At 43.9% G+C, this 144,179-nt stretch overlaps 1 protein-coding gene across 1 annotated transcript; it reads right to left on the bottom strand.

The window, feature by feature from the left end:
* Positions 1-61,120: 61,120 nt before the first annotated feature.
* AOX1 (aldehyde oxidase 1) lies at positions 61,121-143,415 on the bottom strand. The gene is made up of 35 exons (XM_045078530.1): positions 143,183-143,415; positions 135,005-135,062; positions 132,617-132,713; positions 130,262-130,370; positions 128,677-128,803; positions 126,649-126,710; positions 116,925-117,014; positions 116,216-116,296; positions 115,528-115,672; positions 114,256-114,348; positions 113,080-113,231; positions 112,787-112,880; positions 111,061-111,170; positions 109,874-110,058; positions 108,731-108,893; positions 106,971-107,063; positions 102,922-103,091; positions 102,152-102,278; positions 99,198-99,320; positions 95,782-95,878; positions 89,385-89,509; positions 87,593-87,726; positions 86,286-86,373; positions 81,771-81,857; positions 80,762-80,953; positions 78,497-78,724; positions 74,846-74,941; positions 72,361-72,489; positions 71,685-71,759; positions 69,986-70,038; positions 68,353-68,467; positions 65,297-65,362; positions 63,380-63,568; positions 62,484-62,651; positions 61,121-61,537 (listed from the first exon to the last, which is right to left on the bottom strand). The coding sequence occupies exons 1-35, from the start codon at positions 143,225-143,227 to the stop codon at positions 61,487-61,489; spliced, it is 4,017 nt and encodes a 1,338-aa protein (XP_044934465.1). The 5' UTR covers positions 143,228-143,415; the 3' UTR covers positions 61,121-61,486.
* Between the last annotated feature and the right edge of the window lie 764 nt (positions 143,416-144,179).

Below are 144,179 nucleotides of genomic sequence, written 5' to 3'. Positions count from 1 at the left end.
GTATTCTGGCAAAATGTAACGTGACATTTAAGTTTTTATTTTGATAAAGTTTCTTTAAAAGAAGAAAAAATTTAATTTAAGTGACAATACAAGACCCAAATTTCTGAGCAGCCTGTTCTTTTATGAAACTGTTCATATGGAAAAGTTACTTCTTCTGAAACTTGTTCTAGAATGGATTTAAGTTCATGATGCTTAGGGCACCTGGGTGGCTCAGTTGGTTAAGTGTCTGCCTTCGGCTCAGGTCATGATCCCAGGGTCCTGGAATCGAGCCCTGTGTCTGGCTTTCTGCTCAGCAGGAGTCTGTTTCTCCCTCCCCCAGCTCGTACACTCTTGCTCTCTTTCTCCCTCCCTCTCCCTCTCAAATAAATAAATAAAAATCTTTTTTAGAAAAAAAGTTCATGACAGTGGCCCCTGGGTGGCTCAGTGGTTTTAAAGCCTCTGACTTCAGCTCAGGTCATGATCTCAGGGTCCTGGGATTGAGCCCTGCATCGGGCTCTCTGCTCGGCAGCGAGTCTGCTTCCTCCTCTCTCTCTCTCTGCCTGCCTCTCTGCTTACTTGTGATCTCTGTCTGTCAAATAAATAAATAAAATCTTAAAAAAACCATGTTCATGACATTTGTTGGGACTGAAGTAGGGAATGTATCACGCTATGCTGTATATGTGATAAATTTACTGGGATTGCACTTGACCTGGATATAGGATGTGGACACTTCAAGGCAGTGTTTCCTCAAAATTTTAGCCATAATTCGATGTAAGATACATGTTTTACATTTTATCAGTACACTTGCTTACACAACATGTGTGTAGATACAGATGCACACACAGATATTTAAGAAACAAATCACTTCCTTTATTATGTGTATAGCGTTTTCATATTTTTATACTAGTGTATTATATTCTACACACTTTAAAAAATGGTGGTTGTAACTAGTCTACTAACTCTATGATCCTCTAATAAGCAGTGAACTGTATGTTGAAAAACTCTACTCAGATGTTCACCTGAGAAATTTTACCCCAGGGAAAGGAGAGGACGAAGGAAAGAAACAATTTCTATCTTTGCCTAGGAAGCACAGTAGAGTGAACACTGTACTTTTTGTGGGTAAAAATGGGCTGATGAAGGGGATCTGGGTGTCAGCCATAAATCTGATTTGATTAGAGACAGAAAAAAAAAAAATCAACCTATCAAACAGTATGTCAGTCTTTAAAACTTAAAAACCAGATGGAAAAATCAAACGAAGTTTAGATTCTCCAGAGAATGGAAGCCTTCAAGCTTATGAGCTTATTAAAATTAAGCCCATATTAAAATGGGACCCCAGGTCTCAAACCCCTCATATGACATTGCATAAAATTTTCAGCTGCCTTTAATAGGAAAAATGAACACTACAAAAGTTCCTGAGAAATTGGAGTAGAATTAGCTTGACAGGAGGGAGTGGAGTGCGGGCCCTAGAAAGTGGGATGAGGTGACGCATCAAATTATCAACCCACAGAAAGGGCTGGTTATGTTAGTAGTAAAGAATGGGTTAATTTCCATTTACACTGACATCTGGGAGCTTGGCTTCAGGTAGGGGATCTGTGGCTGCACGCTGGAGGGGCTGAGGAAGTTCAGGGGGTCCCTTTGTGCCTCATATGGGGTAGGGGGAAAATTAGAAGGGGAAGTGGTAAGGAAACAGTAGCAGCGTTCTGCTTCAACATCCCGAACTTGGCTAGCAGGGATGCCCTGCCTTTGCTCCCTTCAGCCTGTAGATTTCACTTTTGGAAGGCTGGGGTTGCCCTCTCATTGGTGCGGGTGGCTTCAGGAAGGAAGGCTGCCAGTGAAAGTGACAGTGCTGTGAACTTAGCCTGCTTCTTGGTTGAGGGATTGTAGTGATGGTGGTATAGAATGATCCCTCCCATCTAACTGAGTAGGTATTAGAGGCTACAGTCTCTCTCTTGTTTGAAGGAGTGGAAGACATTCCTTTTACACTTGCTCCTGGTCTAGAGGCTTGCTGAGGTTAAGGGAATCCACTGGCCATCATCTGCTAGCTCACCTGTCCTTTCAGAGAAGGTGAGCAGCTTCCACTGCTGATTTGTTATGTAGATATTCCAAAATGCTGAGAATAGCTCAAGATATAATCCAGACAAGCTGATTATGAAACAAGTTCTTGGAGTCTTGTTTGCAGATTTTTAGCAGTGCAGGTTAGCTACTGCATCACCCGGTTTAAGAGTGGGATGGGAGATTTCAGGCTCTGAGATCCTCATGGGGGCATCGTGTAATTAACTGGGGGAAGCCAGCCCAAGAATCCTGCAACAGAGATGGCTAAAGGTTCAGATAAAAGCGATGTTCTATAGGCTAAGGGAAATCCAGAGTTCCCCTTGTCCCTGTTCCCTCTAAAAGGAAGGAGTTTGGCTACCAAAATAGGCCAAAGGCTAAGGATATTTAATTGGTTACGACTTTCATTGTGAGGACATTTCAGTGAAAAGTGCTTTCCTAGTGACAGCTTCAGCTCTAAATGCTCTCGCACCCCCATCAAAGGGAGGCTAGAGGGGTGAGAGGCTGTGCTGGGTCTCCTCTCCTGGAAGAAGGCTGCTAAGCACGCACTCTGTCTCCTTCCTCTTTGACTCCTGGCTCTTCCTCCTCCCAGGCTAATGAAAAAAAATTGGGGGCACTGCCCACAAGGGAACTAGCCAAACTCAGGAAAGCCCGGGATAAGGATTAAGCTCTAGCTTATGGAAAACCTCCCCTTCTTACCTCCAGTTTATGCAAAGAAATTTCCAAGTATATTCCAAGTATATTCCAAGTAACAGCCAACATTCTACAGCAGGGCTTGAAGCTGAAGCACCCAAGGGAAAATGAGCTTATTTGTCGATCAGTCTCTGGGACTTTGAGGGCAGAAGTCAATTGTTGTTTGATTTGTTTTTTAATAGATCGGGGGAAGTTGAACGTATTTGTAACTTTCTTCCGGTTCATTGAACCAGAAGAAAGATCTGAAAATAGGGATAATTGACAGAATGGACCCTCAGAGGAGGACGGAGGGTACAGGATCATAAGCCTGTGAGCATCTGTCTTGGAAGGAGGAAGGAGTTCTGCTGAGGTAGGAGGTAAAGGAGAAACAAGAGGTAGCAAAGCAGAATAACTAAGAGTCGAGGGAAGGGAAGAATGAAAGACTACAAGGCTGGGCTGGAGTCCCTGCAGAAGAGGGGCTGAGGTGGGCTCCTGAGACCATCCAGGGGGCAAGGAAGGGGGCTAGAGGTAAGCCAGATAGAATGTGAGCCCTATTTGCCCAGCCCAACCCAAACAGCTCTATTTTTATTCGCTTTATGTTAAGGCTTCTTTTATGATTTGCTGAATCCTTAACAAGGCCATGACAACTGCTGTCCAGAGCAGCAAGCCCAAGAGCTATCCCTGGACTGGGCACAGAGCAAGGCAGTGTGGTATGAAGAGATTTGGGCTCTGGGGTCAGACATCCCTGGGATGGAGGGTTCTGCTTCTTCTCATTATGCAAGGGACTTACAGTCTCCACATCTCAGGGGCTTCATCTGTGACCTCAGGGCTCAAGGGGAAAAGCAGTGGGGAAAAGTTCTCTAGACTGGAGCAGATGGCTCCTCTGAGCAAGCGTTTGAGACCTACGAGAAGGTTGGGAATCAATCAAGTCCTCACCTGCACGGTTCTTCCAATGCCATCTGCACTGGCGAGGCTGCTGTGGGAATCGAGCTGGGCGCTGTCGTGGTATCCGTCTCGCCAAGGCATATGGAAGACATCGGTGTCTTTAATTCATGGCTGGCCCCCTGCACAGGAACACAGATGGAATAAATATGCAGGTCCAAGCTGAAACTGGGACAATAATCTAAACCTATTAGAAAAGCTTTTTTCTCTTCAGAAAGGGATAAGGAGATTCAGAAGCTATGGTTCAAATAGATATTTTCAAACCAAAATCTTTATAAAGAGTTTTAAAGTTTTAAAATGGGAGGTGTTTTCCTATACCCCAAACCCCTCAAGTGCCACGGTTCAGGACAAATCCCACATCGTCACATGGCATGGGGTTAAAATAGGCTTTATTGTGGAAAGGGGAATCCTACAGAGAGAAAGCACAGATTCTCCATCCTTCCCTGGCCCGCAGAGAGGCCTGCTGGATAGGCAACATTCTAGAGGAGGGGCCCTGCCTCTGCCATGGGTCCCCTTTGTGGAGGGTGACCATGAGAAGGCAGACGTTTGATGGAGCAAAGAACAGGTTGTCTGGCACTAGGAAGTCTGAGTTTGGGGTGCTAATTATGTATAGGGAATGTTGGCAGCCTAACACTTGGGCTTAGGAGCCCTCGAGAAGTTACAGACCTTCTGCCAGAGGGAAGGAAGACACCGGTCCCTGGGGAAGGGGAGTTTTGGTGAGAGAAAAGGGAGGTAAATCCTGCTTCCCAAGTCCCAGCTGACTTATTTCCCTGTAATCCAGAATGAGCTACTTGTGGGCAGTTTTGGTCACTATATCACAAAGCCCCAATGCAGTATAATACAGTGCCTAGGAATATGTTATAAAGTCTAATTTTTTTGGCTGATGGCAAAACTGAGACTACCTCTGTCACCTGTATCATTTTGGTTTTAACACCTTGTCCCAATTCAGTTCTCCCACGAGCAACCAATACAGACCCATCTGTGTAGACATGAACCAGAGCAGCAGTCTGGAAATAAAAGTGAGAACTCTGTTCTTCCTGCCACCTGTACCAGAATCTTTGACAGGGAGTTCCTAACAAGAAGGTAAGTTACTCAAAGCCCCTGGAATAAAGCCACAGCTTCATGCAGTAGGGACAGGACAAATGATTTCATTCGAAGGTGTGTACCACCTTTGAATAGCAAAGGTGTTTCTGCTGTTCTCAGAAAACTGAGAAGGAAAAGCCCAAATGTGTACCATATTGTTTGACTTTGGTCATGAGCTGTCTCACGGTCCTCTGGCTGGTGTCCGCAGCACAAACGAGTCATAGTTTGAATGTTTGCTGGGCACCGTTCTCCCCTCTGAGTCTCTTCTACTATGTGGTTGATTTCAACAAGGAGAGCTCGTCACCCTGCTTTACCCATCCTGCAAAGCCATAACCGATGGACCCAAACTCTTAGCAACCTGTAGAATTTAGACCTTATTGTCCTTCGCTGGATTTCAGACTTTCTGTCTTTAGTTGTCGTTTAGGGACAGTGAGTTTGCTAGGACACTCTGTCCTAGTGAGTTTGCTCTCCTTATCGCTCTGAACACATTACCCTCAGCTGCTTCTGCGGAGGAAAAAGCATGCAGATAAGTAAGGATAAGAGAAAGTAACATAGAAAGACGAAAGTGGTCCATGATTTCATCACTCACCCACACCCTGTTATTATAAGAAAAATCAATTAGTGCTACTGTAAGTCCACAATCCCTTAACTGCAATTCTGAATTCCAAAAGGCCCTGAAAACCAATTTGGTGCACAAATCTGACTCAATCTCATCAAATGATAAGATTCATAGTCTTTAAAACAATTCCACTTAGTGTGAATAATCATACACTTCACTGCAGAAATATTAACACGTTTAAATAGGGTATGTTGCTCTAGACTCCACTGGAGATCTTATGTAATATGTGTAATACAGATATGATCTCTTAAAATAAAAAAAAATTTAGAATTCCAGACTACATCTGGCTTCAAGGTTTCCATAGAAAGGATTATGAACATGTACCTAGAAAAATCGAATTCAAGAAGGCATGAGATAGAGAATGAAAGATCCGTTGCCTGCTCATCAGTCCTGCTCCTCTTCCTAAAAGTAACTGCTGACTTCAGTTTCTTATAATTCCTTCTAGAATTTATTTTTATGAATGTTAAAAATATTTTAAAATAATTTTTAAAAGGTATTTTATAAACAATTCTTACATAATTTTCTGTATCAACATATATAGGTCTACCTCATTTGTTTTTATATCTTCCCAGTAGTTCATTATATAGATGTATCATAACTTATTTAAGAAGTCCCAATTAAGGCATTCTTTGTATGTGTTTTTTTTTTTTTTAAACTCTTGTATCAAAATCTCCTTGTAATGAATGTCTTTGCATATATGCCTTGGCAAAAAAGTTTTTATGAATATGTTGATTGGTTAAATTCCTAAGTGGCAGTGGACTCAGGGTTTCTTTTTGGGGTGATAAAAATATTCTAAAATTAGATTGTGGTGAGGGTTATACAACTCTGTGATTATACTACGAACCACTGCATTATATGTTTTCAATGGGGTGAATTTTATGGTATGTGAATTATATCTCAATGAAGCTGTTAACTCTTAGCAGTGAAAGCAGTAGGTCTGAGGATATGTGTAGTAAAATGTCTATAGTTGTTTTTGTAATTGTGCACATTCAGCCATATCCTCACCAGCATGACTCTGCTTTCGTGCTTGGGCTTTTATGTTATATGGTAGCTACTCTTCGCTTATAGGAATGCCCTTGAATCTGAGGTTCTGGAATGGCTTTTCTGAACAGTCCAGTCATTAAAGGGACCTCACTTTTGACAGATAGCATTTTTTTAAAAAGATTTTATTTATTTATTTGACAGACAGAGATCACAAGTAGGCAGAGAGGCAGGCAGAGAGAGAGGAGGAAGCAGGCTCCCTGCTGAGCAGAGAGCCCAATGTGATGCAGGGCTGGATCCCAGGACCCTGGGATCATGACCTGAGCTGAAAGCAGAGGCTTTAACCCACTGAGCCACCCAGACGCCCTGACAGATAGCATTTTAAGTCTGCTCTATTCTAGTGGGCCCAGACTTCACCAGTGGGTATGACCTAGATCAAAGGCCTTCCCTTAGGGTTTTTCATGGATGGAAAGGTGTCACTCCACCAATGAGAGGAAGCTGGTGTGTGGGCACATTTCCTATCTAGAGGAGTTCTGCCTTTGGTCGTGAGGGTATATGGCCCTACCCTTCAGCAGCCACCTGCCCCATCACTGCAATAATTCCCTTTGTGTTAATCTCATCAATTTGGGTAAGATTTATACTTCCTTTATATGTCCCACACTATCGAACACACTTCATAACCAAAAAATGCTTTCCACATGTATTATCTCATTTAATTCACCTGACAATGCAGTGAGGTTGACTACTGTATTCCCATTTTGCAGATGAGGAAACAGAGGAGAGCTGCAGAACTGCCAGGGTCACACAGCCATTAAGCACACAGAACCAGGGCGCAAACTCAGACCTCCCAGGAGCAGATCCCCCGACTGCAACCCCATTGCCGTCATTACGTCATCTGTCTCACTGCACGTGCCGGGTAAAGGTGTGCAGAGTTGAGTGGCTCTGGGTTTTCTCTTTCTTGACTGAGAGCAGATGACAGGTGACTTGAGAGGGAATGCGTATAACGTGGTTTCCAAGGGAGGCACAGAGCCTTTGTCACCCCAACCTCATTACAGTTCCCTTTCAGCTACTGTTTTTCTACTCAGCTTGATACTAGGCTTGTTTCAATTTACTCAATCACGAGGTAAAGACGAATGGTAGGAAGTAGCAGATGAGGGAATATTCTTACATAAAGACATTAAGATATTGCATGCCTGGGCGCCTGGGTGGCTCAGTGGGTTAAGCCGCTGCCTTCGGCTCAGGTCATGATCTCAGGGTCCTGGGATCGAGTCCCGCGTCGGGCTCTCTGCTCAGCAGGGAGCCTGCTTCTCTCTCTCTCTCTGGCTGCCTCTCTGTCTACTTGTGATTTCTCTCTGTCAAATAAATAAATCTTAAAAAAAAAAAAAAGATATTGCATGCCACAACTCCATTTATGTAGGAGAATGTTTGCTCATGATTATGTAAATATGGAGAAAGAAATGGAAGGATGCTAACAAACTATTAATACTGGTTACCTGCAGGAGTGTGTGCGTGGAGGGGGGAGGCCATATTCTCTCACCCCACTAAAACAAAGCACAACAGAAAAGGCAAACCCTTTTAAAATGAGCCCACAACAACATATAGCAGGTAAAAAGTAAACCCTAGTGTGGAAAGTTATGCAAACATGTACATATGCATTGAGCAGTATAGAAAAGGATATTAACATATCGGTGAACATGTTTTACAGTCACAATAAGCATATTATTTATATAATTACAAAAAGGATATTATTTATTTAAAAAGCAGTAAGGCTATTTTCATTCAGAAAAAAACATTGGCCACTAAAATTTAAATTTTAACAACTTGTCCTTGAAAGAAGGTATACTAAGCAGCTTCTCCAGGTATAAAGCATGTGTTCGATGGCGCTCTGAATGCTGTCAGAGGTTCCTAAACTGGGGAAACATGGAGATTTAGGCACCACTCTAGAAATCTCTCATTAAAATACAGATTTTACCAAGTGGGTGCAATTCATTAATCTTTAATCCCAAGTTAACGTCTCTCCAGAGCAGAAGGGAAAATGTCTTGAGCAAGTAGAACCTTGTTGGGTAAAAAGTTCTGGGATACAGGAATGACTGAAGGGCAGATGACAGGCAACTTTGGACATGTTAATAAATATACATTTACATTAATTTGAGGGAAAAAAACTAGGCTGGTTATTGTCTTCCCTGAACTTAATGGTTGGTTACAATCACAATTCTGGGTGTGGTTAATTAAGCTTTTCAAAGAAATTTCTGTTTAAAGTAAGGATTATGTTTTCAAATCATCTAGAGGTAAATGAGATTGCTGTTTGGGGCAATTTAAAATATTGGAGTTGCTCCATTTCCCAGGGCCACCCATGGGAAGGTGATTGCTAAAAGCAAGAGAAGCATCTTATAGACTTTTATCTTTTTGGCACAGAGTCCCTGAATAGTCCATGTAGCAGTGTTTATATATTTTTTACTTTTTTTCCTGATAATCTAGTGCAATCCCACGAAACTCAGTTAAAAAAATTGTTCTAAAATCCCAGTCATTAATATTGCTTTTCAGGAATCAGCATTTGCTAGATTTCCATGGCACAAATCGCTACCAGAATTGTTGATATCTTCTCCGTAGTTTTCCAGTGATTCCACTGTGTCTTTGTCGGAAAGACCACAACATGGATCTTATTTTTCTAGAACTAGTAAAGCAATTTCAAAGACATTAGAAAGGAAGACCCGATGCCCCCCAAAGTTGCTTCACCTTCTCATTTATATAACAATCCATTCACCCACCCATCAACCATCCATCCACCCACCCACCCGCCTACCCATCTAGACATTTATGCTTTGTGCTAGGCAGAGGATTAACGAGATGATTAAAGCAAGGGTTTATCTTATAGCCTATAATGAGAAGCCCTAAAGAGAAATCAACAATTTCACCAACGTGTGGCTGCAATCAGTTAAAAGCCAAGTGTAGGTGGTGCAGGGCCAGTACTGCAGGTTTTATAAGCCTTCCAGGAAGTCATACTTAAGGGTTACACAACAGCTGTTCAGTGGGATTGCGACTTAAGGTAGTCTTCAAATTATCTGTGCGTTAGAACTTCGGTGTTTTTTGTCTCAGTTTTCCTTACAAACCTTCTTTGTTGTCAATAATTGATCATTAATCATAGCATGTGGCTGTTATAGCAATGGAAACAATCTGCCAGACCGGCACCAAAACTTTGGGAGTTGACAATTTTCTAAAAAGTAGTATCAATAGATCTTTTATTATAGGCTCTTAGAAAATTGTTTTCAGACTTAGAAGCATTTCTGAAAATCACCTGATAATAAAATGTCTTTGGATACCTAACTGAGCATTTTACAGGGATAATGGCAAGTCCTCTCTTCTTCATTAACTCTGCTGGTAAAATTCCTCTATAGCTAGAGCATGAAGTTTTCATAATTTCTGCCAGCATCCTATCGGATTCCATGGATTAAATTCTTGCTTGCAAGTTGTCCTGCCAATTGTTCCCTACACGTTTAACTCCCTAATATGGAGGAGACGATCCCAAGCTTCACGAGACCCACAGACAGTGTATGCATGATAGAGGTTAGCCTATAGAAGACTATGGAACCAACATGAAAGAACATACTGAAGAAACATAAAGTTTTTAAGATCAACAGTTTTGAGAACTGAAAAGATTGTGCTTCTGTCTGTTGGAAGACATTTTCTGATGACTAGTTACAGTCTGCTATTTTCTCTAGTGGCAGGCAGCATCTGGCTGCCATGGCTGTCATCCAAGTCTCTGTTACAAATACTCCTCCCCCAGGAGGCTCTATCGGACAGCAAATTGGCTTTGCACGCTCAGCCTTGACCCCACAGGTTAAGAACCTTATAAGCATTTTGCTTGAGTCGAGTACATTCTATTACCTGGAAAGTGTTCCAAGTACAAAAGGAATCAAAGTGATGAAATCTGGATTGATGCCACCATAAACAGGCAATAATCAAATTCCCTGTTCAGGGCAGAGGAATGTCAGCTCTTCTGAAATGTATTTTTCAACTTGATTCTCAGAAGCAACCAGAGAGAAATACTTCACAGGGTCCCTAGCAACCTACCTCAGTGATCAGCTACTTAATTTTAAATTATAAGCATTATATATGTGTGTGTGTGTATGCATATACATATATATCCATGAGTGTATATATATATATGCTCATACTTACATGAATAGATAAAAGATATTTCTGCAATTTAATGTATATTCTGTATTTGGCAGAAATTGAAACAATGTTTGCTTGTTTTGTTTTTTAAATTTATTTATTTAACAGACAGAGATCACAAGTAGGCAGAGAGGCAGGCAAAGGGAGAGGGGGAAGCAGGCTCCCTGCCCAGCAGAGAGCCTGACATGGGGCTCGATCCCAGGACCCTGGGATCATGACCTGATCGGAAGGCAGAGGCTCAACCCACTGAGCCACCCATGCGCCCCAACAATGTTTGTTATTTTTAAATTTTTCTGACATCTCAAAATGTCGTGAGTGTTATAGATACTCAGAGTTTTTTCCTTTAGGCTAGAGCCTTCCTTAGTATTTCCTGAGATCTTCTCAGGAAGTGTATTTTGGGGGGAAATTGGAGGCATTCATCAAAGGGACACACCATGACCAGACCGTAGCAAAAGGGGAATGAGCATTGGGAATTCCATCAACAAAGCACCTCAAAACAGCAGAGGGGCCCTGCTGGTCCCTGCTGCCTCAAAAAGAGAGGGCAGGGGAGACCTGGAACCTATATGAGTCACCTTTATCTCCAGGTTATATTCCACTCAAAGTGGGTATGGGTACACACACATCTTCTGAGCTACATTCTAAAAAGCTTACTTTTAAAGATTGATTGATTGATTGATTGATTTTTGAGAGAGAGAGAGAGTGAGAGCATACGAGGAGGCTGAGGGTGAAGGAGAGAAAATCCCAAGCAGATCTTGTGGAGCCCGATGTGGGGCTCCATCTCACAACACTGAGATCATGACCTAAGCTGAAACCAAGAGTCAGACACTTAGCCAACTGGCCACCCAGGTGCCCCAAGCTTACCTTTAACCTACCACCACAAATAATGGAACCTGAGTCATTTTTGTAAGCCACTTACCAGTTCTGTATCACCTGGTACACGGCCTCCATTGATGTGGTGTTCAGTGCCACCATGTTTTCCCACCATTGGTTCAAGAAGTGGATCTGTGAGAGGTAAGCAACATTAGATTCTGTGAGCAGCTGAGGCCCAAGGAATCCTGGGCATTTGCAGAGTGCGAGTGGTCTCCTTTTTTCCAGGCAAGAGTATCCTGGGGAGTCAGACTGCCTGGGTTCAAACTCTGCTTCTACCATTTATTAGCTGGGTGACCTTGGAAGTTCACTCAACCTTTCTCCGTTTCATCACCACAGGCAACAATGGGGACAAAACTGTTACTAAGCCAGTGGTTCTCAAAACTTCACATGCATCCAAATTACATGGAGGGCTTGTTAAAACAAACAGTTGGTCCTGGCTCAGTTTCTCAGTCAGTGCAAATGTACATTTCTAACAAATTCCCACATGATGCTGTTGCTGCTGATCCAGAGACTACACTTGGAGGACCAATAACCTAACATGGAAGATTGTTGCTACATCAGAATTCCCATAAGGCCACATGTCATAAGCAATTAAATGTTAGCTATTTAATATTGTTCAATGAACGTTACCTATTTATTGCTGTTATACCTGTTGTCGTGGTTACCAGTGAGAAAGCATAGTAGTAGAGGGGACCTTCATCCCTTCCCACTAATGGGTACCAAGTATTTCCTGACTGGGAGGCCTGATTGATCCCTGCAGTGCACAAGTTTTCTCAGCTTCCTGGACTCAGGGTATCAAGGCCCGGACTCCGCTCTGGCTTAGAATTGTGAAGTTCTTATGTAGCTCTCTATGTGTGCACGTCCTGTCTCTCCAGCTGGACAGGTACTTTTTGTTGGAATTCTTTCTGTCTTTATAACTCTTAACATAACATCTGTGTATGGTAGGGGCCCAGGAAATCCCAGTCTTTGGATTTGTAAGGAACTCTAGAGGTCACCTCCAAACTCTACCAGTGCAGGGCTTCCTTCTGGAGTCTGTATGTGGGTCCTCAGCAACCCTAAAAATTCAGAATCAGGAGGTGGGCTCAGAGGTCTGGTTAGCATCTCCATGGTTTTGACACAGGAGTTCTCTGATCATCTCCACAGAAATCGCTTCTTGTTTGGTGTGTTGCAAACTGCCTAACATGACTCAATAATGAGTCATGAAATCAATTCATTCAGATGGGACCAACATAATTAAAATAAATAGAACAGAAGAGGAAGAACAGGAAATATCAGGCTGTATCACAAAGTTAAGTGTCCTGGGTGATTTAGTTTCTGTGTGTGTGTGTGTGTGTGTGTGTGTGTGTACTGGGTCCCATCATAAATTGACTTTATGGTCATGGTAAAACAGTTTGAAACCTGGCCTAGAGCATCCCTTCCTGTTGGTGATGTTGGAACAGAAGCAGGGAGGCAGTTGTTCTAATGTTGGCCAGCTTTCATACAATAGGGAATTCTGCCTCTTGTATCCAATTTTCCCTGGTTGCATCTTCCATCAGACCCACGAATGGCTCTACTCCTTCCCACAGCTCTTCAGAACTTTGAGCAGAGCCAGCACCCTGGATGGGCTGCACTGGGGTTATAATCCCAGCTGCCTAAATCAGCTGGAAGTGGGTTTGCAGAGGGTCAGTGTGGGGAGCTCTGATGTGTGACAGTAGCTGCCAGAGGGTTGGGGCACAGCAGGGGAGGAAATCCAAGGCCCCAGCTTGGAGACTGAAGGTGGGGGGCGGTGTGGGGGCAGGGATTCTGTCCTGGCCAACCAGTAGCTGTGTTTTTGTTTTCTTTTGTTTCTTTTGTTTCTTTTGTTTCCAGCATTCCCAGGCTGCCCTTCTTCCCTAGGAGACTTCCCGTATCCTGACTCACCCACACTTGTACCTCAGCTCTTTTGTTCTTCAGACTGAGGATTTTGAGTTTCTTCCATTATTTTTAATGATGTTAATCTCAATCACTGTTCGGTTGATTTGAAACTCTTAAGCCCTATTAAAGGATCCTCAACTACTTACCTGTCTGTGGATAGAATTCACTCTAAGGAAGGCAGGGCATGTATGACCTCTTCCTCTCTGACTCCCTGACTGCTTTATAGTGTGCTCCAACACGCTGGGTCTCAGCACATACTCAGTGAGCCTCTTTTATGTGTATTTTATGTGCCAGATACTAGACAAACAGAAGTGCAAAGACAGGGACCGTCTTCCCACAAGAAGCCAATGGTTCGGCAGGGAGACTGGGATTGGGAAGTTCCATGCTAGAAGTCTGTACTGAGGACAGGGAAGGAGAGACAGAATCTGGTATGTGGGAAATACCCACTAATTCTCACGCCGAGTGAATAATTCAGTAAGGTAATCCAGGCTCCCTCAGGGAGATTTCCTAGGGAAGGTGATACCTGAGTAGGGATTGCTTCTAATCCGTGGTGGCATGGGAAAACACCCACGCTTCTAAATTAGGCTTGATAAAGCTCTGAGTGAGGACCCAAGAGCCTCCTTTGTGACATGAAATCTTCTGGGGTTTAGTGCTGTAGCTTTGCAATGGTTATTTTAGATTCTTAGTGGTATTTTCTGCTTCCTGCTAGATTCAAAGCTCTAGACCACAGTGCTTAAATTGCCTAAAGAATATTCTTTAGGGAAGTGGGAACATTTGTATAACTAGGTTACAAACACATTGGATAAATCAGGCTTAGATAAATTTCAACCCAAATCCTAGCATATCTGTATTCTTGAGGGCCCCAGAAACTAGAGATCTGTACCTGCCATAGCTTCTGCTCACACCTTTATCTTCCTTTAGCTTTTCTCTCATCCCCTGCATTAATGTTCCCTTTTATGTGCAGTGACTCAACTGCCATAGGGGATAGCAGCAGTGAGGCTTGATAAAAAGATGCAGGAATCACATTGTCCGGGGATCCTGGTGAGCACAGGGCTCTGCAGATATGTAGAACTTTAGGTTAGTGAATCCCTGAATTTGTATTAAATGTAATGACTTTCCACTCACCTGAACATATACCAAGTAGTAGATGGTGTCCTTTAGGTATTTACATGCCATCCTCATGCTCTAGAATAAAATGGATAGGTCCTAGAGAGGAAAACAATAAAATCACAATGTCATAGGATTTGAGATTGCGAGTTCAGCTTTGTGGAATGTTCCAGAAATGATTGATATTCTCTTGAATATACAAGTTAAGAGACAAAGAGCAGAATTACTCTCTGGAAAGAGTAGGAAACTATGAGTTTCTTGCTTTTTACGATAAATGAGGCAGCTGGAAAGCTATCTGTGTGCTAAAGTAGTTCTTTTTCTACAAGATGGGATCAGGAGGGAGACAAACCATTAGAGACTCATAATCTCACAAAACAAACTGAGGGTTGCCGGGAGTTGGGGGGAAGGGTGTCGGGAGAGGATGGTTGGGTTACGGACATTGGGGAAGGTATGTGCTATGGTGAGTGCTGTGATATGTTAATAAAAGATAAAAAAATTAAACAACAACAACAAAACAATAAAGTACTTAAGAATAAATTTTTTAAAAAGTTCTTCTTCTGTTGCTCTTAGGAGTAATGATAGACCACTTTTTGTGGTGATTTTGCACATAATTCTCAGTTTTTAAGATTGGTCATCAACAGCTATTCATTGGATTCTCTCTGAATAGGTTACTTTTTTTTTTTCTTAATTCCTTTCTGATGTCTTTTGGCCAGATCCTTCATTTTACATTAAGGACATCAATGATTACCTGCTTTGCAAAATTTAGTTCCAAGTCCAATTTCTCACATTCTTCATCCAAACACTGATCCATCTTCAAATTCTACCATTCATTTCTTCTCTCACAGTATTTCCAGGACCCAGGTCTCCTCTTTCAATAGCCATCCTCTTGCCTGAGACTTAATTTCCTAGCAGCTGTTCAAATTCCAGAGTCTTCCCTGACCATTTCCATCTTCAATCCACCCCATACGAGTAACAGAGGCTGCCCTCTAAGGAAACATTACTCTGGTTATGACTCCCATAACAGAAACCTAGCGGTTTCCCCCTAGTTTCCTAGCGGTATACTGAACCTCACTCTTTTCTTCTTTCATTATTTCACTTAGTATTACCTTCTATATGAAGCTTTTAAGCTCCTAATTTTGGCTGAACTACTAAAATAGAACATACGCCTCATGCTTTTTTAATGTTCTTTTCTGGGAAATAGCTGAGCAGCAGCCCTTGTGATGCCAAGATAAACCTGGCTGTGTGATGGACCCAGGGAGGGCAGGAAGCAGGTGACCACACGGAGCAGGTGGCCAGACAGAAGCTGGAAATGGCCTCGCTGCTGCAGGTGAGAAGCGGTGACGAAAACTCTACAACAGCAGGATGGGAGGAACTTTAAATAAAGGAGTCTCCTTTTCTTTCTATGATGTCTATGTTTCTGCTTAGCACAGGATCTGTGTTTAATCCAGACATCAATCAGGAAATGACTCCTGCCACTTCATTGGTCCACCGGTGTAGAAATGCTCTGCTGGGTGACACTTGGACTGGGGAGGTAGGAAGACCTGGAGGTTCCCCTGGGTTAGAGGCCACAGGACAGACAGGAGACTCTTTGCAATGAGCGATGGTGGGAGCAGCCCCTAGAGAAACACAATGGTAAATGGATTGGGTGTCTGGAGGAACTGAGAATCATCTGTGGAGTGCAAGAGAGCCATGAATCAGACATTCACAGGGCTGTGGGAGATAATAAAGACACGAGAGACTTAGACATGGTATAGAATCGGGGCAGAGAAAGAAGATGAGGACAGTCTTTAGCTACAATGGGCTGAAGACTCACCAATTCTTAGATGAGGAACTAATTGGAAATTAATATCAAAGCACCACTGCACATAATTTTTACTTTATTCTCCATAATGACATCTTTTTTTAAAAAAGATTTTATTGGGGCGCCTGGGTGACTTAGTGGGTTAAAGCCTCTGCCTTCGGCTCAGGTCATGATCCCGGGGTCCTGGGATCAAGCCTCACATCGGGTTCTCTGCTCAGTGGGGAGCCTGCTTCCCCCGCTCTCTCTGCCTGCCTCTCTGCCTGCTTGTGATCTCTGTCTGTCCAATAAATAAATAAAATCTAAAAAAAAAAAAAAAGGTTGTATTTATTTATTGGCCAGAGAGAGAGCATGAGCAGGCAGAGCAGTAAGCAGAGGTAGGGGGAGAAGCAGGCTCCCCATCAAGCAAGGAACCTGATGTGGGATTCAGTCCCAGGACTCTGGGATCATGACCCAAGCGAAGGCAGCCACTTAACCAAAAGAGCCACCCAGCATCCCTTTTCTCTATAATGACATCTAAGTTACATAAAATTTTAAATACTTTCTAAAGGTTCAGAGATGCATAAATAATTCTTGATACCTTTCTGGGAAAAAAGTGTCCCTCCATAGGCTGTTATGAATAGATACCTGGATTGAATGGCATTCCAAGAATCTTGTGCTTGGAGTTTGCAAACTTGGTTAAGCAGGTCCCACTAGAACACTGCATTAAGAAAAAAGTTATCTGACTGATAAAATCCTATTCCCAGAGATTTTAATCTAGTTGGTTTTGGGAAGGAGAGATAATTATCAGCATTCAAAAATCTCTCTAGGTGATAGTAATGTGTATCAGGGATTAAGATCACTGCTCAGAAGAATGGTGTTTGCTGGGTCATTTCACACCTGAGGATGGTGTGAGTCCCAGGAATACCCCCAGGAATGCTGCAAAAACTGTGGCTGGGGTTAAGAGGAATAGAGATAAGGATAAAGACTGCAAGTCCCAGCATGAAGCCCACACCCAAGAGGCCACACTTAGATAATTGGGGCAGGTTGGTTGGTAGGAGATGAGATGTCACGCTCGCAGGTGTACAAGGGCACAGGTGGGAACAAATTACTAATTATATTTGTGAAGTCTCTGTGGGTCCCCTGAAGAAATCCTCATAAAATCTGAAATTAAGCCAAGTATCTTATTAGTAAACCTCAATAACTGAAGCATTATATACAGCTGTTAATATTCATTTTTATTTTATTTTATTCCATTTTTAAGTATGCTCCACACTCTGCATGGAGCCCAATGTGGGGCTTGAACTCAGAACCCTGAGATCAAGAGTCAGACACTCAACTAACTGAGCCACCCAGGTGCCCACAACTGTTAATATTTATGAGGAGTTCTTTATAATAAAGATTTAAGTAAATGGCAGTGGAGAAAATACTCTAAAACTGAATGTATAAGCAGAAACAAATGAACCTAGCCATATATAAAATTGATATTACCAAAAAACATTAATCCAAGTAGACTTTGAACTTGATGTTTGGGTCATGCACTCACTGGGAAACACTGTTAGAATAAAAAGAAAGCTTGACTGTGTTTAGTAAGTTTGGGTATGGCAGTGTTGAGTGTAGTGATTCTGAAACCATTTTGAGGGGATTGCATGATTGAGCAAATGAATAAATGCATGTATATTTTTGGGAACTAGGGTTTTCACTGTTGGGCAAAGGGAGATGCAGATATGGAATGGGGGAAGGTGAGCCCTGTGGTATCAGATTGGAACTAGAAGTATCAGCATGGCCTCATTTCTTAAAATAAAATAAAATAAAATAAAAAATTTCCTAGCTCTGTCTACTAAAAAAGCCTACGAGCAAAGATAGCCCAGTAGCATCAGATCTGGTTTCTAAACACCATTTTCCACTGAATGTAACCAAAGGCCAGTTCCAGGTGTGGGACCAGAAAAGGACAAACAAAGCCTGAAACAATTCATTGGGCCAGAAAGTGCTCAAAAGCTGAAGAATTTATTTCAAAATGATGAAGTTTTAGAATATACGTGAGGTTCAGTGCAGTGAAATCCGGAGCCGATGACCAAGAAAGAATTCTTGAGACGTCTTTGGTGCAAAATGGTGGTTTTGTGAAAGCCCGGGGACAGGACCCGTGGGCAGAGAGAGCTGCTCCACTGTGGTGTTGAGGAGTGGCTGATTATACACTCAGGAGTAGGGAGATGAGGACAAAGGGAGTGTCCAAAAGGACTGTGATATGCTAAAGTCTTTAGGATACTGGGGGCCTGGGTATTGTCAAGCCAAGGCTCTTTCCATCTAATGAGGCACTAACGTGAAGATAGTCGGGAGTTTCCTGGAGGAATGTGACATCCTCCATCACCCATTCTTGTTGATGGCTGCAGGTTCAAAGGAAATTCCATTTTACTTACATTTCCTTCTGCTTCAGCCTCCCTCAATTTCATGGAGGAGAGGGTGATGTTAGGGCTCCAGGAAACTGAGTTATGGGGTTCTGGAAGTTAGGCTATTGATAAGAAAACTTTTCCCTTGTAAATCACTAAGACGTTTGCAAACTGAGGGAGACTCCTGTCCTGTGGGACTCTGCTCGCTATCAGATAACCATTTGATTTGTTTTTCCTTTAAAAAAAATTTATTTATTTATTTATTTGACACAGAGAGTGAGGGAGAGAAAGGGAGAGACAGAGAGCAAGCACAAGCAGGGGGAATGCCAGGCAGGGGAGAAGCAGGCTCCCCGCTGAACAAGGAGTCTGATGTGGGTTCGATCCCAGGACTCTGGGATCATGACCTGAGCTGAAGGCAGAGGCTTAAAATTCAGGGCAGCCAGGAGTGCCTGGGGAATGTCACACATATCACATGGCGGGGGAGGGGTGTGTGGTGCCAGCTTCTGCTTTGTCCTCTGTTACACTTCTGCTCCCTCATCAAAAAGGCTACAGGAACTAGCTTGGACGGGCTCCTACTGGCCATTTTAGGACAATCTGAGCATCAAAAATAATGGTCAGAATGGATTTTGACACATTAATTGAAGAAAAAAAGAACCTATGAATCCGTATCAATAAAAAAAATTTGATGTTCTTTATTAAATGCCAAGTAATAAATGTGAAGTGCAGTAGAGAGTTAGAAGAAATTGCCAGGCAAGACTGATCAGTGACAGGAAAACTAACGAGAGTGGGGCGCTGGGGTGTCTCAGTTGGTTGAGCCTCTTAATGAGGGAGCAGGAGGCAAGCTGAGGACAAAGCAGAAGGCGACACCCCACAACCCCCTCCCCCATGGGATACCTGTGACACTCCTGGCTGCCCTAAGGCTAAGGAAAGGAAAAACAGAGTTAACTTACAGAGATCACAATCCTGCACTCACGTGTCTCCTGCAGGTTACAGATTTCTTAGCAATCTGCAAGAACTTCTACCAATAGCCTAGCTTCCAGAAGGAAATATAGGTGCAATGAAATGTCTGTATAACCTGCAGCCCATTGGCAGATACTTGAAGCGGGCGGGCAGAGTGTAAAGTTCTGCCAGGAACCTCCCAACGATCCTGTTACTGCCTCGCTAAAGGGAAAAACAACCTTGACTTGACAAGGGCAAGGCCTCCAGTATCCCGTGAGTCTTCTTTAACACATGAAAATCCTTGTGATACCTCCTTTTTCCTTACCTTACTCCCAGGTACATAACCCAGGTTGGGATCTCAGGGTCCCGGGATGGAGCCCCCACTCAGCAGGGAGTCTGCTTGTCTCCCCCCCCCCCGCCCCTCCCCTCGCTCCCACTCTCACTCTCTGTCTCTCTGAAATAAATAATTAATTGATTAAATTAAATTAAAATGAATGAAAGACTCCTGGGAACAGACTAGCCATTCAGCCTCAGATAAGCGCTTCCCTGGGAGCTTACTCATCTCAAAGGGAGACCGTCCTCACACACGATGAACCCAGAAGTACCACTTTAACCAGCTCATCCAACTGAAGGTCACGGATGGCGGGCCACACATGTCACATGCCTCTGGGGTGATGCCCTCAAAAGACAGCCCTGCCAAAAATGCTTATCCTGAATCTACTCAAGAGGGAACAACCATCCTACCCAAACTAAGGGATGTTCTGCTGAACAATTCTCCTGGGTCTTCAAAAATATTCATGCCATTATTTCAAAAAAAAAAAAAAAAAAAAAGAAGTCCAGGAAACCGTTTTAAAGGAGATAGAGACATACAGTGAGTGATCCTGAATTCAGTCCTGGAAAAAACCAAACAAACAAATCTCAAGACATTAACAAGCCAATAGGACAAATCTGAATAAGACTCATATATCACTATTATATCAGAAATATTATTCTAGCAATGTTGAGTTTCCCAAGAATATTGTGTTATGATAATGAAGGGGAATATTATAAGAATGTGTGTGTGTATATACATATGTATTTAACGTATTTCATTTCTTTCTTATGTTTTGCTATTTTTAAATCTTTTATTTTGAAAAATTTCAACCATTCAGAAGAATGAACACTGACAGAAGGGGGTGTGGGGGGACCAGAGAGAGAGGGAGGGGGGCACAAGTGAAGCAAATTATTAACAACTGGTGAATCCAGGGTAAGAGTGTCTATAGCTGTTCATTTTTCTAAATGATTGACATTTTTCAAAATGAAAAATTTTAAGAGTAAAACACAACAGAAATACATCGAATAATTAAAAAAAAACATTTAAGAGGTAATTAGGAGGGGTTTCTGCAGAAATGTAGGAGAGGGAGAGAGTAAAAATGCCACTTGGTTTTCTGCCTTATTGTGAGTAGGTAAATGATAAGGTCATTATTTAAGATCAAAAACAGAGTAAGAAATCGGCTTAAGGAAGAAGATGTTTAGTGGAGTTGTGGTCTTATTGATTTTGAAGTGACCGTGGCCTAACCAAATGAAGTATCTTGGATACGAAAATGAGATCTTCAAGAAAGGTGAGAGCTGGAGACATGCAGTGAGTAATTTTCAGTATGAAGAGGGTAGAGAAAAGATGAGGGGCAGTGAGAGCACCCATGGGACCTTGCAAAAGAAGGGAAGCAATGGACTATGGAGATCCAATGGAACTCTAACACTTAATGTAGCTCTTACGCTAGGCTTCAAGGAGTCTGGGACCCTCCAGCATCATGTTCACCAATACAATTCTTTTCCTTTCTGAGCATGTAGCCAACTCCATTTTTCAGCTTCTCCTGCTTCTAAGTGACATTGTATGAGTGAGTTCTGGCCAGCGGAATGGGGACAGGCTCACCGTCATCTTTCATCCGCCTTGACTTGCCATCTGTGCAGCTGGAAGCCCGAGAATCTGAGATGGCCGAGCCACATAAAGGGAGGTGGATCCCTGAGTCACCCTTCGGGGACACATCCCTAGGACAGCATCCCCATTAGACTTTGTCCACTCAAGAAATCAATCTTGGGGGGCGCCTGGGTGGCTCAGTGGGTTAAGCCGCTGCCTTCGGCTCAGGTCATGATCTCAGGGTCCTGGGATCGAGTCCCGCATCGGGCTCTCTGCTCAGCAGGGAGCCTGCTTCCTTCTCTCTCTCTCTCTGCCTGCCTCTCAGTGTACTTGTAATTTCTCTCTGTCAAATAAATAAATAAAATCTTAAAAAAAAAAAAAAGAAATCAATCTTGGTTGTGCCAATCCATGAAGATTTGGGGACTGTCTGTTGTAGCTGGCAGAGCTACTTACATAGAACATAGGTCCTTTTTATGTGGGAGAAAGGTCCACGCCTTCAGACTCTCAAAGGGATCTGGGCTCCCAGAAGAATAGCAGGAAGAGAGAGATGGAGAAGCCCAGCAGGAAATTAAAGAGCAAAGAGGCATGAGGAGACACTGGAAAGAGCAGTGTCAGAGAAGCCAAGGTAGTAGAGCTGTGAGGACCAAATAGTCTGTGGTGTAGATGGCGTTAGTACAGGGTAAAAAGAGCAGAAGAGTGTCTCTTTGATTGAAGAACTCTCAAGCCCGTGGTGGTCCTGACAGAAGCAGTACATTGAAGCATAAATGGGAAGTAAGGCAGGGTAGGCGATTGATATAAAAGTTTGTCTCAGAGGGAAGGAGACAGAAGCAATAGCTAAAGGTTGAAGCGAGATCAAGAGAGGGTCACTTTTAAGGACGGGACAGGCTTGAGTTTACAGACTGAGCAGAATGAGGCAGTAAAGAGATGGAAATGAAAGGCATAGAACCTAGAAGGGGTAATTATGGACAGCGAGAGGAACCGAAGGTGCCAGTGTAAGGGTTGGCCCTGAAAAGGAGGGAGGACACCTCACCCTCTGAAACTACATGTATGTGCTGGGGTGAGTAGGGGAAATGGGGTGACGGTGATGATGGAGATGTAGGAGGTAGGCCTCATTTGAGAAGAAGGGGAACAGGGAAACGGATATAATTTGGGGCTGGGCTTTGCCCCTGTCCTGATGGTCACGGTCTAACTGAACGTTATCTCTTATACCTGGGTTCTACAGCTATAAAGCAAGAACATGACAACACTCATTTAGAAATGCACCATCTCTGGCCCCAAAACCATGACTGAAAAGGAAACCCACCTATGAAAATGCTGCCTCTTGGCTTGCCACGTGTATGTCCATTTCTCTGTCCTCTGAACCACATTCACTTTGAGTTTCCTCATAAAACACACTTGCCCTCCAAAGTGCACGTCCCCAACACAGCAAGCAGGCAAGACTCTTGTTTTTAGAGATACTTAATTTAAATATATTCAAAACAGAATGCAGTGCATTTAACTAAACATTCATATTATTTTCTTCGCGGTCACGGGGATAACATTTGGTTTCTTGCGTTGATTTCAAAGAATCACTATAATTTGGCTAAGTTTTCACAGGCAGCTGTTTTTACACATGAGATACACACGAGATCCCTGAGGAGTTGTGTGCAATTAAAATGTCTCCCCCACCTACCCATGGTGGTGGGTTGCCAAGATCTACAACCGATTATTACTGGTTTGAGCCACAACTCTGCTGTCACGGAAGAATAAAGAACAAGACGGTCCTTCCTAAGAGTGAATCCATTTCTACCATGAAACTGCCTAGGGGCAGAGATGACTTCCGGTGGCCCAGGAAGACTGGTCCTTCAGCAGTGATACCCAGCAGTCACACACTGTTTGCTTCCCTGGAAAGATTAAACCCCCAACCACAATTCAGCACCCTGAAAACCCCCAGGGAACTTAGCTATGAAGAATACATGGTTCCATGTGAGGAGAAGTGGGGGTGGGGTAGGGAAGGAGTGGAGGATGAAATCTGTTTTAAAGGAGGGAGACAAACCATAAGTGACTCTTAATCTCACAAAACAAACTGAGGGTTGCTGGGGGGAGGGAGGTTCGGAGAAGGGGGTGGGATTATGGACATTGGGGAGGGTATGTGCTTTGGTGAGTGCTGTGAAGTGTGTAAACCTGGTGATTCACAGACCTGTACCCCTGGGGATAAAAATATATGTTTATAAAAAATTAAAAATTAAAAAAAAATCCAATTTCACCCAAGTAGGAAGTAAAAACTTCAGCAATCTATAATTAATCCTAGGTGTTAGAAAATCCAAGTTTGTTTGCATTCAAGAAACTGGAGATATCAGGGCAATTGAAAATACTTGGTGGTGTACCTGTCGATATAAATTTTAGATCTCTCTGGTATCAGATAGATATTATATTTATATAGGGGCATATATATTAAATATTGCCCATAGGGGCATCCCTTGAATTCATACCCTTGAGTGTCCAGAATGAGCGTCAAGAAGTTACATGGTTCATCCCGTTTGGTTCTCTAGGTGACAGGAGTGTGGAAAATAATAATAACCCCAACTGGAAATATTGCTGAGGATTCTATCTTCAGACCGTCTCTCTCTCCTCTCTCTCTTTCTGCTCTCCCTCCTGCTTCCGCCATGTGTTACAATTTTCATTACTCAATCCTAGCACCAACTCCTCTCTCTACTTCCTCTATTTTCAGGTTTTGGTCTAAAAGTGCTTGTCTTTTTATCTAGAAATTTTTTTAAAATAGATTTTCAGATATTATTCTCTCCTTTGGTGACATAGTTCACCTTCATAACTTCCCCCAAACCCACAGCTCGAGCTTCAGTGTCTCCTGAAGCAGCAGAACTCCCTTCTAATGGCCTGTGGGCAGTGCCCCTTGAATGTCCTGCCAGTCCCTTGAGCCCTTGTCTTCAGCTTGCTTCCATACGGGTCATGGTGTCTCCCCAGGTTGTTAAGGATGACCATCTTTTTGGCAGTCAACCGACCTCTAATCTCAAGGTTTTCTTCGATCCCCTTTTGCTCTTCACACCTAGTCAATGGCTTGTATAGTCTCTTCTTCACTCTAATGCCGCAGTCATCATCTCCACCTGACAGACTATAATGCCCTTCAACTTGTTTCCCATGGATACTGTCTTCCTACCTTGCTCCAGTTGCACTGTTGAATTTATTAAAGGGAACTTTGATCAAGGCACCCTCTTTTTCAAAATTTCAAAATTTCAAAAAATTTTTCAAATTTTCCATAGTCTATGGAACCAGTACTAACTTTTTGGCCAAGGAATCATCCCCATCCTCTCTGAATCGGATGTCCTGGATGGTCCATCTCTCTACCAACTTCCAAGAGAAGAGTTAAGATGAGTTGATTGCATCTGGGTTCTATCAAATCAGCATTATTGATTAAAATAGTATCTATATGTTGAAAACTCTCATGACGAGAAAAGACTTAGGAATTCACCTTCAGTGATCTGATCCATGGATTGAAATGCATCCTCAATATTTCCTTGTTTTCTGTATTTTTTTTTTTCTCTTTTTTTCCAGGTCCAAGGAATGGTTTGTGTTGTATTGCATCTTGAGAGATAAATAAATGTATTACCAATGTAGTGCCATTTATGATTTCTGACTTGGGTCACCTCCACATCCCTAACTCCGAAAATCATACATGATGTTAACTGTCACTTTTAGAACTCCCTAGGACAGTACCAGTTTTGGATATGACCTCCTTGTGCCTCACTGGGTATAGCTGCACTTTTCATGCACCCTGGCCTGGCAGAGTTTAGATAATATTACCACCATGAGCTACATACTTAACTTACCCCTGAACTTCAACCTTCACTGAAATCGGGAATTCTTGCTCCCCCCCCCCTTTTTTTGTTTTTTAAGAGTAGAGACAAAGGCATGGGGGGAGGCGGGGGTGGAAGGGGAAGGAGAGAGAGAATCTCCAGCAGACTTTCTGCTGAGTGTAAGGCCCCACCCACAACCCTGAGATCCTGACCCACCGAAATCAAGAGTTGGACACTTAAGGAACAGAGCCTCCCAAGCACTCCTCTCCTCCCGTTTTCACAACAACAAAACAGGTTTGTTCTGGAGGCTTGGAATTGGATTAGTCTAATCCCTCCTGGCATGCAGGTGCCTTTTAAAATTCTCCACCCACTCCCAGGCAGGAATCTGACAGGTATGTTAAAGGAGAATGATCTTAATACCCAGACACCTGCATAGCAACTGAAACTTCACTCCTTATTTTAGTCAAGTTGTTCTCAGACTTCATTATGGAATAGGATCATATGTGTAAAACCTTATGTTCCGTACTTTAGAGACAATTTAAGGGATTTTTCAATGCTTTTAAAAAAATTATTTTTCAAAAATAGAAAGCACATTCAAATGATGTAGAAAGAAAAAAACAAAATGTTTTTGATGAAGAATCTTGCTCTTCTCCCTGTCTAGTTTCTACCTACGCCTATCAGAGCTGACTGCCATTATTGGGTTGTGTGTTCTTCCAGAGTTTCTACATGCAAATATAAGGAAAATAAATATTTTTATGACCCTCCTTTGTACAAACATTCTTCTGCATTTTCCTTTCACCTACCAGTATAATTTGGAGATCTTTAAATATCTGCAGATAGAGAACGTCTTCATTCCTTTTTAAAATATATATAGCTACATGAAATTCCATTGTATAAATGGATGGCAAGAGGTATTCCTAATATTTTACTATTCCAAACAATGCTGCAATACATAATTTTGAAAACATCTTATTTTGAATATGTTCAAGCTACACTGCAGGATAAGTTCCCACAGTAGGGTTGCTTGTCAAGGCGCTTCAGCATTTGGAATTTTAATAGATATTGCTAAATTTCCCTTCATAAGATTGTTTCAGTCTACGCTTCCATCAGTGACATAAGAGGCTACCTGTTTTTTCCCACAGCTTGCAACTGAATTTGTTGGCAGACTTTCGTATTTTTGCCAATCGGATAGGTTAAAAAGGACATTTATTTCATTGTAGCTTTTGATTTGAATTTCTCCTACTAGTAAGACCTAGCATCTCTTCATATACAAAAGGGTCACTTATCTCTTCTTCCTGTGACCTGACGGCTTGCATCCTTTGCCCACTTTTTGATGGTTTTTTCCTTCATGATATCTGGGAGATCTTTATATACTTAGGAAATCAGCTTGTTGTCTGTGTTGTGGTTTGGAAACATTTTTCCAGTTGGTGCTTGTCTTTGAACTTTGCTTATTATATTTTTCTTTAGGCAGAAGTATGTCATTAGATGTAACTGAATTATTAATCTTCTCTTTTATGGAATTTAGACTTTGAGTCATAGTTAGAGATACTATAAAGGAATTCTTCCATGATTTCTTCTTTGATTCTTTGGATTTCATTTCTGACATTTAAATTTTAATCCTTCATATCTCGATTTCTCTGGGTGTCGTGGGACGGTATGTTAAGGTTATTTTTGATCATTCTTGATTTTCACTTGGAAGCTGACCCCAGGTGTGATGTCATTCTACTATATTCATTTGTCAACAAATCTTCCATTTCTGCCCTTAAGTAAAGGGGCAAAGGGCATCTAGCTGGCTTCTACCCTGGCCAGCGTAACATAAGCAATTCCAATGACTGCTATTTCCCTCTTCAGTGGCCGTATCAGGAATGCACAAAAGGAACCACTGCAGCTCTGCTGTGGAACCTGGCAAAAAGTGCAGAACAGCCCAGAAAAAAGGGGCAGTTCTCACCTTCAGTGGTGAGCAAGCTGGTTCCACACGGAGCAAGAGAAAATTGAAGGGAGATAGAGATGAGAGCAGGTGAAATATGGGGCAGGAGCTAAGAGAAACAAAGTTCAAATTTAAAAATATTTAAGGCCAAGGACTTGAACTTTCTAAGGTTTGAATGTCAAATTTGGGATTTGGGGCTTTCTGGAATGGTTTCCCTTTAGGACAAGCAGAAGCATTTCAGGAATACTTAGGGCCACTAGGCACAATTACAGATCCATTGTGGGCTGAGGACACATTTCCAGGTAGCAGGAGTAGAAAGAAAGGCAGACTGAAACTTCTAGGAGATGCTTGCTGGTTGGTGTTATATCTCTGCAGCAGCTGGGAAATGCCACGAAGAGAAAGAGATTTCACAAGTACTGCGGTAACAATATGATTTGGAACTTTCCAGAAAGGATCAACACTGCCAAATGACAAGAGACTGACTGAATTCTGACTGATGCCCACAGTCACAGGCTCCCCATCTTGATTCACCCTCTCTGCTCTGTTTGTGACCTGCCTGGCATAAGCATATTAGTCAGCTGCCACAATACAGACAACCTGAGCCTCATAAAACACTTGCAGAAAAAAAGAGACCAAGTAACGCGCCTCAGGGGAAGAGAAACATACCCTAGCAGGGTCCCCTTGGCCAGGGTCAGCATGCCCGGGTATGGCGTGTGTGTGGTTACCTGCAGGATAGAGCTTGGGGCTGGGTTTGAACGTGGCTCTGTCACCACTAACTCCATGGCCTCAGGCAATCTACTAGAACTCTCTAAACCTCTGTGTCTTCATCTTACAATGGAGAGATCTCTGTCAGCTTAACAGGGTTCTTAGCTGCCTTAAGTGTGTTCTGAAATGGCCTTAGTACAAATAAATCATCTAAGGGTGTCAGGAGGGCTACGTGGGGTCATGTGTCTAAAGGCACCTGGGAAACTCCCAGGGAAGAGCAGCAACCACTATGATTAAGATGCTGCGAGACGCAGACACTCTGGTCACCCTACCCCGTCCTGGGCGTACAGTTTCCTCTTCTCCGCTGCCACTGTCACGGGGAACTGCTGAGCCATCATCACACGGATCCCACCAGGCAATGCCAGGGTCTCAGAGGCGTCGATGGAACTGACAAGAAACAACACCAAAGGTGCCAAGTGTTCATGGGATGATGTAGCCCTCTTCTGTGTGAATGGAAGCCCAAGAACCTGCCAGAGCTCACAGCAGCGCCCCCAGGCAAGTGCATCATGGGAAGTGGAAAGCCCTGGTTTCTGGGGTGCAGAAGATGAGGAGAAAAGTGTGTCTGTTATTCTCACCTTCCACTGGGCGTGTATCCTGGAGTTCTAAACCAGTGCTCAGTCCACAGCACTCCTAGAAATTCAGGCTCCTTGGAAAGTGGATATTCAGAAAATCAGTGGAGAGAATTAAAACTCCTGGGGATATCATGAGCTGGGGGAGTTGCTTTCACCCTTTACATTCTCTGATAATAACGACTGGTTCTTCAGATACTGGCTTTCTGTCTTGGCAGGGGTCTACTTTTGTATCCGCTCCCAGACCCACAGCTTTCTTTCTTCCTTTTAAATTTTGTTTTATCAGGCTAAATGTTGGTTGGGGTGGTTTTTTGTGAAATGCTTCAGCCAGTGTTTTGAGATGAGTAGACTGTTGATCGGTAATTATGCCTTTAAGTGCCTGCTAGGTCTTGCTGGCTTTCCAGCTCTGCCCTCATTTATTGATGTAATTTTAGCGTGTGGCCGGGTACTGGTTACCGCAGCCAGGACAAGTTCTCCTGCCAAGGCAGACATGTCATTACAAAATACGGGAACTTTCCTGTGCCATATTTAACACCCGGGTGATCCATGATGTGGTGTCCAACTGGGTCTTGGGGGTGCTGCTGGGGATCTACACACTATGCTTAAAAAAGAGAAGATTGGGGGTGGTCTCTGGGAGACCCAGTTGGTTAAGCGCCCGACTCTGGATTTGGCTCAGGTTGTGATCTCAGGGTCGTGAAACTTATTCCTCGTCGGACTCTGTACTGGATGTGGAACCTGCTTAAGGTTTTCTCTCTGTTCTCCTTCTGCCCCTTCCGCCCCCCCCAACAGCAAATAGGGGCACGTAGGTGGTTCAGTAGGTTAAGGGTCCCACTTTGCCACTTGCTATCAGCTGAGGTCTTGATCTCACGTTCAAGCTCTACACTGGGTTCCACGCTAGGCGTGGAGCTTACGCTTAAAAACAAAACAAAACAGGGGCACCTGGGTGGCTCAGTGGGTTAAGCCACTGCCTTCGGCTCAGGTCATGATCCCAGGGTCCTGGGATCGAGCCCCGCATCGGGCTCTCTGCTCAGCGGGGAGCCTGCTTCCTCCTCTCTCTCTGTCTGCCTCTCTGCCTACTTGTGATCTCTGTCTGTCAAATAAATAAATAAAATCTTTAAAAAAACAAAACAAAAACCAAAACAAACAAACAAACAAAAACCCAGGCAAATTGACCCAGCAGGAGTGTTTATAAGATAGAAATATCTGCTAAGAAATGCAAAGATCTTCCCCCTTGTGATGGGGGATTTTCCAAGTGAGTTTATTTAGTTTAAACCAGATTTTTCCTTCTTCCTCATTGTCAATCTGTGTGAAGCTAAGGATGGTAGGTGTGAGGAGGAGGACACGGGAAATTTCCGGACTGGACCACGTTTCTGATACACTAGTAAGTAAAAGAAGAAATATTTACAATTATACATGCCCACTAATCCCCATTTTGTAAAAAGAAGTGCTTTATTTATTCATATATTTATATGAACTCTAAAAACTCTTAAGAATGGAAGAAAATTTATTAAAAACAATCTAAAACTTGGGGGGAAAAGCAAAAACATGACAGTATACCCTTCCCATGCGATATGGAAACGGTCTAGCAGACCAACCCAAGGTTTACCTGATTCTCTGTCGAGACGTTATTATTTATGATTGAGTAGGACCTACATCCTGTGAAGTTGCATGATAACATTGGATGTTTTTTCTAGTAGCAAATCAAATCAGTTCTGCTCTCAGAGGTTACAGTTAAAGTCTCTGTAAGACATGAACCAGTTTTGCATCTAAAGTAACAATTTTCTATCACTGTTTTGTGTCTGTACCCTCAGACTATCAAATTCACTTCCATTTAGTTTATCATCTTGCTGCTTTTCCTCATCAATGATATTTGTATGAGAATCAAGTTTTTAATATTTAAAAATTTTTTAAATTATTTATTTGACAGACAGAGATCACAAGTAGGCAGAGAGGCAGGCAGAGAGAGAGAGAGAGAGAGAGAAGGAAGCAGGCTCCCTGCTGAGCAGAGAGCCCGATTCGGGACTCCATCCCAGGACCCTGAGATCATGACCTGAGCCGAAGGCAGTGGCTTAACCCACTGAGCCACCCAGGCGCCCAAGTTTTTAATATTTTAAAAATAGTTTGACAATGGCTGTATATGGGTGGTAAGTTTCACGAGATTTAACTTTTTTCCTTGATACCGTTTTTATACATGTCAGTCTCTTAAAGGGCATGTTTTACTTTATATTAAGAAAGTGCAAATATGTACGTGTTTATGTGTACACACGAATTGCGCATCGATTTCTCGGTCCCTACTTCCTGGCCCTAGACCCAATGAAGGACCTATGTCCCCAGCACTTCTAAAAGCAGTTTGGCAGGTATCAGGGTGAGCTCTGACTCCCGGGGACATAGAAGAAAAGGTGCTCCTTGAAAACTAATCTGTTTTGCAGGATAAGCACAGGTGAAAGTTGATGAAATCCATTTCACAGCGGCTAAGCTGGGTGTGGGACTGATTTCTTCAAGGGGAGCTGAGGACAAGTGGCAGAAGAGGCACTGGCCCTGTATTTGGGAAAACGCAGTCTCAGTCCCAACTGAGAGACTGGGAAGCACAGGAAGGTCTCAAATTCGAGACCCGGGGGAGGGCAGAGAGGACCCCAGGGGGAAAGGGCTGAAGCTTGGGAAAGGGCCTGGAAGACTGGAGAGGGAGCCTGCGCCGGCACCCCTCCTCCCCGCCCAGCTCCACCCCTGCACCTTGCAGGAGGGACAGGGAACTGGTTCAGTCTAGTCTTATTTTGTTCTCACCTGCAGATTTTATCTTTCTTCTCCCCCTCCCAACCGCTCCTCAGTTCCAACCCAGGAGCCAGTAGGACCCTGATGTTTGCTTAGAAATGCAAATGAGAATTTATTGCAGTTTCCTGCTTCCATTGCTCTACTCTGCCTAATTTATTGACTGTTGGAAAGGATTCTCAGTGGGAAATCCAGATTGGAGTGCTGGTGATTTAAATGCTAGCTTCCTGAAAAGACAGCGGTACAACTCAGTAAGCCTAGGAACGGAGGTGCTGTCATCCGTTGGGCTCTGACGGTGGGGCAGCAAAATTCCAGGTAGGACGCGCATATTAAATTACAATAAAATATGGAGAGAAGGCCCCAGAGATACCACTTTGCCTTGCGCCACTAGTAGATGACAAGAACTCATCACAAATCTGCCTTCTTGCTGCACGTTGTCACTTATGAAACCATGTCAGAGAAAAAGCCACATTCCCAAACTAGGAACATAAAATATGTGCAGGCAGAAGAGGTCTCTGCTGCCCCCTGTTGGTGAGCTCCTGCTAACCCTAAACATTTTATTAAAAAAATTTAAGAATATGCTATTCAGTTTCAGTATTTTTATTATACAAGAATTTTGGTCCTGGTTCTGCCTCTCTTTCACCATGAAACGTCATTGAAATCATTAAATTTCTTTGTACTTCAGTCTCTCACCTATACAATTAGCTAATTACTATCTTTCCATGACATAATTTGTGATTTCAACGATCCTAGGTTTGCAGAGTGTTTGAAGAAAAGAGTGCAATGTCTTGAAATTCTCTAATTAAGCAGATTAATATTTAACCCATTATAATTGTTTGCACCTAGGCATGCATAAAGTATTTGCTGAAAATTCTATTTTTATTATGGTAAATTTAATTCAAGATAAAAATAAAGCCATGAAAACCGATAAAAGTGGACCTCATAAACTTCATCATCTCATACCTTTTTCAACACGGGGAAAAAACAGAAATTAGGACTTTTCCCGGCTCAAGGCTTGCATTTGCATCAAGAAAATGGTAATTGCCATTTTCCTTCTGTTGGGAGGGGGGAGCGGAAGAAGCATTTCATTTACAGGTATCATATACTACTGAAATGATTTTTACCTTATTAAATCTGGTAGTATTCTTATTATACAGGCGCATTCTAAAGTCAAAGTGAAACTGAAAAAATAGCCACCCATAATACCAGGACTTTCTCATGATGTGTTCATAGCCAGCTGTATCCTGGGACCCTGCCTTGGGAAACAGTGTCCTGCCTGGGCTAACAGAGCCGAGCTCCTCCAGCTTATGGGAGGCACTGTACCAAAGGGACAATGTGGTGATTTACAGGCCAGAATGGTCTGAATCAGCAGGTAAATGTGCCAATAAAGACGGGTGGGTGTGTTGTGGGAAGAGCAGAAGGGTGAGTTCAAAGAGTTGAAATACCTCGAGGGACAGAGACGAATATGGGTATATGACTCGGGTTCACCAAATGAGGCACAAAAGATAATAGGAACATTAGTACAGGAAGGATGGCCAGAAAGTCACGTGATTATTTTCAACCCCAATCCTGAAACCCAGCCATGCAAATAAATGGTATTCCCTTTGAAGGCGGCTCCTTAAGAGAGACTCCACATTTCTCTCAATAGTACTGGCGTCCTCGGGACGTTTTGGGAACTCTTTTGGAGGGTGTTCTTGCAAAGTCTGAGGCCCCCGTGGCAATAAATCTTTATCCTTTGAAGGTGGGTTTGAGTGGTAAGAGGGAAAAGGCATTCAGAAGCCAGCTTGATGGGTGAGGCAGGGGTCAGACGGGCCAATACAATTTTGGCCCAAAGTCAAGTGAGAAAGAGATGTATTTTGTGTAGCCCATAAACCAAAAAATGCTCTGTTTTGTTTTCTGTTTCACCTCATATGGGTCACTTCCCCACTCTGGTCCTGTTGAAACTTTCCTTTTCAATTAATTTATCTGACAAGCTCAGTACAAAATTAGATGTTTTCTATCTTGTTGGCTCTTGATACCAGGGGAGATGTCTATAATCCTCACGAATCTTCTCCTGGGGATTCCACTATAGTTAAAAATTTGTCCATAAAGGATTCCAAAGTGGACCTAGGTGGCACCTGGGTGGGCACCTGGGTGGTTCAGTAGGTTAAAGCCTCTGCCTTCAGCTCAGGTCATGATCCCAGGGTCCTGGGATGGAGTCCCACATCGGGCTCTCCGCTCAGCAGGGAGCCTGCTTCCTCCTCTCTCTCTGCCTGCCTCTCTGCCTGCTTGTGATCTCTGTCTGTCAAATAAATAAATAAAATCTTAAAAAAAAATTTTCAAAGTATAAATTTAAAAAAAAAAAAGAAAGGAAATTCTCTCTTAGAGCCTGAACATATAAGTCCAGGACAGAAAGTCAAAAAGACATTAAAATAAATCTGCCCCTAAAATAAAACTCTATGCTCCATTACATCATAGTCTTGCTATATATAACACTAGTCATAAACTTATTTCAATTACAAATGTTTTATCTCCTGAGAATGAATAGAGAAGAAGAGGGACAAGTTGGGGTGCTTCGCTGGTACTTCCTGATGACCCACGGTGTCTCATTTCTACCCACTATCCTCATGATGCATGTGCGGTCACTTCTGTCTGCAGCAAGAGAAGAGCAACTTCCGTATTCAGTGACATAAGCGAAGGTTCATCTTACCCCACCGCTCTGTGTTCAATATAGTTATAAAACTGACTTCAGCACTTAAAAGGGGGCTTGTCAGCCCCCCCTTATAAAACCACACTGAGGACGCAGTTCCTTATACTCCATATGGTTGGCATCCTAGGTTAAAATCTGCTCATAATATGGCTTCCTTAGGACCAAAAGAAAGATGAATCCACAACCTTGGGGCTTTTAGTGTGAGTGCTGAATTAAGTAGAGAATGGCATTTCTCTTCATTCTGGGTAATTAGAATAAAAAATGCCAGCATGAGAGATGTCCTTGCAAATCCTAAAAATGTTTTAGCGGAATCATGAATTCCTTTACTTATTTACACAACAGAAACTCTGAAGACAAATAGTGAAAATCACTTCAATGCCTCCCACTTCTAATTTCTGAGTTAGAGGGACTCAAATTATGATTTATGTATGAAGAATTCATTCTGAAATGATGCATCTGTCACTTGCATAAATAGACAAAAAATGGTTAAGCAGAGTAAGTCGGGAGTGGGTGGGGGGCGATAGCGGGGCGGGGAGTGGGGTGGAAGGTGCTGCAGACGGAATGCTTATGGCCCCCCTTCATACGTTGAAATGCTAAGCCCCAAAGATGATAGTATTAGGAAGTGGGGCCCTTGGAGGTGATCAGGCCGTAAGGATGGAGCCCTCATGAATGGGATAAGTAATTCATAAAAGAGGGACTCGTCCAGAGAAAGGCCTAGTCCCTTCCATCATGAAAGGACACAGTGGGAAGTCACCAGCCACCAACCAGGAGGAGGGCCTTGACCCGAATGCGACATGTCAGCCCCATCTTGGGCTTCCAGCTTCCAGAACCATGAAAATAAATGCCCACTGTTTATAAGCTTCGGTGTTTTGTTCCAACGGCCTGAACTTGCTCAGGTAGGGCAGGGGTGAGCGGGGAGAGGGTGAGGTGTCAGGTAGGGCCGGAGGACGTGACTGACGGAGGGGACAGCAGCCTCCCTGAGGTGTGCGCGTCCTCCAGCCAGGCACTGTGAGCTCCTTCCCGGGGCGGCAGGGCGATGCGGGTGGCAGGTGCCCCGGTAACAGAGCTAGAGGGGAGTCGGGGCAGAGGAGAGGCGGCCTGCAGGGCACACACGGTCCTGGGCTTGCTGTCTGGGGAAGCTGCACCCCCGGAAAGCCCCTGATGAAGGCTTCTGACTCTGAGGAGCTCGCTCTGAATGATGGACTGCAGATCCAAGGACCGAGACCCCCCCTCCCCGGCTAAGGGCCCTTGCAGAGAGATGCGGCCTCTGACTCAGGCGGCTGGAAGGCCAATGTTACTGCATCCGGGAGGCACCTGCTGAAACACAGGGCCACCATTGTCACGGAAGGGGCTTAGACGGGGCTGCAGTCACAGCCCAAGGGTTCTTTCATACAGAGAGACCTGGCGCTAACAAGGGTAGCTCTGCCACGTGTTGCATTTGTAGTTACTTGCGTGTGTGTTCTGTTACCGTCGCTACTTCAGAGCTGTTGTTACAGATTGTGGTTGTTACAGTCCAGAATCACCCCAGAAGGTGAGTGAATTGTGTGGTATTCGTTGGCATTTGTTACCAGGCTGGTTACTCTCAATGAAACCCTTCGTTGTCTTTCTAAGGGAACAGGTTGGAGAACCCCTTTGGGAGCCATTAAATATTGATCTTTCTGGGGCGCCTGGGTGGGTTAAGCCTCTGCCTTTGGCTCAGGTCATGATCCCAGGGTCGTGGGATCGAGCCCCACATCGGGCTCTCTGCTCAGTAGGGAGCCTGCTTCCTCCTCTCTCTCTCTGCCTGCCTTTCTGCCTACTTGTGATCTGTCAAATAAAGAAATAAAGTCTTAAAAAATATATAGATCTTTCTGGACAGCACAAATCCTAACAACCACAGACAAGATTTGGGGTCATGGGTAGGGGAACCAGGGAGGCAGGTACCCCCTACCCAGCCCAAACCTGGTCATTTAAGTGGTTTATGCCACAATGATCTGAAATTAAGGAATCCATCTGATTCAGCCGTGTGAAAAACACAGATGGAGGTGGCAGGACATAGTGAAAATACCGAGTGATAGGATATCCTCACTGAAGTACCCATACCCAGGTGGTAGGTTAGAGAACCTGTTCTCTGATCTAGGTCCTCAGATGATTTCAGTCTGTGTCTCATCACTGGGAGCTTTGGTGTGACTTCTCCCACGATGCCCTGCACCTGGCCAGGCTCAGGCCAGCTCCTGGGATCAGCGTGGAAGAAGATGACTTCATTCATCTTGTAAGCCGGGCAGAGCAAAAGGCAAGTAGGGCAAGAAGGCCATAGTAGGCATATAATGCCCCCTTTCTCTTTCATAAACTTTGCATATTTCTTATTATTAAAGTAACACACACTTGTAGTAGACCATCTCATAAATATAGAAACGCTTAGGATCCCTGAAAAACTGAAGGAAACCATTAGAACCATTTCTTACTCCGGGGACAAAGACAGTGCCCCCTCTCCAGGCTTTGAGGTCAGTCTCCTGCCTTCTCCTCTCCCACTCCAGCAACAGTGCTCTTTTCTGTCTCTGGCCCTTGGCCCATGCTGCACCCCTCCCCCCTCTCTTTGGGTTGCTCCCACTTACCCTTTGATCACCACTAGAAGTCGTCTTCCCAAACCCCCCCACCCCATTTATTTTGGTGCTTATTTGACATCCATCTTCGCCGTCAGCCTTCGTGAGGGCAGGGTCCATGCTCTCCCCCGCCTTCTGTTAGTAAACCATTATATCCCCAGTGCCTGGCATAATGCCTGTTTCCTGGTCTAACTCCAGTAAACCCCTCCTTTAGCTCTTCCATCATGCCTCCATTAATTCTCTCCTTTCTTCCACTTCCCACTGAGTTTGTATCCAGTTCCATATCATTAGCCCTGTATCCACTGTAAGTGAATCACCATCCCAAGTGACACTATCAGTAGTGACAGACCTGCCTGCTTGCCTTCTTCCTTCCATTCATTAAACAAATATTTCCGTGTACCTACTGCGTGGAAGGCACTGTTCTAGGGGCAGGGAGCCCAGATGATGACTCTTCTGTCAGGAAGTCAACATTCCAGTAGGGAAAGACAGTCGTCTCCAGATCAATGAATAAATAAGTAACGCAGTTTCAGATATCACAAGTGCTTTGAAGAACAGAAGTCAGGGAACAGGGAGGTGTGAGAACAGGGGCTCCTAAACACTTCCTGGTCATTAGATTAAAAAGTGACCAGTTTGTGGTCACAAAGTATTGCCATGACATGAGTCAATGCTTAGGAAAAAACCCAAATTAATGAATCCTAATGTCCTAAATTACGTTTCTCCACCTTTCCATTCCAGCCCATATTGGAGTCATGAGTTTTAAAAGAAGGAAACTTCTTTGTAATTCATCATTGTTCCGTTTCTAAGAACAAAATGTCCTAACGTGTAATGCACAGATGTTTTAGACTGTCTCATTGACATATGTTAATTCACTCAGCAGAGGGAGCTCATGCCTTAATTTTGGGAAGTTGGATAGAAAGCAAGGCTCTTGCAAAAAGAATCTGAAACAAACTTTGCAGCTCTCATTTTAAAGGTTTCCTTTTCGTACTTCTTGGAGCAAAGACTGTTTGATTAAGGATAATTTAATCTTTATTTGCATAAATAAATGTGACTGATGAGTTCATTTTGGGCCAGAGTTTTTGTCAATAAGGTTCTGTTTTGTTTACCAAATAAGCTAACTTAGCACACGTATCCCAGCTCAAGAGCCTAAGGATTCATCTAGAAAGATGGTAACTATTTACATGTCCACATTTCTAGGCCGTTTATACTGTGCTGTGAACTCAGGACATAGACTTATTTGATCTGTTTTAATGTGACTATGATTTGACATTGAACACTTGCCCTTGAGATTATAAAACAGGTGTTTATTTAGACTTCAAAGAACGTTTACTACACATGATCCAAGTTCAATGTCAAAGTAAATAGATTGAGAAAATAAATTCGTCTCTCAGATTAAAAGCCAGAACCATGAGAGGACTCTGTAGTATTGAAATCATAGGTGAATCAGTAACACAAACATCTGTTAGTGGATGTGTTTGTGTAAACTACAATTTTCCAGTTATCCCAAGAACTGTAATAATCACAGAAAATGACGTATTAGGCAGAAGTTTCCATAGTATCACCCCTGCTCTTGTATAGATCTAATTAGTACATCTCTATAAGATAGAAAGCACAATTTAATTAAAAAACACCATTTTTTTCTCATTATCAAAGTCAAACAGATTTGTTAATAGAAAATAGAGGAGAAAGTGTGAATAAGGGGATAAATATACAAGATATTTATTTTACCTAGTGCTTCTAACTTTATACCTAGCTTTACAATTACTGTACACAGCATTTGAAATGGGTATTTTTTTCATCTTTTCCTTCCTTCAAAATCTCCAAATATGCCTTCACTGAAATAAAAAATTGCTATCACTGGGTTAATGCAAAAACAGTACAATTTGGAAAGCGTCCCTTAGATTGTGGAGGAAGATTGCACTGATGATAAATGAAAATATAAAGGTCAAATATCACACTTATTATAGCACTCTATAATTATCTTTTTAAATATCTATCTTTCCCATAGTACCATGAGTTCCTATGGAAGAAATCCTGTCTTTCTCAGTAGGCTTGATTTCCTGGCCTATAGTCCACTGCTGGCACAGGGTAGATGCTTAATAATGATGACATTAATAAAACAGAGCAATACTGATCGAGAGAATGGAGTCCTAAATTGTGAAAATAAAATATATATATATATATGGCTCTTGTTGTTGGATGCCTTTGGGACAGCCACTGGAACTGGTTCTGCTGAGTGGGAGGAGGGACACTGAAGAGACAGTGGGTGGCCGGGAGCCTGCCATGACACCCGGGCGATGTGAGAGACACCATGGTAGCTCTTCTCATCTGCTCCTGGAGGGAAGGAACAGCTTGAGGACTCCCTGAATACTGGAGGTGGCCAGAGACAGCTGACTGAGTTTCTGGATGAATCAACAAACATTCGTGGAGCCCCAGCTGTCAGCAGAAAATGGAGTCTCAAGAGAGGATGTAGAATCTTTACTAGGATCTCCTGAATCTGAGGAGATCCTCTTTTCAGAGGATCAGATGTGGGTCAGCATTGCAAGCCTAAACATGATTTCCTCCATCTCCATGGTCCCATGATTCCGATTGTGTCAAATAGCCTTGCTTTCTTGAGCAGAGCCATCTGGACATAAGGGCTTTGTTATAATAAGAACATACCTTCTTTTATGGGAGTTGCTGTAAACCATCCCCAAATCCTTGCAAGAGAGATAATCCTTGGATGGAAAACCTCTTTAAACGAGAAACTTCTTTAAATTTCTTATCAGGTCCTAAAAGGTAGAATTATCATGAGTGGAAAAGAAGGCAGTTGGGTTTTGTGTTACTAATAACGGTATGACCTAGAAGTGATTATTATAAGCCTAATAAGCAAAGTGAAGTAAAATTATGACAAATAAGCCTTTATTCCTCAGCAACCGCCCCCATGTTTGAACGGAACTGGACTTGAGCCATAAGCCCGCATGCAGGTTTCTTCACTCTAGAACCTGAGAGAAACATCTGTTTAACTATTTACTGATACTTTAAAGGAGGAAATTTTAACCTCAGAAAAAAGCCCATTGTGTTCCAGAGTAGGAAAGAGAAGACAAATTACTGTTGAGGATCTGGAGATACAGTTACATATCTAGTGGTTATAATATACTAGTTCTATAACAAGCCGGCTACTAGTTGGGCAAGATGGTGGGTTTGACACACCAGATATGTATTTACATTGGTGACTGGGTGCTACAAGTCATGTCTGCTCTCACGAACTTTGATTTTCAAGATAGGACGTGGGAACGATGGCTTCTTTGCTGCCTATCAAGAGAGGCATCCCCATCACATGAGGAGCTTTGGGGTACCTCATTCTTGGAAGGTCATTTAGGGTTTCTATAGTGATCCGGGCAGTTGTCTCCCCAAGGACAGCCAGAAATTTCTATTTTTTTAAAATTTTTTATTTTATTTATTTATTTGACAGACAGAGATCACAAGTAGGCAGAGAGGCAGGCAGAGAGAGATGGGGAAGCAGGCTTCCTGCTAAGCAGGGAGTGCAACTTGGGGCTCGATCCCAAGACCCTGAGATCATGACCTGATCTGAAGGCAGGGGCTTAACCCACTGAGCCACTGAGGGGCCCCCAGACATTCTTTTTGAGATCTTCTGCCACCCACTACAATAGATAAATGCAGACTCAGTGCTGATCTCAATGACAAACACATAGACTTCATTATAGCTCAGAAACCAAACAAGAATGAACAGAACCTACCATGGGTGACAAAACGAAGACAGACACTTAGAGAACAGTGGCCTCATCAATTCATAATTAAATTCGCTGCTTTGCATATTTTTCCATCTCTTGTAGCTTAAAAAGAACTAAGTGAATTTTAATTAAATCTTAACTTATAAACAAACAAGAATCTCATGTGCCAGAGATGAGATTTCTAATGTCAACTTCTCAACCGAAGAAATAATTGTTGGCTAAGTTACAAATGATGACAGAACATCGACAGACAAGGAACTGTGTGTGCACTGGACTGTATATGCAATTTATTACCAGGCGAGCTTGGAGAGTGGAAAAACACTGAGGACACCAGCGAACAGGACACCCGGGTTCTAAGTCCAGCCTGGCTGCAAACCAGCCAGGTGAGCCTAGGAAAACCCCAGAATCTCTCCAGCCCTGGCTTTGCTTTTTCTACAGTTACGGATTTGACTAGAAGTTCTTTTGATTTTCAGAGATTGTTTGTTGAGGTAAAAAGCCTAGAATATTGGACTTTTTAAAGGTGATAAGGAAGATTTGTTGTTTCCGATGCAAAACTGAGGGGTTTTGCCGCTCAAGTTGGAAGCTGGGACTTTTCTCAGTCAGCACAAGTAGTTAACGGACAGACTTTCTTTGCAATTTTCCTCCCATCTGTTTCTCTAAAAGCCACGGCACAAGCGATTGTTGACAGTAGATGGAATAAAGAAACGGAAAAATAACTATGTGTGAGGATAATGTGCAGATAGACTGACCGTGCTTAACTGCATGACCTTTTTCTTTTCTTCCCCTTTCTCTTTTCTTTTTAATGAATTTCTGTGCCCACTGGCTTGATCCAGAACAGGGATCCTATAATGCATATTTACTAAGTCTAAAACTTCTATTCCACTGGGTTTGACTAAACTTGCCACTAAGTTATGGTGCTCAGCAAAGAACGTGGTACTCAAGGACAAGCCCTCGACTTCCCGTTGCTCCTTCAGACGGGTATTAGAACCACGGGTCTAGTGTTCCAGGCGAATGTCACAGTGAGGGCCAGAGAGGGCAAGTGACCCGGTCAAGGTGACACAGAGGGTGAATGTGAATGCGACCATGAACCCCAGGGCGTCAGGCTCCCTGCCCTGTGCTCTGGAGCAGAAACGGTTCCGTGCGTCTAGAAGAAGCATGATTTAAACCATCTCCGCTGGTTAATAATAAACAAGGGAACCATTTCTCAAGCGGGCTGAACTGCTTACTTTTCTTGGAGTTCAATTTGATAATATTTTTGTAAAAATATTTTACACAGAACTATTTTGTTCACTGCGGGGGGCATCAAAAGGGCAGATCTTTTGGTGAGAGTCTGTGTTTTCATAAACCGTTCCACTCCGAATAATTTCAACACGGAACAAAAGTCATGGTAGAAGCTGCTTAACTGACTCAAGGGATGGAAATAGGAATGATAATTAAGGGCGGACTGGCTCCCTGACAAGTTCTTTATCGTAAGGATTCTGTCCTTGTGGCCTTCGGTTTTGTGTTCTGTTGGAAAGGATGACAGAGAACCGAAGTCTCTGGAAATGAATTAAAATCTCTGGTTAAGAAAATAATTCATACACTCCTCTCCACAGGTCAGAGCAGTGGTTCCCTGAGTAGAGTCAGAGGACCCCTGAGAGTCTCTGAAACCCTTTCAGGGATCTAAAGGTCAAAACTACTTTATAATGCAACATGTGACTGGCTTTCATTCTCTCAGGAGAGTACAGTGGAGCTTCCCAAAGGCTGGACCATGTGTGGTAACAAGTCTGGCTGAACAGAGACACAGACATGTGAATCCAGCTGTCTTCTTTTAAGCCAGTGTGAAAGAGACGAGCAAAAATTGGGAAGCAATGCCACTCTTCTCAATGCTTTTTTTCTTGGAAAAATATAGTTATTCCTCATGAATAGCAAGTCATTTGTGCTAACATGTGATGCGTTTACCCATGTTGTTCTCAAATAAATAAATAAATAAATATTTAAACCATTTCCCAGTTTTAACTACAAACCCTACAAACCTCAATTGACCCACAAAAACAAAAGCTCTTTGGGGTCTTCAGGAATTTTTAAAGGTAGAGGCGGCCCTGAGACCAAAAACTTGAGAGTCACTGTGCCCGGCAATGGTGGTGACATAATGGCAAATGCCATACTTGCCTCCCAGAGCTGACGCGCGCTCACAACCTCGTGCGTAAATAGACGACCAGCACCGGGCAGAAAATACTTTATGGGAGAAGGCAAAGTTCTAGGAGGCACAGTGGGGCTCTTCCCCAGACTGGGCAGGAACGCTTCAATGAACGGCTTCTGAAAGAACTGGAGAAGACACTTCTCGGTCAATCCCTTGGACTACCCCTTCAGTCGCTTACGTATTTAGTGTCTCCCTTTTACCTGCGCGCTTCCCGGCAACAGTCAACCTTCCTCCATCATGCAAGAGGCAAAACCCAGACTCTTCCACCCCAGGTCCCTTGCAGCTGCTGTGCGGGTTTCTGTCCCTTGGCTGATTCTGTGAAGCAGCCCGGCCTCCCTGACTCCATCTTCTCCCTTCCCGTGCCTCCCGCAGCTCACTCCTGCCTGCTTTCGTGACTGTTCACGGCACCACCTCCGTCACTGTTTGTTGTTCTCAACCTACTTGATCTCTCAACAATACCTGGTGCGTTTGACCGCTCTCTCCTTCTCAAAACATTGAGGTTTTTGAGAAGGAGGATCCTCTTCCAATGCTCTGGAATTCCTGTCTTCTGGCTGGTGTGCCCTCTCTGGCCTCTCGTCCTCACTCTCGTGAGTCTACTCCTCCTTCCACCCAGTCATTAGCCGTCGGACTCCCCTGAGGACTTTGATCCGGGGCCTCTCCTCAACTGTGTACCCACCATTCCCCTGGATTTGAGCCCAAAATGCTGGTAAATGTGAACACTCAATCATAACCTCTTCTCTGAACTTCCAACTACTTAGCTGTCACTCCCCTTTGGGTTTTTATTTTTTTAAGATTTTATTTATTGATCAGACAGACAAAGATCACAAGTCGGCAGAGAGGCAGGCAGAGAGAAGGAGGAAGCAGGCTCCCCGCTGAGCAGAGAGCCCGATGTGGGGCTCGAGCCCAGGACCCTGAGATCATGACCTGAGCCGAAGGTAGAGGCTTTAACCCACTGAGCCACCCAGGCGCCCTCCCTTTGGCTTTTAAAAAAAGAATGTGAAAAGCCCAAATTCCTGATTTGTCCCCTCAAAGGAGCTTCTTCCCCATATCTCTAATTTTGTATTGTAAGGGACTATTTAGCCAGAGCGACTCCATCTTGGTTAAAAACCATTTTATTGTTTGTGCAGTAAAACTTAAATCTGCCCTGCAATCCCCGCCCCCGCCCCCACCCCCCCGGAGAAACTTACTTTGAAGCAAGTCTGGAAAATCAGTAAAATGTGGTTGGCTAGTTCCTAATAACAGAGCCCAGAATACAAGGCCAGGTCGCCCAGTTCCTGATAACAGAGCCCAGAATACAAGGACGAGTCGGGCCAGGTGGAGACATCCAATCAGTAAGAAACACACAAACTCTTTCCCTAACCACCAAACAATGTAAACCCTGCCGTGTGGCACCAACCTTGAGCACCAAGACTGACCAGAGTAATAGATTCTCTGAAACAGCTACTATAGGGTAAATTGTAATTCAATTGGCCACCTGCGTGTGACCTAACATGACTACACAATGTTACAATCTCATTGGCTACCTGTATGTGGCCAGGTTTTTGCTCTATAAAAATGAGTCTGTGAGGCTGGGAGGGGTCACTCTCTTCGGAGCGGCCCTGGCTGGTCAGTCTGATTTCTAATGCTTGGCATAGTTTAAAGCTTCGCATAATTTTAACATTGTTTACCTCTAATGCTTGGCATAGAATAAAGCTTTAAATAACTTTCACTTTGTCTCAGTCTCATTTCGTTTAATAACGGACCCAACAGTATCTCACTGTGCCGACTGAGAGCCTAGGGTCAGTCCTGGCCCCTCCTGCCCCTTTCTCACCCACTTATACCCACCCCACCACCAACATCCCTCTTGACTCTGCCTCCTAACCATCTCTCCCATTCGCCCTTTCTCTCCACCTTCACTACCAGCACCCGAAACTGAGATCGCACTCTCCTTCTCCTGGGCTGTGTCACCCTGTGTTCACTTATCACCCAATCTTTTCCATACAACAGCAAGAATGATCGTTCAAAACTGTCAATGTCCTTCATCAAAATCCTGTAATGGGTCTCCATTACATGTACAAAAGCTTCATATCCTTTAGGTCTGTGTGACAGGCCCATCAAGAGCCTTCCCAGCTTCACCCTGCGCGGTAGGAGCGGGGGTGACAGCAGACCTTCCAACACGCCATGGCCTAGTCATTTGGGATTGCTGTTTCTCCTGAAAGTGACAAGTCCTTCAAAGCCACAAGTCAACATGCATGACTTTTACTTTACCTAGGATTCCCTCTCTGTGTCCCATCCATCCCCCGTCCCACCTCCTGAAAACGTCTATTTATAATTCAAGTTTCAGCTCACGTTCGGTTCTTTGGAGAAGCCTCTCTCTTCTCTCCCTATCCCGCCTCTTGCTCTCCGCTGCTCCCAGGTTCCGCCTGCCCTGTCCTTAACTGTGACTGGCATACCGACTCCTGCCTTTGACTGTGAGCTCCTGAGGGCCAGGAGGTGTGTCATTTCTGCATCCCAAGTGCCTAGCTCAGTGCTGACATTTGGGATGCTCTCAGCAGAAGTTTGTGAAATAATAACAAGTAGGTCCATAGATGTCTGGAGGAATAAGTGAAAAAATAAAAGAGGGGCACCTGGCTGGCTCAGTCGGCAGTGCATATGGCTCTTGATCTTGGGGTCATGAGTTCGAGCCCCATGTTAGGTGTAGATTACTTAAGAATAATAAAAATAGGGCGCCTGGGTGGCTCAGTGGGTTAAGCTGCTGCCTTCGGCTCAGGTCATGATCTCAGGGTCCTGGGATCGAGTCCCGCATGGGGCTCTCTGCTCAGCAGGGAGCCTGCTTCCCTCTCTCTCTCTCTCTGCCTGCCTCTCTGCCTGCTTGTGATCTCTCTCTGTCGAATAAATAAATAAAATCTTTTAAAAAAAAGAATAATAAAAATAAACTCTTGTAAATTTAAAAAAATAAAAAAATAAAAGGAGGCAGTTGGATGCTTTAAAAACTGCCAGACTCTCAGGAAAGTGAGGTCTGGAGGTGATAACCACCCTCACCTGTATCCTGGATTTTCCTTGGATGTTTAATAGAGAATAAAGAGGCCTGTGTACCAGAATAAGCTTTCCTGCTTCGGTCATAGAGGGAGAGTTGGGCTCGATGAGGTCAGGGACAAGGTGGGTCCACCCAGGGGCAGATCCGAGGGGAAAAAATGCCTTCCACAGGTTCCTGAGAGTGACAGTAGTACAAAGGTGACCATGGGGACAAACTGATACTAAGCCAATGAACATTTATTTTGAGTAAGTAAAATTTGCCATGACAGATGTTAAATCCTTTTCACCCTGGCTTTATTTTTAATTGATGAAAACTAAAGAAACAAGTTAAAAGGATGAATGTGTCTTCCCTTGAACACGTTTCACATTTTCCTTTTGACATTCAGGTTAAACATATCTGAGTAAAAGACGCTGGAAATATCAACTGGGGATGAACGGAGGGGACTGTTGATACCCTCACCGTTGCATAGAAAGAGAAATAAATCAGGAGAAAAAGAACATACCATTAGTTCAGGCGAAAACATACATTCCTGGGTTGGGTCTAAGGGTTGAAATCCTTCTTTTACATACAATTTGGTACAAGCCTTAAGAAGAAACAATTAGGGGCGCCTGGGTGGCTCAGTGGGTTAAAGCCTCTGCCTTCAGCTCAGGTCATGATCTCAGGGTCCTGGGATCGAGTCCCGCTTCGGGCTCTCTGCTCAGCAGGGGGCCTGCTTCCTCCTCTCTCTCTGCCTGCCTCTCTGCCTACTTGTGATCTCTGTCAAATACATTAAAAAAAAATCTTAAAAAAAAAAGAAGAAGAAACAATTAATGTTTTAGTCTTTTGGTAAAAACAAAGTCAAAGGTTGATAAGCATTGTGGACATCAGCAGGCAGGTGTTGAATTCGTCCTGTTTGAAAGATGCTGGACTGCGGGGCCGGGAGGACACGAGGTGGTCCAAGACAGGACCAGCTCCTTGGTTTTGCTCTGGCTGAAGAAGTGTGGGACGTTGGGAGGGAAGAAAATGGAGACGTGCTCTTGCCCAGCTCTGGGCCCAGCTGGAGAAAGATGAACTGCAAGTAGGGGTAGCAGAAGCTGAGTGTCCAAAGAGCGGTACACACAGCACGCTCCCCAGGCGGTCAGGGAGCAAGGGCAGGCGAGGAGGGGCTTTCTGGGGAAAGAGGCGAGGAGGAAATTCCAAGGGAGGCTGCGAGGCTGGTCACAGGGTGCTAGGAAGAAATCGGGTCGACGGCCTTGACCCTCGGGGAGGGGCTAGTTCAGATCCAGCTATAGAACATTTTAAAAGGCAGGCTTCAGATTTGCGATGGTATTTGGGGCCAGTGGGAGCCACTCAGCATTTCTGAGCCAATATTTCCGGAAGATTAATTCGACCGTGATATGCCGTGGTTTCCAGTACGAGCCTCGCAGACTGCGCGTGTTTGTCGCCAGGGGAGACTCATAAAATTTCAGAGCTACCCGTGGGCCAAAGCACATAAAGTTCCAAGCCAGTAAAACACAGGCCATCACATTTTTAAAAGGCTTCCTGAGGGATTCTGGGGAATTTGGGAACCCGGCTGGGAGTTCGGTTGTGTGGGGGAGGGGCTGGGGGAGGTGACCCGGTACAGAACTGGTTGCAATGATCTCAGTGCAAAGGAAGATGGTCTGGACCAGGGCAGCGTGTGTGCAGAGGAAAAGCCACAGGTGAGCGGGAGGGCCAGTGCCCGGGAGAACCATCACGCCTTCGCTGTGGGGGAGCAAAGACAGGACTGGTGGTCGTGGAAGTCCGGAGAGAGACCGGTGAGCAGAATAAGAAGGGAGGTGTGAGACACACAGAGGAGGCACGGATTTGCCCAGCGTCGGCCCGTGTGCGGCAATGACCCCTAAGCAGAGCTCCGTGGGAATAGGAAAAGGCTTTCCTGGCAGAGCCGGCCTGGGGAGCTGTGGGACGCGGCTCTGTCTGCTGGCTGGGGCGCTCCGGGCAAGTCCGCCACGGAGACGTTTATGTTCTAACAGGAACTAACCGTGATTAGCTGGCACGCTGCAGGAGGCTGATGTAGGGGAAATTACAGCTAAAACATGAGGAATGGTTAGATTAAGCCCTTTATTAGATTTTCTGTTATGTTATTTTTTGAGGCATATAGACTGCCACCCTGGAGTTCATTCTCATTGATATTTCTATTGATGTCAGAAGCATCAAAAGTGGCTCCTAAGAGCCCATTCTCCGCTTTGTCCTTAGGCCACAGGTCCCTGGAACTCTGCTCTGCCCCTCTTTTGCCACACCTCTCCCCAGGGGCAAGGAGCCCTGGGATCAAAGGGGAAGTCCATGCTCAGCCGGCACCCTGACTTATAGCCACAAGCTGTGGGGACACATGACCTCAGAAATCCCTGCCCCGAAGGCTCCAAACCCACTTTCAGGGCCCATGTTGGCCTCTGTTCTTGTCCTTCCCCCCAGAGAGGGCAGAAGTACAACTAGGAACTCGTCCCTGAGCCTGTGTGGTGGCCCGGAGGTGGCTGTCTGGAGGCTGGATGGAGCTTGGGCACGTGAGCTGGGTGTCCAGTCTGTGACGGTGTCAGCACAGGACAGAGCTGGGCAGGAAGAGGAGAGAACCGGTAGTCTTCTGTCTGAATTCTTGCTTTGGCTCTTATACACACGAGGGGCAGGTCTGCCCCGTCTTGCCAGCCCAGGCACGGATAACTGCTGGTCACCGTCCTGTATTTGTAGACAAGTTCTTGCTTACAAATTTGATGTCAGTGTTCTCAATTTAAAAATTATTTTTACCCAAGTCATTTTTATTTTCAAATTCATTTATTATTAAAGAAAAGGTTTTCCAAGAAAGTTCTAGTTCCAATCATATACGGGTATGCCATGACTTCTTTAAATGATCTCCCACTGTTGAACATTTATTTCTAATTTTTGTTATAAATCACATCGTGACAATCACATAGTAAGTCTTTGAACCTACCACTAATTATTTCTCTGGGGTACATTCCTGGACAGTAGAAATGCTGGTTTAGAAAGTGTGTACACAGAAATTTTTAATTCTCTCTGATACTTTCTAATTTCTAGAAAGCTATCTCTTGCCAAGACTGGTTCTAAGAACAATTCCAGACATCGGTTATTGGGAAAAACTGGCATGGACGATGCAACTGCGATGTGCTTGTCGCCGTGTTTGGGGTTTCACGTACCTCACTCATGTACATGCTCTAGTCTTCCCAACAGCTTCCTTGAAGTATTGGCCCCGCGCATACTGAGGAAGAAGTTAAACCCAAGCTGGAAGATTTCAGGGCTGGGACTTGAGCAGGGTCCCGTCTTCCCCAAAGTTGGTGTCACCATGCTGGAACCACGTTTGGCAAGATGCCAGGCCTGGCCCAGGGACCCCTTCCTCCCTGGAAGACTCGGGTTTGTGGTGGTTGAGGCCCAAGGGAAGGGAAGGGTAGATACACTGGGAGAAGGACAAGTGCTTTTAGGATGTTCCCCAGGTCCCCCCTGGCACCCCAAGGCCTGTTGGTCAGGTTCATCCTGACAGACCAGATATGGAAAGTTGCAGATAAAAGAGAGGAAGACACACTGGCTTTGTTCTGGGGCTTCTTTTCTTCTCGACCCCGGCAACATTTCCCTTCTCCATTCATGTGACAGCAAGATGAACTCTGTTGCAGAAAAACAAGGATGGAAAACAGGAGTCCTAGAGTGATGACGATGACGACGATGATGATGACGATGGTGGTGGTGGCGGTGGTGGCGGTGGCAGTAGCAGCAGCGGTAATCGTGGATGTATTAATTGTAGTAGACATTTTTCCTAACACTCGCTATGTGCCCAGCCTGATGTGTCCTTTACAGACATGATATCATTTAAATCCTCGTGATCATCATCTTCCTTTACAGGTAAGGAAACAGAGGCTGAGGAACGTTAAATAACGCGTCAGATTATGCAGCTGAGGAACAGCAGAATTGGAAGCTACGTATTTTGATGACCAAGTTCATGCTCGTAAAATGTAACTGTATTGCCTGTAATTGTTAGGAACAACTATAATTTCCTGGCTGTCTACCACAGTCCAGCGCCTCCCCCTTCATCAAGGCACCTAATGCTCAAAACAAGCCCTATGGAGACAGGGTGGGGGGCGAGGGTGGAGGCAGGGGTCAGGCTGCCCGAGAGAAGACTGACCGGCGGCTGCCACAGACTCTCAGGGGCTGGCTTCCCTGAAGGAATCTTCCTTCTGCTGCGTCTCTGTCAGCCTGGGAATCTGGCACAGGTCCTTCGTCTGTGTTTGTCTGAGGACAGTGTTCTGACTAATTAAATGGACTCAAGTAATCTTCAGATTCATGAGGAAACAAAATGAAATATAGGTGACGATGAAGGGACCTAAATTCTAGAACACATAATCTCAAATAAATAATGAATGAATAAATGACCTGAAACACGAATGAACAAATATAAACACGCATCTTACTGCAATTTGTCTTCCTTCCCCGCTCCGGTAAATAGTAGTACTCATATTTATAGCTGCGACACATCGCAACGGAAGTTTTACATGGATTATTCATGTCAGTTTTGTTTACCTAGCTCTCTAGTCTCCATTCTGCAGTCTTTTCTGTGGACATATTTCCTTGCATGTCCCTGTTGGCATCATCTGAACTCATTTCTCACTTTTCCACATCATTTTTTTTTCCCTCCCTTTTTAACAGTTTAGGAATGCAAACATCTCTGGCTCCTTAGTTTCTGCTGCTTATAAGGTATCTTTCTACAGAAGAAAACTATATTTTTAAAATTAGTAATCCCATAGAGTCTTTCTTAGTTACTAATCAGAGGATTTGGGGGGCTGCGTGTGGAGGGAGTAGGCAGAGGAGGGTCTGACGCTAGGGCTCTGCGGATGTTGCACAGGCACGGTGGCTATTGATTCTGTACAACATGAAAGATGGAAATGGCTTCTCCTCTCTTCCTCATAGACCATTAGTACTAAATAAAGATGGAATCAGATTCGGAGAGGACAGGCATTTATTTCCCCAAAATATTCTACTTTGGCTGTGATTCCATAAAATGTGCTGCTGAAATGGCCGAGTCAGGAACAGACTCTTCTCTGCTTCTCCTCGTCACAAAGCTAGACATTAGGAAGATGGCCTAATCTGTTTTCAGTCAGAAGATGTTATTTTTATAACCTTCACTTTTGAAGATGCCATTAAGGTGCTACCTGTCTGCATTTCTGAGAAAAATATCGGTGGTTACCCTCACTGAGATGGCCAAACGGTAAACCTCCAAGTGTCTAATGCAAAATATCGTGCTTTCCTTGAAAACCAATTCCCCGTAATGGGTGTGAGGCTTTGCTATTGAATTTGGACGAGCTGGCTCAGCAGCTCTCCGGGGTTTCAGAGTCCCAAGACTGAACCTTCCCCCACTCTCCACCACGGGTCTCTGTGTAGGATCCCAGCAGACATTACCCAAGGAGAAGGAGATGCGCCATCTCTCAACCCAAAGGCCGAGTCTCTGCCCTTGGCATGCCTCCTTGTTCACAGCTGGAACTCTCCTCCCTGGCCTCCAAAATCAGATACAGAATCCCGGTAGTTTTTCTAGATTGAACTAGTGTCCTCAGTTCTGGAGTGCAGTCCGTGCAAGTGTGCAGAGCAGGTGATCAGTGACGAGGAAGGGAAAGGCCTGAGGAAGCCCCTAGCAGGGTTCAAGTCCCATGCACAAGAAGAACACCAGAGTGCTCTCTGACCAGCAAAAACAAAGAAAGGATGGGAACAAATGAGGGAAGTAATGGGGAAAACTGACAACAAAGGCAAAAGTGTGGTGCAATGTCCAGTTGTCTAAAGGATGTATTTTGCGGAAATACCGTCAACCTAAACCGTATCAAACAGAGACTCAATATACTGCTCAGTGAAGACAGAGTAACATTAACAGAAGTCAGAGAGAAGGCAGAACTCTCTCGTTCCTATTTTTGCTTCCATGTTTCTCACCAAAGGAATGCCTCATAAACTAAAAGCATCAGACAAGCACAGTTAAAAAAAAAAGACATGAAGCCCAGGATAGATGGAGATTATAAAGAAAGTGCTCAGCCTTAAAATAAATAAAGAAATAAAGAAATAAGTGAATGTACCTTGAAAAAAACATTTTTTGTTCAAATGATCAGGTCAGTCAAGGAGAATAACGTTCCGTGACCTTAAAACCATTCGTAAATGAGATTGTGAAACCAGGGTCAGGAGTCTTTTGGAGACATCACAGAAAATCAGAGCAGGGCTAGCACTGGAGACAGGTGATCATGGATCTTGGTTTTTCAAAAAGATGGACTGTGGTGAGGTTGACTTTGCTCTTGGACAGCTTTCTGGACTCTTCTGGAATGGAGTATTAATGAGAGGGCCTAGGGACGCGGTTCCAAAGAAGAGACTGGGTACTCAGAAAACTCATTCTCTTCTGACGTGAGGTTTCTAGACTGAGAAACTGGTCAGTGCCCTCGACGCCGTGCACAGGGATCTCATGAACCATATGACGGTGACTGCGCTCCCTCTGTGAAGGGGACAGAGGAATCTAAATGCAGGACACCACAGTATTTGACTGAGCAACAACTCAGTTGGTCAGTGTTGGTCACTTTTCTCATAGTTCTTTGCTTGCCTTGCTGTGTCCAATATTTTAATCAACAACTTACATACAGATTGAAGGCAACGTTCATCAGATTTTCAAATAATAGAATAAGAGTTTAACAGAACAGAACGCATATATGAAATTTAATTAGAATCTGTAAGTTTCTAAAAGGCAGAAGGGGGAAATACTACTTTAAAGGTCTTAAGATAGGGGTGCCTGGGTGGTTCAGTCATTAAGAGGTTGCCTTTGGCTCAGGTCATGATCCTAGAGTCTTCAGATCAAGCCCCACGTCAGGCTCTCTGCTAAGTGGGAAGCCTGCTTCTCCCTCCCCTACTCCCTCTGCTTGTGTTCCCTCTCTCACTGCGTCTCTCTCTGTCCAATAAATAAATAAAATCTTTAAGAAAAAAATAAAGTCTTAAGGTATTTCAACTGAATGTAAGCTTATGAATCATAATTGATTTTTTCCTAATTCCTGAGTCTATGATTTCCTAAGCATTAATAATACTTAATAACTGTAGCAACAACAGCCACCATAAAATAAAATAAAGTTAAAATAACCCAAATAATAAAATGAAAATAAATATAATCCCAAAGTCATCATTTCTTTTAGCTAGCTCTAAGTACCTAATTAAAAGATTTCTAAAGTCCAATATTTCCGGACGTTCCATTAACACTGCAAATGTATCAAAGTCGCTCACGCAGACGGACTCAATAGGCACATGCTATTGGAACACACATTACACTGAAATGATCGGAACAACAAATAGGGGTGCCTGGGTAGCTCAATGGGTTAAGCCTTTGCCTTCGGCTCAGGTCATGATCTCAGGGTCCTGGGATCGAGACCCACATCCGGCTCTCTGCTCAGCAGGGAGCCTGCTTCCCCTCCTCTCTCTGCCTGCCTCTCTGCCTGCTTGTGATCTCTCTCTCTCACTCTGTCAAATAAATAAATAAAATCCTTAAAAAAAAATCAACAAATAAATGTCAAGTCCTTTGGCCTACTTCCTTGGAGGAAAAATGTTCAATCATCTTGCTCCTTTTGTTAAAGACACCATTCATTCTACAGTGTAGGGATTTGTTACTCACCCCCAAGCTTCCCCTCGACTGCTTTGTGGAGGGCTCCAGATGGTTCCTTAGGAGTGAAGATGCTCCTTACCGTGTCTTGGGTGCAGAAGCCACACTGGGGGCCATGGCCATTAGCAAACTTCCTAAAAGCAAAGAACACAGGGGATCCAGGCTGAAAGTGATGGGTAGAAAGCACTCAGAAATGAAACTGAGCCTTCTGATTGGTAAAGGCAGAGGTAGGCACAGGCCTGTCAGGAACCCACTGGAAATGCTGTGATCGCTCACATTTAAGATGCTGACAAGAGCTTTCTGGGTAGAGATTCCATGCAGGCAGTTGGGAGAGGAAGCCCTCAAAGCCAATCCAAGGTATGGCTTCAAGAGCACAGTTCAGATTCAACCAAGGCTACACAGAGATTATCTGTGTCTATCTTGTTGCCTCTCTCATTCTGCTACTGCTTGGGGGGGGGGGGAGGAATTTGAATTGGAGGGATTGATTGTAAAGTCTTCTGTTCCTAAAGAGAGCCTCAGCTTTTTGACTTTGTCATTTCCTGTCCTGATGTTGGAGGGTCCTCTGGTGCTCCATTCACTTTTGGACATTTTTACTAATGCATCTTCAGTACATGAGTTCAAAAATCCCACACAAAATTGACTTGAGATTAATGCACCTGTACCTCTGATGATCAGAGGAGTTTCTCTAAGGCAAAAGGACAAAAAGTCTTAAGATAATTCTTCCTTCTGGCCTCTGGCTCGGTGGTCTGCCAGCAACCTTTAGGGCAACCAATTCCTTATGGTCTGGGAAGGTATTTTTAGAACAGACATAATCCTTGCTCCAAAGGACTTTATAACTCAGTTTAGGGGACATTCAACAAATAAAGTCTTGATTAAAGACTATTATATACCGTGTTAAATTCAAGTATCTAAATCACACAAGTATTTCTTTTTTTCTGGTAGAATTCGTAGCATGGCTATTTACACAGACCAAACATAGAATATGCCTCCTTGTTTTTCTCATTTTATTGCAGGAACCAAGATAAAAGTGATCTGTCCCCTTTGTGTGTGCATAGGACCCACGGCCTTCCTGAAGGGAAGATCCCTCCCTGAGGCAATGAGATGGTTCAAGGTGACACAGATGGAGTGTCACTCCTCCCGGACCGGTCCCCTCACATTTTTACAGAAGTATAACAAGCTTCAAATGATAATATAGAAATCCAGAGAATAATAAAGAAATTAAGAAAAGGGTAACTTTTGTTCCTATAAGAGGGACAAAACCCTTCACTTGCCATCTTGGTTCTCTAAAACCCTAACAAATAAAGGAGCCCTCTAAATCCATAGTTATTCTGAACTCGTTAATATATACTCTTACTTGAACTAGGTGAATCCTGGTTTTTGCTGCTTCCTCTACCTTCTGTGGTCGTGGCTGCAGCCCAGAAAGACAGAGCAGCAGGTGGACACCAGGCAGGTGGGGATGGAGAAGTGACTTCAGAGTTTGGACAATGAAGTTGAGTGTTGCTTTCACTAAAAGATTAGTTCCCCCCAAAAAGAAAAAGAAAAATGTGTTTGGGTGATTATAACAGCGATTACTTTGACATGAATATAACTAGTTGAGTACATAGGATAGCCGAACCGGCACATAAGTGATTTTGAATTTGAGTATGGCTCCCTAAAAATAAATCTTTTATTACTTGGAATTAAGAAAGCCATTTCCTCCTCCAAATGATCTTGTTAAAAATGTATTTCAGGAATTTAAATGATCTCTATCTATTCCTATGCCCTATTCAGTTTACTGGTTGTTATGGTTGGTCAAATCATTAACCTGTTACCCTTCAAGCAATCTCAAGGTTACGTGTGATCTTATAAAGATCTGCAGAATATGAGGCAAAGTCAAAGAAGACCACCTTGAAGGCAAGTCATTTAACAACTTCACCTGAGTGTAAGCTCCATGAAGGCAAGTAACTGGTTCCCAGTGCCTAGGACAAGGAAAGCGTAAAAATACTGCTAGGAGGAAGTACGAGGACAATTAGGCATTCCTCCAAGGGGTCAGGTTGCCGAATGCAGGTGAAATTCACTGTACCTCTCAAGGGGAGAATGAAAGAACTTGAGTGTGCCCTGAAGGCTTTTAGACTTCTCCTGGGGTCTGTTTCTGCCCTAAGGGGTGCTCTGGGTAGAATCTCTGGTTTTCCTCGAATCCAATCCTGGCCTTCTTTGCTCCCAACCCCCTCATTTCCCCACTTTCCTCTGCTACTCCCATTTCGTTCCTCCCTTAAGCCAAGTTGAACTTCAATCTCAATGTAGTTCTAATACAGTGCATACTTTTTACTTCCCTGGAATAAAGTTTCTTATAACGAGCAACAAAATCTTCTTTAGTCTGTAAAATGGAACTAAATCATGCAGACACAATGCATGCAGGTGCATTTTTAGGTGTTAATGTATTTGTTTTTAGATCCTAAAACTAATGCTTATTTTAAAAAATAATAAAAAATACGGAAGTCTATAAAACAGAAAAAGAAAACACTCCTTCTCAATTTTCACTTATTGAAGTTAGCGATTACCAGATACCTCCATATGTATACAGAATTTCCCTATGCACATATGTTTACATACACGAATTGTTTTTGATTTCTAAAAGTGAAATCAACTATTCATACTATATCACATTTTGCTTTTTTTCAAGTTACATAGGCTCTCCATGCCTCAGTTGCCTCGCCTGTGGAATGGACAAAGAGGCAGTACCTCTCTTGGGGTTGTTGTGAGGATTAAATCAGCTAATACATGTAAAGTACTTGGAATAGTGCCTGGCACCTAGTAAGCTCTCAATAAATGTTAACCCCCCCCTTTTTAAAAAAAGATTTTATTTATTTATTTGACAGAGAGAGATCACAAGTAGGCAGAGAGGCAGGCAGAGATAGAGGAAGAAGCAGGCTCCCTGCTGAGCAGAGAGCCCGATACGGGGCTGGATCCCAGGACCCTGGGATCATGACCTGAGCCGAAGGCAGAGGCTTTAACCCACTGAGCCACCCAGGAGCCCCTACCCTCCCTTTTAAAAACATTTTTAACTTAAATTCAAGTCAGCTAACATATAGTGTACTACTAGTTTCAGAGGTAAAAGTTAGTGATTTACCAGTTGCATATATATATATATATATATATATATATATATATATACACACCCAGTGCCCACCATGTACATCACGTGCCCTCCTAAGTCCATCACCCAGTTACCCATTCCCCCCACCTTTCTCCCCTCCAGCAACTCTCAGTTGGTTCCCTGTAGTTAAGAATCTCTTATGGGGGGCATCTGGGTGACTCAGATGGTTAAGCCTCTGCCTTTGGCTTGGGTCATGATCCCAGAGTCCTGGGATCAAGTCCTGCATGGGGCTCCCCGCTCGGTGGGGAGCCTGCTTCTCCCTTTCCCTCTGCTGCTCCCCCTGCTTGTGCTCTCTCCCTGTCAAATAAATAAATAAATAAATAAATAAATAGTAAAATCTTTAAAAAAGTCATCTCTTATGGTTTGCCTTCCTCTCTGTCTTTATCTCATTTTTCCTTCTCTTCCCCTATGTTCATTAGCTTTGTTTCTTAAATTCCACACATGAGTGAAGTCATATGGTATTTGTCTTTCTCTGACTGACTGACTTTATTTAGCGTAATAGCCTCTAGTTCCATCCACGTCATTGCAGATGACAAGGTTTTGTTTTTTCTTGGTGGCTGCAGAGTACTCCACTGTATATGTACACCACATCTTCTTTATCCATTCATCTGTTGATGGACATCTAGGCTTTTTCTATAGTTTGGATATTGTGGACATTGCTGCTATGAACATTGGGGTACAGGTGCCCCTTTGAATCAGTATTTTTGGAACCTTTGGATTAATGCCCAGTAGTGCAATTGTGGGGTTGTAGGGTAGCCCTATTTTCAACTTTTTGAGGAACCTCCCATGCTGTTTTCCAGAGTGGCTGAACCAGCTTGCATAACCACCAACAGTGTAGGAGGGTTCCCCTTTCTTCACATCCCTGTCAACATGTGTCATTTCCTGACTTGTTAATTTTAGCCATTCTGATTGGTGTGAGGTGGTATCTCATTGTGGTTTTGATTTCTATTTCCTTGATGCTGAGTGATGCGGGTCTGTTGGCCTTTTCATTATTGCTGTAAATGGTCCTCTATTAGCTCACATTCATTTGTTTTCCATTTTTCACTATTCCAAACAATGTCGTGATGAAAACTCTTAGGCTTTAATGCAGTCCGAGCAAGTATTTCTGTTGCACAAAATCAGAGAACTGTAATTTCTGGGTTGAAGGGTAAGCATGCTGCGAGGTGAGGTCCAACTCACTCACCTTCCAAAATGTGCGTGCCAACGTGGCAAATCGCGGATGAGAGAGTGTCTCCTCCCTGACAGCCTACACCTACACCAACACTGCGTGTTATCCAGGCTACCATTTTCAAATATGTGGGGGGACAGTCCGTAATTGGCATTTCTTGTTATTTTGAGGTTTTTCCAACTAGCTATACATTTAGTAGATATTTGTACTTATTCTTCTGTCCTTTGACTATTTTCTATTAGGTTTTTGACTTATCAATTTAAAGAACTTAATTACATACAGTGGATATTAACCATAATCTGCTATAAATCTGCTATAAAGTCTAGCTTGTTACCTGTCCCTTCGATTTTGAGTATCCTGCTTCCTGGAGGATGGAACTGCAACCTCCTAAGTCTCCTAGCTGGCATTTCTCTAGGCCATTCCATTGCCCTATCAGATGAGCCCCGTCTCAGTGGTACAGATGTGATAGGACCAGTGGGTCGCATGTCACACTCTCACCCCATTGTTGGAGCGCAGATGCCTTTGCTTGGCTATAAACTGGTCTGAGGCAGTGTTACATGGGGACCTTACGAGGGTGCACTTAGCACCCCACAGGCCCCTAGGTGGGGATGGCTCAGGCCATACAGGCAGACAAGGCAAACTTTTAACCAGAACGCGTGTTTGTTTCTGTTAAGATAAAACACTGCTCCTTGCAGAGTGGAGTTGTCAGTGTGCCCCCAGGGGCTAACTGGTCTCCTGGAAGGATGGTGCTAACTTGGGGGGCCAGTTCTCGTTTGGGTTGGGGCAGGCTGGACGTTCAGCAGCTACGTGGAGGGATAACACCCAGCATTGTCATCATGACTCTCCCCACGCTGTGTCAGGTATTGGGGGGGCCAATGGCAGAGATGGCTGAGATCACTGCCATTTTGAGTATGGACTTGGTGTTCAGTGTCTCTTTCATGGTAGGAGGTTACAACTGGAACTGGGATTTCTGGGTGGGATTGCTGAGAGGCCCAACTAACTCATTTCCCAAATTGTATGTACCAGTCCCATGAGTCATGCACAAGAGGGTCTGTTTCTCTACAGCCTTCACCAGCACGGTCACAGTGGACACAGCAGCAAGTGCTTTCGGTGCAACTTCGTAATGTCCAGCCAGTTATTTTGGCACGATGGCTCATGCAGGGGAGTCAAATGAACTTGTTTTGTGAATGGAAGAAAGGTAAGTTTTTCCCATTATTTTTCCTAAATTTATGTAGCAAGCAGTTACCATTTCTGATGTGCAATATGAACATTTTGACACGTTGTGGCCCTCCCCATGTACCCATCATGAGCCTCTTGTCCCCCATCTTCCAGTTCCTGCCCAGCTGGCCAAACCATTTGCTGCTATGCATATATACCCTAACCTTGGGCCACTCTCCTTTCTACATAGAATGGATAACCAGGTGCAAAACCCAAAAACACTGCCCATTGGGAAAATATCCCCTAATCACGTCTGAGTGGGTCTGTAGTGCAGTCACTGCCCATATCTGGCTTGTGTGTACATACTGATTTGTGAATCAAGCTTGGACTTCCTCCAACCAACCCATTTGTGAGCCACGCTCAGACGTTTTCCTTCTCCCTCAGCTTGTCCTAAGGGATCTCTCACACCACTGTGTAGCCATGGGTATAAACTGCAGGAGAGATGCTCACACAACAGAGATGCTGGGTTCCTTCTGATCCCACTTGTGCTTGATTCTAGATGGACCACTTCCATCATACCTTCTTGCTTCTGGGATCACTTGATTACATTTTAGCAAAATCTTCAAGTTATTTGTGTGCATTTTAAAATTTAAGAAGCACGACATTGTTGCAGACAAAAGGAAGGATGGAAGTGACAGCACTTTTCAGGCAGATGACCAAGGTTCCAGGTGAGAAACAGAAAGGGAAATTCTGATGCTAAAAATGGGGGTCATGAGACAACACTGGAGAGATGGTCTGGGGCCAGATCACAGAAGGAACATAGGCCGTCTTGGAGACTTGGGATACTTTCTGGTGGAATGACTAGGAAGCCATTGAAGGGTTTTCAGTAAGGATGAACATAATCTCATTGCACGCGCGCGTGTGCGCGTGTGTGTGTGTATCTATAAACTTGTATCTTTCACTTTAATCTGAAGAATAGTTTGGAAGGGAAGCAAAATGAATGTAGGACAGTCATAAGGAGACTACCACATGGGTTAGAAATAATGTTGGCTTGGAACAACACTGTAGCCGTGGGAATAAAGAGAGGGAGGCACAGGTGTAGCTTTCTCTGAGGTGGACTGACAGGACTTCATACCTGAGCAGGTGTGTGCACCCAGAGGATGGAGCCTCTGGGACCAATCCCACACTTCCAGCTTAGCATCCCGGGGGTGGCTGTACTGACAAGTTTGAGAGGTCTTTGAGACACATCCACCAAAAGTTCTTGAGTTGAGAGTGTGACAGGGAGAAGGTGCCATCCATTAGTCTCTAGTATTTAATACTTCAGTGTAAATATTTTTTTTTTGCCATGAATGCAAATGGAATTTTTCAGGGACTTTTGTCCTGCTGCTCAGCCCTCTTTGAGGTATTGTCACTGAAGGCCACTGGGATTAATTTCTTAAGATTGTCACAACTTCTTAATCTTTCCCACATTTTCTGTTTCTCTCCACATATGCTTTTTAAAAAATATTGAGATGAAATACAAGCTTTTAATGTGTGTAATTAAGTGGTTTTTAGTATTTTCACAGCTTGTACAACTATCACTACTCTCTAATTCCAGAACATTTTCATCACCCCAAAAAAGAAACCTTCTGTATCCATTAGCAATCACCTCCCTACCCCTGGAAACTACTAATTGACTTTCTGTTCCCATGAATTTGCCTATTCTCGAAGTTTCATGTAGAGGGAATAAATAATACAATATGTAGCCTTTGGAGTCTGGCTACTTTCACTGGCTACTTTCAACCATGTTGTAGAATATGTCAGTATTTCATTCTTTTGTATGGCTGAATAATATTCCTTTGTATGGATGTACCACCTATTGTGTAACATATTTTGTTATCAGTTGATACAGTTGGGTTGTTTCCACTTCTGGTTGTTAAGAGTAATGCTATGAACATTTGTGTACAAGTCTGTGTGTGTACATATGTTTTCAATTCTCTTGGGTATATACTTAGGAGTAGTCATTTGATAATTCCATGCTTAACTTTTTGAGGAACTGCCAATTTATTTTTCCAGTGTCTGTACCATTTCCAATCTTCCTGGCAATGGAAGGTTCCAATTTCTTCACATCCTTACCAATACTTAGTATTATCTGTCATTTTGATTATAGCCATCCTATTGGGAATGAAATGTTTTCCGTTGTGGTTTTCATTAGCATTTCCTTAATGACTATTGACTTCAGGCATCTTTTTATGTGCCTGTTGGCTATTTATATATCTTCTTTAGGGAAATATCTGTACAATTCCTTTGTACATTTTTAAATTGTGTTATTTATCTTTTTATTGCTGAGTTGTGAGACTTTTAAAAATATATTCTGCATAATAAAAAAATATATTCTGCATAATACATTTTTATTAAATATATGATTTGCAAATATTTTCTACCATTCTGTGGTTTGTCTTTAAATTTCTTGTAGAATCTTTTGAAGCAGAAAGTTTTTAGCTTTGATGAAGTCTAATTTATCCATTTTTTTTCTTTAGTTCCACAGACGCTTGGATATAGTGTCTAGATCCATTTGGACAATAAAAGGAGGCTGATAGCAGATGGGGACATGTGAGAAAATGACAACTTTACAGTTCACACTACTAATAAAATTATTTAGAAAATTGCCTTTCACTAGACAGTGTAATTTCTGTTGGTGGATACAAGCCAAATATGAATCACATACAAATCATCGTCTTCTATTTCATTCAGCTGGATGGATTTAAGAAACAGAGTAATGGAGAATATCATTCTAGAGGAAACCAGTTAGTACTTGTGCTACTTAAAATATGATTTCTAAATTGCTTAAGCATATCTATCAAAATCCAAATGGAACATTTAAAATCAGCCTCATATAAAAGCAGTACTCTGTGAAATGATTTCTAAACTGTGAGCATTTATCTTTCTGACCTAGCATCTTCAAGCATAAAGACTGGAGACATTGCTATGTTGGAAGAGGCGTCCCCTTTTCCCGGAAGTTCGTATTGGATTCATATGGGTACATTCCAAGGAACATAGGATCCAGGTTTGTCTCTTGGGATCTGGAATAAAAGAATAAATGTGGATGTTTGCAATTTTGAAAACCTTTGTGATGGTGAAAAATAGCATAAAGCAAAACAGGATGAAAACCACCCAGAGGGTGACCAGGACAAGGCGAGGTCTCAGAGCGACAGCATGAGAAGCGTGGGAAACTCTGGGACAGGACCGCGAGTCAGGACGAGGCAGCTACAAGAGTTGTCAGTTCACCCTTGAAGAGGGACAAATGAAAAGAGGAATTAGACTCTGTGTTCCTCCATAGTGGAGGTGGCTCCTGGGGCTTAGGACAAGCTGTAAGGGGGACCACACAGAGCCAGCCCTGAGAGGAGGAAGAGGAGGGAGCTCTCCCCTCAGTGTAAGGACAACCTTGCATATAGTCAGGGGGTCACTGTCAACAGCATGACTTTCGTCCACAGCTAAAATCTCATCACTGAAAGTGACCGAGGAGAGCGGAGATGTTTGCTGTGCAGGGGTGTTCACGCAGGACGAATTCTGCTCTTGGGCCTAGGCCGGAAGGGGCTCTTCCCACTCTACAGCTGAAATCGGGAATTACACGCACTTTCCCAAGTATCTGATCGGCTAGAGTGGGACAGACTGATGGCGTGGCCCATATTCTTGGCCTGGGTGTCTCAGGTTCAGGGAAGAATTCCTGAGCTCCCGTTCCTGACCGATATGTCCTGGGAAGGGAACAGAACTAAGGAGGAACATGAAGCTGACGGAAGAGCAATCAACCTCTGTTTGTAAGTCGAGTGGAGGTGAGCCCCGCCGGAGGGAGGGCAGGACCAGGCCGAGGAAAACCTGCCTTCTCAGGGTCTGTGGGCTCTTCCCAGGCCCAAGTGCCCTCAGGATTCCTGCCACCTTCTCTTCCATGGAAAGTCACCATGGTGGGTTAATAAAACTTGACTCAAAGGACCGGGAACAAAAAGTCAGAATTTTCTGAGCAGATCATACCATTTTTGTGAACTTATCTTCACAGGCCATTCGAATCTTCTCTGGGGTCAGCGGACTGTTGAGCTTTAATGGTCCAAACAGGCCTCTCTCCCGTCGTGCTGCGTTCACCGCGTCATGAATGGCAAAAAACACTGAACAGCCCAGGAATAACCCAGACTCTCCTAGACCCTTGAAGGGAAAAAAGTCAGCGAGATTTTGACTCTCTGTTTGTATCTGTATGTATATATATATATATATGTGCATCTATAGGTAAACATGAGTAGAGATGCCTATATGAAATATTATTTTAGAGAGTATGTGTACCTGTGTGAGGGGGGAGGGGCAGAGAGAGAATCCTCAAGCGGTCTCTCCACTGAGGGCGGAGCCCAGTGGGGGGCTCAATCCCACAACCCAGGAGATCATGACCTAAGTCAGAAGCAAGTATTGGACTCCCATCCAAGTACTAACCAGGCCCGACCCTGAGAACCAAGTATTAGATACCCAACCTACTGAGCCACCCAGGTGCCCTTATGAAATATTATTACATACGTAACGTTTTTATTTTAAGAAAGTAATTTAATATTTTAACCTAGTATTCTCATTCTCAGGATTCCTGCCTAAGGAAATGATGCTAAAGGGAGAAAGGAGATACAGGTACGAGGTGATTACTGCACAACGAAAAATCAGATACAACCTGATGGTAACGGGAGTCATGTTAGGCTCCAAAATTTGAAGTATTTAAAAAGAATTGCAACATTGTTAAATTAATTTATAATTAAAATGTTCAACAGGGCCTTTTCTTCTAGAAGTCTGGTAAAAACCCCAAACCACCAAGAAATGAGGGCACCTCCCCCGGCCGCCTGCACAGGTACCACAAACTCACATAAACTTGAACTTGTTTGCCAAGCACAGCTTACCTTGGAGGAATACAGGGTATTTGAGCTTTCAGACGGGGGCAAGAAAGAAATGTGCAGCTCCGTGGGGATGTCGCAGACGGCAGGGATTTTATACTGGTTTGGACCGCGAGTGTGCAGGACACCCTGAGGAGAATACTGTAGCTCCTCTATTGTATAAAGCCCCACGCCTTGAATAAACGCGCCTTCAATCTGGGAGCAAAGGAAAAGAATTTCCATTTATGAGAAAAAAACAATCAACCGGAGCAATTCAACCTCATGCTGTTTATTCGAGTTTTTAAAATCCAGTGTAAGAGGGTTTTCGGCATGTTCTGGAAGATGTCTCTGAAGGTTTACTTAGAAGTTTACCTCAAAATATATCTAAGCATCTTATTCAGTGTGAAGTTCGAAGTCAAAGAACTTGACTTTGAATCTCAGTCTGGCAGTGCAAGTACGACTCTGGAGGAGGCCTCAAACAGCCTGTGCCCAGAGGCCCTCCTTTTTTCTGTCTGTGAGCCAGAAAGAACCTTCTTGACCGCGCTGTCTGTAGCCCCCAGCACACCGAAAGGGCTCTGAGAGTCCCTCATTTCATGTCACCAGCCTCACTCATGAGTGGGTCTGGCTTCTCACTTCCGGACTCTGTTTCCTCGCTTGTTACGTGAACCGCGTGCGCCCAAAGCTTCATAGAGCTTTAGGAAGCTCTCATCTTAGATGCCAGCATGTGGGCAAAACTGGCTCCCCACACGTCTGACTTCTGGGTCTCCTCTGTGTATACTTCCTTGCTGTGGCCCTATTCTTTCCACCTCACCCACCGCCCTTCCTTGTGTCTATTTGTGGGGAGAACCTTCTCCATTGCCGTGTTATATGAAGTCTTCCTAAAAGCCTAGACTACACCCCAGGCCACGTCACCTCCACCCACTAAGGCGCCTGTCTCTGGGGCACCTCCTCCAAGTGGGCCCCTTCCCGTCCCTGCCCATAGCTGCTCCTTCCACTCCACTGAGCCAGGCCACGCAGGCACTCGCCACCATTGTCAGCCCCTCCCCTGCCCTCCACTAGCCCTGAACACAAAGGTGGCTGGATCTCCTGTCTTGTCTTAGGTCCTCCACTCTTCTACCACCCAGAATGCCTTTTCCTGTTCATTCCTTGACAACCTCATCCTGAAGCCCGCTTTGATCTCTCCAACCCACACGTTCTTCCCATTCTCCGGGGACACAAGTCATGATGGGAGAGAACCTCAGATTATGTTCCACTGCGGGTAGTAAGCTGAGTTGCCCACAGGTAGGAGAAACGTAAAGAAAGTGAGTTAAGTTTCCAGGTGAGTCCTGAGTCCGAGAATCCCAGAGTGTGTGCTTCTCTTAAAAAGGCAGCCATGACTTTTCCTCATGGAAATGCAGCGCCCGTGCTGGGAAATTTTCTGTTTCCAAGAAACACGAGCCGTTCGAATACTGATGTAAGGCAGCTGGTGATTCTTAATTTTGTCAATTATTTCAAATTTAAATAAAAGATGACGGTGGGCCAAACAGGCTACCTGTTATTAATAGCGAGTGCCGTAACTATTTGATGTCATCCCAACAGGACTTTAAACTCCTCAAAGGCGCAGTCCATTGTAGGCCCACGACGTCACGCTTGGCCTCCAGTCTACTTCTGACTCAGGGGTACGGGGCGCATTCTGACCCCTCCAGGCTTGCTTCTTCTGCCTCCCTCAAGCTCCTCAGTCACAGACCCCTTGTCTCTTCTAAAACTACTCACAACATCTTTGTTTCCTTCCCTTCTTTTAAACAAAAAGAGATTGGAGTTTTGCAGCCGGCCTGGATAGACGGGTTCTGACCACAGGGGCAGAAAGCTAAGAGGACGAACAAGCTGGATGGCCTGTTCTCCCCACAGACCCCCACGGCGGTTCTGGCTTTCACCAAGGGGTTGACGCGAAGCAGGTACACGTACCTGGCCTATGTCGAGGGCTGGATTTATGCTGTAGCCGATATCCATGACAATGTCTGTTCTGATGTTCTGGTAATAAAAAAGAGCAAAATTGTTTATTTTAATGAGCACAGCGTAGGAGAGAAGCCTGAGAAACAGTTCCTTCCAGGATGCCATTGGCATAGAACAATTTTGGGGGCCACAATATATTTCAGGAGAAAGAATCAACAAAGATTTTATTGGGTCACAAAAGCTAGCATGTATAACTTTCAAAGTTACACACGTACTCAAGAAGCTTCAGCACGGATTTTTTTTTTTTTTTTTTTTTTTTCCCCCTTCAGGAACAACAGGAGAGAAAAGTATTGATTTGACTGTTTGGGCTGAGTGACGTAACTGACTGAGTTCAATCCTGCACAACAGACATAATCCGCGACACAGAAAATGTTTACAGCCCTCACAATCCTTGTTGAAAAACCCTATGGCTACCACACAACACCCAGAGCCCAGCTGGCTGGGTGACACTGATGCATCAGCCAACAAAGTCTCCACTGTGACCTGCTGTTGTAGATGTTTCATTCTGAGAGCAGAGGAAAGATAGATCTAAAGCACAACCTGGTGACCAGAAGCTCCTGAGGAGCTACGAATGAGGGCTACAGCAGGCCCGGCCGGGTTCCTGGGAACCTCTCTGCTCTCCAACAAGTCTGTACCTTCTTTTACGGGATGTCGTGACCTCTGTCATGACCAACACATGCTACTTCCAACTATTAATGGGACAACGGTAACCCAAGAGTTCTCTTATTTGATTTGGGACTTTCATCTAACATTTTTCTGAAGAAAATCAGAGAGGGACCCAGAACGTTTCACTATAATAAACTAAAACACCTCTGTTCTTTAAGGACATGATGAGATGTGAAGTTCTCTGTGACGGCACTTGGCAAGGCTGGCCTGCTGGCAGCCCCGTGGCCTCCCTTCCTGGTGAGGGGAGGTGCTCTCAAGTCTCAGCGTTAGCGAAGGCCTTGCTTCCTGAGCCATGAACTTCCTGTTCGTCACTGTGTTCTGTTAGGGCTGAAGAACGGGGTCGTAGGTTGTGGCAGCCGGCCTCCAGGATGGCCTGTGACGACCCCCACATGCCGGGTTCACTTCCTGACGGATTCCCCCCCATGCTCTTCCAAGGTTAGTTTGCGGCCGACAGGGTATGTGGAAGTGCTGGTACCTCACCCCGAGCTGGGGCAGAGAGGGCTGCGGCTGCTGTCTGGTGTTCTCACGGGCTCATACTCTCCTGTTCCTTTGCATCAGTCCCTTTGGGTTTGGGGGGGCAGCTTGTGTGCCTTGAGGACAACGAGACGTCCCATAGAGAGGCCCTTGTCATAAGGAATGGAAACTTCTGACCAACAGCCAGTGAGAAACTGAGGCCTCCTGCCGACAAGCAGGTGATGGGACTTGGAATCAGATATTCCAGCCACCATTGAGCTTTGGGATGACTGTGGCCCTCCTTAACAACTTGATGGCAACCTTGTGGAAAATCCTGAGCCTGAACCACCCAGAGAAGCCACTCCTGGATTTCTGGCCCTCAGAATGCTGTCGGTCAAAAAATATTTGTTATTTTCAGCTGCCAAATTTAAGGGAAATTTGTTACATAGCAATAGAGAAGTAATAAAGAGATGTAGGTTCAAAGTGAGGGAAATTTTGTAGGAATAAGAACAGTTCTAACAACACAAGGAGAATGACTGAGAAATAGGCCTCCACGGAGGGCCCCTGCTGTCATGTTGCATTAGAGCCCTTCACCTAGGGGTATACCCCGCCTGAGCCACAGATGTAGCATTTTTGAATATGCCTGGTAAAAAGACTAGTATATCTCTTAAGATTGTTCAACCAAGTTATAAGAACACACCTTAGAATTTCATACTGAAGCTAATTATTACCTATTCTCTGCTCTTAACAAGGCCACGTCATATACAGATAAAGAAAACCCAAGTGATTAAGATTTCACCAAATTTTTCTTTGAGGGAGAAGGTGATGTAGAAATCGGTTAGCATAAGAGAACTTTCTAGTGACCTAAAAGAGGACAGCTACTCTAGCATGAAAACCATGCTTAGAATGATCACTGTTTTATCTCAGTCCAAGGTACCCAAAAAGTGATCTGGTCCATGTTAGATTCTAGACAAACCAGATACTTTACCCGGCAGGTTCAATAAAGGTGTATACAATTTCAAAGATCTGGTTGATGCTAGTTTTAAAAACATAGACACTGGAGACCTACTAAATGAAAAGTTACATCTTACCATAATCCAAGATAATAGTCACAAAGTATGTTTGGAAATATCAAGACCTAGATCTTGCTTCTGGGTAAATTTTGGGACAGATTATCACGTGACAGTTGTGAGGGTATCACAGCCCCACTGAATGTATTAATGATCATTTATTATTATAAACAGTGGCCAGTAAGTAGCTTCATTGACCCACAAGGACCCAGCTACAAGAGGAGAAACTCTCCTTGAAACACAAGTGTGTATGTCTGTGTGTGTGTGTGTGTGTGTGTATGTGTGTGTGAGAAAGAGAGAGAGAGAGACAAACTGTGTGCATATCTCCTCACTGCATCCCTTGAAAGCATAAGGATGCCCTTAAACTGTCTAAAAAGCAGGATCCAGCTAGATAAAAGATATCAAAAGCTGGCCACTAACGTCCCCAGGACAGTCCTTGGTGCTTGTTAGCAGGTTATGGGCGCTCATGAAATCCTTCCAAAATGTCATATGTTGGTATTTCCCATGAGAGGTCAGGACTGCTGGTTAGACCCACAGTCTACATCAAAGCTTTCTTTAGGCTGTGTTTCCTCCTTGAAGTGGTTTCTTTCCTGATTCCATTTAAAGGAGCCAGGAAAAGAAAGAAGGGAGGCCACCACTTGTTTTCCATGGAAGGGACCACAATACCAAGGCAATGGCTGAGCTTCTATTTTTTTCTGGTAACAGAGAAACCATCCTTAGCCAGATGCACGGTGCTTCCGTGGTGCCCCGACACGGGTCATGCGTGCAGTTTAGGTCTATCTGACGTACAACCTGAAGACCTTCCCCCCTGGTACTGACCTTATGAGCGCCCGTCAGGCAGTCTATTTCCACCTCGGAACAGGCAGCTCCGTAAACAAAATAGTGGAAAGGATGGCCTTCGCCTGTCTCCCAGTTCATGTCGGACTCATAGCCCCTGCAGGAAAGAGAATTCGTGGGGAGCGCTGTTAAGTGACTCAGCACCCTAACGACAGACCCCGGTGGTTAAACAGACCAACAGGAGGCTGGATTCAGTTTGCTCGTAGAGCAAACCAGGGGGACACACTTTTGCAATGATGTGTCAGCATGGAACACATGCAATAAATCTGCTGAATAAATATATACTTCTTTCTCATTGAACTTTTTTGTCTGACGCCAAACCATTGTCGCTCAGCTCATCTGGAAAATAATGATCAGTTTACTTTACTGGAAAATGAAAGCCATCAGGAAACATTCAATTGCTCTTCACCAATGAATGACTCTTTGTACCCAGAAGTCAGGTGCTCATTCTTTGGTTCCCCAACCTATTGCTTTTTGTTAATGCTGAATCAGATTTGGGGAATTTCACCTGCATTTTGGACCAAACACTATTTCGAAGGCACATATTTGCCTGTCTGTCTGCCTTTCCAGCTCCAGGATTCAGCCTTCTGTTTGCAGGAGCAGGTGCCTGGCTCTCAGTCTTTGCTACTTCTCTGGTCTCCATGCCTACTCCGTTCTGACTCTTCCTTAAGGCCACCAGCTGGGTGTCATGGCAGAAGAGGAGCGCAGGCCAGCAGCTGGAGGGCACTTTCTCCCCTTCCTTACTCCGCTTCTCCCAGCCTGCAGGTGCCCGTTAAAAGTGCTTCTGAGGGCGCCTGGGTGGCTCAGTGGGTTAAGCCGCTGCCTTCGGCTCAGGTCATAATCTCAGGGTCCTGGGATCGAGTCCCGAATCGGGCTCTCTGCTCAGCAGGGAGCCTGCTTCCCCCTCTCTCTCTCTCTCTGCCTGCCTCTCCATCTACTTGTGATTTCTCTCTGTCAAATAAATAAATAAAATCTTTAAAAAAAATAATAAAAAAAAAAATAAAAGTGCTTCTGATACTTATTCCTGGTAACCAGCCAGTGCCCCGGGACTCACAGGAGAACTAGCAACACGACAAAATCAGACAAGACTTTCTGTATCAACCTGTTTCCTGATGGCTTTCATTTTCCAGTAAAGTAAACTGATAATTATTTTCCAAATGAGCTGAGCGACAATGGTTTGGCATCTTGACAGCATATGCTTATTGTCACGTTCCTTCTTTTTTGCCAAGCTAGAAGGTGTGAAATGGTATTTATCTTATTATGGATTTAATTTGCATTCCCCTATCTTTGTCTCTTAACTTCAGGATACGTGAAGTTTTCAACGAAAAACTGGCCACTGCAGTGGGTTCCAAGCACTAACCTCAGAGAACCCTCCAGTACCACTCAGAAGGACCCGAATCATCAGTTCCGCCGGATTTTATTTTATGTGACTATTTTTCCCAACAGAACCCTCTCTGGGCATTTGGATGAATTAGTAGCTAAATGTTGTGCATAACAGTGGGTTTAATAGAATGTTACCAAAATCAATTTTTTCTTCAAAAAATTTTTGTTTCAGAACTCTTCTTCAAGTGGCAGCTGTTAATATTCATAGCATGTGACTGAAAGGACTCTTTACCTGAAGTATCCAGTAGCTGAAAGGCTAATGCTTTCATCAAAAGCAGCTTGTGCCTAGGAAACAAGAGGGAAGACAATGCAGTGATGATGTTTAAAGAAAGACTCACTGGCGGCTTCAGTCTTGGTTCCACTATAGGGGAAGGGCAGCTATCAGTACTAATAACCAGGGACAAGCAAGATTCCTGTTTCCCTTTCAGCATTCTCCAACTTCACAAGCACTCATGGTCGCTGCCGGGAGTAACCGCGCGCGTCCGGTGCCTGGGACCGTCTCCCGTGACAGCCAAGGTAGGTAACCTACCCCCGTAGTCTGGGCTAGTGCGGCTAACAGGTGTTCTGCAGATGAAGAACCTCACTGGGTCTTCTGGAAAGACAGCCTATCCACAGGGGATGTACCAGGAAACAATGGGTGGTTGGGGGGTTAATTTTAATACCAGACATTCATTGGTCTTAGAAAAGTGGCCTAGGGGCACCTGGGTGGCTCAGTTGGTTAAGCGACTGCCTTCAGCTCAGATCATGATCCTGGAGTCCCAGGATTAAGTCCCACATCGGGCTCCCAGCTCCATGGGGAGTCTGTTTCTCCCTCTGACCTTCTCCCCTCTCATGCTCTTTCTCTCTCTCAAATTAAAAAAAAAAAAAAGAAAGAAAGAAAGAAAAGAAAGAGAAAAGTGGCCTAATTTTGGTAAAGTGTACCACTGATATCCAAAGTTCTCCTGACTCTTCAGGGCACACAGTTGACTAATATACAGAAAAGTGGGGGTTAGGTCCAAGTCCCCAAGTCTGAGAAAGAAAAAGGTGAGAAGTGCAGCCGTTAGAGAAGAAAGTGTGCTAATGGCAGCATCTCCCAGGGAGGGCTGGCTGTTTGTCCCGTATCTCTCTTCAGTCAGGCTCTCTCTGCCTGTCTCTGGCTCAGGGAGCACAGGGCAGAGGGCAGAAATAAAGATACCCCAGAAGGATTGAGAGCCCCTGTAAATAAGAATTATAGAATGAGTCCTAACTCTGTAGAAGAGCAGGAACCATTTCTAAGGGGGATTTCTAAGCTGTTTCCCCGGACCGATGCTTTTAATGTGACATCCCAGAGCAGTCAGCATGACATATACTCTCAGCTTTTACTGACAGCCACTCCACACCATCTGGTACTTTATAACCTGTTACCTTAAAAGCGCACTAGCCGACTTCAGAGTGTGCGTTTTCTCTTTCAACTAGGTTGAAAGTTCCTAGTACATCTAAGGAAGCCACTGAAATTTCCACTGCATTTAGTGCCTACTACCGGTTGAATACATACCCAGTGGTTTGGTTTCCTATTTCTAAATGAATGCGTATATGATGTTTTACTTTCATAGAATGATTATAGTGTTGTCTTTCCGTTTAGGAAGGGTGGAACCAAACAAATAGATTTACAGCTATTATCTAGAAAATACCTGGGATCCATCAGAAGAAACATTAATTACTTCTGGCTTAAAAATAAGGATTTTAGGTAGTAAAATAGTCTTTTTCTCTAATGAAGGATTTTCCCAGATGCAAGAGTTGCTCCACCACATTATGATAACATTGCCACGTGCAGAGAGCCAAAAGACCTCTACTTATCATTACGGAACTATAGTACCCTTTCAAGTGCCATTTCAAGTGATATTTAATTCACACATTTCTCCTCTCTCCTTTTTTTCCCCAACATAAAACACAAAAGTGACAGTGATTCTCACCCAATCCTTCCAAGTGCCTTGAGGATTCTTGCTGATGATGGGTTCAAGGCGTTTTAGTAGAGTCTGACAAGCATCCTAGGGATTATTTTTAAATCAAAATTATTATCATAACTTCAGACAAACACTAATTTCAAAACCACAACACATGTGCCACTGCAGAGGTTTGTTTAGGAGGCCCACGGGACACAGAGAAGATGGAGACTGACCCTTTAAGAGGTGATGGGGAAGGTTTCCTGGGGGTTGGGGGTGGTCAGGGTTGAAGTGGGAACCGGTCTTAAAGACAGACATTCTAGGATGGGGGGGTCTACAATCCCATGCTGAGGTCAGGACGTAAGAGACAGACTGCTGGCAAAGCCCTGACCGCTGTTTTTAAACACGGCAGGTCAGATGTATTTTGTGGAAAGCTCGCTCTGTCAACTTGAAGCCCTGAGTGAAAGGCAATGAAACTCAAGGACAGAGACAGAGGCTTGTAATGGTCCTGGCAAGAGGTTCATGTCCAAATCCAAGCAGCCATATTCCGGAACAAGGATGTCCTACACCAGGGGAAGGCAGGTTTTCACCAGGAGGGTGTGAGAAGAAGGTGAGAACTGGATGAAAGCTCAGTGCCTTCGGAGCTCCTCCCATGTGTCTGGCCTGGTGGGGCTGAAGGTCTGGGCGCCGCCGCAGTGACTTTTACCTTCACGGCCAGGCCGTTGACATCGGCCACCACGGACCCTCCAGAGGAGTTCGTGTTAGGGACGGTTTCTGTGCTCGTTCCGCGCAGGTGGATGTTAGACATCGGCATCTTTAGTTCACGACTGACCACCTGCATGTTGGAAGAGAGGTTCTTTGCAAATACTTCGGTTCGTGCACACAGCCCCACGGGAGCCCATGTAGCTCACATCTGGGAGAGAAGCATGAATTCCTCTAGCCACGGAAAGTTCTTTTCTGAAAACCCTGTAGCTAGTCTAGACCCCAAATCCCGAGTACACCTTGTTGCTTTGACTTTCTTAGGTGCAAGAGCATCAGGAAGAGGAGGAAAAGCCCGAGCCAACACAGAAGGAGATGCTTCATGTCTTCATAATCATGAAATCTACACCTGGAGGCCTTTCCTACCATCTCACTCTGCAAAATTCTAGCAAAGTCTCTATAACCAGAAAAATGCAGATCAAGGCAATAATGAGATATTATCATTCACAACTATTAAATTATCTAAGGTTTTTAAAAAAGCCAGAATGTAGTTGGTTATTGGTATAATGAAATGGATACTTTCTGGAAAACAATTTAGTAGTAAGTGTTGGTGATTGAAGATACACTCTGCGGGGCGCCTGGGTGGCTCAGTGGGTTAAGCCGCTGCCTTCAGCTCAGGTCATGATCTCGGGGTCCTGGGATCGAGTCCAGCATTGGGCTCTCTGCTCAGCGGGGAGCCTGCTTCCTCCTCCCTCTCTCTCTCTGCCTGCCTCTCCATCTACTTGTGATTTCTGTCAAATAAATAAATAAAATCTTTAAAAAAAAATATACACTCTGCGACCTGACAATTTATTTCTGGAAATCTATTTTAAGAAAATAATCATTGATTTGACCACAGGCTTACGTACAAAAATGTTAATTGAAGTATTCAACAATTGGGGATGGTTAAATAAATTATACATACATCCACAAGCAGCCATTAAAATCGTGATTGCAAAGAATTCTTAGCCACAGGAGGAAGTGCTCAGTCTATAACAGGATAGGTGAAAAACAGAAACAAGCATGGGAAAAAAGAGAGAGAGAGAGAGAAAGAGAGAAACCAAGAAGCAGACTCTTTTTTTTTCTTCTTTTAAAATTTTATTTTATTTTCAGTGTTCCAAAATTCATTGTTTATGCACCACACCTAGTGCTCCATGCAACTCTTAAGTATAGAGAACTGATGGTTATCAGAGGGGAGAGGGTGGGGGATGGGATTAAGGAGGGCACTTGTTCGGATGGGCACCGGTGATGTGTGGAATTGATGAATCACTGTATTCTACCCCTGAGGCTAATAGAACACTGGATGTTAAACTGATGTAACTGTATGTTAACTAACAGGAATTTAAATAAAAATTTAAAACACACATAGAAAAAGCCAGGATACGAGAAATTATATAAACAGCATGTTAGCAATTTATCAAAAAGAAAAAAGAAAAGATGGAAAGGCCTCCAAACGGTGCTGATTGCTGACCGGGGGAATTGTTCAGAGGCTTTTTAAAACACTTTTTTGCGTCTTCCAAATGTTTTATAATCTTTAGTATTACTATTATTCACAACATAGAAACAGAACCTAAGAATTCAGCTAAAGTGAATGTGTCAGAAAACAGGTAGACTTTGATCAGAAATATCAAATGTGATTTATATTATCAATCATTCAAAGTCTTAAAAAGGGCAAGAAATCATGCAATACCTATCTTCGGATTGGCCAGCAAAGGTTCAAAAAAGATGGCTCCCTTGCTAACACTGATGTCCCCCTCTCTGTGAACGTCTGTAAGCCTCTCGCCTTTCACAGAGCACCTACTTTTACCTGTTTTCGCTGCCTAAAGTCAATCTGAAGAGGATTTTCACTTTTATGAAAAAAGGGTAAAGAGCCAAAAAAGCATTCAGTGTTTGCTTGGCAGTGAGCGTCGGTGGGGGCAGGGCTCACTGCAAGCAGGGGGAGCAGAGCCCCAAGTCCTGCCCCGGGACCACAGGGACCACACCCTGAACTGTATCTGTCAGCCAATGTGTCGTGTGCCCAGCAGCGAATCAGAAAATACTGAGAGAGGTCATTTTTGGGGGGGTCTGGAAAATGCTCAAAAATATTTTCATCTAAATTCATGGTAATTACATCTCTGCTTTATGGCATTTTGGTTTGCAAAATGTTTTCAAGGAATGCTCTGCTTTCAGGTGGTGGGAGAGCCCCGTACACCTGAAGGAAAACAACAAAGACACAGACAGTCTCCTGTAGCAGTAAGACAATCTGAGACGCTTCTGCGCATTCTTTTAGGACATTCAGTTATAAAACCGGCTAGTTAACCCAGCTGCTATTAACAGCTTAACAGTTTAAGCTGTCAAAGCTAAAATCTCGTATCTTTTTCATTTTGGAACAGAAAACACACAAGCATGGTTTCTCTCTCATACACTCAGCTACAAGCACACACCCAGCTTAATCCAACTAGCTGCAAACTCACCTGAATCATTTTAGTGTGGACCCCCTGACCCAATTCGATCCCACCGTGAGTCACCAGCACAGACCCGTCCAGGTAAATGTGAACCAAGGCAGCAGCCTAACCGGAAAAGATGACAAGAGTTCCCGTGAGCTTTTGGGCTGATATTATCACACGTCTCGTCAGTCACGACACTCTCCCTGGAGAGTAATGTACAGACGTGTTGGACACTATAGGGACACCCGAAGCTAACACAACACTGTGTGTTAACTATTACTGGAGTTAAAACGAAAAACATGTGCTCAACTGCTCTCAGTTCAAAGACATACAGAACATTCCAGGGCAGAACCCGACCCACTCTGTCCTTTGCCAAATTTAGTAGTTTAATGTTAAATGATAACCAGATGTCAGCGTAAAAATTATCCTCAAAAACCAAATATGTGCCTCATGTCAGTCTAGAAGGTGTTGAAAAGTACCATAAATAAACAGAATAAAACATTTTCCCTGGAAATGATCCCCTCCGTTCCATTTCCTGCTGAAATACGCACCGTTTCCCCACAGCCCTGAGACCACTGAGCAGAGCCCGGCCAGGGCTGCCTCAGGATCGCCCCATAAGACACCAGGCTGGTAGGGGCTGGCTTTGAGGCTGGGGCAGGACAATGCTCCTTAAGCTGCTATTTCTTCATGAGGACAATTGAGGATCTCCCTAATCCAAAGCAGAACAACAATCTAGGTTTGGGGTTTGTTTTTTGCGGGGGGTCAGTTGTAAAATGCCAAGTTAAGTGCAGATAGGTTGGGGCAGAGAGAATTGTTTCCATGAACACATATTCCCGTAGTTGTAGGTGTGATAGAGAGAAGCAAACACAAAAACCCAGATAAGATGGGACAGACAGAAACTGTTTGCTACCAAACGGGCCAAGCCTACCCCAAATTTTCCTGGCACAGAATTACAGGGCTTTTGTTAGAAGGGAACTTGGAAGTAATCTTATCTAACTGTACAGCTCCCCTTGGGGGCCCAGAAAGAACCAAACTGCTAATATAGAATTAAAGGCTGCTATAATCAGAAACATCAGGACTTTAGCTAAACATGCTTTATAATCAACATGAACGTGCCTTCTTGGAATTTTGTTCACACTAGACTGAGGGGGATGGAGATATCCCAAAAGGCCACAGAAAACAAGGATGGCCTTTTCACTGTGCGTCTCTAGTGTAAGAGCGTTAGTAACAGCATGTGGTCCTAGGGAAAATGCTTCCCGTGGTTCCACTGTGGTTGGGAAGCCCTGCAAGGTGAACCTCTGTAGCCGTTCTGCTGGGAGATGCCAACCTCATCGGTGAGATCTGGGCCAACAACAGGTGACTTAACACTGTGTCAGCTAGTTTCTTAGTATCTAAGCTTCTGGGCAGTGTGGCACAAAAATCCAGGATTTATGAAGGCAGGGTCTTCTTGTGGTTCCGCAGATTCCCAACATGTCTCCGCCAGGGCAGCACTGGTTTCTGCCTGGTGGCGGGCACCGTGCTAAGGTACTGTGGACATGGAAGCTCGCCGGGTCCTAGCTGCTCCTGCATGTCCATAGGCTAGTCCTCAAGTCCACTGGACGGGAGGTAGGTGTGAGCCCCTCAGCTGTCGTGGCACAGGGCTGCCTCTGCTCAGGCAGATGCCCCGGGGTGATGAAGACACATGACCAGACCGTGTCCAGGCCCACTCCCCCTCCTGTCGCGCAACAGCTGGATGTCCTTGGGCCAGAGAGTGAACGCCTGCGGGCTTCGGTTTCTCATCCTATGACACAGAATCCCACCTACCCAGCGACGGTAGAGCGGGCAGGACGGATCCCCCAGCCTTGGGCCTTATCATGTCCTTCCTCATTCCTTCCCTCCTCCATCGGATTTGCTTTGGGGTCGCCTTTCGGCACACGGCTTCCAGGAAGCAGCTTGCCCGATCTCGGACTCCTCCACTGGGCCCGACGCCGATGTTTCCAGCACGGCAGCGGGTCTCCGGGGGGAGATGGGTAGGGCTGGTGGTCTGAGAATGAAGTCGTACTGCTGGCTGTGGTCTGTTTGCTCCCTGCTGAGCTGAAGGCCACCTCGGTTCCCACCAGACGGTGCCAGGAAGAGGCAGCTGCTGGGGCTGAGAAAACACTGCTTCTACGGCCTCTCAGACCCGAGTCTCCAGCCCCTCTCTCCAGATGTGGGGCTTCACACAAGTTATTTTAGCTCCTGAAGCCTCCGTTTCCTCACCGCTAAATGAGGCCTACAAATCTTACAGGTTGTCCTGAGGGTTGAATGGAATAAAATCTAAAAGGGGTACTGAGTAATTATCACTATTTCTTAGATAAAAAATTTCTGAGAAATCTCTGATCCGGGAAACGGGCCAGGTCTGGCCTGCTGTGGAGACCGGATGTCAGGTGAGGGCGACGGTTGAGTAGCGACAGCCCAGTGTCCAGCATGGTTATGCCCCAGGGCTGCCGGCAGATCTGTAAACAACAGGGGCCGTTCTCCCCAGGGATGCTGGCAGGTCTGCTCGGAAACAGATGGACCGGACTGATGGCTTCGTTAGCCGCACACTCATCGGTGTAACCCCAAACCGCGGACTGAGATTCACCGTTCCCTAACCCTTTCCTGGTGGTGGTTTCCCCCTCTCCCCTCCTTCTGAATAATCTTGGGGTTTTTTTTTTTTGCCTTTATTCCTCGACCACCGCCTCCTGACTGTCTCCCTCATCTGGGGGCGTTGTGTACAGATGACTATGTGTTTCTGCCACCACCAAGAGGGGAAGAACGGGACGGCTGCAGAGGACATCACCGCCTGTACTGTCCCAATGCTCCTCTGAGCTACCACCGGTCTAACCCACACGAGACACGCTCAAGATCACACCCGAGCTGAGCCAGGAGGGTTAGGTGCATGGACCGGCATGGGAATGAAGGCAGAACCTTCTTGCCTTTTTTTTTTCTTGGCCTCCTCGGCTCCCTCTACACACCGCTGACTTACTAGTGCTCCTCACAGTTCCGCTCCCATTTATCCCCAACCTGTCCGTACTCAAAGCACCTGCCATTCCTTCTTCATGGCTCAGCCAAAACCAGCTGTGCAGGTATGTTTCATTCAAGGATGAGGGGCCAGAAGCAGCGGACAAAAACAAGCAGGGAATTTACTTAATCAATTGAAGAAACTGTAAGAATAGATTTCTCATCCCTCCCTTCACATTTTTAACAGCTAAGAAGGGAGTAAACTTCTAAAATGCTTTTAAAAAATTATTTAAATGGTTTTACTCTTCTGGGTTTAGTTTATCCCACCCCCAAAAACCAAATGCCATGCAGCTTCCCGTTTCTATTTCATGGTCCAGCGACACAGCAGTACAGAGGAGCTGGAAGAGGAGTCTTGGCCGTCAACCATCCCACCATCTGGCCTTGTACTTGAGTGATCTGGGCCCAGAGCAAGTTGACTCAGTTGCTTAATGCAAGGGCCAAAAGCAAATGCCAGGTCTTCTGATTTCCCAGCAAGAATGCTTGCTGCTAACACTGGGGATTCCTGCAAAGGGGCTCTTATCTCCTCTGGAGGAAAGCTAGCTTGACTGAGGACAACTTTGGGGAAGGTTTACAAACAGGCATTGCAACCCTATGGCTAATCCTCCTTCACAGAAAGTTTCCCCAACCCCCTCTGATTGGTCTGTTTGGAGAACTGACCTGACTAAGAGTGATTGAGCCGAGGCCAACAGGAAACTTCAGGGGGACCACAGCCAGCCCTTTTTTCTTCCAATAATTCTTTGAATTGAATTTTTCCACAGCCGCTTTCCTCAGGGTATAAGAAGACTTAGCCATACATTCTTTCCAACACTGAATCAGGTTCTTGGCATTAATCTCTTGTTTGTAGGGTGTTTGATCAATTTCCTTGTACATGTTTATCGTTCGGACCTATAAAAGAAAAGGAAATCAAAATGGAGAAGAGGCAACCGATGTAGTCTCTCCACTGTCCTCCTAGTTAAGTTCTGCTCTTCCCATCAGGCCCAAGGAGTTCCACTTACTCCTTGTGGAAGCCCTTCCTGAAGCCTTCTCTACCTGAAGCCTCTATCAGATATGTTAGCACTTATATACTTCCTATGCTGCTCTGGTTTAAGTTCAAATGAAAGTATCCTTTCCTTATATTTCTTATATGACTCAGTACAGTCCCAGGATACTGTAGATTCCTCTAATTCTAGCTGCATTTGTGAACATCTGTTGAGACGTATTCCTGAATTTAACTTCCAGGCTACATGATCTATACAATTTGGATTGTTCAGATGTTGTGGAAAGATAAGACTACTCACCCTAGTTATTGGTTATATTTAAACAAGCTTATATATACATTTTTTTAAAAATTATTTTTATTAACATATATGTATTATTAGTCCCAGGGGTACAGGTCTGTGAATTGTCAGGCTTACACACTTCACAGCATTCACCATAGCACATACCCTCCCCAACGTCCATAACCCAACCACCCTCTCCCTACCCACCTCCCCCTGGCAACCCTCAGTTTGTTTTGTGAGTTTAAGAATCTCTTATGGTTTGTCTCCCTCCCGATCCCATCTTGTTTCAATTTTTCTTTCAACAACCTTTTATATTTGTTAAAACATAACTGGTAACTAGGATGTAGAACAAATTAAGATTCTTTTTTTAAAATTTTATTTATTTATTTTAGAGAGAGACAGTGAGAGAGAGCATGAGCGAGGAGAAGGTCAGAGGGAGAAGCAGACTCCCCGTGGAGCTGGGAGCCCGATGCGGGACTCGATCCCGGGACTCTGGGATCATGACCTGAGCTGAAGGCAGTCGTCCAACCAACTGAGCCACCCAGGCATCCCATATTAAGAGCCTAACTTGAGGCTCAGTCTCTCAACCCTGAGGTCATCCCTAAGCTGAAACTAAGAGTGGGATGCTTAACCAACCGAGCCACCCAGGTAGCCTGGGGAAGGCAGCGTTTTCAAGGGTGGCTATTCTCTCCTCCGACTGCCGCGGCGGGGAGGGGGGGTCATTATCCGATTTCCCCTATGCTACCAAATGCCACAGTACATCTGGGAAGGAGGCTGTGATGAGAAGGGAGGGGCAGGGGCCCCCGGAAGTTCAAGAGACAAAAAGAAAATGACTTCTGCCTAGGGCTACCTGTTCTAGTATTGACCAGCAAGAAAGCAGGCAGATGAAGTGGGGAGCGGGGCTTTCTAAGGTTTGCTGCAGCAAAGAGAGAATGGGAAACACCGCCTGAGGTGCCCACCGAGGACAGCTGGAAACCTAACCCACCCTCACAGGGGACCGTCCATTTCCAAGAGAGAATTAGCAGAAACGAGCCCACAGAAACATACTTGAAAAGTGGCTACATCTAAGCACGGAGGGGACAAGAGCTCGCTGGGCAAAGGCTGCTTCCTCAGGCCCTCCCTTCCCTCTCTGCCCCAACAGCACAGCAGGATGCCCAGAGTGGAGAAGCTGGGAAAGAATGGACGCCGGGTCTCCCCACCCTAACTCCGCTCCAGGATTCTGAGGGCAAGAGGCACAGGGAGGGGGACAGAGCTTATCATGGATGAAATTGCGACGGTGACTTCAAGAACAGAAAGGAAACTATTTTAGTAACTGAAATGACTGAAACTTTCTGACAGCTGCCTGAGATGTTCAAGGAGGAGAAAAAAGGGCTTGACAGGACTCGTTGGTGGGTAGCACTTACCTTCTCACTAAATGAGCTGGAGTCTGAAGCTCCCTTTTCAAGATCCTCTGTCTCCAGAAGGATTCTGGGCAAAGAGCCCAAGTGAGACAAGGCTCACTGAACTTTGGAGTCCTGGCTCTGTCTTCACTAGTGAGCTGGCTTACCCCGGGCACACCATTCAGCCCCTCTGGACCCAAATTCCTCAACCTGAATGACCCCCCAGGGGTCCTCCCTGCTCTGGAGCCTGATGTCTTGTGTGTGAGAGACTAGTTTAGCCTTACCTTCTCGGGGGCCAGACCACACCTGGCTGCAACTTCGGTGATACAGGACTCAGTGATGAGCCCCGCCTGAGGGAAGCCGAAGCCACGCAGAGCTGTGTTGGATGGCCCATTGGTTTTGCACGCCCACGCCCGGCAGCGCAGGTTGGGAAACTTGTAAGCATTTTCCATTTTCAGAAGTCCCATTTCTATCACCTGCGGAGATCCAGAGTTGGTGTGATCAGATTCTCATCAGATTTTGCCCTCCTGAGACTGAAGACCAAAACTAAGCCGGAAATGACTAACCCTCTCTACGTCACATCAAACATGCTAAGACAGACCCGTGTCCTAAATTAAAAGAATGTCTGCTATAATTTTTAAGGATTTGAATACTTTTTCTTTTTTTGAAATCATCATTTTTTATGTTCATATTTCAGGACGAATGCATTTCCCCCCAGGTTTCAGACAACTGCCAAAGACTTTGAAACATTCAGAGGCTCTAAATGTGGGGTCTACAGAATGTAATAAATAAAAAATCCTGCAAAGTGTGGCAAAAAAAAAAAAAAAGTTTTGGTATTTGGTCTAATGCTCTGGTTCTCAACCAGGGGTGATTTTGTCCTCTGTCTTCCCTGGTAATGTCTGGAGACACTTTTGGTTGTTGAGACCAGAGGGTAGCTGGGCCACTGACATCCAGTCACTAGAGGCCAAGAATGTTGCCGGACATCCCACCACGCACTGGGCAGCCCATAACCAAGGATGATCCAAGCCAGAATAACAGCAGAGCTGTGACTGAGGTCAAATGCTTGCCCTTGGGAAAAGAAGTCCTAGTACGGGAAACATGGACACAATATATAGACACAGACTTAGCCAGTATGTCTGGGCTCACTCTGGGGGCACCAGTTAGTGACACATGGTTGTCCCTGCAGTGTGGGTCTTATTTATTAAAAAGTTATTTAGCTATTGAATATCCTCTGAATTTTATCATTTTATGTCATACTTCCCAGAATGTGAACTTGCTTCTTAAAGCACTTACAATTAATGACTCGTCCAGGGAGGCGCCCCCATTGCTATAATGCTCCATGTCCAGGGCCACGATTCTGCCGTCATTCATGAACCCAGCCTAGGAAGAGAGAACCGATCTTGAATGCTGGGGCTGGTGACCATGTCTCTCTACATTTTACTTTGTTACTTGGAAGTCTTCCTCACACAGATAAAAAGCTTCCTGACATTGGTTTGGCAATGATTTCTTGGAGAGGATACCAAAAGCACAGGAACAAAAGAAAAAAAATAGAACTGGAAAAAAAATAGAACAACTCCAAAATTTAAAACTTCCATATACCAAAGGACACAATCAACAGAGTGAAAAGACAACCCAGAAGACAGAGAAAAATTTTTCAAATCATGTATCTCCTAAGGGATTCATATCCAGTGTGTGTATGAACTCTTATAACTCAACAACAACAACAAAACCCAACCTGACTAAAAACATGGATGAAGGATTTGAATAGACATTTCTCCAAAGACAAGATTCAAATGTCCAGTCACCACAGGGAGAGATGCTCAACATCTCTAGTCATTAGAGAGATGCAAATCAAAATCACAAGAGACTACCTCACATCCATCAGAATGGCTACTATAAGAAAACAACCACCAACCAACCAGTAACAGAAAATAGTGTAGGTGAGCATGTGGAGAAACTGGGCGCCCTGTGCACCGCTGGTGGAAATGTGAAATGGTGGAGCCGCTGAGGAAAACAGTATGGCGGTTCCTCAAAAAAATTAAAAATAGAAATATAATATAATCTAGTAAGCCCATTTTGGGGTATTTATCTGAAAGCACTAAAAGCAGGGTCCTGAAAAGCAATCTACACACGTATGTTCACAGCAGCATTATTCACAATAGCCAAGGGCTAGAAGCAACCCAAGTGTCTGTCAATGGACGAATGGATCGACAAAATGTGGTACATACAACAGAATACTATTCAGCCTTAAAAAGGCAGGAAATTCTGACACATACTATAACATGGATGGACTCTGAGGACATTATTTTCAGTGAAATAAACCAGTCACAAAAGGATAAATACTGTTTGATCCCGTTTATATCAGGTATCTGGTGTAATCAGAGCCCTAGCAAGTAGAATGGTGGTTTCTGGGGGATTTTTGGGGTGGAAGAAATGGGGATATATTACTTAATGGGCCCCGAGTTTCAGTTCTACAGGATGAAAAGAATCCCAGAGATGGACAGTGATGATGGTTGTACAACAATGTGAATGTACTTAATGCCACCAAACCGTACAGTTGAACATGGCTGAGACAGCAAATGTTTTGTTGTGTGTAAAAAAGGATAAAAGGGGTGGGGCACCTGGGTGGCTCAGTGGGTTAAGCCGCTGCCTTCGGCTCAGGTCATGATCTCAGGGTCCTGGGGTCAAGTCCCGCATCAGGCTCCTTGCTCGGCAGGGAACCTGCTTCCCCTCTCTCTCTCTGTCTGCCTCTCCATCTACTTGTGATTTCTCTCTATCAAATAAATAAATAAAATCTTAAAAAAAAAAAAAAAGGATAAAAGGGTAAGGAAAAAGTCAGGGTAGAGAAAGATATAATAGCAAAGCAAACAAAAACCCCTTCTGGAAAATTCATTACTACTGTTCAGCCCACCCCGCTCTTCCCTCCTCAAGAAAACCAACCCCATCATTCTCAACCTCCCTTTTTTGCCACAAGTCCTTGCATTCTGGCTCCACCTTTCCACCTGAACTCTCTCCCCTGAGGCCACCTCATCTTCCAAACTCCCAGTCTGGTGGCTGGCTCGCAATGGGCTCAGCACGTTCTTCTCAGCGCACCCAGTTTGATGAAAACTCTCAGCACCATTGGGTGCTGCTAGAGGTCTTTTACAGAAATATCTTCCTGTGTTTCATATGTTTCCAATATCCCTGCTTCCCATCTGCACTCTGCTTCAGTATCTCTAAACTTACTAGAGTTCACTTTGTGATTTTTGCTGAACGGATTCAAAACAAAGTCATTGTCAAGGGCACGGCCTGTGAATTCCAGAAGTTTGAGTCCTGCCTCTGCCACTTAACTAGTTCTGTGATCTCAGACAAGCTCTATAACCTCTCTATCTGTGAAATGGCAATAAATAAGGTAATGCGTAGGAAATTTTGGTGGGTGACTGAAACACGGTAATGTTCTAAATATAAATTATTAATATTAGTATTACAAGTGTTATCAATATCATCTCTTGTCTTCACTCTACATCAGAAGACATCATTTTTCTTTCATAATTATAGTCATCACTGTGCTTAAGGCTTCCGTAACTATAACTACCAGTAACAGATTGTTGTAAGGTTCCACGCTGGTGAAGGAACAAGCTCATCACTGTTCTTCCATATTGGTTCCTCTGTCCAACCTGGTACTTTCTACTAGAAACCGCCAAGTCATGTTTGTGGTTTTATTCTCCCCTGGACTTTGCCAAGTTTGCCACCGGCTCCTATTTTATTTTATCCTACCATGGCTCTTGGACTCATTTCTTCAACATCCTACTATCACAGCTCAGACCCCAAATACTTCATGTCTGAATGCTCCCTCTCTCCTCCCCAGGCCATCCTGCCCTGTGCCATCATATGACCTTCTCCTGTGCACCTGTGTTTGGTTATGATACTTGACTGATCAAGGACCTACTCAGTCCTACTCTTTCTTACAAGATCAAGTTTCAACCCCAATCCTGAAACTCTAGGCCTCATTCAATCTGGCATCACTTAACCTAACCAACCTTATTTCCCACCACCCCTCAGTAATTACTGTGTGTTCTAATTCCCCCCTCCTCTGACCACCACCCCACCAAACACTCCAGGTTTATCCCTCCTCTGCGTTCCCACCACCCACACGCCTCCTTTCTGCTCATCTGTCCTCGAAGGCCGTTTATGTTTCACCATCTCTAAGATGTCTCATGCACGTACCACAACTCATAGTTTACCATGCGCATCTCATCGTTAACCTGATATTATGATGTTTTCATGATGACTTCATATGTGTATGTTTTTCCCCCTTAGTCCCTAAAATGTAATCTCTTTCAGAACGAAGTTCACTCTAATAAATCTTTGTTAAACTAAACCAAATTCTAAACATAGATCCAATTGAGCATGAGATGAAATAAACTCATCCCTTATCTCCTAAAAATACGGATGCAAGTACACCAGTTGTGATGGAGATGATGCCGTGTTCAACAAATGCTGTTGTCTTTCATCCTGGGCACGTGGAAGACTACGCTGCCCAGCCACCCTCAGAGTTAGATGGCAAAGTCCTGGCTTATTACACGTGAATAGAAGCAAGGCCCACATTTAACACGCCTGGTACCTAAAAAAATTCCCACATAACACTCTTCCTTTGGTTCTGTCCTCTGCAGAAGACCCAGCAGAGGACTCAGAGTCCCTAAGGTGGTGCTCTGCAATAGAACTTTCTGAGGTGACGGCAATGTTCCATATCTACATGTCCAATATGGCAGCCACTGGCCACACATAGTTACTGAGCACTTGAAATACAGCTAATGCAACTATCGAACTGAATTTTCTGTTTTATTTATTTTTAAATTTTTAAAAAAGATTTGTCAGAAAGAGAGAGAGAGAGAGAGAGCATGCACAGGCAGGGGGAGTGGCAGGCAGAGGAAGAAACAGGCTTCCTGCTGAGCAAGGAGCCCAACATGGGACTTGATCCCAGGACCCTTTGATCATTACCTGAGCAGAAGGCGGATGTTTAACCGACTGAGCCACCCAGGCACCCCTAAATTTTCTTATTTCATTTAGTTAATTTAAATGTACCCGTGAATAGCCATCTGAGCCTTGTGACTTCCATACCACATGATGCAATCTCAGGGGATGATGGTGGCCCTACTGGGTGGAAAAAGTTTAAATCCCTGAATAATTTTTCAGAGCAGACTCCTCTCCTCTGCCCTTTCCCCTAACCCCTGCTGATTCTACTGAGCTGTTACTTGAGCAAGAAGTAACACAATACGGGTTTAAAGGCCCTGAGAGTTTTTAAGTTGTTTATCATGGCAGTTAATCTATTCTGACAAGTTAATCTATTTCTTATAAAAGCAAAAAATAATTATTTTCTGCTACAGAAGTTTTTCTAGGAATTTCTGGGACAGAGTTTATAGAAATACTTTTGCTAATACTGAAAGATGAGGAAGCTGCTGGCAAATAATTATAATTTCACAGAACAGTATTGGGTATTCTTCTATTTTTAGAAAACGTGGAAGTCGTCTGCTATCAGATCTCCTTTCACAGATGTGTGTATATCTACTCACAGGCTTTCCAATCATTCACTCTGGATCAGCCAAATCCAGTTCGTACTTTTCCACAAACGGACATGTTCAAGTAAAGCAGGTGTGAGCCGGCCAGTAGCCGGTGAGCACAAGGAACAGAGAGGTAAGTAGAAGCAGGGTTTGCTGATTTGCTCAGTGTTAGTTCCCAGGAAAGAGCCGCCCAGCGCCGCCTGCTGCCAGCACGCAATGTCATCTCGGTGACACAAAGCCTTTCCGACCCCGCTCTTCTTCTACTCACTTTGTACTTTCCAAGGTAAGGGTGGCGGCCGCCAGTGATCAACATGTCTTCTCCCCGCTCCAGAACACAGCGGACGGCGCGGCCGTGTCTAGAGCAGAGCGGTAAACCATCAACCGAGGAGCTGCCATCTGGGGAGGAGACTGTAGCTGCCCCGGGGGACGGCACTAACTCGCGGCCAGAGCTGGAGGGGCATCCTCACACATGGACGACGGAGCTACTGCTCCCGGGCCCTTCCGATCTCAGGCGTGCACCGTGGCCTCCCCTCGCCTTGGCTCAGAGCACAATGCCTGGCAGGTGCCACCTCTGCAAGGGTGGGTCTCGGGTGTCAGGGGCCCTAGAGTATTGCTTTGGGCACATTTCCCACTGTGATAACAACCTCTGCTACAGGGAAATGGTCCCAGGGCCACATCATAGACTGGTTCCGAATGGAGGAACTCAGGTGGTGTCTGATTTCCAAGTGCTCTCGGAAAGGACAGACCTAGAATCAAGGTCATTTGGCTTCATGGGATACAGGAACTGACTCATATCATTCAGCAAAGAAATTAAGCCTTCTACATGTGTCTGCTCCAAAGACCATTTCCCATGGTAATGTTTTGGGATCCTTAAAGGAAAATGGTAATGTAAATAAATGTAAATATATAAATATTATATATAAAATGTAAATGCATATAATGTAAATAACTGTAGATATATAATTATAATATTTATATATTATATATAAAATGTAAATATATATAATGTAAATAAATAAATGTAAATAAAGGTAAGCATCACAAAAGCAAAAATCTCCATTTAAATCAAGAAAATATATGTAGGAACACATATATTTATTTATATATATTTAATATATGTTATATAGCATATATAATATGTTATGTATAAATACACATAAAGGATTTTACATATATTTATCATATATATTACATATAAATAATATATATGGTCATATATATATGTTATATATATGGTTGAGCTTTTTTCAAATTGTTGAAGTGACCTATACACACACACAGGTGCTAAGACAAGTAGCCAGCATCCCTCTGGGACTTGTTTCTATCTGCTCTTCAGGTATTTTTACTGTGGCTTTCACTCTTTTGGGTACTTGAGTCTCATTTTGGCTCTTAGTATCTGGTATGACAATATAAGATTAAAAAGTTGTAATAAAACGGCAGCTTTGTGTATTTGTATACCATATATGATTTTAAATAATCTTAACCCAAATTCTTCCTCCTGAACCTCAGTATTGAGAATGCACAGCATGACTTCATTTTATTTTTAATCTAATTGAGCAGATTTTCTCCACTTACTTGTTGGCGGCAAATGCGGTGATGGCTGCCAAGATGCCGGTTTTGAAAATCTTCCCCCCAAAAGCCCCACCAACACGCTTGACATGACACATGACCTTGTTAGCTGGGAGCTTCAGGGTCGAAGCAACGATGTCCTGTGAATGATAATAGTTCCCATTAATCCGATCCATCTGCAGCAAGGGAGTGGGGCAGGACTTACTCGTTTTTGATTCCAAAATGTTACACACAATACGAAAACTGTGCAGCTACACTAAATAACAGGACAGCTTCCAATAACCTAAGCACATCCACAACTGATGTCAGTGGTGTTTAGCTATTATGACATTGCAAGAACTATCATTAAGTAGTCCTTCCAGAATATTTTTGTGCTAATAATTTCTTTTGAGAGAGAGAAAGCATGGCAGGGGGTGGGCGGAGACTCGGGGGATGAGGAGCAGACAGAGAGCGAGAATCTTAAGCAGGCTTCAAGCCCAGCATGGAGCCCAGGGCAAGGCTCAATCCCATGACCCTGAGATCATGACCTGACCTGAAACTGAGAGTTGGATGCTCAGCTGACAGAGCCACCCAGATGCCCCTATGCTAATAAATTTTTGAAAAAGTTCCCCATGAACCATATCCAAAGTGTCCTTTCCGTACTAATCCCTTGGGATAGGTTTCCTGAAGCAGTGAGATTCTGAGGCCTTGCAAAGCTCTCTCAGCCTGACTTTTCCCCACATTCTGCTATCTCTACCAGACACATTTCTCGCCTACCATCTGGATTATTACTGAGTTGGTCTGTGGGTCCCTCCCCGGATGCAGGTTTTGCTCTTCCTTGCCGTCCTAGTGTTTGGAGGTCATTTAGTCTTAACAACTCAAGTCTGTAGATGTGGAGCCCAAGAGGGATGAAGTGATGGCATCACACAGGGAATGAGGAGCAGACCGGACTGAAACAGCACTCGCCTGGCCCTTCTCAATGTTCCCGCTTCTGAAAGGCTTCAGTCCGCACATTCCCACACTCCTGCCTGCTCTGGTAATCACACCGGCTTGTATGACCTACTGAGTCAACCCCTTAGCTTTGTCCCTCTTGCTTTCATCCTGATGCTTCAGCTAGCCTCTCCTAAATGCGTCCCGGATGCCTGCCTGGGCAGCCTCTGTGTCATTCCCCCTTTCTTACATGCATGCTGCCTGGTATACAGGACAGAGGCAATACATGTTTGCAGAAGGAATGAGTGGATGAATGAATGAATGAATGAATGGCATTGGATCTTGGTGTGGAATTGCTTAGAAATGGCCTCTCCTCTCACCATTGAGACAAACTTCACTCTCACTACAAATACAAACTGAAGACTTCATCTTCATGGACTTTCTGGATGATTCTAGCCCTCAGCAAACCCTTCTTTCTCTTAATTCTTCTGTCTGTGTAAATGCTGACTTAGCTGATTAAGTATTTGGTTCCATTCTGTCCAACACCATTTCCTAACTGCTTCATGTGAGTTAGGTACTTAAAAGCTTTGGAGGGCAGGCTTTCCTCTTTTTTCTTTCACATTCTTAATAAAGCCAAGAGTACAGCAAAAGAGACCTGCTGACTCCATAACTGGTTCTGAAGTTATAAATCCACAAACAAAAGGTGCCCAATTTCATAACATTCTCTTAAAAGTTTTTAACTATTAATACCCAAACGGATAGAGCTGTTAGTACTCCAAATTCCTTGAGTTCCCATGGTGAATTTTTGTCTTTAATTGCTCTTGGTGTGTTTTGCCAGCAGAAACCACTTAACTTAGCCACCTCCCCTCTGCAACAGCCCCACAGTTACCTGTACGTATTTGGGATACTGGGTAGAAACATAGACATCGATTTCTTGGTCCTCTCCTTTGGGAACAACAAGCATGCTCTGGGTTTCCATATAAAAATGTTCCTGACCTCCCATATGTATTTCACCTGTTAGACGAAAGTATCAGAGTCAAGGAGGCTTTTGGAAAGAACAGGTAGCATCCCCTAGCTGTTCTCCCATTACGGAGAAATTCCACCAACTGTGATATTGCTAGGACAGCAGGCTACACAGTTAAGGGCCATGAACATGTAGATTTCATTATATCTGCAGATTTGAAGACCAGTCTGGTATGGGTGTCTGTCGAGTGTCTGTCAGGTCTCCTGATATGGTAGGTCACAGAGTCTAGGGAAAGGTGTGTGATGTTCTAGAGTCTGTCAAAACACTATGGCAAGGAGATTTCTGGTCCAAGATGAGATGGAGTAAATGCACTTCTCTTGGTTCCTTCTACTAAGTACAGCAAACAACTTTATTTATGTATATGCAAAAGAAATATAAGAAGACTCTGAAAGGTAGAGAGAAGGCAGACCAATTAGGCAGTTTGGGATTCAAGGAAAGACACATGGTGAGTTCAGTGAGTTAAGTTCTTTTGTTGCTGCTGTTTGCTTCATATATCCCAGACTTGGTACCAGAGAAGCCAGCAATCCCAAAATATCAACAGGAAAACACAGAAAGAAAATCCCCAAGAAAAGCCTACTTTTTCCATCCAAGGGACAAAGAGATGGGAAGCTTAGCAAGAAAACTTTTATACAATGACCACTCTACTCCAGTCTACTCCAGTGAAAACACTGTGGCCCCATTCCTATCTGCAAAAGTTAGGTAGAAAAATCTAGACTTCCACTCTTGTCAGGCTGTAAAGAGATGCCCCAAACCCTGTGTTGTGGTGGTATCACTGGAAACCACATGAGGAATCTGGACTTCCACCCTTCACCCAGCAATAACAAGGTAGCAACACCTGTTTCCCCACCAGCATGGGGTCAGAGTAGTTCTGGTAAAATAGATAAGGTAAATAAGACCCAGAGTCTTACAACATAATAGTCCAATGACCAGGATACAATTGAAAATCAGTCATTATGCCAAGAACTCAACTTGAATGAGAAAAGACAATCGACAGGCCAACACTGAGATGACACAGATGTTGGAGTTATCTAACAAGGATTTTAAAGCAACCATCACAAAAATGCTTCAGCGAGCATTTACATAAACACTTAAAACACATGGAAAAATGCAAAGTTTCAGTAAAGAAACAGAAGATACAAAAAGAGCCAAATGGAAATTTTAGAACTAAGAAATACAACCACCAAAATTTAAGAGGCTCACTGGAAAAGCGCAACAAGAGAATGGATGCAACAGAGGAAATCACTAGTCATCAAGAACACAGAACAACAGAGCTGCCTAACCTGAACATCAGAAAGAAGAGACTGAAAAGACAATGACCAGAGCTTCGATTAAATAAAAAGACTGACCATCTGGGTCACTGACATCAAACACTTGACGGAATAATGGCTGAAAATTTCCTAAACCTGGCAAAAGACACGAACCTACAGATTTGAGAAGCTGAGTGAGTATTTGAAAATATGATAAATCCATAGAAATCCATGCCAAGACACATCAGAGTCAAACTTCTGAAAAGTAAAAATAAGAAAATATCTTGGAAGCAGACAGAGAAAAACACTACCTCGCCTAGAGGGGAAGGATACTTCACAAGGCAGGTTCTCATCAGAAACCGTGGAGACCAGAGGAAAGTTTCAATGTCTTTCTTCAACTTCTGAAGGACCTGGAAACTCAAAAATCTATATCCAGCAAAAATACTCTTCAAGAATGAAAAAGAAATCAAGACAGTCTTAGATGAAGGAAACTAAGAATTTGTCTTAAACAGACCTATCCTAAAATAATGGTTAAAGACAGTTGTGAAGCAGACAAGAAATGATTTTTTTTTTTTTAAAGAATGGAATCTCGGAACATTTGGAAGGAGAGAGAACAACAGACAGACTACAAATACAGGTAAACGTGATAGACTTTCCCTCTCCTCTTGAATTTTACAAATTGCATTGAAAGCAAAATTATAACATTGATTCATGAAGTACTCAGAGTATAAAGAGGAAATTTTTTAGGACTATAATAAATGAGAGAGAGTAAAAGGATGCGAAGAAAGGTAAGATGTCTATGTGCAAACTGAGAAAATGTTGCTACGAGATATATTGTAATATGTATGTTACATGTATTGTATGTTCTAGGTGTAAAATTCACACATAGAACTACCACCAAAAAACAGAACAAAACAAAACCAGACAGAGATACACTGAGAAACACTACAGATTCATCAAAATGGAGTCCTGAAAAATCTTCCACTAAGCCATTGAAAGATGGGGGCGGGGGAGAGTAAACAGAGCGATAAAAAACAGAATACAATTATGACCAACAATCATGTTAGATGAAAGGGAGAACTTTAAAAAATTAAAAATGTGGGGCGCCTGGGTGGCTCAGTGGGTTAAAGCCTCTGCCTTCAGCTCAGGTCATGATCTCAGGGTCCTGGGATCGAGACCCCGTCGGGCTCTCTGCTCAGCGGGGAGTCTGCTTCCCCCCCCACCTGCTTCTCTGCCTACTTGTGATTTCTGTCAAATAAATAAATAAAATCTTTTAAAAAAAATTAAAAATGTATCCAATAACAGGGATTTGCAGATGGTTTAAGGGAGATTCCCAAGGAAATCTTTTGTATTGATGTCTGGATTTCCTAGCTTATCCAAACTCTGAATAAAGAAAAAAATACAGAAAAACGAGATTGTTTCATTAATAAAATACAAAAATTAAAATGTCAAAACTCAAATCTCAATTTTATTTTTTTTCCAAGATTTTATTTATTCGAGAGAGGGAAAGAGTGAGATTGAGCGAGAGCGTGAGTGGGTGAGGGGCAGAAAGAGAGAGGACAGTCTCCCCGCAGAGCAGGAAGCCGGACGTGGGACTCAGTTCCAGGACTCTGGGATCATCACCTGGGCTGAAGGCAGATGCTTAACAGACTGAGCCACCCAGGCACCCCTCAAATCTCAATTTTAATGTAAGGTTTTATCAAAGACTGCACATTAAAAATCCACCTGACAGTGGGCTCAAATTCATGGTTTACCATATTAGTACCCCCACAATCCAATTGGAATTTATTTTGTTAAACACCTACTTCACTTAAAACATGAAAAGCTACCAACCATTAGAGCTGTTTCTGCTCACACCTGCAAAGTACGCGAGGAGCCCTGTTCCATGGTACCATCCGCCCTGCCGCCCTCAGCCCACGGCGCCCTCCCGCTCTTCCTCCCCGCTGTCGCTGTCGGCTGTCGCTGTCAACTAATTTGATCAACTAATTTGATCAGCTAATCCCTGAGATAAAAATCTTATTTCACTGTGGGTTTAGGAGTGATTCCTCGGGGCACATTTCCATTTTAATAAGAAGCCCTTCAAGACTGAAAAGCCATCAGGCTACCCAGGAGGCCACCTGTATTGTGCCCAGCAGGAGGGGATAAGGGCAAGATAATCTCCGTTTCAGGGCTCCTGGATCTCTTGCAAATCCTGCTGTACAGACTGCCTTCTGTGCTCTCTAGCCATTTTTTTTTTTTAAGATTTTATTTATTTATCAGAGAGAGAGAGGGGGAGAGAGCGAGCACAGGCAGACAGAATGGCAGGCAGAGGCAGAGGGAGAAGCAGGCTCCCCGCCGAGCAAGGAGCCCGATGTGGGACTCGATCCCAGGACGCTGGGATTATGACCTGAGCCGAAGGCAGCTGCTTAACCAACTGAGCCACCCAGGCGCCCCTCTCCAGCCATTTTTTTTTTTTTAAGATTTATTTATTTATTTGACAGAGAGAGATTACAAGTAGGCAGAGAGGCAGGCAGAGAGAGAGAGGAGGAAGCAGGCTCCCTGCTGAGCAGAGAGCCCGATGCGGGACTCGATCCCAGGACCCTGAGATCATGACCTGAGCCGAAGGCAGCGGCTTAACCCACTGAGCCACCCAGGCGCCCTCTCCAGCCATTTTTAAGGAGAGAAATGAGAAGTGGTTTCACGTAGAGAAAGATGTTCACCTCAGGGCCTCGGCTGGGGGGTTTCTAAGGCCCTCCCAGTGCTATGACATCAGGGCTAGGAAGGGGCCGAATGTATTTTCAGAGGATAAAAACTCAGTCCCTTCAAGAACACAGTCTAAGACTTGATGTCGTTAGTGTTCTACATCATTTATCTTTTAAATATTTGATTTTCTTAGGGCAGCTATGTTCCTAAGGGACAGAGTGCTCTTATGACGATCATTACTTCCAGTTACCTCTCACTGAAAGGTAACCAAAAATGGCCAAAAATTCTTAATTCAAATGATAATTTGCATTGTAAGAAAAAAAAAATTACTTCACACTAGTGAGTCAAGAAGGTGGAAATTTAAAATCAATACAAGTGTCCTTGGAAAGCACCTTGTGCCACTTTCATATTTATCAGTAGGGTAAGGGGCAGGATACAAACTAATGAAAATGGGCATTTCCAAGATGCTCACACCATCATCTCTTCATGCTGAAATGCTCCCTCCTCCTCTCCCAGAAAACAGACCCAGTCTTCAAGTGTTTGCCACATTTCACTAGTCCTAAGAATCGTCTGGAACACTGTGAACGTTTGTCAAAAGCACATTCCTGCCCTATCCTGGATCCTCCAATTCCAGAATCCCAGAAAGGGGGCATGGGAGTCTCCAGGCAGGTCTCATAAGTGGCTCCCACTGGGAGGCACCGGGAAACACCGGGGGTGCTAAATGAGCACCCGCCAGTGTGTTAGCTCGGGAGATGGTGAAATAGTGTCTTGAGGACAACAGAAACATCGAAGCCTGGCAGTAATTACCGCTTGTTACGGATGTGCCAAGCTCTATGCCAAGCACACTTCTGTTATCTCTTAGAACCTTCACAACAGATCTCTGAGATCAGGATTATTTTATTGATATAACTTTAAAGCAGGGAGATGGGTCCTGCCAAGTCCCACTGCTGATAAGACGGCGTGCCAGGGAATACTGGAAGGGTGATGGTAAAAGGTGTCTTTGCTACGTTTTCCATATGACGTCATCCAGGCAGTGTGTGACCACGTCCTGGTCTAACACAGCAGTGGAGTTAAGAAACACAATGGGCTTTGAGCTCAAGTGGCTGGCTGGATACACAGCCAGACCTCTGGCTGTGCACTCGAGGAGGGTAAGCCTTAGGCCCCTTCTGAGCTTGGGCTTGGGGCTGGAGAGAAAAATTAGGGTGATGGTGGTTTCAAATACGCACTAGATGCCAATACCCTGGAAATTCACTTAAAGACAGACAATGCCAAATGAGAAATTCTCCGCCCTGAGATGTGGTTCAGAAAACCCACGCCCACCCAGCCACACACCTGGGGCAATCAGCTCTTGCACAGCAAGGGTTAAGGACGGCTCTCTAGCAGGGACCATGGCAGGGCAGAGCGGGGAAAGTCTGTGTTCTCTAAGACCCCTGGTACTTTTTTTTTTTTTTTTTCCTGAGACAAGTGGCAAAATCTGAATAAGGTCTGTTGTTAACGAACAGTATTGTGTCAATGTGCACATTCTGATTTTCATAACTGTTTAAGGAAGAGGATGTTCTTGCTCTAAGGAAACACACCAGTATTTAGAGGTAAACGAGCATGTAACTTACTCTCAAATGGCTCAGAAAAAAATGTGTGTGTGGGTGTACAGGAAGAGAGAATGATTAAGTTGGTGTAGTGAAGTGTTAATAATCAGGGCATCTGGATAAAGAATAACTGGGAGTTTCTTTAATGTTATTGCAACTTTTCTGTAAATTTAAATTTATTTCAAAATAAAAAGTTATAAAAATTTTATTGGAAAAGTGTAATCAACTTTTCTAAGAGAGAAATCCCAGTTTAATGACACACACACAGCGGAAGGAAGTCTGGAAGGAAGGGAGGGAGAAGGCAGAGAAAGGAGGGAAGAGAAACGGGGGCTTAGGAAATCCCAAGAAAAGCTGTCAATTCGATTAACCGGCTTCGTCACTTAGTAGCTGTTTTATGACTGTGTTCATACACTCCGAGCCTCAGTTTCCTGATCTGCAGGGTGGTTATGAGCAGGAAAAGAGACGACATCGGATAAGTCTGCGGCCGTGATGGGGCAGTGGTCAGCACACCATAAGGGGCTGGGTCTCCCTCTTCACCTCCCTGCTGTACTCGAGACACACACACACACACACACACACACACACACACACACCCTGGAGACAAAGGGAAATGCCCGTGTGAATGAAGTGACGGCTCTCAGCTGACTTCTAGATGATTTCTGAAAGGCAAAGGTAGCATTAAACTAGACATGCTCACAAGCCTTCTGGGCTGCTTCCCCTCTCCTCGCGTTTTTCAGAGAGCTTTACCTTCTAGAATCTGATCAACCCCTTTAAATGCTTCATCAACATTTCCATATTCCAGTTTCCTCTCTGGTTCGAAGAAGGAGCTGTGTTGTATGGCTTCCTGGAAAGGAGAGAGAAGTGAGGCTCTGGGCCAGAGATCCAGCCCTCTGGCAGCCGCCACCCTGACTGTGGTATCATCTGAGTCGGGGCAGCATGTCTCCCGCTCTGGAACACCCTGCTCCTTCACTCAGCACAGTCCCAGCGACGAGCTAAGAACCAGCCTTCAGAGAGACCCCTCACGGAGCCAGGACAAACATGCCCATCGAGTCAAAATGGAGGACGCTCAGGGAGAACCCCAGCATGGAAGGTGGTCCCAGAATGGAACTAATATTTTCCAGGAAGACTGTACTATTCGCTCCACAGCCAACTGTACAAAGCCAAGGCCACACAGCACATGGGTTTAGCACGCAGGACTCTGGACCCAGTCAGAATCATGTCCATTTTCTCCACTGACTACCTGTTTGATTGTGGGCCTATTATCTCTTCTCGCTGAGCCTCGTCTGTACAATGGAGACACAGGTGGGCACATAGCTCTGATGGAGTTGTGCAGATAAAATGAAATGAGACGGGCAAAGAGCTTACATGGCATATGATAAATGCTCAGTAAATGCTAGCTAAGTGCATTCCAGTGACAAGGATCATGGTGGGCCTGGAGGGCCCATGCTCCTCTTTTGGGAGGACGAGCACGGCATTTGCACAAGGCAATAGAGCATCTGGGACTCTGGCCCCGGAAGCGAGATTCCAGTACAAGCCCAGTCTGGGTACCACAAAGCCACTTACGTGCTGGGTCCCACTGGCTTCTCCTGGGTGCCCAGTGAAGGGGGAGACAACAAGGTACACATCATCAGGGATACAGCTACAATCACCTAGGCTGGCTTTCTTAGCTTTTCTGGGAAATTCTCTCGCTGTAATCCTTGTGTCCCCTGGCAAATGTGACATGCCAGATCCTATCAGCATTACCTGCCGGGGATTACTGGTCTTCCATGAAATCCCAGCCCCAGGCAGTTAGGAATGGTCCCAACTCTGGTTTCCTCCAGCCACTAGTAGACGTTTAGACCTATCAGGGTACCTTCCAGAGCTGTTGTATCGTGACCCTGCCATTGCCTCCACTCAGAAAGGGGGTTCCTTTGTTTTTAACCACCACAGGAGCCCGGTTCCTTGACAGACGGTTTGTTCATTGTTTCGATTTCTGACTAGCTGTGTGACTGTGTGAGCTGTCTTCCTGTTTCTTCAGCAGAAAAAAGATAATAACGGTTTTTCCTCACAGGACTGTTGTGAGCTTTTAAGGAGTTAATGCACAAAACCTGCTTTGACCTAAGTGTTAGCTGCGGTCATGTTGTTGACCATGACGACTGATAGATTCTGGTGGGGAGTATGTTTTTTTCACCATAGGTCATCAGCCTGATCCTTTGAGCCAAGAGTTTTGAAAGAGTTTCACCATTCACACTATTAAACACTCTAGAAAGCATTAGCTTAGTTAAACCTCGGTGCTAGTAGCAGAGATACATTTATTTTTTTTATGCTATTTAAATTGATAATACAGTTCCTTCTAGAATGAATTTTTTTTCTTTCTTATTAATCTACAATTCAGATATTCCAGGTTGAAAACAGAAGTTTTATAAATCCTATTTTTAAAAAGTGTAATATTTTTCCACTTTACTTGATGCTTGCTTTTTAAGTAACTTTGAGACAATTTCCCAAATAATTCGTGGTCCAAAAAAGTGATTAAAAAAAAAAACTGTAATGTGTGTAGAGCTGGGCATATTTTCCTGCTAAAAATTTTGATTAAATTCACTCTGATCCAGTTGGTTGACCTTGGAGAGCTTGAACTCTGATAAAAATGTGAGTCAGTTCTCCTCCCCATGTCAAAGTTTGGGGTTTGATGCTGGTATTCTCTGCAAACAACGGGGGATCTGCCAGATGGAGTGACGGAGGGCACGGAGAGTGTGGCTTCTGTTGGTTTGTTTAGAAATTTAGTTGACTGGAAGGTGGGGGTGGGGAAGGGAAGACATTCAGCCACCAGGACTGGGCAAAGGACTGTCAACAAAATTGTGATGAAGTAGCATGTAAATAATTTCTTATGGAGAAGTAATTAAGGAATCATTTCTTATTTAGAAGAACCTTGATAACAAAATGCTGGGGAATGACCGCATAAAGTAGCCAAGTGCAGAGGCAACATCTGACTAGGAAGGGAAGAGAACGTTTGAATCTGAAACCGGCTGGGAAATTCTGGGGAAACTGCCACTCCTTGACTCCGGCTTAACTTCTGTATGTTTGTCTTCTTGACGTGATTTTAATTTCATGTTTAAAACACTGATGACACTGTCCATAAACAAACGCTATGCTCCTAGGAATAAGGCAGCACGATAAGAAACACATCAAGGCCAAGTTCTTCTGGAGACACGAATCTGAGCCAAGTCAGTTTCTCATTCTCCGCCACAGGGCACACTAGTCACCTAGAGAACAAGTCATTCATTTCGATTTGAAGATAATGTATTCCCAGAGTCCGTGGAGCCTGTCTGTGCCGCATCTAATCTATTCCTGCTGCTTTCCCAACTTGCATGCTTTCATTATTCAGTAAATTACAGGAACCAACGAAATGGATACAGAACACCCTATCATTTCATGGAGATGAGTCTTGTATCTTTGTAAATCTCGAACTCCTTTCGAAAAAACAGGATAGAAAATGCAACATTCCAGTTGGTTTAAGTGGCCAAAATAGCGACAGGCATCACAGGATTCCATTCCTCATACTCATCAGATATGCTCTAATGAATCTAAACACAGTGTCTCCAATATTTGCTTCACAGAGCGTCTCGCTGGTTCCTGCACACCCCCGAGAGAGTCAGGGGGCCGGTGAACTCAGGGCCCCGGACACCGCTGGCCGCCCACACAGCCTGCCCCCCTCAGCGACCAGATTTCTGCTCACATCACACCTCCATCCCCCTCCCACCCCCCTGAAGCCCACACACTTCAAAGAAACCTAACTCCTCAGCAGTAACCAACAGGTCCGCCTGCCTCTGGCTAATCATTTGTTCAGAGATGGGTGTGTGGCCCAAGTGGCCTGATGAGACTGGACCTCAGGGCTCACGCTTGGAATCCTGGGAATCCCGGGACAACGCTGCTCTCCCCCCCCCCCCCCCCCCCCCCCTGGACACAGACGGGGAAACCCCTGCAGCCATCCTGTGACTCCAGGGGAGGGGCTAAGGGCCTGGGCTGTGGGCGGCAGAGAGGAGAGGAGAGGCACAGAACCAGGTTCTTTGCTGACGCCCAGTCTAGGACCAACAAAGCCCCTCTGTGTGGGACACCACTTGGGGTCCGAGTTTCTTTCCTGTCACTGTAACCAAAAGCATTTTAACGGATCCATCGGTGCTCGTTACCTCGATTGTCAGGATCAGTGGCTGCAAATCTTCGTAGACAACCTTCACTCGCTTGGCTGCTCGCTTTGCCTGAACCTCGGACTCCGCGATCACAGCACAGACAAGCTGGCCCACACAGGACACCTGTGACACAGAGAGACTTCTGTCCCCAGGGAGCGCAGGTCCCAGGCCCTCTCCTTTCACTCCCTTTCCTTGAACCCCAGCACAGAGCTAGACACATAGTAACTAACCCCTTCACACGTGCAGCGCGGCTGTTAGCAAGGGCTCTGGTGAGAAAGCGCCTTCGTAGAGTTGGGCTGGCGACCCCACTGCTGGAGGAGGTCACTGACAGGACCAGATCCCGGTGGACCCTTGAGCTTGACCCAGGCAAATGGAGGCTCCTCACTCCTTCCCTGTCTTTAGAATGTACGGTTTCCCCAGTAGGAACTGGGGCCTGAGAGAGTAAGGTGTGGTGTAGACCATCTGGATGGCACACAGGACTGAACCCAGTTAAGGCCCGTACACGTGTGCACTTTTAAGATTCTGGCAGATGGGTGCAGATGTCTCTCAGTCTCGTGGCTGCCCAAGATAAGACTCCAAAGTTCCCTTTCTTTCTTTTTTTTAAAAAAGATTTTATTTATTTATTTTACCGAAAGAGAGACACAGCAAAAGAGGGAACCCAAGCAGGGGGAGTGGGAGAGGGAGAAGCAGGCTTCCTGCTAAGCAGGGAGCCTGATGCGGAGCTCAACCCCAGGACCCTGTGATCATGACCTAAGCCAAAGACAGACGCTTAACGACTGAGCCACCCAGGTGCCCCAGAAGTTCCCTCTCGTATTAAAACCACTACCTACCAATCTGGAGGGCTCTGCCTCTTTCAGTGGTTTCTTTTTGCCCTGTGTGTAGAGGAACCAACACCCAGGGACTAGGGGAGTTCGGGTCTTTGTGTGGCACCACTGGCAGAAGTGGCTGAGGAAGGACGGGAGTGACTGTCACATAAAAACTCCAGGTCAGCGCACTGGGGCTCTGGAGGGCTCAAGGAGAGCCAGTCACATGGCTCGACCTGTGCCTGCCACCATAATCAGGGCCGTTCTGAGAGGAAGCTTCTAGAAAGGGAGGACCAGAAGGTCATAGCCCATCTCATCAGAGACGACAGAGGAAGGAAATGAAAGCACAGCTTGCTAGTGAGCAAATGTGTGTCCCAAACACTGGTGGAGCACAGACTTTTCATGCAGAGATTGAACCTGTACTAGCCAAGACACAGGCAAGCACAGAGCGTCCCCACCATGGTTTTGCCTGCAGGTGGAGCAGGTGGTCCAAGGGAAACACACAGGGATCAGAGCAGAAAGTTGATGGGGATAAAACTAAGGCTCCAGGAAGGTAAAATAAGACTGGAAGAAGTCACCGTGACTGCTCCGTTCTCTCTCACCTTATACCGTGATCACAATTCAAAGGTAATCACTCATTTAAAAATTGACTTTAAACTATTAAGTCTTTTCTACAACAAGCACATAGTTGTGTTGTCACCAGAAAAAAAAAAAAATGGTAATAAAAAAGATCTAGCAGGCGTACGTGCACACACCCCACAGCCACACCTAGAAGTGTGTCTGCCGGGTACGGACGGCGGGGACAGCGGGCAGTTATATGGCGGATGGTGAAGCACTGGCAACTGTTGGCACCACGGTCGATGGGGATTCATTGCACTATTCTCTGTTTTTATACATGCTTAGAAGTTCTACAGTGAAAAGACCGTTTTAAAGGGGTAACTTACAAAAGGGATTAAAGTAACAAAGGTGCTCATGATGGCTCCCCTCTCTGCTCTGCCCGGGTGCCTGGGTTTGCCCCGTGACCCGGCACACCCACGTGCCCCCTGAGATGCCGGACATCAACGTCCGCACCCCTCCCAGAAGAAGGACTATCCTGCAGCTCCAAAGGGCTTTGCTTGTTTACTTAACAGTCGGCAAAGGCCACGATCCTCACTGTCTTCTGTCAGCCCCGCACAGCCCTGCCTTGGGACAGTTGCAACCTCCGCTTAACACTCGGGTCATCAAGCTTTCATTCGTAGCCACTAAACCAGCCAGCGAGAACTGAAAGTCAGGACTCTGGAAGGAGGAAGTGCTTTGGGGTCGACACTGAACTCAGAAGTCCGCCTTAGACAGAAAACCTGCCGAAAGCCGCTCGTGTTGCATTTTCTGAAAACTTAAGATGCAACAGGCAGATCAGTCTGAATCGTCTGAAACCGTTAAGTGGCAACAGCCGCTGTCATGTTCCTCCACCTGCTGCGTGGGAAGCAGTGCGTGGAGCACGCCAATGACTCAGACTCAGGGTCTCACTCAGTGGCTTTTACTAGGGTACAAAGTAGCAAGTAAGTAAGCTTAATACGAAGTCAGAAGTGCATTAAAGGTCCACTTCACCTTCTCCTCTGGACTTTACGCTCTGTGAGGGTAAGGACCACTTGGGTCTTACTCGGCTATGTGGCCAGCCACATTAGGTGCTCACTTAAAGACCCTGGTGGAACACAGAGCTGTATACATGACTGAGTTGGACTGAGGTCAGAGAGGGGGACAGAATTCTCATATTAAAAGCTAAGAAAAGGGGCACTTGGGTGGCCCAGTCAGTTAAGCGTCTGACTCTTGATTTTGGCTCAGGTCATGAGTTCAGGGTCTTGAGGTCTAGTCCCACAACCAGCTCCATGCTGGGTGTGGAGTCTGCCTAGGACTCCTCTCTTTTCTCTCTCCCTCTGTTCCTCCCCTTCTAGTAGTAAGATTATGACTAGAAAATAGGAAAACACCAAGTATCTTTTATAGAACTAGTCAACTTCTTATGTGGAAAATGAGTATATTTGAATTCATTCACCATTAGAATAATGGCGTTTTAAGGAATTACTGGAATCCTTTATGATGTGCCAAATGTGATGCCATCTTTAAGAACATTAACCGAGGAAATTATTTTTGAAACAGAAAACAAAAATGCCATACCTCCTCTGTCCTCAGAAGTTCCTCCGGATTGGTGAAAATGGAGAAGGAGTTTACACCACGAAGATGTTCTTCAGTCACAATGTCCACCACGCCAGGCAGGCTGAGAGCTTCTGACAGATCGATAGACCTAGATCAGAGGACACAGAGCAGGTCCTCAGAGAAGCCACAGCCCGAAGACCAAGATGAACAAGCTTAACTGGAGAAGAAGACGTCTGAGTGGTAAGGTACATCTAGCTCTAATAGTTCTCAGACGACTGGGAACAAATTCGCCAGACAATGAAGCTATTACTTGAACTTGAATGAATTCAAGTTCAATGCAGGGGCTGGGGGTACTGATCCCCTACACAGCTGAAAAATCTCCATATAAACTTTATTCCTCCAAAACTTAACTACTAATAGTCTACTGTTGACCAGAAGCCTCATTAATAACATCAACAGTGAAAGAACCCATATTTGCTCTTTATATGTATTATATACCATATTTTTACAATAAAGTAAGCTAGAGAAAAGAAAATGTTTTCATAGTATTAGCATTTTTTAAAAAAAACCCACATATAAGTGGACCCGCACAGTTCAAACCTATGTTGTAGAAGGGGCAACAGTACATGGAGGGACAAATTGTATTAAGTCCTACATTTTGATCTAATTTCCCTCCCAATCACATTGAATATTGCCAATAAATAGCCTATCTTCTCTGTACCATTACTTACCACTTAAGTGACTTAGATGAAAAGGCAATCATAATGTCTAATTAGCACTTTATCACTTACACAATCTTAGCATGAGCTCTTGAACTTGTTACAAAAGACAAGAAAAGCTCCTGGTCCACGGTAGGCATGTCATCACAGTAGATGGCTTCACCCGTGGCATGCTTAATACCAGACAGGTGCATGATGGAATGGCCAATTGGGTCTTGAGGAAGTTGCTTGGAGTCTACACTCTGTTTAATCAAAAACCAACATATCATTTTTTAATCATTTTTATAATATTATACACATCTCCCATAAGAGGGTAGCTATATAATTTGCATCCAAACCAGAACAATTTTGACGCTGAAGGTTGTCATTGTTAATAATAACATGAGGACAAGAAGCCTGTTTCAGTAATACAGTAGGCAAAACTGGGATGCATGGTCATGAAATTGTTCTAATTTTTTCCCTACTTTTTCTGAATATAGAACACAAGTATCTCTAATGCAACTTCCATTTATGTGAGTAAATGAATATTTCTTTCTTTAAAATGTAAAATTATATCATCTTATTAATGCTCCCATATTTCTTTCAATTTTATTACCAAAATTATTTTACTGTTGTATCTAAGCGATGGCATACATAATGTTTTTCAGAAGGGCAGGATGGTATTTTGACTATGTTTCATAAAATACTGAGGGCATGCTGTCCACAAGAAGAGCCCTTCTTTTCCTATTCCAAATGAGAAAGTTAAGAAATAATTGTTAAAATTTGTAACTTAGACAATCTTGATAAAGAATGAAGACAAAGGGACCTGCACTTTGAAGAATGATTTACTAATGTTACTCTTTCTTGGAGACCCATGGAATAAAATGTCTTGGTACTGGTTCTATAAGTACCTTAAATATGTTTCATGAACCAAACAGACATTAAGAAACATGATGTCTTGGGGCGCCTGGGTGGCTCAGTGGGTTGAGCCGCTGCCTTCGACTCAGGTCATGATCTCAGGGTCCTGGGATCGAGCCCCGCATTGGGCTCTCTGCTCGGCAGGGAGCCTGCTTCCCCCTCTCTCTGCCTGCCTCTCTGCCTACTTGTGATCTCTCTCTGTCAAATAAATAAATTAAAAAAAAAAAAAAAGAAAAGAAACATGATGTGTTCCCCAGTATTTCAAGTAGGAGGGAGTTGTTAGCTTTCCTGGTTGGTTGGTCACTGGGAGAAGGAGAACTGGACGTATGAAGAGAGAGGGGTTAAGGGACAGGACAGAGACCAAGCTCCGAGCCCCACATGCAGGCTACGGCTGCTGGGGGGTCTGGTGATGGGGGGGTGTGTGGCGGAGATTCCAGGACAAAGATACTGAAATGGACACTTGTCCGATGCTCTCTGCTGTTCGTGGGACTCACGAAGTATGGTCCTGGTTCACTGTCAACCTACTTGAGGGACCCAAAAAATACAGCTTTGGCCTGAGATAGATCAGAGGCTGTCCAGGCAAGGGACAGGCCTCGAATAACAAGAGGGTAAAGGAGAGGAGCACGTGTGATCTGAAAACATGTTCGACATTTCGATTGGTTATATGGAAAAAATAAAAACTTACTCTCTTCATAATATCAAAGACAGTAAAATGTCAGCCAAATGTTGACTGACAATTACATGCAGAAAGTAGAGTGATTTCTAAAATTGACTTGGCACACGACACATGTGTGGGATGCTATGAACTTACTTCTGGCTCGCACAAAATTTACTGTTTTACAGTAAAATGTACACTTACCGATAGGCATTTTTTTTTTGTTTTGTTTTCGTGTCCGTATTTGTTTCATTTAAATGTAAACTTCAATTTTGTAGTTACTAGAACATAATGCACAACTAGAAAGCAGAAGATTATGAAGAAAGACAATTTAGGACTTGACCCAGGCACCATTAAATAAAGATAGACATTAGGCCATGAATGTAGACAAAGAGGGAAACTGAGAGGAAATTTTACATGTGGGCGTTCAGGCATGGAAGGGGGTCTGAGGCAGCTCCCACACACCAGCCCCAGAGTCACGGCTCATTGCTCTGTCCTCAGGACCAAGTGCTCTCGTCAGACCATTGGTCTCTCTCTTTTGAGAAGCTGAGAAGGTGATCAAGAGAAAAATAAATGTTCTGAGGGCTCTCCCTCAAGTATGGTTTTTTGTGTTCTAGATCATAAGGGTCAACTCGCTCTGTAAATACCCCAACCTGCTGTACTAGGATTTGGGGGGGGGGTGCTTGCAACCTGAACATTTGAGTGAGAAATCACCCACTTTTAAAAAATCCTAACAGATTTTTTTCCATTATGAAGAGCAAAATTCCAGGTAATTCGTAAGCTTAAATATTAAGGAAGCATATCCTCAAGTACCTGTGGGGCTCTGGGAGTTTTCTATTTTCTATGACATAATACTTTTTCTTGTCAATAATGAAACACATGATAGCACTGGGGGAAACAACAACAATAAAACCTTTTGAAACCCGGCTGTGTGAGCCGGCAAAAAGACTGAAGAGAAATCCTAAAATACATCTTTTTTCTAGTCTATAATAAAAAATGCAGTCGATTGTTTTAGCTGAAGATACGACACTCTTTTTTATTTATTTTTTTTTTTTGGTAGTTCGTTGGGGTGAGTCTACCAGTGAAAGAGGCTGTACCCGACTCATTATTTCTGCTGGTTATGTGGCTGAAGGAACCACCGAGGAACGAATTTGTCTCTTCAAACTGGTGATCTCCTGAAGCGCAAATGAACTGATTTGGGGAAAGATGTTTGTCACCAGTGCTAGAGATGCTCGAGCAAGGCAAATATCTGTGTGTATAAAAAAAAACACAGGAAAACAAAAAGAAAACTCATCTGTGTTGGAGATGAACTCCTTCCAAAACTTGGCCTTGCAATCTGTAATAACAAGGTCCCTTGACCATCCGCTGTGTGAGGACTGTCACTTCTCTTTGGCTGGTTTGAATGCCCGTTAATGTGCTGTTGTTCCTTTCTGAGGTTTATTCCACTGTCAAGGTAACATTATGGTATTTATAAGCTGAAGGTTGCAGCTTCCATATTTTGCAGAATATTAGGAAAGATGACAGCTTTTTAAAACTTTCAATATCATCGCTTTCAATGGGTTTTGGTGTCCTTGAATTTTTTGACCCTCCTGAACCTAAAACCTTCAGAGAGAGGGAGCAACGGCACATTCCTATGACGTTCTGTCGGCCTCTACAGCTAGATCCAACACTAGAGTCAATGAACGGATGCTTTCAAAAGCCTCGTCATGTTCTTGACTTAATGAAACTCTTAAGGTAAAGCTTCTTGATAATAATTTCAAGGAAAACCACATCCAATCTTACCCAGTTTACCAACAGGGCGACTTTGGACAGTATTTCTATGATGTTGTGGTGGAAAACTCCATTTGAAAGTTGTGAGGAATTCTGTTCTAACAGTCAGCTTGCATTAGGGGAGCTTGAATAGCTCTTAGAATTTAGTTTGATTCAACTCTAAATGTAACTCACAGAAAAGATTCCTGAAGAATAGAGACTGGGGGAGCAAACATTTCTTTAAATTTAATTTCAATTAGCCAACATGTAGTATATCATTAGTCTCAGATGTCATGTTCAACAATGTATCTGTTGTGTATAGAATTGCTTATTCAAAAACAAAGTAAATCAGTAATTTTGTAAAAAACAACAACAACCAAAAACAACCATGACTGCATTTTCACCAACAAGGGCTGTGTTTTCTGTTCTTCTATAAACAAAATCAAGGCAGCCACCAGCCTTGACACAGAATTTGACTTTGGTTGTGCTCTGGCTTCCACCAAAGGCAGAAAGTGTGTGGCAAGCTAGCCACAGCTCATGCCTGTCAGTGGTTCAAGGACACAGAGCAAAACACACAAACTTCAAGACCAAAACAGGCATTTTTTAGAAAACGGCCATGGCTAGTTCTATCTTTTGTCAAAATTTGTCACTGAATTTGAAATTGTAATTAACACTGGAGAAGCCCGAGTTTACCAGAAGGGGAGCTAGAGCTTAGAAAGCTTGAGAATCATTATGAGGAGAGTGGGGTGTCCAGGTGAAGGAATTACAGGCCAGGCCTTTGATATTAAAAAAAAAAAAAAAAAAAAAAAAAGCTACCCACCTGGTACTTTAAGGTACTGGAGTGATGTCTGGAATGAAGGTCTTCTAAGGCACTTGCATCCTTGTCTGCAAGGCTAGGATAGTGAACAGGGTCCTGAAGGGCAGAACCATAGCAGAGATTTAAAATAGGCTGGAACAGTCTTGGAAGGGAGGTTACCATGGTTCTTGACAAGCAGCTCAACTGGGAAGTCTACCCTTCAGCAAGTGCTTGCTCTGCGCAGAACCCTGGGGGTAGTTGCAGCTCCCTGACCGCCAGGACACATGTTCTGGAAGGCCCATACATACTACTACACATCATGAAGCGCCAACTGAATACAGATGACTGACCTCCAACGTCTTTAGGTTTCTTAGGATCCTCTCACACGCTTGCCTAAATGATCTGAGGACTTACAAACTAATAAAACGGGAAGACAGGAGCTAAGTAAATAAAATGGAAAGGAAGGGAATACTCAAGCTGGGAAAAGGGGAGAGCCAAAGCGAAGGAACGTCAGCTCTGTGTTGCACCACCTCTCCAGCGGGAGAGGAAGGAAACTGCAGACGGCTCTCTGCCTGCCGCAGCTCCACAGGAGCAAGGAGCCCTAGGAGGGACACCTCTGAGAACTGAGAGGAACAGATCACTGCGTCCTTATACGAGACTTTAAACAGTACACCTGATGGTCAGTTTTTTGCAATTAAAATTTTTTTAATGTAAAATTAAAGCCAACAAAGGCCACTATTTTTAATAATAGAGCAATATTGTTAGAGGAGGTTGAATGGAAGGCATGAGACTTCAAGGTAGATGCTTTAAGGGATATCACTTGATTCACCCAAGAAATTGTATTTGTTCGCTATTAACTGGAAGAGTCTACAGTTGGCTATATTTTTCCTCTTTTGTTTGCCTGGTGAGTGTCTCACTTGGACATTGTCAGTCTTCCGTTCTCAGAAACTGGATATAACCCTCTGGTTCTTAGTTGACTCCTTCTAAAATGAAAAAATACTCTCAGAAGCAGTATTAAGAGAAAATTTTGTGACTCTTATTAAAGTGATCATACTAAGTTCTACAACACATGAAGAATGTTCTTGGCTTCTAGTCTAGTTTGATCAGCTGGTTGTAGCATGGGATTAATGCGGCCAGTATGCTTCAAGTTCCTTTTGGGTCTAGAAAATTTATTCAGAGAAATCCTTTAGTTGTGTCCTCCCGAATCGACAACCTTGTAACTGTTCGGCACAAGGGAGACCAGGCAAAAGAATGCCTGGGTGATACAACTATCACCAAGACGACTACAAGGCAGTCTTCCCATGCTCCTCAGAAGCACTAGGGACCCACTGAGCCCTTTTCCTGTGAGGACCCATTTCACCATAACCTTGTGGAGTGGCCGCTATCATCGTCTTATAGGTGAGAGAAATGAAGCTGAATCCAGAAAAGAGAGTTGAATGCATGAAGGTGACCCTTAACTAGTGGGAGAGATGCTCTGCTGAGGGGAAAATATATTTGAATCATGAATGAGCTTTCTGCACACCTCCTAGACCAACAACAGTCAGAAACACGAAGGCCGAGTAGTGTTAAACACAGTCCTGCCCAACTCTGCTCTCCTTGCAAATCTTCTTCAAATGCACCAGCCATGAACGGCCAGCCCGGAGGATGCCCAGCAAGGCCAAGTGTTTTAATTTGGGTTGTGTCCCCTATACCATAGCTGTTCCCCATAGGGTTGTTGCCTCTCCTTTGGGTATCACAGCAGCCCTCAGTGCTGGGAAAGCTAACACGGGGTCAGTTCCATTTACCATCCTCTTCAGAAACTGCGACACTTCCAGGTAGAACTTGAAGAGGAAGCTGATGATGAGGGTCCTCTTGAACTCCACCCTCCCGCCCGGAGCTGAGCCTGGAAGGGTAACTTCGTCGAGAACCAGCCTGCAAGCCGCATCCAACATCTCTTCATTCCAGGGCCTATGGGAACCAAAGAGAAGACACCTAGCTGACAACACTCATTACCTCACAGGCTCAGCTCGTGTGTGAGACAAATAATGACGGTGGGATGCAGGGAATGAGAGGACAAGCTCCACAGCTGGCCAACCCATGTTCAAATCACAGTCCTTCACTCTCAAGGTGTCTGGCCCAGGCCCACCCCTTCCTCATCAGTAAAAGGAGAATGAGAGTAGAACTCACCTCCTGGAATGGTCATGAGGAAGAAATGACAACTTGTGGTAAGTCCTTAGTTCAGCAGTAACCGACCCCTATATCACTAGAATGTTCACTGCATGCCTGGTCCTGTTGTAAGCACCTTGTTTGTAGTCACTCATTTAATCCTCTGAGGTAGGGATCTTTACCGCCTTTTGACGGATAAGGAAAGACACTGAGGCTCAATAAGCTGACTGAGATCACAGAGTTCATTGGGGTTGACTGAGTTCATACTTTTAACCATTCTTCTTTATTGGTAACCATTCTACTTTGAAATGGTCACTGATAACCTAACAAATGCTCCAGAAATATCAGCTATCAATATTATCTAGAGAAACAAAAGTCACGCAAGCAAATGACTTTAGCCATTTGTTATAAAACAAACTCTAAAAAGTCTATATTTTTTATCATGATGAATTATTCTCTCATGGTAGAAAACGAGTATTTTCTTATTTTGCTTACTGGTCTTAGTCCTGGGAGATGGGTTCTCTCTTTCTTTCCTTCTCTCTCTCCCTGCCCCCGTCTGTCTGTCTGTCTGTCTCTCACACCCCCACACCCCTACACATGCACACACGCACACAGACTACATGATGCCCACTTCAGAAGTCACTATAATCAAAAACACCTGAAATAATCATGAAATCTTACTGGAATTCCCTGCCATTAAATAGGAAATTCACAAGCCTTTTTCTTCTCATAACCATGTGTCACCACGCAAAGACCTGGAATATAAGGACAGGATGCCATACCTTCCGAGGAGTTTCTGGCAGGAATTCTTTGCACAGACAGTGGTTGGACCAACACCTCCATACAAGATGCATAACTCTCGGATGATGCCATCTCCTTCTCCAAAAAAGACTCTCATTCCGGAATTGACTATGGCGAGCGCATTCTGTTGCCGCTGGGCTTGTCGGAAGCCTGACACAAATTCCCACTGAAGGCAAAAGGTAAGCAGCACATGTAGAACTACCCTGAGTGATAACAATGCACTAAACAGTTTATGTGCACCACCTCGCAGGCCCTTGTCACACTCCGTTGTGGGCCACGCTGTGTCCCCAAAACTAATATATTAAAGTCCTAACCCCCCAGGACTTCCGAATATGACAGTATTTGGAGATACGGTCTTTAAAGAGGTATTCAGAGTAAAATGAGTTAATTAGCGTGGGCTCTCAGCTAACATGGTGGTGTCCTCATAAGAGTTAATTTGGACATAAACAGAGGGAAAACCATGGGAAGCCACAGGGAGAAGATGGTCATCTATGAGCCAAGGAGAGAAGCCTTTGAAGAAACCAATCTTGCTGACATCTTGATATCAGGATTCTAGCCTTCAGAATTGTGAGAAAATAAAGTTCTATTGATTAAGCCACTCAGCCTGTGGTTCCTTATGATGGCAGCCCTAGCAAACTAGGACGCCCTTCAAGGCAAGCGTGATTATTCCCATTTTACAGATGACAGATCTAAGCCTCAGCCTGATTCGGTGGTAAGTTCAGGTCACAGGTCCTGAAACCAGGATTCAGTCTTGAGTCTGAATTCACTTAGAGTCCAAAGTCCCTCTTTCTGCTAAGTTCTGTTGGCAATGTATTTTCTTTTTCAGCCTCTTTTAAACCCCAAGATATAGGTAGAGTGTATTTTCAAGTCTTCTTTAGGGAAAAGCCTTATGGGTCAAAGAACTGATAAAGATTTATAGGGAGTAACTTTAGAGTTTGGGTTAGGTGAAGAAAGACAGAGAGAGAATGATAGAGACAGGGTCTCAGGAGACAAACGTCTCCTGATTCTGGGAATGATGGGAGGGTATATAACACAAGTAAAAGGTGACTACTCACGAGTACTGTAATCTCCCCTGTAAATAGTCAACACCTTTTCTTAACTCACCTATGTTGGAATTAACAAGCTGCAGACTCATGGTAAAAGCAGGAGACTGAAAGAAGGTTCTCACCTTCCTTGAGTGGGGTATGTTCACTGAGATCAGGATCTCTTCAGGCTTCAGATCTGCACTGGGGCACCTTCTGAGAAAGTCCTCGTTTAAAGGAACCTGTCGTTTTCCTTCTGTGGAAAGAAATGACACTTTCCCTGGAATCTGTTCTGTTAAACAATAAAACTTTGGAAATAGTTCTACCAAATAATCTGATGAAACTGGCTGTTTGGGAAAGGAAGTGTTCTTTCTATGCTTGGCAAATCTTTTCCCTACAAAGGCACCTTGACCTTGTGGTGTTTCTTCCAGACTAGGTCCCACCTGTTTTGTTGTTGTTGTTTTTGTTTGCTTGTTTGCTTGCTTATAAATGAAAATATCTAGCAAAGTGGCCCAGAGGCCACACAGAACAGGACATGAGCAGTCCTCTTCCCAGACAGCAAAATTCATTTTGAGTTTTGTAAGCAGAATGTAGATATTAATACCCCTCTTGGTATTCTGATCAAGTCACTCAACAAACACGTATTGTTTATAACCAGGAAACTGTAAGATTCAGGAGCGAATAAATAAATTGCTTTTAATGAATATATACTAGTGAGGTGCTGCCTTATTTTTTTTAATCTCTTTTTCCAGCACCCAGGGAATTTCTGTTCTTCAATCTATACACTGGGAGAGGAACCACTTAAAGCTATATGTAATAGGACTTTCGGATGGAAGCTAAGAAGCTTTTGATATTTACACTCACATCACAAGATGTGTTTCTCATCATATGATTGTTTTAAAGGGATGTTACTTAAACATACAACTCTGAATACTAACCTTCCTCCTCAAGATAGTTTTGGAGGTATTTTATAAGGTAATTTTGAAGGTATTTTGTAGGTATTTTTAAGATCGTAGGTACCTTAAGATAATTTTGTAGTTATTGTAGGTAATAATGCAGGTAATAGAAAGCTAGTCCATTTTTAAAATGAAAATAAAAACAGACTTCTAAGGGACCAATTAGCAATAACTATTAACCAAGTTGAAATAAGAGAAATCTACTAAAAGCCCTGGACTTTGTTTCAAAAACAAAACTCACATAGAATAGAATGGAGTCCCACCATTTTCAACAAAAAAAGGTCTTTAGGCTTCCATCAATGAGCAACGAAGTTCAAGCACACAAGATGACAGGAGTGCCATAACCCCCCTGTAACACTTAGAGAAAGTCTTCGACAAAGGGGCTCAGTAATTCTCAGCCACTATAGTTCTCTCTACTACTCAGGTCACAGTGGGACATTAACCAACACAAGCATGGTCAATGTCGGGTGACCAGTACAGGAAAAGACCTAGCACACGGCCTCAAAAAGAAAGTGATGAGGGGGCGCCTGGGTGGCTCAGTGGGTTGAGCCTCTGCCTTCGGCTCAGGTCGTGATCCCAGGGTCCTGGGATCGAGCCCCACATCGGACTCTCTGCTCTGCAGGGAGCCTGCTTCCTCCTCTCTCTCTGCCTGCCTCTCTGCCTACTTGTGATCTCTGTCAGATAAATAAAGAAAAAATCTTAAAAAAAAAAGAAAGAAAGAAAGAAAGAAAGTGATGAGGACAGCGGAAGTGTAGGGGATTAGGAATAGACCGGCCAAATTTCCAGCATTCAGAAAGGTGGGGAGAATTATTAATATTACAAAGAATAGTAATATTCTGGACCTCCTGCCTCCCCAGAAAGAAAAGCGGATAAGAGGAGCAGGATTAATAATTTCCAAGAAGGAGCTGTCACTTACTTTTTGATAGCAAGTTGAGGGTACAGTTGCCCACGGCCAGGAGGGGATTCAGATCTGAATCTAGGTGCCTGCTCACGATATGGCCCCCTAAAGACTTTAAAAAAAAAAAATAATGGAATTATTTTCAATACCTGTTACAGAATTATAAAAACACAGGTGATAAAGTAAGGAGTAAGCAAGGTTTTGGAGAATTACTATATTTTGTCTGTTTAAATGAACAAAAAGTGTCATGATTTGTCAGAGACAGTCACCCAAGACATGTATGCCAGAGTTTACCATCATCAAATACATACGGCCATGTTCCTGATCTGAGATCCAGCCAGAGTTCGCAAATGCTTCAAGAGAGCTTGGTACATCCGTGTCTTCTCCTCTGGGAGGTTCTGGATTACTTCACCCAAGATGTACTTCACCTGAGTCAGGCTGAGGCCAGCACCTAAGGTCAGCTCTGAAATGAAATCATTTATAAATAATGCGATGTGATCACTGCTGACCTGGAAATGTCATTCAACCAAAGTTGCAGACAGGGGATCTTTTTCCCAATACTTGCTGCCCTGCTTATTGATGGTAGTGGTGGTGGTGGTGAAGGAGGTGATGGTGGGGAGCAGGGAGATGGTAGTGGTGGTGGTGGAGGTGATGGAGATGGTAATGGAGGTGATGGGGGTGGTGATGGTGACGGAGGTGGAAGTAGTGGTGGCGGTGGTAGAGGTAATGGTTGTGATGGAGCCTGCGTGTTAATGGAGGTGATGGTGGGGGTGATGATGGAGGTGGTGAGGAAGGTGTAGTGGTGATGGTGGCAGTGGGAGTGCTAATGGTGGTGATGGTGGTGGCAAAGGTAGAGGTGGTAGTAGTGATGAAGGTGATGTAGGCTAAATGTTTCTACTACACTAAATGCTTCATAGAGTCTCCTTGACTCCTAAGAAATTTTTAAGAGAATAACCTCATTTCACTGATGAAGAAACTGAGATTCAGAACTTGACTACGTTCTCAGAGCTAATAGGCGAAATGGTCAAGAATTAGATTCCAGGGCTAGGCTCCAAACCCACATTTACATTACCTCTCATCATTGTCATTAAGTCAATTTCCTTTGTGGGATCAGATGAGCCAGGCTGTAAGCTGCTCAATACATAAACTTACTCTCCTTCCTACTGTGCTTCTGGAAAGCAGAGACTGGGTTCTACTCATATTTTTCTTCTATCCAGCACTAAGCACAACATTCTTCATTGAATAGTTGTTACATGTCTCTGATATGGCAGCAGGAAGTTTTTCAGTAGACTCTGCAGACAATTAGCATTTCTTTTAACTATAGAGAATTCTTTCCTGGGTCTCCTCCAGAATGTTATCATTTTTATAAGGAGAGAATCTCTGTATATTATAATTAGGAATAATTCTTTTTCTGCTTGTCCACTGGATAAAGGACAAAAATCGATTACCAAATGCAAACTAAGAAAAGAGGGACCATAAGAACTCACCATTATGTGAACAGGTTGCAAAATTTAGTTCTTCAATTCCATCGGGAGAAATTATAACTGGGTGAAAGACACCCTTAAATTTCATTTCAGGCCCTGAAGGATTAGAAAAAAACAAATTTTGAAATTGTGATTAAAAGTGATTATCATATGGTTTCACTTACTTGTGGAGCATAACAAATAGCATGGAGGACAAGGGGAGATGGAGAGGAGAAGGGAGTTGAGGAAAATTGGAAGGGGAGGTGAACCATGAGAGACTATGGACTCGGAAAAACAATCTGAGGGTTTTGAAGGGGTGGGGGGGTGGGAGGTTGGGGGAACCAGGTGGTGGGTATTAGAGAGGACACTGATTGCATGGAGCACTGGGTGCAGTGCAAAAACAATGAATACTATTACGCTGAAAAGAAATAAAACATTTTTTAAAAAGTGATTATCTTTGGGTACCTGGGTGCCTCGGTCAGTTAAGTGCCTAACTCTTGGCTTTGGCTCAGGTCACAATCTCAGGGCGGTGCGATCGAGCCCCATGTGGGACTCTGCGCTGGGCATGGAGCCTGTTAAGATTCTCTTCTCTCCCTCTCCCTCTGCCCCTCCTCCCCTGCTCACACACTATCACTCTCTCTCTCAATAGAAAAAAAAAAAAAAAGTGATTATCTTTAAATATGTAAAAGTTACATTATCTTTCCATTGGTCTGTTCATTGCCAAATCACCCAGAGACAGGCCAGATGGACTTCCACTGGACTTGGAGGCCTCCTTGAACTCGTCAGCTTGAAGTGTTGGCTGACTAGTGTGAGAAGACTTGTGGCATGCTCAAAATTCTCTTTGGGAGGACTCTGGCAGTCTCCTCAGAGAAGAAGGAAGTCAAACTGAGTTCACAACAGACCCAATAGAAAGACCCTGTAACTGCAGTGTAAGAAAACCATTTCATATCTATCAGGATACCACCAAAAGAGGAAACAAAGAGTGACTTCAAATATGAGCCCAAGATCAGTCGCCACATGGAAGGAAAGAACAGCTGTCACTGGAACTGCTACTTCTGTGCTGTTATGAAGCAGATCTTCTGGGTGTAACTCTATGCACTGCTCTGATTCCGGGCAATAGGAATTTACTTACATAATGGAAGTTGTGAAAGTCTCTTAAGCAATCCCAAGAGTCAAGTCTAAACTATTAAAAGTGCTTTTTTGGACTGTTTTTCCTGAGAACATGAACATGAGGTTCTTTCCTCCAAAGTCCTATTCCTCACTTCCCTCAGAAGAGGTCCCTGGGGTTCTACATACCTACAGAGGTGTTCCCCATGACAACAGGGGCCTGAGGGGAGTTGAATTTCGCTTCTAGAAGTTCTGTCAGGGTCATTGGAGAAATCCATGTCATTCTATCACCAACAAAAATCCTGGTCCTTTGTGGTTGTTTCTCAGCCATTATCTGTTAAAACAGCAAGAGGGATTCGAGATCATCACATGAAAACATTTCCACCTATTTCTACCCCATTTTGGTAGGAAACAGAAAAAGGAAATAAGAGATCTTTTTTAAAAAAGAAAATAAAAGTGACCTAAAAGTAAAGCTTTACTAAGCATTCAGAGTTCAGATTAAACATATAAAAGTATTTTATTCCTTCTGGAGACTGTTCTCCTATATCTAACTTTGCTGCTTGTGTATCTTCAAGGAATTCATTTCAATGTTTAAAAATATTTTAATATGCTTAATTATGTCAAACCTTCATTCTACAGAAGAATAAACTTCAACAAAGCTAGAAGTAGAAAACATGTCTACATTTATAGAAGTTGTGATGACATATTCTTATAGATACAATCTGCTACTTTTAACCATCAACTATCTTTAGAGCTTGGGTTAAGAATGGCAGATGGATGTTATTTGCCAATCAGCTTCCAAGAGGATCCATCAGCAAACACGCTTCCTAAATATCTCACCATGAATTCCTCTAGAATGAGCTCAACTTTGCCTTACCATTAGTTCTGGAGGAAATATCAATTCTTGAGTTGGATCCAATGGCAGAAACTCCTTTTCTGAGAAGAGTTTTGTACTTGTCTTAAAAAAAGAAAAGAAAGTAACAGGAGTTATTGTCATCAGGCAACTCTACTTTAAATCCTTTGTGGAATGAGCTGAGAAGATGACATACAGCAGACAGAAATAAAACCAACTGGCCAGCCACAGTCTCTGGGTTCTAAGTCAAGGGTTCTAACCAAGACCTAGTTATTAGCAACTCAATGCAGATGCCAATGGTCCTCAAAGCCCAACTTCCTGCGTGTTCTCTTTGAGGTCTAGGAAAGCAGAGGAGGCACGAGCAGCTGAGAACAAGAGTGTTTTTCCAAATTCCCTTCCATCACTTCTCCCTCTGCCAGTTCTTTCATTTCCCTAATGTCTTCACTTTGCTTGGCTAGTCCTTGAAAAAGGTTTTTAAAAAACTAAGAGACATTAAGGGATCAAAACATTTTTTCTCCTATGGATAGTTGTTCTTGGACCAGAATAATATCTGGAAAGAAGAATGAAGTTTAGGACAGATTTTTTTTTTTTGGATGAAGATGGAGAATGAAGGTGGGGGCCATGTTGAAATCCCTCAAATGAGTCAACTTAGGCAGCCATTTATTCCTAAAAGTAAGTGGGTTTCTGTTCATGTCCTGAGAAAACTTTAACAAAAAATTTACAACTCACTGACCTTATTTCCTTCTTCAAATTCTGTTAATTCATTTATTACTTGATCCAGACAGCAAACCCCATTTTCTTTACTTTGACAGCAGCCAGAAGTCTAGTGGGTAAAAAAACAAATAATCAAGAATTTATTGCTGATTCTACTAAGTATTTTTTCAACTTTCTTGAGATAAAACTGACAAATAAAATTGTATCTTTAAAGTGCACAATATGGGGATGCCTCGGTGGCTCAGCTGGTTAAGCATCTGCCTTTGGCTCAGGTTATGACCCCCAGGTCCTGGAATCAACTCCTGTGTCAGGATCCCTGCTCGGTGTGGAGCCTGCTTCTCCCTCTCCTGCCACTCCCCCTGCTTGTGCTCTCTTTCTGATAAATACATAAATAAAATCTCTAAAAAAATAAAGCACACAATGTGATTGCTTTACATATGCATACTTTGTTAAATGATTACCACAATCAGTTTGATAAACACACCCATCATCTCACATAGTTACCATCTTGCGTGCATGTGTTGTGAGAATACTTAAGGTCAACTCTCTTAGCAAATTTCAAGCGCACAACACAATTTTATTAACTATAGTCACTGTGCTGCAAATTAGATTCCCAGAGCTTACTTGTCTTATAACTGAAGGCTTGTGCCCTTTAACTAGCATCTCTCATTCTCCCAGTCCCTGACCCTGGCAACCACAATTGCGCTCTGTTGCTCTGAGTTCAACTTTTTTTTTTTTTAAATTTCTGCATATATGTGAGATCATACAGTATTGTCTTCCTCTATCTGGCTAATTTCACATAGTGTAATGTCCTCTAGATTCACCCATGTTCTTGCAAACGGCAGGATTTCCCACTTTCTCATGGCTGAATAATAATTGTGTGTGTATACATTAATCTGTTGGTGGGCACTTAGGTTATTTCCTTTTAGTGAATAATGCTGCAATGAATATGGGAGTTCAGAATCTCTTTGAGGTACTAATTTCATTTCCTTCGGTTATATACCCAGAAGTGGGACTGTTGGATCCTATGGTGGTTCTATATTTAACTTTTTGAGGAAATTCCACCTTGTTTTCCACAGTGCCTATACCAATTTACTTTCTCATGAACAGTGAACAAGGATACCCTTTTCTTCGTATCCTTGCCAACATTTAACTTTTGACGTTTTGATATCAGCCATCCTAACGTGTGAGGTATCTCACTGTGGTTTTGATTAGCATTTTCCTGCTGACTAGTGATGTTGGGTACTTTTCAGGTACCTGTTTGTCTTTTTAAAAAAAATTTCTATTCAGATCTTTTGCCCATTTTTTAATCAAATTACTTTTATTTTTTGCTACTGAATGCATTAGTTCCTTATATAATTGGATATTAACTCCCTATGGTTAATGGTTTGCAAATATCTTCTCCCATTGTGTAGGCTGCTTTTGCATTTAATTGCTTCCTTCAATGTGCAGAAGACTTTCAGTTTGAGAGAATAACACTTGCTTATTTTTCCTTTTGTTGCCTGTGCTTTTGGTTTCATACCAAAAAAAATCATTGCCAAGATCAATGTCAAGGAGTTTTTTTCCCCTGTTTTATTCTAGGAGTTTTATGGTTTCAGGTCTTACAGTTAAGTCTTTAATACATTTTGAGTTCATATGTGAGTGGTATAAAATAGAGGTGCAATTCATTCAGGTTTCCCTAAGCCATTTATTGAAGAGACTATCCTTTCATCATTGTGTTCCTGGCTTCACTGTCAAAGATTATTTGACTGTGTAGGCATGAGTTTATACCTGAGATTTCAATTCTGTTCCACTGGTCTGTGGGTCTGTTTTATGCCAGTGCCATATTGTTTCAATTGTTATAGCTTTGTGAAATAGTTTAAAAACAGGATCTGTGATGCAACCAGTTTTGTTTTTTCTCAAAATTGCCTTGCCAATTTAGGGTCTTTTTTGGTTACATGCAAATATTAGGATTTTTTTTCTATTTCTGTGAAAAATGCTAATGGAATTTTCTTAGGGATTGCATCGACTCTGTAGATTGCTTTGGTAGTATGGACATTTTAACAGTATTAATTCTTCCAATCCATGAACATGGGATATCTTTCCATTTATATCTGTCTTCCTCAATTTCTTTCAACATTGTCTTATAGTTTTCAGTGTATAGATCTTTCACTCCCTTGGTTAAATTTATTCTTGAGTATTTTATGGTTATCGATGTTATTATAAATAGGATTGTTTTCTTAATCTTTCTGATAGCTTGTTAGTATATAGCAACATAACTGCGTTTTGTATGTTGATTTTATATCCTGCAACTCTACTTAATTCATTGATTAGTTCTAACAATTTTTTTGGTGGAGTCTTCAGGGTTCTATATATAAAGTCATGTGCACAGAAAATTTTACTCCTTTCTTCCCAATTTGGATGACTTTTATTTCTTTTTCTTGCCTAATTGTTTGGCTAGGACTTCTGGTACTATGTTGAACTGAAGTGGCAAGAGTGGGCATCCTTGTCTTGTTCTTGATTCCATTCATTGTATTCTTCAGCTCCAGAATTTCTGCTTGCCTGTAATTATTTCTATCTCTCTGTCAAACTTCTCATTTAGTTCATGTGTTGTTTTCTTGATCTTGCTGAATTATCTTTCTGTGTTTTCTTGTTGCTCATGGTTAGTTGGATCCATGTTCTACTGATGCCCTCTCAGAGCCCTGGCTTCTCTCCACCCACCTTTTCCTGCCCCCAGATTGTGCATCACTCCTCAGTATTCTGGATGAGGTGAGAAATAAGTGGGCCTCTTTGGCAGTGTCCACACAGCTGGGGAAGCCAGATACCCACTCACATGAGAACGTGAGAATGTTCCCTCATGGGGTAAATCAGGAGCCAAGAAGGTCTGACTTGGCACTGAACTATGCCACGTTGTGGGAAGGATGATGCAGATAGAGTGAAACAGTTTCTTTCACTCTCTTCAATGTATATAGCCTTGGATTTATTGTTGTTGTTGTTCCACTGGTGTGATGGGATTTCTCCACTGGACTCCTGGACTTATCCTTAAATCACTCTTATCCTAGAGTGAGTGTCAAAATTGGTGTTTTTTGGGAACAAGAGAGTAGAAAACTCCCGTTTCACTGTGTTGCTGATGTTACTCCTCTATTGTCTAAATCTTGATTCAAGCTTGGTACCTGGTCCTCACCTAGATGGAAAAGCAGCTGATCCAGCCTCAGGTGGAGCTGGTCTTCTGGGGTGAGTTGCTAAAGCTGGAGATGAAATGCAAACACTAGGCAGGAAGCAAAGTCCCCTCTACTAACAATTAAATAAAACAGGTGACTACCAGCTGAAACATAATACAGAATCAATACTGCTAAATGCTATGAAAAAAGAACCATGTGTATGTAAACATATCCATACCAACTTCTAATTTAAAAAAGTCTAAGGTTTTGAGGAAATTTGAATAGTAGTGATTATTCAACAAGCTAAAATATGTAAAAATCTTATAACAACATCTGGCCCTCAGCAATAAATATTAACAATATTAATATTTAATATTTTATTAATGATAGATATTAACAATTACTATGGCTATCACTCGGTTCTTATTTATGACATATTGATTTTATAGTTGAGTACAAAGGGCAATCTTCTGTCCCTCATTTCCAGATTGTTTGTTCACTTATTCATGCAGCAGATAGTGAACAAGTGGCTATTCAATAAGTGCATGGGGCCCAGCCCTACAGACACACAGACCCTGCTGTCAAGCAGCCCATTGTCTGATGGGAGAGATGGGAGAGCAAACGGGAGTGAAACCACGGTGTGACCACTGCTGTGCCAGGAGTATGTACAGAGGGCTGCAGGAGCAACAGGGGTGTGGGGGTGGGCAGGGCACCTGACACAAACAGATAAGGGAAAACTCCTCAAAACAATGACCCATAGCCAGTATCAAAGTGCTTAGGTGCTCATTATGGGACTCTCCAGGCTAGCTCAATGGATGAGAGCAAACACCTGCCCAAGAATCAAATAACAAAGAGCAATTACAGAGCCTGAGATAAGAAGGGGCCTTGTATTAGTAACAATGGCTGTTCCCCTAGTCACTTCTGGTAACCCCTCTGAAGGGCTCCACACTCAGTAGGAAGTCTGCTTAAGATTCTCTCTAAGAAGAAGAAAGGGAGAGAGGGGAAGAAGGTACGCTGGAGCAACTTACAGCAGAGAATTTCCCTAATTTGGCAAAGGGAGCAAGCATCAAAATTCAGGAGGCACAGAGAACCCCCCTCAAAATCAATAAAAATAGGTCAACACCCCATCATCTAATAGTAAAACTTACAAGTCTAAGTGACAAAGAGAAAATTCTGAAAGCATCTTGGGACAAGAGGTCTGTAACCTACAACAGCAGAAATATTAGACTGGCAGCAGACCTATCCACAGAGACCTGGCAGGACAGAAAGGACTGGCATGTTATATTCAAAGCACTAAACGAGAAAAATATGCAGCCAAGAATACTATATCCAGCTAGGCTGTCACTGAAAATAGGAGAGATAAAAAGATTCCAGAACAAACAAAAATGAAAGGAATTTGCAAACACCAAACCAGCCCTATAGGAAATATTGAAAGGGGTTCTCTAAGCAAAGAGAGAGCCTAAAAGTAACAGACCAGAAAGGAACAGAGACAATATACAGTAACAGTCACCTTACAGACAATGGCACTAAATTCATATCTTTCAATAGTTACCCTGAATGTAAAGTTCTTTAATTTCCTGGTTGGCCAATTGCCCCAAGGCTAAGTGCCCCAATCAAAAGACACAGCTGTATCATAATGGGTAAAAAAAACAAGACCCGGGGCTCCTGGGTGGCTCAGTGAGCCTTCGGCTGAGCCTTCCGCTCAGGTCATGATCCCAGGGTCCTGGGATCAAGCCCCGCATCGGGCTCTCTGCTCAGCGGGGAGCCTACTCCTTCCTCTCTCTCTGCCTGTCTCTCTGCCTACTTGTGATCTCTGCCTGTCAAATAAATAAATAAAATCTTAAAAAAAAAAAAAACCAAGATCCACTGATATGCAAGAGACACCTCTAGATTTAAAGTGACAGGGTGAATAACAATTTACCATGCTAATAGACATCAAAAGAAAGCTGGGCGGCAATCCTTATATCAGATAAATTAGATTTTAAGATGGACATACCACCTAAGCAAAAGATCAGCAAGGAAATAAAGGCTTTAAATGACACACTGGACCAGAAGGACATCACAGATATATTCAGAACTTTCCAACCCAAAGCAACAGAATACACATTTTTCTCTTATGCACATGCAGCATTCTCTGGAATAGATCACATCCTGGTCACAAATCAGGTCTCAACTGGTACCAAAAGATTGGGATCATTCCCTGCATATTTTCAGACCACAGTGATCTGAAACTAAAACTCAACCACAAGAGGAAAGTTGGAAAGAACTCAAATGCATGGAGGCTAAAGGGCATCCTACTAAAGAATGAATAGGCCAACCAGGAAATTAAAGAACTTTAAAAATTCATGGAAACAAATGAAAATGAAAACACAACTGTTCAAAATCTTTGGGATGCAGCAAAGGTGGTCCTGAGACAAAAGTACATAACAATATAAGCCTTTCTCAAGAAACAAGAAAGGTCTCAAGTACATATCCTAACCCTATACCTAAAGAAGCTGAAAAAAGAACAGCAAAGAAAGCCTAAACTCAGCAGGAGAAGAGAAATTGTAAATATCAAAACAGAAATCAATTAAACAGAATCCAAAAGAACAGCAGAACAAATCAACGAAACTAGGAGCTGGTTCTTTGAAAGAATTAATAAGAATGATAAACCCCTGGCCAGAATTATCAAAAAGAAAAGGGAAAGGATCCAAATAAATAAAATCATGAATGAAAGAGGAGAGATCACAACCAACACCAAAGAAATACAAACAATTATAAGAATATATTATGAGCATATATACACCAGAAAATTTGACATTCTGGAAGAAATAGGTGCATTACTAGAGACATATAAACTACCAAAACTGAGCCAGGAAGAAACAGAAAACCAGAACAGACCCATAATTAGTAAGGAGATTGAAGCAGTCATCAAAAATCTCCCAACAAACAAGAGCTCAGGGCCTGACAGCTTCACAGGGGAATTCTACCAAACATTTAAAGAAGAATTAATACCCATTATCCTGAAACTGTTTGAAAAAATAGAAATGGAAGGAAAAGTTCCAAACTCATTTTATGAGGCCAGCATTACCTTGATCCCCAAACCAGACAAAGGCCCCATCAGAAAGGAGAATTAAAGACCAATATCCTTGATGAACATGGATGCAAAAATTCTCATCAAAATACTTTGGGAGAAATTGGAGGGGGAGACAAACCATGAGAGACTGTGGACTCTGAAAAACAATCTGAGGTTTTGGAGGGGTGGGGGGGTGGGAGGTTGGGTAAGCCTGGTGGTGGGTATTATGGAGGCACGTATTGCATAGAGCACTGGGTGTGGTGCATAAACAATGAATTCTGTAACACTGAAAATAAATTTAAAAAATAGGGGTGTCTGAGTGGCTCAGTGGGTTAAAGCCTCTGCCTTCAGCTCAGGTCACGATCCCAGGGTCCTGGGATCAAGACCTGCATTGGGCTCTCTGCTCAGTGGGGAGCTTGCTTCCCTTCCTCTCTCTCTGCCTGCCTTTCTGCCTACTTGTGATCTCTGTCTGTCAAACAAATAAATAAAATCTTTAAAAATAAATAAATAAATAAGAATTTTTTTTAAACCTTAAAAAAACACAACTAGTCAATAGGATTAAACAGTATATTAAAAGGATTATTCACCATGACCAAGTGGGATTTATTCCTAGGCTGCAACGTTGGTTCAACATCTGCAAATCAATCAATGTGATACAATTCATTAATAAAAGAAGGAACAAGAACCATATGATACTCTCAATAGATACTGAAAAGGTATTTGACAAAGTACAACATCCTTTCTTGATCAAAACTCTTCACAGTGTAGGGACAGAGGATGCATACCTCAATATCACAAAAGCTATCTATGAAAAACCCACAGCGAATATCATTCTCAATGGGGAAAAACTGAGAAATTTTCCCCTAAGGTCAGGAAAATGGCAAGGCTATTCACTATCATCATCACTGTTATTCAACATAGTACTGAAGTCCTAGCCTCAGCAATCAGACAACAAAAAGAAATAAAAGGCATCCGAATCAGCAAAGAAGAAGTAAAAATTTCACTCTTTGCAGATGATCTGATACTTTGTATGGAAAACCCAAAAGACTCCACTCCAAAATTGCTAGAACTCATATAGGAATTCAGTAAAGTATCAGGACATAAAATCAGTGCACAGAAAAGTGTTGCACTTCTTTTCTTTTCTTTTTAAATTTTTAAAAAATATTTTATTTATTTGACAGAGAGATCACAAGTAGATAGAGAGCCAGGTGGGGGGAGAGGGGAGCAGGCTCCCCGCTGAGGAGAAAGTCCGATGTGGGGCTTGATCTCAGGACCCGGAGATCATGACCTGAGCTGAAGGCAGAGGCTTAACCCACTGAGCCACCCAGGTGCCCCCAGTTGCATTTCTATACACCAAGAGCAAGACAGAAGAAAGAGAAATTAAGGAGTTGATCCCATTTATAATTGTACCCAAAACAGTAAGATACCTAGGAATAAACCTAACCAAAGAGGCAAAGAATCAGAAAACTATAAAGTACTCATGAAAGAAATTGAGGAAGACACAATGAATGTAAAAATGTTCCATGCTCATGGATTGCAAAAACAAATATTGTAAAAATGTCTATACTACCTAAAGCAATCTATACATTTAATGCAATCCCTATCAAAATACCATCAATTTTTTTCAAAGAAGTGGAACAAATAATCCTAAAATTTATATGGAACCAGAAAAGACCCTGAATAACCAGAGAACATTGAAAAAGAAAACCAAAGTTGGTGGCATCACAAGTCCAGACTTCAAGCTCTATTACAAAGCTGTAATCATCAAGACAGTATGGCACTGGCACAAAAACAGACACGTAGATCAATGGAACAGAATAGAGAGGCCATAAATGGACCCTCAACTCTATGGTCAACTAATTTTTGACAAAGTAGGAAAGACAGTCTCTTCAACAAATGGTGTTGGGAAAATTGGACAGCCACATGCAGAATAATGAAATTGGACCATTTCCTCACACCACACACAAAAATTGACTCAAAATGGATGAAGGACCTCAATGTGAGGAAAGAATCCATCAAAATCCTTGAGGAGAACACAGGCAGGAACCTCTTTGACCTCAGCCGCAGCAGCAACATTTTCCTAGGAACATCACCAAAGGCAAGGGAAGCAAGGGCAAAAATGAACTATTGGGACTTCATCAAGATCAAAAGCTTTTGCACAGCAAAGGAAACAGTCAACAAAACCAAAAGACAACTGACAGAATGGGAGAAGATATTTGAAAATGACATATCAGATATCCAAAATTTATAAAGAACTTTTTTTTTTTTAAAGATTTTATTTACTTATTTGACACAGGGAGAGATCACAAGTAGTCAGAGAGGCAGGCAGAGAGAGAAGAGGAAGTAGACTCCCTGCTGAGCAATGCGGGGCTCGATCCCAGTACCCTGAGATCATGACCTGAGCTGAAGACAGAGGCTTTAACCCACTGAGCCACCCAGGCGCCCCTATAAAGAACTTCTCAAACTCAACACCCAAAAACAAATAATCCAATCAAGAAATGGACAGAAGACATGAACAGACATTTCTGCAAAGAAGATATCCAAATGGCCAACAGACTCATGAAAAAGTGCTCCACATCATTCAGCATCAGGGAAATACAAATCAAAACTTCAATGAGATACCACCTCACACTAGTCAGAATGACTAAAATTAACAAATCAGGAAATGACAGATGTTGGAGGCTGTGGAGAAAGGAGAACCCTCCTGCACTGTTGGTAGGAATACAATCTGGTGCAGCTACTCTGAAAAACAGTATGGAGGTTCCTCAAAAAGCTGAAAATAGAGCTACCCTATGACCCAGCAATCACACTACTGGATACTTACCCTAAAGATACAACTCTAGTGATCTGAAGGGGCACGTGCACCCAAATGTTTATAGCAGCAAGTCCACAATAGCCAAACTATGGAAAGAGCCTAGATGTCCATTGACAGATGAATGGATAAAGAAGATGTGGTGTACACACACACACACACACACACACACACAATGGAATACTATGCAGCCATCAAAAATTGAAATCTTGCCATTTGCAATGACATGGAAAGAACTAGATGGTATTATGCTAAGCAAAATAAGTCAATCAGAGAGAGACAATTATCATATTATCTCTTTGATATGAGGAAGTTAAGAGGCAGGGCGAGGTGTTGTGGGAGGTAGAGAGGGGAAAAAAATGAAACAAGATAGGACTGGGGAGGGAGCAAACCATAAGAGACTCTTAATCTCAGGAAACAAACTGAGGGTTGGTGGGGGGTGGGGGTGGGGAGGGATAAGGTGCCTGGGTTATGGACACTGGGGAGGGCATGTGCTATGGTGAGTGCTGTGAAATGTGTAAGCTTGATGATTCACAGACCTGTACCCCTGGGGGAAATAATACATGATATGTTCATAATAAATAAATAAATAAATAAATAGAGTCTCTCTGCCTTTCCCTTTGTCCCTCCTCCTGCCACACTCAATCTCTCTCTCTCCCTCTCTCAAATAAATAAATAAATAAATAAATAAATAAATAAATAAAATCTTTTTTTAAAAAAATTCCTTTCTACTTACTTTACAGAAAGTCTTGCATGCATCAATTATGGGCCTATATCCGGTGCAACGGCATAGGTTACCTGAAGGAGAAAAACTCAACTGTATTACTCAACTAACCTAGAGAGAGGCACAGTCTGCCAAGTGCATGATGAAAGTCAGAACCCCCATCCAAGAAGAAGGCCCCATTGGACATTCAGTCTATTTTTCATCAGCAACTTGGGATATTAAGTTGAGGATTCTGAAGTAGAGCTGAACAACGCAGTTATTTGTGTTTTCTCTCTGTAAACAGTTTCGTATCTTCTGCTTGTGATAGGTGATCAAAGAACACATTGATTTCAAGCTAAAAACTTGGTCTATAGGCACATTCAAGAGCTAAGCTTCAGCTGATTGATCAAAGACTTTTTGTAGTAACAAAGGCAATTATTAAACTTCAGAAACAAGCAGGCACACACTTATAACAAATCATTAGGGCAGCATTTCTCTCACAGTGGTCCATAGCCCACATTCACCCCACACCCACAAATCTGAAGTGTTATTAAAAAAATAAAGCCAATCTGAAGCAAGCTATCTGGGGTTTCATCCCAGGAACTTCCATTCTACAAATTCCACCATGAAAGTCTTAAGCACTCTAAAATCTGAAAACCCCTTGTTCACATTATAAATAGTCACGAGATCCAATGCGTAATGGGATCTAAAGGAAATCAGGCAAGAGACAGTTCCCGTGCTGCATCTCTCTTTCCTACTTCCATTTGCTCTGCTCCTCAGGTGTGCGGAAGAGCGAGACTCACGAGCTCTACCCTCGTGTTTTCTGGCAGGGAAACAGGGTCCTTGGGAGGCAGGAGATGGACAGATAGACCCACGGACAGTTTCACTGGGATCTGGGAGGCTATTATTTTAAAAATTTGTTTAGAATCTTGTAAATGAAGACTTCCTGCATCCACACACACACTGAGCCGCTGAACTTGGTAAAATCACTCTAGACTGGATAAAGACAGTTATTTGAAATAAGTATCACCAGAAGATCTCAATGTCTTTGATCTCATGGTGTATTCATCGGAGTCCTCTGATAGCTAACGGGATCCTGAGAGCACCCCTCCCTGGGAGAGAGTGGCATGTGGAGACAGCTGGATCCTTTCCAAGAGTAAATGAATAAATGGACTTTGTCATGTTTGTAAAAATAAGCAAATAGGGGCACCTGGATGCCTCAGTGGGTTGAGCATCTGCCTTCAGCTCAGGTCATGACCTCAGGGTCCCAGGATTGAGCCCCGGGTCGGGCTCTCTGCTCAGCGGGGTGTCTCCCTTCTCCCTCTGCCTGCTTCTTCCTCTCCTTCTGCCACTCCCCCTGCTTGTGCTCTCTCTCTCTCTCTCTTTCTCAAATAAATAAATAAAATCTTAAAAAAAAATAAGAGAACAGTAAAAAGGGGAGGGAGGACTGGGTGGCTCAGTTGGTTAAGCGGCTGCCTTCGGCTCAGGTCATGATCCCAGCGTTCTTGGATTGAGTCCCGCATCTGGCTCCTTGCTCGGCAGGGAGCCTGCTTCTCCCTCTGCCTCTCCCTGCCATTCTGTCTGCCTGTGCCCTTTCTCTCTAAAGGGGAAAAAAAAAAAAAAGGAGGGAGGAGACTTAAAAAAAAAAAAGATTTTATTTATTTATTTGAAAGAAAGAGAGAGACAGTCAGAGAGAGCATGAGCAGGGGGACAGGAAAGATGGACTGAGCCACCCAGGCAGGAAGGAGACTTTCATAAATCAAGAGAGACCAGGAATGTATCAGCCAAGGGAAATGTGCGGATCTTGTGTGAATCCTGATTTGGACAAAGTAATTCTTCCACTTATTGGTGGTACAACTTTAAATAAATTCTCTCTAAACCTCAGTTTCTCCATGTATGATGTGGAGATAGTAACAATGCCTACCTTGCACTGGTATCATGAAGGGTAAATGAGACAATCTTTGTACAACATGAATACCGCACGTGGCACATGGTGAGTGTCTACCGTCACCTCTGACCATCGCCATTATTAAAACAAAAGCACATGTATATATAACCTACCACCAAGGGCTTCCATTATCTGCTCCAGAGAAGGCTCTGGATGGTTCCTCAGCAGCGTGTAGATGGACATCACCATTCCAGGGGTGCAGAACCCACACTGCGTGCCATGACACTTGGCTATCCTTTCCTGGAAGCACAGCAAGATTAGAAATGCAGAATCTTGGGCCCTATCCCAGACCTACCGGATCAGAATCTGTACTCTGACAAGATCCCCGGGCAGCCCATTTGCACAATAAAACTGGAGAAGAGGTCCTGGAAAATTCTTCTCATCCTAGGTGTCTCCTTTTCTCAGACTGGGTGGCTGTGATTACTGGTCCTTGACTTTCATTAAAGGCTCTCAGCCTTTGGACTCACCAGGGGAATTTAAAATTTCCAAGGGCCAGGAAGCAGCCCAGGCCAAGAGCACAGACCTGTATTTTTTAGATTCCGCGGTGGTTTCAATACATAATCCAGAATGGGAATCACAGAAATAAGGCTCACCCCCTTTAAGTCCCTCAGAGAAGTGAAGCAAATTGTGCGCATGTTGAGAAAACCGAACCAAGCCAAACCCCCGAGTGCCTGTAGCTGCCCACGATCACCCTATCACTTCAGCACACAGGGGTTGGCAAAGTGCAGCCGTTAATCCACAAAACAGTCAAGAGAGAAGCACTGCCTCTTTCTCGACCAAACCTTTTCCCTCCCAGCATTTTCTCTTCGGAGTCTAACTTCAAAGGCGCTGCCCCATTCATTATGGAAGCGGTCTTCTGGCTCCGTTGCAACCCCAGGAGCTCAGCAGCAGCTACTAAATGAAATGCTGTCTCACAGCCGTGAACTGCCTCTTCTCACAGGAGCACCCAGGCAGGATTTGCTCCCTGTAGGTAATGAGGTTTCACAGGACATAGACAGGACCCGACATTGCTCAAGCCCAGGGAGCGGGAAGTGTGTTATTCTCTATGTTGCCCCTATCTTTTCCCTCTTTGGTCCTCTCCTCATAAGTGACCTTCAGTAACCTAGATGAAAACAAGTAGCAACAGCTACTTTTTACGGGCAACATATAAATAATTTAAAGGGCCAGGAGTCCGAGGTGTCTTTCCTTTGAAAGGTGTCTTTCCAACAAGGTGCTGCCTTAGGAGAAAAGCCTCCAAATTTATTAAAACTCCTATCATCTGTCTTTTGAACAAGACCTACATTTTAAAAATCCTTTTTGGAGATGAGATTTTCATCCAGCTTTAAAATAAAGTTATTTTCCATTTTGTGTGTGGGGGGAAAAGGATGAAATCATAACCCTCAATACATACAGCCCTCATTTCTTTGAACTTGGAAGATGTAAGATGGAGAGGTCCTATCCAGTTAGAACATGAAAACCAAACACAGCAATGTTGGGCTTTTCTTCCCAAAAAAAAAGGCCTCTATTCTTGAAGAAGCATTTTTCTAAGAAATCAGTTGTAAAACACACACAGCAGGTGTCACTCCTGGCCTCAAGCTCAGTTCCATGTATAGGCAGTGACCAAACTGCAGGGCTCAGACTGTCCTACCATGTTAACCACTGGGCCTTGCTGCACTTTCTGAAGCACAAAAACCCTCTGAGGAAGAAGCCCAGCCTTACCTGAACAGGATGAATCCTGGTCTTGGTGCTTCCTATGCCTTCTATCGTGGTGACAGAAGCCCCGTACAGGGAGCAGATGGGGATCAGACAGGCATTGGCGGCATGATGGCTTCAGAATGCAAAAGGGAAACACAAAGTAAATTATACCCAGTAGGAGACAATTTGCTGGGTGAGCGTTCACCCAGCACCTCCAATATGGCAGGTTTTGTACAACGCTTCAGACATGGCAAATACCTTCTATCCTCAGTTCATGCCCAGGTTTTAGAACCAAAATATACAGGTTTTTTAAACAGAACTACATCCATATAGATACCCACACAAAAGAAAGATTGGAAGAATATTATTCATTTATAATTAAATGGAAAGATTTATTGAGTGTCTACTATGTGCCAGGCAAAGTTTGAGGCACTAGGATCCATTGGTCAATAAGACATATAAAGTTCCTGCCCTTGGAGAGTATATATCCTAATTAAGGGAAGATAGACAATACATTTATATGTAGACCACACATACACACATAAACTGAGAGAGTAAGAAGTCCTATGAATAAAGTGATACAGGTAAAGGGAATAAGTTGCAGAAGTGAGGTGGGCATTGCTATTTATAATTTGATCAAAGAGGGCTGACTGCATAACATTTTTGCTGGAACCTGAGTGATTTGAAGGAGGCAGACATGAAGGTTTGGGAGCAAACATTCCAGGTAGAGGGACAACACGTGCAAAGGCCCTGAGACAGGAATGGGCTTGGGATGCTTAGGAACAGAGAGAAGGCCAGTGAGGTTGGAGCACAGTGAATACAGGAGAAATGGTGGGATTCCTGGTTGAGAGACATACAAATTAGGTAATTGTAAGGCTTCATTTAGAAACTTGTAAGAGACCTTCACTCTCATTCTAAAAACATGCTATAAAACTATATAATTATAGTTTTTTAAAAACTCATCAGATGCTGGGTATGTAAAGAAACTTAAAGGACCTAAACTCCATTAAGTACAATCCCTTTGTAAGACAGATGAGATATAGCTGTCCCCATCTCTGACATGGATGAAGGGAACAGAATCTGCCTTAGACAGGAGTAAGGAGAAATCATGCCAATTTTCAAAATATATATTTAATGTGGGCTGATGCAACAAATTAAAATACAAAGCTGAACTATACTGTCCCCAATCTCTTCCCCACCAAACTTCACTGAGTGCTGAGGGTAATACTCTAAAACTAGGGGTAGGGAAGGAGTGCTACAAAACAAAAACAAAAACAATAAAACCGCTCCATGCACACGGACTCTTATTTGAGGAAGCTGGGGGGAAGCAGGAGAACCGACAGAAAACTGTAAGCACTCAGGCTTCGCAGAGTGTAGGGCAGTTGCCACCCTCCAGAGGCTGAAGACAGTGAGGCCTGGCTGTAAGAGATCTCCCAAAGCATGGAAGTGAGATGGTAGAGCAAGAGAACTTCTTGGTGAATCAGAAAATGGGCAGCCAGCCTGTAAAGCAGGGAGGGATCACCCAGAGTTCAGGAAGAAAGTGACCTGGCTGTGGAAAACAGGCAGATCTCCAAAATCTTACCACTGCTCAGATCCTTAGCCCTCATCTGAGCTCTGCAGAATGATGTAAAATGGTTTAAGATATACATGGCTGGAGTCCAAAAGAGAGAAGTTGGGAGAGAGAAGAGGAAAGTGAAAGGAAGGGGGAGGAAAAAGGAAAGGAGAAGGAGGGAAAGTGAGGGAGGGAGGAGGAGGGGCGAAGGGAGGAAGGAAGAGAAAGAAAGAGAGTAAATATTTGAAGAGATGATGGTTTGAGAAGTTTACAAAGCTGATAGAAGACATCAATCCACAAATCCAAGAAACTTGGCGAACCTAAAGAAGGATAAGTTTCAAACACAAAGAGAAGATGTTAAATGTAATGGGAAATCACTGGTGATTTTTAAAGTAGGAGAGTGCGATGATCTGATTTATGCTGAAAGTGATCTCTCCGACTGATGTATGGAATCACCATGGCAGGGGCAAGGGTGGGAGCAGGGACATCAGTCAGTAGGCTGTCATAGTCATATAAGAGTGTGATGATGCCATTATTCTTCACTGCAATTTCAGTCCTTCCTTCCCAGACAGCCCAGGGAGTCAGAGAGCCTTTCCATTTTCAACAGGGGATTCTTTGACCATATGTTATCCTCGTTGATGGTACATTTTTCCCCTAACCCATTCACATTCTGGGGACCATGTCTCTCTTGTGCATCACTGTATCCCCAGTGCTGACCACAGTTCTTATTGCATAGTAAGTGCTCCTACATATTCATCAGGTGAAGGAACAAAACAAAGTTCAAGACTTCAAAAATACAACCATGTCTGGACTTTGCTGCAAGGTACCTTATCCTCTTGGTAGTGGGGGTGTATCGTGATATCATCACTGTGCAGGCACCACAGCCACCTGTTCCACAGCCGTACTTAGTTCCTGTGAGTCGAACTGGAAAAAGCGTGGTTAAAGATAATGTGTTTTCCAAAATTCTCTTCCTAGAATAGCTCTGACCTTAGAGGACAACATCATCAAAAATCTCTTGAACATATAGTTAAGTTCAAATGATGTCCTAGCTGCTATTTTTTAGAATCTTGTAGAGTCCTGATTTCCATTTGTGTATTATATTTAGTATCCTCCCTTTCAAAACAATGGGACATCATATTACCAAAACAGGGCCAAACTAAAAAAAAAAGTTTCTACATATAAAGGCCTGAATATTTGGAAGTATAAGTACATTGCACATTTATCTATATCCTTATCTGTATCTTTGATGACATACAAAGTAAAATGTCAAACTGTATATCATTCTTGGAATATTTGTGTGTTATTATCCATGTTCACTGTATTTCTCTGCTTCCCAGTGGCAGAAACTGCTACTTCTGTACTCATATCTGTTCTCTCATTCTTTTCTGGTAAAAGAAACCCCAGTTTTTAGCCACACACATGGTTGCCCAGAATAAAAAATACATTTTCTCAGCCTCTTCTGCAGCTGGGTGGGGTTAATGACAATGCTGTCCGATGGGATGTAAGTGTAGTGCTGTGTATGACTTCCAGAACAAAATGTCCTCAAAAGGAAAGGGATGCCACCTTTTTCATTGCTTACTGCTTCTTATTTTCTGGAGTTCAGATATGGCGGCTACACTTGAGTTAGTTGTCTCTGCCCATGAGGAGAAAGTTGCCTGCTGAGGAGGGTAGGGCAGCAAGACACAGGGAGCTTGGCCCCCTCATGAGGTTGGGACACTACTTCACTAGCCCTAATCCACCTACCTCTGGGATTCCTTTACGTGAGCGCAACAGCCATGAGAACGTGTTTCAAAGACCTCCTTCAACATGGAGGGTAAATGACCAAATGACCCAACTGCTGCATTTTGCTTTCTCTTACCCCAGTTTTCATTGACTCCCATGACTCTCATGGGCTTCAATGACTCCCATGACAACCATGACTCCCATGGTTGCTTCCCACCAATGGCTCAGTGCTATGGAGAGACAGGGGAATCCTTGTCAGCCACGCCTCAATGTCTTTGATGTACATCCCTTAGACTGCCCAGCAGCCTTAGACCCTCCCACTCAGCCTCCTCATCCCCTCTTCTTTACAGGTAGCACTTCCATTGTGGTCTAATGTCTCCCTGAGCCTTCTTTAGCTCCCTATTTCCTTATACTCAGGTGTTTTCCTAATACAACCCTTGCACATTTAATCCTAAGATTAATGTCTGCTTCTAAGAGAACTCAAACTAAAACATTGAGAAAGGAATAAACTTTTAACTTCTATCTTATTTACTGCAATTTGGGATTTTCTGTAACTCACAAGTGAACCAGATCTTAAATATTACACATTAGTACCATGGATAACCAGGAAATAAGTGTTCATTGTTTTTCTGTCCAAAGATCTTGAATTACTTCCAGAACATTGTTATTGATGTTTTTTGAGTTGTGTACTCTTTGGGGAGTCTCTCTCTCTCTCTTGAAGGAATAAAAATGTACAAATTCCCATTTTCACATAATTCTGCATAAAATTTAGCGGGGGTCTACAGACATCAGGAAGCCCACTGGAGTTCATGCATTTCAGGCTAAGAATCCAATCCTTACATGATTTTATTTAGAAAGCTTTTCTTTTTTTCTTAATATTTTATTTATTTATTTGACAGAGATCACAAGTAGGCAGAGAGGCAGGCAGAGAGAGAAAGGGAGGCAGGCTCCCTGCTGAGCAGAAAGCCCAATGCAAGGCTCAATCCCAGGACCCTGGGATCATGACCTGAGTTGAAGGCAGAGGCTTTAACACACTGAGCCACCCAGGCGTCCCTAGAAAGCTTTTCTAAGGTAACATTTTCAGGTTTAATTTCTCCATGGTTCTTTTATCTTCATTTCAGCAGATTTCTGTGCTCTTTTTTCCTAATGGGCATGATAATTAGATAGAATGCCAATATTGTGACTCTTAATTCTAAAGGATGCTTAATTAAGCCCTTTTAAGATTTGCTTTAATTCCCACGGCTAGTTTCTCCATTTTATACTATGTATTTAGTGCCAAAACAGAGATTAGAAAGAATTTTGTTCCCCTGACAGCCACAACTGTGCACTACCTACAAAACTGAAATGTGGGAATTTCTTTAAAAAGAACATAAAACCATAATGGTAGGGAATATGACTCACTGTGCCTCTAAAAAGATATTTGAAATATCACCTGATGAGGATATCAGCACTATATACACACATGCACACACTCAAAGCAAAGCAAAGGATACGCTTCTTCCTCAGATATGGTAACAGCATTGTTTCAGGATCAACATTTTTTTCTATTACCTGTACCAAAAGGAAACGTAGAGTTATATACACAAAGTTGAGAGAGCTGGTGTGATATTTCCGTTGGCAAACTCATGCTAATTTGATGGCAATGCACATTCATTAAACCTTCTACTCATATCTTCAATTTGATTAATGTTAATGGAATACCTGTTATATACAAATCATCTCTCCTAAGTGTAAAGTCCAAATCTTGAACCCCAACACCTGTTTGCTGCTGTCCTTGGTCCTGAATCATCGCTGTTTTCTACTGCTGTGGTTGTTTCTATCAGTAGCAACACTAGGGACTCCCGCCCAGCTTCTCCTAGAAAGTCTGATACAGGTCACTGAAAAGATACTAGCAGAACAGCACATGGAAGAAAGAATAGTGGGTGACTGCCAGATCAAAGAAGTAAAAGAGAAAAGTTATATGCCAAATGATACAAAGACATGCTAGAAAGGATAAACGCAAGAAGCAAGTTTGTGTGGGCAGCCTGGAAGCACAGAAATAGCAACCAACCGAAGGCATGACTGAAATGTCATGAATAGTTGTGTTTCCAAAGTGATCATGTTTTCTCTCTTTTTTTAAAAATATTTTATTTATTTATTTGACAGACAGAGATCACATGTAGGCAGAGAGAGAGGAAGGGAAGCAGGCTCCCCACTGAGCAGAGAGTCTGACTTGGGGCTCCATCCCAGCACCCTGAGATCATGACCTGAGCTGAAGGCAGAAGCTTAACCCACTGAGCCACCCAGGTGCCCCATGTTTTCTCTTTTCTGATTAAAACTTTGGATTTCTTTTAGAGTCACAGAACAAAGAGAACTATGGTTTGCTCACAGTCTCAGAAGTAGAGATCATCTTTCACCGTGTTATACTGCTACCCTTTTGGGAAGTAGGTGAGGAGGAGACATATGCTTACTCTATGGATGTCTCCTCACCCTCAGTTCTCAGTGGCCATATGCCAGGGAAAGTGAACCATATGCCAATTACCAAGGTCAGATCTGTGTCCTAGAGGAATCTGCAATATAGTGAGAGGTGTGATTGTTTGTGTGTGTCAGGGGGGTATGCGTACCCATACTGTAATGCCAAAAAAAAAATTTTGAAGTACCCCTCCAGGCATCCCAAATTTAATATGCCCTCAAATGAAACTTACTCTTTCCCTTCTTTTCACTGACTTGTTTAATAGCCTCACCATCTAAGTCATCCCAGCTTAAAAACTTGAGCTACTTCAACTTTTTATTTCTTTCAATCCACCACAATCAGTGTCACCAAGACCTGTCACTCATACTTCCAAAATGATTCTCTAAATAACCTTCACTTCTCCTGTCACTCCTCAGGATCAACACTTACTCCCTCTTGCCGGAATAATGATCAGAGCTGCCTAACGTGTCTCCTGCCTCCATTCTTGGCACCCACAACACCACTCTTCACACTACTGCTGGAATGACCTCTCTAAAATCCAAGTCTGATCATCTGCTTTAATTCAACACTGCTCCTGGCTGCCAAGTCACCATGCTGGGAATTCCCAAATCATTCAGGGTACCTGTTAATTGACATTCTTCTGGAATCCGAATTTCTGGGAGAAAGAACAAGGAAAGGTGCATCATGAATGAGCACACTGAATGGGTCTTTGGGAAATTTATATTCTAGGTTCCTGGAATACAAGAAGGAATTCAAGCTCCATGGCAGAACCTACAAGGCCTTTTTGAAAGACTGCCCATCTTCTCCTGCCATCAACCCATGCGTCTTGAACACTGGTCAGGTGGAAGCACTGGCTAGACCAGCAGGTCTTTCACCATTCACTACATTTGGATATAGGATTCCTTCAGAAAGTCCTCCCTATCTTCTTTGCTTGGCAGAAATTTGGACATCATTCAAAGCCCTGCTCAAGTGTTCTCTTCTGTGGGGGTGCTGCCATCGAATATACCTTTCCTCTGCTCCAGGTAACCGGCTTCCCCTGTGCTCCCATGGCCAATGTCCACACATCTGTCACAGAACTTTGGACTCCATGTGACATTGTGACTTATAATTAGGAATACATATTTTGTTTTCAGTCACTGTTCCTGGCATATAGCTCCTAAAATCCCTGGAATTTTGTGTATTGAGTGCGATCAAGGGGCCTGTGTTATGTTAATGGTGTACCTCTTGGAATTAATCTAATGGGAGCTTGTTGCCAGAAAAAACCAACCATGGAACTCTCAGTCCAGTCCCCCGATCTCCAGACAGGGGAGAGGGACAGGCTGCAAGTTAAATCAGTTGCCAATGGCCAATGATTTAATCAGTCATGCCTGTGTAAAACAAAAGCCCCTAAAAGCCCAAAAGGATGGGCTTAGAGCTTCCCGTTGGTGAACCAGAACACATCCATATGCTACCTGTGCCAGACCCCAATTCCATGGGGTCAGAAGCTCCTTTGTTCTGACCCATCCCATTCCTTCACCTGGCTGTTGATTCATATCATTTAATACCCTTTGTAATAAACCAGTAACCAAGTGATTAAACCTATTACCTGAGTTCTGTGAGCCCCTCTAGCAAATTAATCACACCTCAGGAAGGGACTGGGGGATCTGATTTGTAGTCAGTCAGTGAGAAGTATAGGTAACAACCCAGACTTGTGACTGGCATTTGAGGGCAGGGAGGGGCATTCCTGTGGGACTGAGCCCTTAATGAACCTGATGCTATCTGTGGGGAGACAGTGTAAGAATTGAGTTGAATTGTAAAACATTCAGGAGTCAGGGAATTGCTTGGTGGTGTGGGGAAAAACCACCCCACACGTTGGAACTGAGTGACAGCACTGCACCATGCATCACAATTATTTGTGTGTGTCTAAGCCTTTCTTGATCCTGGAAGACACCACCTTCTGTTATTCTTCTTTGTGTCAAACACTGAGCCAGGTGCTGGGGATATATCATAGGGACATAATAAATATTAACTGATTTTAATAAGTGATCATGATGTATATAATTTGCTATGAGAGCACTGAGGAGAGAAGAAGGATTTCTCAGTCTTGGGGCATCTGGACGGAAGAAAAGAAAGAAAAACAGAGAAGTGCCAGGAATGATGGCAGAAACTCTTGTTGTGTATCTCAGCACACACTCTGCCTTTCCTTGTTCCTGCTGCCTGGAAAAGGGATGAAATGGCTAGAACTCCAGCAGCTATCTTAGACCAGAAGGCACTATATTAACAACAGGAGAGGAAAAAGAGAAGAAATCTGGGTCTCAGATGACATCATGAAGCTTCCACACCAAGTAAAAATGATTTGTGTCTAGTCTGAACCACTGTTAGTTTTGAGTCTGTGCAATTCACAGCTGAAAGTAATCCTAGTTAATACATACGATGGCAAATTTTACAGAAGCCCACGTTTAAAGACAAAACAGGATCTGAGTAGCTTAGATAACAAAAGAAGAGCATTTAAGCTTGAAGGATATTTGTATATTTTTGGAAGGAATTAATGGAAGAAGCAGGCCTTGTTTGTTTGGGTACTTGTTCTATCTAAGAGATGTCTCAAGAGACTGGAGTCTGGTTCAAAGTGCCACTGGCTTGAAATGTGTTTATTTTTCTTGATTTGGAGGATGGCCTATTTGGAGGGGAGGAGGGAGGGAGAAGGGATAGGGCATGTACCCTGCCCTGGCAGATCTTGGAGTGGAACAGTGAGATCAGGGCCAAAGCTGGTGGCTGGGGGTGGAGGGAATGCGGAACAGAGTTACTGTCACTGACTCCGGTGTTGGGAGATGATGTCAGTTCTTGAGTCAGGGTCATGACATGTTCCTGGCTCAGTACAGCCTTGAGTGTTGTAAGGACAGAGTCTGTCCTTCTGTATCTCCACCAGCTCTCTGTGAGATTTCAAGTTCATACTGCACAAGATTGAGAAATCACTTTCCTCTGTGTCGGGTCGGTGACGAATTCCTGAGTCGTCTTCACCACCTCCAAGACAAAGGCAGAAAGAAAAGGGAGATGAAGGGGCCTGAGAAAGTGGTGAAACAATGGAAACTAAGAAAGGGGAAGAGATACGTGTGAAAGCGCAAGGCTGAGAAGTACAAGGAGAGGGAAGAAGAGATGTATTTGTGGGACCCAGTGGGGAAGAGTGATAATCCGCCAGCGTCCTTACAACAGAGAACGCGGCCAAGGGGACAGGCGGTGAGGACACTTCTGCCTGAGCTTCTGGTGGCTTTAAAATTCATTTTAATTGTTGGATCTCCCTGCCCAAGCCACATCTATTCCCCTCCACTTTTCTCTGAATCATTAGAACCATTCCAGAAATGTCCTCTCTCACCTCTGCAGACCAGGGACCCAAAGAAAGACTCACTAATGGACAGCTCTTTCCAGATTCCTATAGTGATCTCAAGACCTTACGTTTTTGTCGAGCAAATAACGCTCAATGACTACTTTTCAGCCCCCGCCGGCACTTCCAGGCAGGTCTGGCTCTGCACATGAAGCAGATTATTTTCTAGTGCAAGTATTCATAATCACTTCTATATACTGACTACTTGCTGTGTGTCAAGTACCTTGCTAACCACTCTCCGTGGAATTTAATCTTTACCTCAGTTCCATGAGAGATGTCACTGTTAGTAGCCCCATTTTGCAGAGGCGAAAGCTGAGGCTCAGCGATATGAAGCAACTTGCTTGAGGCCACAGAGCGGCCAAGTGGCAGAGCAGAGAGCATAGAGTTCAAACCCATGACTAACCAGTTCCAAAAGCTCACACCTTCACTCACTATGCCTCGCTGCCCTGTAGAATAACAGGCTTCAGTTCCTTAGTTGTATTAAAGAATTGCGTCTCAGGTATGACTTATTTATGGCTGCTTCTCCCCTCAAACTCTAGGCTAAGTCGATCACATGTTCTGGGGGTCCCTTGTGGAGCATTTAATAATTCAGAAATCTCTCTGCAACTGCATGTCTGACCCATATGCAGTGGCCTCCCCTCTCGATAGCCTCAGACCCTGCCTGATGACAACTTTTGGTGATCTGAGGGGATTTTGCAAAAAAGCACAGATTGGAGGCTAATCATATAACCTAGAGTCTCCTAACCGGCTTCTATACAATTCTATACATTGCTCAGGGCTCACCAAATAAGTGTGGTCACCATCTGTCCCCATATAATGTTATTACAGTATTACTGACCATATTGCCTATGCTGTACTTTTCATCTCTGTAACTTACTTATTAACTGTAAGTTTATACTTAATTTTCTTCACCCATTTTGCTGGTCCCTTCAACCACCTTCCCTCTGGCAACCCCCAGTTTGTTCTCTATTTTATGATTCTGTTTCTGTTGCTGTTTGCTTGCTTGCTTGCTTTCTCTCTTTCTTTCTTTCTTTCTTTTTTTTTTTTTTTAAGATTCCACATGGTATTTGTCTTTCTCTATATGTCTTATTTCAAAAGAGCCAAAGCAATCTTGAGAAGAAAAAAACAAAGCCGGAGGTATCACAATCCAAGGTTTCAAGAGATTCACAAAGGTAGAGCAATAAAAATATCAGGTACTGGCACTAAACAGGCACACAGATCAGCAGAACAGAATAGAGAGCCCAGAAATAAGCTCATGCTTAGATGTCAGTGGAGCTAGGAGAAAGTGGGCAAGAATACGCAATGGGGGAAAGACAGTCTTTTCATCAAATGGGGGTGGGGAAACTGGGCCACTTGTTACACCGTACACAAACAAATTCAAAACGGATAAAAGACCTACATGCAAAACCTGAAACCATAAAACTCCTAGAAGAAAACATAGGCAGTAATCTCTTGGACAGCTGTCTCAGCAGCATTTTTCTAGCTGTGTCTCCTCAAGTAAGGAAAAGAAAAGCAAAAATAAACTGCTGAGACCACACCAAAATTAAAAAAAATAATAAAATAAAAAGCTTTTGTACAGCAAAGGAAACCATCAACAAAACAGGAAGACAGCCGAGGGAATGAGAGAAGATATTTGTAAATGGTATATCTGATAAGGGATCGATATCCAAAATATATAAAGAACTTCATACAACTCAACACCAAAAGAAATAAAATTCAACGAAGAGGCCCTCGGAGGCAAGTTTTTAACCCCAGAGGTCGTGTTTGACCTTAGACCCCTCTTTGCTGGTGATTTCTCTCTCTCCCTTTTCTCAACAGTTCCTCATCCTCTGAACCAGAAACTTTAATCTATGTCTGGGGCCATCAGGATTGCGCGCCAGGAATGAAACGCACCCTAACAATTTGGAAGGGAGGAGGAGGAAAGCGGAAGGGCAGCATGATGACTTCTGCGAGAAAAACGTACTCCGGATCTTCAGCGTGTACTCTGCAAATGATCACAGGGCATTTGGCCCATAGATAAAAATGAGCCCCTAGATAAGAACCAGCTTATCTATTTTTAAAAATCAATAGAGCACAAACTGTTGTTAGTCATTACGTTAAAAATCCCACTAGAGTTTGTTTGGGGGCAGGGAAGGGTGGATGAGGAAGAAGCTAGACTCAAAAACCAGTTTCCTCATTCACCCAGAACCCTCACCACCACGCACAAAGCCCCGGCAATCCGGCCCCTGGCCACATCCCCAGCCCCGCGGCCCGCCTCGCCACCCCTTAGCATGCGGAAACCCCCCATGCCCAAGGATCTCCGCAGCCCCATTCCCTGCATCTGGGATACGTCTCCCAGATGCTCCCTCACTTCACACCTGTCACTGCTCAAGTGTCACTCTTTCGGAGAGACCTAAACATCCAGCCCACTTAAAATATCAGCCCTGTTCACTCTCTGTCCCTTCACTTTGCTCTAGGTTCTGTCCTGACACCTTTCCACTTTCTAATGTGCTTGTCGCCTGCCGCCTCAGCACTCTGGAAACTCCGTGCAAGCAGCGACTTCGTCATTTCTGTGTTCTGTTGCCTCCCCTGAGAACACCGGAACCCTGCCTTCCAGAGCAGACCCTTAACAAACAGATTAAACACAGATTATCACTCTTATCTCGGTAGTAGTATCCCCTTTTAAAAGAGGACCTGGGGCTCTAAAAGTTTAGAGCATCCCAGTAAGAGAGCTGGAACTGAATCGTTGCTTGTAGAAAGGGCAGTTTCCTTTGCTCTGCCCTCAGTCATGCAAAGAAAGATGTAATGCGAACCCTTCAGCCCGCTGCCAATTTTTACCCTCAGAGTAGTCCTCTGAGGGGATCCCAAGAGCCCCATTACAGATCCGAAATAAAAGGCCCATGTTATCTAGTGTGGAACTCAGGCAACAGGGTCAGAGGAAGGTTTTATGGAACCTAGAACTTGTACAATTTGAGGAGGGGGTCTTCTTTTAAGAAAATCACTACAAAACCACAAATATAAAAAGAGGATCAGGCCCTCAGAAGAGGCTTCCAGTGAGAGGCCCTGATGCCTGACCTCAGCCTCTTGGTGTGTCCCTCACGCCGGTTGGGAAAACGGGTTTGGCTACTCTGGCCCCAGGGGCAGGGATCCCCTTGGCTCTGAAGGGGCTGGCACTGTGGAAAGGCGGGTAGCAAGGCCCTCGCTTGCTTGGTCATCTCTTAAGGAAGCCCTTTTACTTTCCTGCCTCAGTTTCCCCCTTGCAAAGTAGTGCCAATATGCTGGGACAGCGTTGAGTGAACGGGGTTCACGGCCCCGTCGGGGGAGAGGGGTGTTTTCAGGGATGCCCAGGGGCTTTGCTGCCCCGCCGGGTCGAGCCCTGCCGGGACGTCTCGCCGAGGCTCTGCAGAGCCAGCCCGGTTTCCCAGAGCAGAGGTGCCGCGTCACCGCGGACGGCGGGAGGACCTTCAAGACCCCAGAACCCGGCTCTGGCTTCAGCTCTGCCAGGAACTTGCTGTGACTTGAGGTCACAACCGCCTCATCCGAGAAACGATCGGGGCCCATCGATCCGGTGTGACCCGCCTTCTGCTCCAGTCGCTCCCGAGCCCCGGCTAGAGCTTGCTCCGCGTCCACACGGACGTTCCGTTATCCGCGGGTTTGGGGGGAAGGTGGGCAGCGCTGACCCCGAGGAGGAAGAAAAGCCATTTCTCCTCCTGTTTGCCGGGCGGGGGGTGTCGGGGGTCAGTCCGGGCGACTCGGAACCCCGGCGAATGGCCCCCGAGCTCCGGGGCGGTCGGGGAAGCACGGCCGCACCTGCCGGGTGGGGGCGGAGCTGCGCGCGGGGGCAAAGGCGCCCCCAGCCCAGGAGCGGCCCCGAGCGCTCACCTTGCGGCCGTTCACGTAGAAGAGCAGCTCCGCCGCCCGCTCCATGGTGGGGGTGGGGGGAGCACGGCCCGGCACCGCGCCCCGGGTCGCCGACTGCGCTGCCCGCCGAGCCTCCCGGCAGCCAAGCGCCAAGACAGACAGTCCCGCTGCGGACCCAAAACTCCGCGCGCCTGGCGGGGGGAACTTGCCGGGATCCCAGCACGTCACGCGAGCGCTCCGGCCGCTCCGAGATCATTGGCCGGACCCCTCCCCCGCGCCTCCGCGCCGCCTCTCCGCCCCCCTGCAGGTGCGGCAGGTCCCGGGGTCCCTTTGGTAGTCTTGCCTTGGTGCATATATTTTTTTAAATATATGAGAGAGAGGAGGAAGCAGGCTCCCCGCTGAGCAGAGAGGCCCGTGCGGGGCTCCATCCCAAGACCCTGGGCTCATGACCTGAGCTGAAGGCAGAGGCTTAATCCACTGAGCCACCCAGGTGCCCCTCTTTGGTGCGTATTTTTTTTTTTTTTAAAGATTTATTTATTTATTTATTTATTTGACAGAGATCACAAGTAGGCAGAGCAGCAGGCAGAGAGAGAGGAGGAGGAGGAGGAGGAGGAAGCAGGCTCTCCACAGAGCAGAGAGCCCGATGCGGGACTCGATCCCAGGACCCTGAGATCATCACCTGAGCCGAAGGCAGAGGCTTTAACCCACTGAGCCACCCAGGTGCCCCTCTTTGGTGCGTATTTTAAGTGGCTTTCCAGCCAGAAGCGCAGCTCCAAACCAAGTCGGTTTTGGCGCCGCTGCTCCCACCTGGTTCCCAGCACACCCGGTGCAGAACAAACAGTCCCGTTCGTTCCAGCTGGGCAGGAAAGTAACTTAAGAACAACCAGCGGTTTTACAGCTTGATCTTAACAGTTTCAGAAATAACTATCCAAGTTTATTTTTTCAATCAAGAGCTATCTTGATCTAAACTTTTTTTCAAAGCTTTATCACTATTCACAGTTTATCTGGTATGTTTATC

The sequence above is a fragment of the Mustela putorius genome, unplaced genomic scaffold, assembly GCF_011764305.1.
Source record: "Mustela putorius furo isolate JIRA1106 unplaced genomic scaffold, ASM1176430v1.1 tig00000275_pilon_pilon_pilon, whole genome shotgun sequence".
NCBI classification, from domain to species: Eukaryota; Metazoa; Chordata; class Mammalia; order Carnivora; family Mustelidae; genus Mustela; species Mustela putorius.
The sequence above is the reverse complement of the archived record's forward strand: the minus strand, read 5'-3'. Positions and strand labels throughout refer to the sequence as shown.

Excerpts from the sequence above, each read along its gene's own strand:
- AOX1 (XM_045078530.1), bottom strand. The coding sequence starts at position 143,227 with ATGGAGCGGGCGGCGGAGCTGCTCTTCTACGTGAACGGCCGCAAG. Across the intron at positions 132,714-135,004 it reads ACCATATCTGAGGAAGAAGC|TTCGACTCACAGGAACTAAG; the intron begins GTATCCTTTGCT and ends CGCTTTTTCCAG. Across the intron at positions 111,171-112,786 it reads CCTCAACTTGCTATCAAAAA|AAGGAAAACGACAGGTTCCT; the intron begins GTAAGTGACAGC and ends TTCTTTCCACAG.